General features: G+C 32.4%; 1 protein-coding gene across 1 annotated transcript; it reads left to right on the top strand.

Moving 5' to 3' along the window:
* The first annotated feature begins 4,510 nt into the window (after positions 1–4,510).
* LOC145329188 (signal transducer and activator of transcription 5B-like) lies at positions 4,511–120,592 on the top strand. The gene is made up of 34 exons (XM_080173229.1): positions 4,511–4,636; positions 9,035–9,125; positions 47,337–47,401; positions 47,781–47,814; positions 51,145–51,290; positions 51,656–51,718; positions 73,057–73,194; positions 74,575–74,613; positions 75,175–75,256; positions 82,669–82,717; positions 84,211–84,256; positions 85,420–85,482; positions 85,877–85,906; positions 86,216–86,301; positions 91,971–92,057; positions 92,806–92,911; positions 94,262–94,367; positions 97,817–97,865; positions 99,110–99,162; positions 99,920–99,965; positions 101,094–101,217; positions 103,821–103,868; positions 104,861–104,956; positions 105,331–105,422; positions 107,608–107,691; positions 109,104–109,181; positions 109,837–109,885; positions 110,726–110,801; positions 113,072–113,127; positions 113,469–113,588; positions 117,971–118,035; positions 118,562–118,648; positions 118,898–118,945; positions 120,006–120,592. The coding sequence occupies exons 2-34, from the start codon at positions 9,050–9,052 to the stop codon at positions 120,082–120,084; spliced, it is 2,466 nt and encodes an 821-aa protein (XP_080029355.1). The 5' UTR covers positions 4,511–4,636; positions 9,035–9,049; the 3' UTR covers positions 120,085–120,592.
* The last annotated feature ends 6,279 nt before the right edge of the window (positions 120,593–126,871 follow it).

The following is a 126,871-nucleotide window of genomic DNA, read 5'->3' on the forward strand; positions in this document are numbered from 1 at the left end:
CTTTTCTCCTAGTTCTAGCCCCTGCTCTAACCCTGCGGGGCCAATTGCCTAAACCTGTGGGGCTATCACCTAACCCAATATAACCTAACCTAACCTATAATAACCCATCACTTTAAAAATACGAAGATTGACAAACAGACAAATTGAATCAATCAAATGTTCAGTGGCCATAAAACGAGAAGAAGAAAGAGAAAGAATAAAATTTCTATATGTCTTATAATGCATACTAGATGCTTAACAAAAAATCTTCAATCTATCTTAAACATCAGCAGAGAAAATAAAATCAGACAATCCATCTTTTCAGATTTTTTTTCTCGCACACATGCGGGTTTAATGTTGAGGCTTGTGCGCGGCTGCTGAGCCCTGATTATTTTTTATCCTTGTTTATAGTACACTGTTTTTTTAGCAGGGATCTAAAGGGATAAGACAATGGTAGATAAGTTGCTGTTTATTCCCAATGATGATACTCAAAATTTCCTTTTATTTTGATTACAACTAGTGGTTGAAGTGTTTAGACACTAAACCTAATGAACTAACTAAACAAAAAGTCCCAAAGTTGTAAAGCCAACGAATAAGAAAACGTTAAAATAAAACTTTGGAGACTTGTGTAATAAAAAGCCCAATTTCCACCCCCCTCCCTGGTTTTTTAGATGAAATCAAAAATATTTCTGTTTAAATTTCCTCTGAACATTGTAATTATATGTTAGTTTACTATTCAAGGGAAATATTGATTTTTTAAAACATATTTTTTACATTAAAATCAAATATTAATTTTTTTTTCTTTTAAAATATGTATTACAATTTATTTTTGAAATAAAAATGCCGCCAAATTTCATCCTGGCGATACTGAAACAAGGATGATAACATCATTAAGTAGCGGGCACAAATGAACTGTGGATGGGAAAACGGACAAAAAGATTTAAAAAGCATTGACTGACAGACCGACTGACAAAGAAAATTACATATTTGATGCTCAGTGGTATAGGGAAAAACAGCTGTCTATCTCGGAGAAAATCACATTCCCCCATTAATTGACTGACGGACGGACAGAATTATAGAGTAGCTTCACTACTAATTGTGATGCATAAATGGATGTAGAGTATACGTGTATATTAGGATATTGGTCAGTTCTTTCATCCAGTAGAGGAGGGGAGGGAATGGGGAAAGAGTCGTTATTTTAGCCCGATGCAAGTTTCACTTTGTTATAAAAATGAAAATCTGGAGTAAGAACCAAGTAATGATATTTCCATATGCATATTAATAATAAATAATAAGAATATATATGTGTTAATTTAATTATTGTCCCAGACATCGCCCCACTTCATCTAATCACAATACGTCTATACAAATTAATTAACATTTGTTATTCTTTCAGAGATTTATTGAGATTTATGCAATTTCTAAGAAAAAATATTAATTTAAACATTTTTTTCGTAACCTATTAATCCTAAAGCTTCCTTCAAAATCAGAATAAATTGAGGTAATTTTAGGGACTACTATACAATCTTCTATGTACATTATCATATAGCACCGGCGGCTTAGCCCCTAGCATCAAGGGCGTCACTGATTTATAATTTTACTGAAACCTCTTTGGAACTATATAAAGCTTCCCAAAATGAGAACAAAATCGGGTTAATTGTTAGCGAACTCTTAAAAGACAGTAAATAAAAACTTACATCGCCTGCAGGAATAAGGTAACTTTATATAAAAGTAACATGATGACAGTATATGTGTCTGTCTGTCGCTAAGCTGATATCATTCTTCTTTACAATGCAGCGTCTCATGGGTCCTGTAAAGGTTTATAGCTATTTTGGAGTAGGGTACCACACACCTACAAGAGAAATCGCTCCTAGAAAACAATGACCACTCCTCCCAAAAAAATTTTACTCTTTTTTAAGTAAAACTAAAATTAAAAGGGGAAAGCGAGATTTCCCACTCCCCACCCCACTCAAGTGCCCCTAGAGGCCTCTAGGGGGCGTAGCAGCTATTAACGAAAAAGTACTAAACTTTAGATAAAAAATAAAACGACATCAAAATATTTGGGAATAGTCCCTTTCGTGACAACGCCCCTTAAGGGACGATTATTCGTATTTTTTAAATGGCTTTTTATAGGTTATTTGATTATCCCACAGGGTTATGCAATTGGCCCGGAAGGGTTAGAGCCCCCCGCAGGGGCTAGAAATAGGAGAAAAGCTACTGGGAAAATACGAAGAATCAGGCCCCTTAAGGTGCGTTGCCACGAAAGGGACTATACCAAAATATTTTTATTCTTTTAGCAGTTGTAGCTAACTTTAAAAATCAAAGATGACAACTTTAACTAAAGGAAAGATTGGGACCTAAAAGGATAAAAATAGCCCCAAACCATCCAAAAATTCTAGATTAGGAAAAGATATCGTTTCATTGGTTGGCAAGATTTGAAAGGACAGAAAAAACCTTACCATAATAAATTGTTCTCAAAACGTACCTATACTGCAATGAAATACGTTTATGTATAAAAAGCATTTTTATTGTTCATATTAATTAAGTTTATTATATTTCTTATTTGTATGCTAGGCTTGTACCATGATTCAATTAATATTTTCTATGGTTTTTTTTGTAACTGATGCATTATTTGCCAAGTGTACCACTTTTCTGCACTACCTCTTCGATTTCGGTAATGCTCTATATTTTGGTCCGTTGGGTGATTCAAGGATGCTGGATGGCCAAAAAAAAGGATGCTGGATGTCTAGATAGCTAGATAGCAGGGACTCTGAAACTTTTTTTTGGCCATCCAGCATCCTTGAATCTCTCAACGGACCAAAATATAGAGTATTACCGAAATTGGAGAGGTAGTGCAGAAAAGTGGTACACTTGGTAAATAATGCACCAACAACTATAAGAAAAGTATAAATACAATGATGACAACATCCATAAGTAGTTAAACTTAGAAATAAGTAACTAAATATGATAGGTATACAGGGAGGAAGAGACACTGGGCTGTTTATTACACTAGTCCCCAAAGTTTTATATCAACATTTTCTTATTCATTGTTCCAACAATTTTGGGGATTTTTATTGAATTTTGATTGGTTGGTTCATTAGGTTGAGTGTCCAAACGTTTCAACTACTAATTGTAATAGGGTAGTTTTGTGCATCATCATTGGGGAAGTACATCAATTTATCGGCCATGGTCTTATCCCTTTTTATCCTTGATATGTTATATATTATATTCTCAATTTCAGTAGTGAAGCTACTCTATAACCCACTTTGTCTGTCCGTCCGTCCGTCCGTCCGTCCTAAGAGGAAAGATAAATTACTCAGCTGTTATCTGAGTTAGACGGCTGATTTTTTTTGTGTGCAAAGATTCTATGGAACAATAAGGTATATTGGTTCATTGGTCTGTCTGTAATTATTATTGCTGTATTGCTTTAAAATTTAAAAATTTCTATATCATTTTTGTTTAAAAAATTAAATTTATAAAAATCTATAATACTATATTGGAAATATATTTCTTGATGCAAATATTTAAAAAAAAAGTAAATTATAAGGAAAACCAAAAGTTATTATATATGATAAGGATGACAACATCCATAAAAGTGAAGCTCTGAAACGGAAGGACAAACAAACATTAACACTTGTATAGTACCAGAACCAAACAATCCGAACATAGATGTATAAAGTCGAAACAAAATTGTCTTATAAATCAGTATTCCAAAAATCAGATAAATCAGATAATTATATCTCATAAAGATTTGTTGTTAAAACAGTTAAAAATCAACTTGTTTAAAATGGACATACGGACATTCTGGTAATAATTATAGAGTTGCTACGCTTTTTAAATCGTACCTTACTACTACAGAAATCATCATGCAAAGTTTGAAATCGATAGGACAATTCTAACATGCCTAAATTAACGGGAAAAAAACTATCTGTTACGGACGTACGACCGACCCTAATTATAGAAAAGCTTCGCTTTTTATAACCAAAAATCTGCAGATATAAAATAAGCGTGGGTAAAAGAAATGTTCCAATAAAAAGTCAGCACAATGGCGAGAAATTTTGCCTCTCCGTCCAATAAAAATGTATCCCCCAGTTTTCCTCGTGAAGTTTTCAATTCCAAGCTTGGGTACGAAAAGAGTATACTCCGAGAGATGGGTTCAGATAACGGCGGGTTTCTTGAATAGTTTATTATATTAATATCACAGTGTGTTATCACCCCAAGCTGTTTTGCTAATGTATTGTGATAGTGCTTAAAAAAAACTGTAGGAATGACCCTTGCTTGCAGGAGATAGAAAAGATAGGTATGTGTTCTAGAAATATATTTATCATACCTTAGCTTGACTTTAGGGGTAAAAAAGGAAGGTTTGGATTAGATTCGAATTGGAGGGGGGGGGGGGGAAGGATTATAATTGAGGTTGCCCAAAACCTCGGTGAAACATCCCATGCTGATGGCATCCATGTATCTGTATGTGTGTGTGTATGTGAAATGTAGTTTTGTGAAACCAGACAGTTTTATACTTCCACAAATAGCCCACACAATTAACAAGAATTTAATACACCCTCTCGGTCTCATACTAAAAAATCACATTCCAATTCTTATAAATTTGTGACTTCATTTGTGAGGCTGCCAACAATTTGGGCCCTGTGCTCTGATCAAGGTGATTCTAGGACAAAATCTGGTTTTAAATTTATTTTTCAAAAAAAGAGTTTTAAGACTTTTCAGAAAGATATTATTAGTTTTATAAATCAATGTAGTATAAATTTGAAAATAGTTACGTTTTGAAAAAAAATTCGGATTAAGTCAAAATTCAAAGAAAAAATACTTTCTGTAGTTGCACCCCTGGCATTTTGGGGCTCTTTTGGGGGCAAAAACTAGTCTTAAACAAACCCACTAGGCTTGATTGTAAAAATAAAATAGTCTAAAATCATATAGGGACCTATGTGAAGCTTCCCGAAAGGCAGAAGTCAATCAGTGCAGTAGCATTTAAAATCTGCTGAAGCGTCAGTAGTTTTTATGTGTAAATGGCAAACTTATCTTGTATGTTAGTATACCTGTATCCATTAGTAATACCAATTTTTATCCTTATTTGCCTGGTTTTACAAAAAGATCTGTTGGGTTAAGACAATGGACGATAAATTTATATACACAAAAAATTATCATAATCCAAATTACCCTTTCTGTAGATTTAAACCTTTGGTTGAAAATTTATGACACTACCACAGTTGGTAACCAACCAATCAAAATTTAAGTAAAGTATTTAAGCCAACGAATGATATAAGGAAGTTGTAAAACTTTGGGTACCTGTGTAATTTACAGTTCAACTTTTCCTTCATCCCTAAGTTTTTACTAAATTAAAAAATCAATTACTCTAAATCTTCAGTAACTTGCCATTTAAGTTTTATAAAAATGAATTTTTATAGCAAAACCAATAAACCATATTTCTATAATAAATTTGGTTTCTTACGTTCACATAAGTTTTATAAAGATATTCTTAATACATTATCATGAATTTTCCTACTTGTATCATGAATAGGTAAAAAAGTTATAAAATTATCAAAACTTACCAAACTTTACAAAAAAGAATTACAATTAAGTAGACTTTTTAATGGCATAATTATTTTTTTTAAAGCGAAGTTTAGACATTCTACAAGTGTTAATGTTCGTTTGTTTTACCGTTTGATTTCAGAGCATTGCTGTATGGATGTTATTATCCTTGTTTTGCTTGTGGTTTCGTCCCTAGCATCTAGAGGCTCAAATTGGAGTTAGTGAGTAGAAAAGTAGACTAAATCCCTGCCAGGACTTTGATTTATAGATAAAATAGCCTCAAACCGTCCTAGGAGTTATAGATGTGGGGTTAAAGATTATCCTATATGAAAGTAACAGGACGTCTGTGTGTTTGTGTGTCAGTATGGTTATCGTTAACCGCAGAACCGATATGGTTCTCCTTTAATGTGAAGATTCTCATGGTTCATGGTTAGGCTTCTCATGGTTCCTGGTTTCCTTTCATTTTTACTTTTTATGAAACCAAAATTAAAATTGGGAAGTGTTCCCCCATCAAGTACTCTGATTGAATTTCCACTTAAGGAAAGCTTTACCTTGGTCCTTGGATGGTATATAATTCTTTTTTATGCCCCCTCCTCCCCCCCCCTCTTTTCTTCCTTTCCCTTTGAATAAAGAGTCAATATACTGGGGATTAAAATAATCTAAAAATATTTAATCCTAAAATAAATCCTTATAAAGAAATAGATTTTGCTTCTAAATTTTATTTTTAAAAGTTTGGTTTAATGCCTAAAATAAAAGATTTAATTTCTAAATTTTCAAAGTTCTCTTTAAAAAGACTTAAAATCGCTATGGATAATAAAGAATTATACGCTAAAAATTATTTTGGATAAATCCTTAGATTTAAATAAGACCCGCTGTTATTTGTTAATTCGGTATTTGTCAGGAAGGTAGGGAACATTGGGCTGTTTTTTGCTCTAGTCCCCACACCCAAAAATTTATAATAACATTTTCTTATTCATTGGCTTTTAATAACTTTAAGGACTTTTTAAAGAATTTTGATTTGTTGTTTCATTGGGATTAGTGTCCAAAAATTTCAACCACTATAGGAAGGGTATTTTTGTGGATCATCATTTAGGATGTGCATCAATTTATCGGTCATCCCTTTAAATCCCTGGGTATCTGTCGTAAATTTAAACGCATAGCGTGTTCTATAAAGCCTCTAGATGTCTGTCTGTATGTAACGCATGATTTAGAAATCTAAAATAATTCTCAACACGTAGCGCATCCACTCGTCGCCGGGGATGTGATAGGTTCAAATCTCGGGCCGACACCACGTCATAACTTAAGACGTTAAAATGTTTCCTACTCCTGCTATGTCTGGTGCGCGACATAAATAGTAAGATTAGGGGGAATGCCTTGGCCCATAAACAGGCGTAACTCACTACCATGCACAGTTAGACTTCTCAGAAAAAGGTCATGCAATCAATAGGGTTTGTTGTCTGATGGATGTTACTTAACCTAATATCCTTGGGTGTTAGAGTATTGCATCCCATTACACGTGGAAGTGGCTCTGAGGTAATGGTAAAGATGAATTGAAAGATAGCCCCCCCCCCTTGAAACCAGATTAATAAGAAAAGGGCCTTGGGGAGTTATTTTTAATGTCATACTAGTTTAAGAAGTTATAAATGGAAAATTCTTTATTATAAAAATAAAATCTTTCTCTAGAACAACAATTATAAAAACCGGATAGGTTTGATACTATTATTAAATTCTTATTTTTAGTTTGATTAGGTTATCAATTTTTCTAATTGATGCGGATTAAAGAATAGTTATTTTTCGCATCGTATTATAAACGGCTTTCCGCGGATATAGAATGTACAATTATAAGATTAAAAGCTGTTTTTTTAGCCCCGAGGTGCAGAAGGCACCGGCTAAAAAAGCTGGTTTAAATCTTTTGATTGTACATTTCTATATTCGTAGAAAGCTGGATATAATACGATGCTAGACATAGTTTTTTCGTATGGATGAGAACCGGTTCCTATCCACCGGATTCGAATGAATACGAGAAAAAAAAGTTAAGGTGAAATTCGTAAAAAAAAATGGGGGAGGGATTTTTTGTTTTTGGGGGAGTTGGGGGTGTCCCACCCCCCAAGAAAATATCCTAAAACCACCACAGGACCAGTAGGAATATTCCCTGAAGAGTAGAATTCGATCGGTTCAGTGGTTACCGAGATCTTAAGCTTCAGACGGACGGACGGACAGACATCAAGCTACTTTGTATTATAGATAAATATTTATTAACAGCAAGGCTTTTCTACATTATGGCCTTCGGCATCTCGGGGCTAATAAAACTGTTTTTAATAATTTTTTATATTCGCAGAAAGCTGTAATACGATGCGATAAATAACTATTCTTAAAAAGATAAACGTTACTTTAGACATGTTAGAATTGTCCTAATGATTTGAAACTTGACATGGTAACTTAAATACAAACAGACAATCATTGGGAAACTAAGTTTTTTTTAATAAAGAGGGTTTTCTTTTAAAGTGCCAACTGAGCATAGAAACCCCCTCCCCCGCCCTAATTTGTGAAATAATAATAAAATGAAAAAAAGGAAGGGGGAGTAATTTTTATGCCTAACCCTGTGGGAATTAATTGACTTTTAGAGCAGTTATTCAGTTTTATAGATAATATATACCTAGCTAGTAAAAAATCACGAAATCTTTTTGTAAAAATTATGTATTAATCTTTTGTAGTATGACCGTCAAACAGACATACTAAGTAAAAACCATACTAGATGCTCTTTAGTACAGAGAATCTTCACAGTAAATTTTAGCCGTCTATCTTAATTAGCATCCGAGATAATCTTACATACACACAGCAAAGTTAAAAAATTACAATGACTCTTGTAGAGTATTAGAACTTTTTTATGTCTAAACAAAATTTTGCATAGCTATGTTGCAAAATTGCTTAAATACAGGATACACACTTTCATTCTTAGGGTTTAATTTTAGAGATGCTTCGTTTATAATATTGTACCTTGTTGTCCTAGGATGACAACATCCGTAGTAGCAAAGCTCTAAAATCAGAAAGAACAACAAACGAACAATAACTCATGCAGAGTGTCAGAACTTATTCAGCAGAACATTAATTTTTAAGTCTAAACGAAAATGTACATATATTTGTTGCAAAATTGTGTAAATATAGGATACAGTAATATGACATACATTAATTTTTAGGGTTTGATTGTAGAGATGCCTCGCTAATAGTACTATACCTTGTTGTTCTAAGAATCGTTATTCCAAAAATCAGATGAATAGCAATATTATATCATAAAAAATATTGTCAAAATGTTTAAAAATCAGCATTTTTTATATGGACGTACTAACTTTCTGGTAACGATTATAGAGTTATCACACTTCCAAAATCATACCTATTTGTTATAGAAATAAACCACGCAAAGTTTGAAATCATTATGGCAATTCTTACATGTCTAAATTAACAAAAAGATCTATCACTTCGCTTTTAAAAACCAGATTTTGTAATAAATTAGGAAAATCAAACCACCATGATTCCTTGGCAGTCTAATTTCTATCAGACAGGATATAAACGAGAATATCCATACTATCCCTATGAATATCCAGGTAAATATCTATACTATCCCTTTGTATGCTCAGATAAATATCCATACTATCCTTATGAATACTCAGATAAATATTCATACTATCCTTATGAATATCCAGTTAAATATACGTATTATCCCTATGAATATCCAGGTAAATATCCATACTATCCCTATGAATATCCAGGTAAATATCCATACTATCCTTATGAATATCCAGGTAAATATCCATACGATCCTTATGAATATCCAGGTAAATATCCATACTATCCCTATGAATGCCCAGGTAATTATCCATACTATCCCTATGAATTCCCAGGTAAATATCCATTCTATCCCTATGAATATCTAGGTAAATATTCATACTATCCTTGTGAATATCTAGGTAAATATTCTTACTATCCCTATGAATATCCAGGTAAATATCCATACTGTCCCTATGAATATCCAGGTAAATATCCAGACTATCCCTATGAATACCCAGTTAAATATCCATTCATCCCTATGAATATATAGGTAAATATTCATACTATCCTTGTGTATATCCGGGTAAATCCATAATATCCCTATGAATATCCAGGTAAATATCCATACTATCCCTATGAATATCCAGGTAAATATCCATACTATCCCTATAAATATCCAGGTAAATATCCATACTATCCCTATGAATACCCAGGTAAATATCCACCCTATCCCTATGAATATCCAGGTAAATATTCATACTATCCTTATGAGTATCTAGGTAAATATCCATACTATCCTTATGAATATCCAGGTAAATATCCATACTATCCTTATGAGTATCCAGGTAAATTTCCATACTATCCTTATGAATATCCAGGTAAATATCCATACTATCCTTATGAGTATCCAGGTAAATATCCATACTATCCTTATGAATATCCAGGTAAATATCCATATTGAATCTACATTGTAAAGGATAACCATATCGGTTGGTTAGATCATTCGGTACACACAGACTCACAAACATCTTCTTACTTTTAGATAAAAACTAGCGGCTACGCCTCTAGAATTTTAATTATTATCCTATGATATAAAGTAGGAGGGTTTTTGCCTGAAGCTTAAGATCTTGAAAACTGCTGCCCCCATTTACCCTACACTAGAGGCTATGGGAGAAGCAACTAGTTTTATGCAATGTAGGTAGAAGTAAGTTTTTCCTTCCCTAGAGAGATTATGAGCGAAACAACTAGTAATAGTAATAGTAAATAGCATTGATATTTAGATGTGTATAACCACGATCTTAATGAAGCTAATTTAATGTACATTCCCAATGATAATAAACATAATAACCCCATTAGTTATAAAGTTTACGAATGTCTCTTGTCTAATAATAGATTGTTGCAGGGAGTAAGGGGACATTGGAATGTTAATAATACTGGCACCCAAAGTTTTATAAACCTGTCCTCTCAAATTGTTACATTGAAGATTTTTTGGACTTGATTAGTTTAACCAGAGCTGGATCTTTAAATCATTTTAGTGGTGAGCCAGATCGGGGTGAGCCGAATTTCAGCCAATCACAGTGCGGCATTTCATAAAATGCTGTGCTCTCATTGGTGGAAAGTTGGCTCACCCCGATCTGGCTCACCACTTAAATGATTTAAAGATCCAGCTCAGGAGTGTTCAAACCAAATCAATAATTCTAATCTACATAAGAGGTAACTTTTGGGGTGCACATCAATTTATCCTCCAGTGTCTTATCCCTTGATATCCCTGAGATGATTGTATGTGTAAGATCAGGGGCGGAGCGGACATTGGGCAGTTTATTAAAATAGTCCCCAAAATTAAAAAAAAACGTTTTCTTATTCGTTGGATAACAATTTTGGTAACTTTTATTTAATTTTGATTGGTTGGTTCATTAAGTTAAGTATCCAAACACTTCAACCACAAATTATAATCTACAGAAGGGGAAATTTTGTGTGTCATCTTAAGGGATGTACATCAATTTATCGGCCGTTGTCTTATCCCTCTAGATCCCAGATGTAAGATGTAAATAAAATGATGTTTTCTATATAAAAAATCACAAAACCTAGATGTAAATAATAATATTCCTATACTCTGTAATTATAAATATATCAAAATCAAGGTTTCGTGACAAGTTTTAAAATGTTTTTTGTTAACACATCCTATTATATAAAGTAGTAAGCTTTCTTTGTCTGTAGCTTAAAATGTCAAAAACCGCTGTACCGATTGCGTTCTCCATTTCAATGAAGCTTTAAATAGGTCAGAGAATGGGTTTAGTCGATTCTGTTTTTAGATTTAGTATGGTAGATGTAGTATGGTTTTAGGCTGTTTTTCTGCTCTTCTCTACTACATGAATTACAGAGAACCTAGATGCATCAGACAAACATCCTCTACTTTTCTATATAAGGATAGACAACCGCTAAATAAGGCGTTTAAATAGCGGTTTGATATAACGGCTGATTACCCTTGTAAAATATTCATCTACAATTTGTTAAATGTTTAATATTATTTATTTCATTGGAAATTGATTATTAGAGACTTTTTGATTATTTATGTACATACAAATCGATAGAGGTAAATATAAATACAATTAGTGTTATCCATTTGTTTTTTTTATGGCGATTCCTGTAACAGTATAGCCCAAGGTGAAAAGCATAGCAACTTTATAAACATAATCAGCAAGTTTTTAGGACCATTTCAAGATTTAAGAATAGTTATTTATCGCATTGTATTAGAGACAACTTTCCGTAGATATTAAAATGAAAGATTATAAGATTAAAACCAGTTTTCTTTTTTACTTTAATATTCGTGGAAAATTGTCTGTAGTACGATTTTTCATTGTGACTAAAAACTGGTTCTAATCCAGCGGATATTAACCGGTTTCGAAGCCATACTGGAAAATATTTATACATAATATTCCTATTAACTTGAATTTAAAACTCATGATGACTTAAAAATGTAATAAAAACTTTAAAAACCGACATTTTAATCCCCTTTTTATTTTCGTATCCACGTACAACCGTAAGAAACAAGGATAACAACATCCATAAAAGCGAAGCACTGAAAAGGTAGGACAAACGGACATTAACACTTATATAGTGTCAGAACTGAATAATCAGAATATAAATGTATAAGAGTCGAAACAAAATTGTAAGTAAATTTGTTGAAAAACTGCTTTATACAGGATAATGTTTATGGACATACTTACATTTTTAGGACTTGATTTTAGAGTTGCTTCGCTTATAACATTATACTTTGTTGTCCCAGGAATCAATATATCAAAAATCAGATCAACGGGATGATTAGATCACATAAAAATTAGTTGTTAAAAAGTAAAAAAATCAACATGTTTAAAATGGACGTACGGACATTTTTGTAATGATTATAGAGTTGCTACGCTTTCTAAATCGTACCTAACTACTACAGGAATCATCATGCAAAGTTTGAAATCGATAGGACAATTCTAACATGCCTAAATTAACAAAAAAATTATCCGTTACGGATGGACGGACCGACCCTAAATATAGAAAAGCTTCGCTTTTAAAAAGTATATTAAATCTTTTTATTTGTGGGAGAGATTTCACCCCCACCTTCCCCTCCCTTATAAAAATCAATATATAAGAGTAGTTATATTAATTATAGGATTACTAAAGATATTAATCAATATTTGTTAGTCGCGCATCTATTCAATACATTACCCTTGTCGGTAGGGTATATAATACCATAAACTTATCTTTCTATCTTTCTTTCTCATGCGATCTCTTTCTTTATCTCTCTCTCTCTCTCTCTCTCTAACTCTCTCTTTCTCTCTGTCTCTCTTTGTCTCTCTCTCTCTCTCTCTCTCTCTCCCTTTTCTCTCTCTTTCTCTCTCTCTCTTCCTCGCTCTTTCTCTCTCTCTTTCTCTCTCGTTTTCTCTATCTATGTAGTTTTCTCTCTCTCTCTCTCTCTCTCTCTCCCTTCTCTCTCTCTCTCCCTTCTCTCTGTCTCTGTCTCTCTCTCTTTATATTTCTTTCACTCTCCCTTCTCTCTTTCTGTCTCTGTCTCTCTCTCTCTCTCTCTCTTTCTCTTTTTCTCTCTCTCCTTCTCTCTCTCTCTGTATCTCTCTTTCTCTCCTCTCTATGTCTCTCTCTTTCTCGTTCTCTCTTAAACGCTCGAGGCGTAGCCGCAAGTAACTGATATTAAAAAATGTTAAGTCTACTATAAAAAAAAAGTTTGGACTAAATACTCCGAGAACATCGCTTCTCTCTTTTTTAATTCTTGGTATTCCTCAATTAGAGTAAATAAACAAGTATGCCAACATCCATGAAAGCGAAGCTCTGAAACGGTAGGACAAATTTATATTGACACTTGTAGAGTGTCGGAACTGAATAATCAGAATATAAATTTGTATACAAACGAACGAATCAAAATTGTAAGTAAATCTGTTGAAAAACTGCTCAAATAGAGGATATTGTTTATGGACATATTTACATTTTTAGGACTTGATTATGGAGATGCTTCGCTAATAACAAAAACTTTGTTGTCCTAGGAATCAGTATTCTAAAAATCAGAGCAATCGGATAATTTTATCACATAAGTATTCGTTGTTAAAAAAAGTAAAAAATTTAAAAATTTAAAATGGACTTACGGACTTTCTGGTAACGATTGTAGAGTTGCTTCACTTTCTTTCTAACTCGTACCTCACTGCTAAAGGAATCATCAGGCAAAGTCTGAAATCGATAGGACAATTTTAACATGCCTAAATTAACTAAAAGAGCTAACCTTTACGGACGGACGGACGGACGGACCGACCCTAATTATAGAAAAGCTTCTCTTACTAGGTTTGTGCAAAATTAATAAATCAAGTCCTCAAAGTTTTTATACCAACGAGTTTGAAAAGTTTGGGTACAAGTGTAATTTACAGTCCAATGTCTCCTCCCATGTTATGTTGGTTTTAATATTTTTCTCGTATTCATTCGAATCCGGTGGATAGGAACCGGTTCTCCTCCATACGAAAAAACTATGTCTAGCATTGTATTATATCCGGCTTTATACGAATATAAAATGTACAATCATAAGATTAAAACCAGTTTTTTTAGCCGGTGCCTTCGGCACCTCGGGGCTAAAAAAAAAACTAGTTTTAATCTCATAATTGTACATTTTTATATTCGTATAAAGCTGTTTATAATACGATGCGAGAAATAACTAATAATAATTAAATCTAACCAAATATACAGGGATATAAAAGGACTAGAGTTGGCTCGATATAATTATCTCCCTATTGGCTAGTTTTCTATATGTATATCTATTTCTCAATAAATCTATTTTCCTCACCAGGCATTACTATCTAAAAGAAAGTAAATATTTAATAATCTAAATGATTTTAAAAAGATTTTTTAAATTATATTTTTTCTTTACATTACAATCACCAAAGGGTTAATGATGATGATTACAATTTTAGTTTAATATTTGAACACACAAAGTGTCGCCACAATCGAATTCTTTTAAAACAGAGTTTTCTTACATTTATTATTTTATAAAGAAGTTGTATCAACTTTTTTGCTTTTTATTTAAGATAGCTAGCCGGTTCTTTCAGTAAGTAGTAGATGTAAAATTTTTCATAGAATTCAGATATGCAATCGGTTTTTTTGTAGACCTCTTATTTTTTAAGTAATTTAAGTTTTTTAAAAAAATAATTAAGTCGGTTTTAAGGTACTAAAACGCAACAAAATAAAAGAAGAAAATAGCCAGTATGAACAAAAATAGTAAGATCTTTAATTTGACTACTTACTTTTAAAATTCTGTTGAGTAATTATTGAAAAAATCTATTTTTTTAACCTCGGTTTAATAAAAACTTTAGACCTAAATATTTTCTCAAACAGACATAAAAAACATGGGTTCATATATACCTTTAGAATCAGAAAAATATTACAAATCTATTCTAAGCAAAATTGGAAAAGTTTTATAAAACTATAATGAAAAAAATAAGTTTATTTTAAGAATCATAATTTTCGGCTTTAAAGGGTTAGCTTGAACCAAACCTGAACCAAACCTAAACAAAAGACAATGCAATGTAGCAGATATTTTTTAAACACAAGAAACAATAATGTATTTTTAACTGCATTGTTTTGAAGTTTATAAACAGACTGATGCATATTTGTTCATAATTTTTCATTCTTTACATGTTCTTTAATATCACTATATTTATTGTAGTATCTATTGTATATATTGTATGAACGTTCTCCTTTTTTTCTGGGAATTCTATAGGTTAATTTTATAGTTTTAGCTTTCCGATTCGTCAATTTTTGCGATTTGTGATTGGCTAGTTTAGTAGTTACAATTCTTAAAATAAACTTTTTATTTTTTCTTTTTCTTTATTACAATTTTTTAAAACTTTTTTAATATTGCTTAGAATGGATTCATATTATTTTTCTCATTCTAATGGTATATATGAACCCATATTTTTTATGTCTGTATGAGAAAATATTTAGGTTTAATGTTTTGATTTAACCGAGGTTAAAAAAATAGATTTTTTCAACAATTACTCAACAGAATTTTAAAAGTAAGGTGTCAAATTAAAGATCTTACTATTTTTGTTCATACTGGCTATTTTCTTCTTTTATTTTGTTGCGTTTTAGTACCTTAAAACCGACTTAATTATTTTTTTAAAAAACTTAAATTACTTAAAAAATAAGAGGTCTACAAAAAAACCGATTGCATATCTGAATTCTATGAAAAATTTTACATCTACTACTGACTGAAAGAACCGGCTAGCTATCTTAAATAAAAAGCAAAAAAGTTGATACAACTTCTTTAAATTTTCTTTTTTATGATTAGAAATTAAATACATTGATATAAGGTAAATAGCAACATGAAATTAAAAAAAGGAATTTATTTTTAATAAAGTAAAATAATGGGTCTTATCGTTCTGGGCAATGAGAGTTTATTATGGATTATTGGAGCACTATGAGTTTTAAACAAATATTCCTTGGAAAACTTGAGCTCGTTTATAGACATTTATTTCCTATATAGATCTGACATGGATCTTGAAGCAATTAAGCAGGCCGTTTTGTACATGTTAAAAATTGGAAGATTTCATTAAATAAAAGTTATCGCAAATATACTTAGTAAATAAGACAATGTCCGATAAATTGATGTACATCCTAAATGATGATACACAAAATTACTATAGATTATAATTAGTGGTTAAAACAAATTGACGCTTGACGTAATGAACCAACCAATCAAAATTAGTTAATAAACAACCCAATGTCCCCTTCCTCCCTGCCAAATATATTTGTTATAAAAATAGGTTTTATTTATATTTGTTTGTAAGTTGGAATTTATTATTATACTATATAATCTGAAATATTGATCCTAAACTTAAATTGAATAAATATATGATTAAGTACACCGAGTACGTACAAAATTAATAAATAATATCTATATTTAAACATGTTTATTAATTGATTATAAAATATCTTTCCCTCTAAACATAGAAAAATAAAAAATATTCCCTTTTTAAAAGCGAAGCTTTTCTATAATTAGGGTCGGTCCGTCCGTCCGTCCGTACGTCCGTCCGTCCGTCCGTACGTCCGTCCGTCCGAGATAGATAGCTTTTATTCGTTAATTTAGGCATGTTAGAATTGTCCTATCAATTTCAAACTTTGCATGATGATTCCTGTAGTAGTTGGGCACGATTTAGAAAGCGTAGCAACTCTATAATCATTACCAGAATGTCCGTACGTCCATTTTAAAATGTTGACTTTTCTACTTTTTTAACAACAAATTTTCAAGTGTTCTAATTATCCGTTTGATCTGATTTTTGGTATATTGATTCCTGGGACAACAACGAACAATTTTATAAGCGAAGCAACTCTATAATCAAGTCCTAAAAATGTAAGTATGTCCATAAACATTATCCTGCTTCAAGCAGTTTTTTCAACAAATTTACTTACAATTTTGCTTCGTCTCTAATACTTTTAAATTCTGATTATTCAGTTCAGATACCATACAAGTGTTAATGTCCGTTTGTCCTACCGTTTTAGTGCTTCGCTTTTATGGATGTTGTCATCCTTGTTCTCTTTACATTTCTCTTTAATTCCACGAAAAAATCACCTTTTCTCTCATTTGATTAATAAACGCTCTCTCTCTCTCTCTCTCTCTCTCTCTCTCTCTCTCTCTCTCTCTCTCTCTCTATCACTCTATCTCTCTCTCTCTTTATCTCTCTCTTTCTTTTAGGATTATTTATTCTCTTTTCTCCTTCTCCTTCTCTTGAATATCTACCTGTCTCTCTCTCTCTCTCCCTCTTCCCCCCCCTCTCTCTCTCTCTCTCTCTCTCTCTCTTTCTCTCTCAATGTTTTACTGTACATGTATTTGAAAAGGTTTATTATGGTTACCTTTACGTACCTGTTGATTCTTAATAATCACACCTAGCCTGAATAAGACACAGTAGATCTCAGGAATAAGGTATAGCCAACAAGCCAAATAATTCTAAAATAGTATTTGGGGGACAATTAAAAAGTTCATGCCGTTAATGACAGCTGAAAATCGAGTATAGGTTTTGTGAGATTTTCAAATTAATTTCATTGTTGTTATAAGCTGAGTAGATCTAGATGGTCAAACTTTAAAAAGAAAGAAATTCTAGCAGACAAACACTTTTTTTTTTTTTTGTTACATATGTTTCATTCTAATAATGCAAGCTACCAAAATTTTGAACAATATAATATCCCGAAAGCTAACTTTATCCAAAGAAATTTACTATTCATAACTAACTTATTATATAATAGCAGATGAGCCCCTAGCATCTAGGGGTTTGTATTAATAGGGGTAAAATATGCTAAAATCATCCCACAGCTTAAATCTAAAAAATAAAGCAGTATAAAACCATCCCTAGACCTATGTGAATCTTTTTAAACCCCAAACAAATATAATATGCAAATCTGAATTTTCAAAATAGCAGCTTTATTATTCATTTAGGATTCTTTTCCAATAAATATGAAATGAAGATGCCTCCTTTGGTTGCAAAATTCCACTGTTATTTTTTTATTAATCAGCACCAATAAAGCACAAGATCTCATTTGGGGGAAATACTGGTGAACAAAAATAATATGCAAATCCAAAACCAGCATAACAAATTAAGTTTATTGATTCTTGTCTGTAATATTCAAAACTAACAAATGAGATAGCAGCATTTGGTGCGCTAGTACCCAAAGTCAGTCAGAAACTGCTAAATTCTTGCACATTCCCTTTAAGCCAGTACCCAAAGTCTGAGACTCCTAAAAATTGAATATTCGATTTATTGTCACCTCCCTTACTCCCTGAAATAACTGCCCTTTTATAAAGCTATCTGTACACTTTCTAACCGTTAATATGGCCTAATTGTTCTTTCACTGTTTTCCTATTGGCTGATTTAGAGATTATTTATTTAGATTATATCCTAAACTTAGATGTTGTTTTAAGACAACAACATGCCAGTATTAATTGGGTGTAAAGCATACAATTTAAACAATAATAAACAGAAAAGCATAAAATCTACTCAATGGGGGGGGGGGGATAAGAGGTTGGATGGTTGACAAACACCCTATATTTTTTTCCTGGGGTATTCTTTATGGAGGGTAGTGGTACCCTCTCCAAAATTAGATAATATTTTTTTATCTCATTGTAATATAAACAGCTTTTTGTGGATATCTAAATTTAATGTTTGTACATTTTTATATTCATAGAAAGCTTGATATAATATAAACTACAATGCTATACATAATATTTCAGTATGGCTGAGAACCAGCTCTAATCCAATGAATATTAATCGGTTTGGAAGCGTTACTGGAAAAATCTTTCTGGGATCTATATGAAGCCTTACTGTAAAGAAAAGCAACATTAGTCTGGCAGTTAGTAAGATCTTTTGGTACAGATAGACTACCTTTTACTTTTGTATAAGGATAATCAAAAACTTGAATTTCACTCATAACAGGTGTGGATCACCTCTCTTCACCTCTCAGAGTTTAATAATTTTCACCCCTCCCCCTCCCTAATTCTCTCTCCTCTTTTCTCTTGATCTCTTTTCCTCTGTGATTACCCTGAGCTCCGATTATTATTTAGAATCAATGATGATGGTTAAAAAAGGAAATCTAGAGAGTTAAAATTGGAAATCAGTTATAGCGTAAACATCTAAATGATCAGAATTCAGTTTTTTTAAAATTTATTCGTAGAACAAGTGATTTTTATATTTGTATCATTTTTATGGCATAGATTTACCTTTAAAGTTTTTCTTATTAATATTAAGGATCTTAAGGGATAAGACAATGAACTTTAAATCGATGACCTACTAAAATAAAACTATTTTCTAATTTTACTTTCAAGCTTATATATTTCTATATGGCCCCTAAAAAACCTCAAAAAAAGTCAAATGCTGCCTATTATATGGGAGGGGAGGTAAATCCCACTAGTATTTATTTGTGGACTAAAAAACTTTGGATGATTTTATGGGATTTTAACTGGATAATTCCTATCTTGCAGTGTTCAAACTTTACAGTTTACAACCAATAATTTTACTCTACAAAAGGGGTAGTTTTGTTTGTTATCATTGGGGATATATATCAATTTATCGTCCAATGTCTTTTTCCTTAAGATTTCTGCCAATTATAATGCATTTCTATTGTAAGAATCAGAGCAACAAAACATTTTTATTCTGAAAAAAATTAACTGAATTAGAATTAGTAAAATTATTAAAAATTCAAGTTTCTCGAAGTGGCAATGCAACAAGCAGTCTGTTGAAATAAATAAAATTGCAAAAAATACTGGTCCGATAAAGTGAATTTTCTTTTTTTGGAACTTTTGTTATTTGGACCCCCTATGAATCTAACAACCATTCTTATGTTGACACATAGACAGATTTCCGCAGATAATAAATTTTTTTTATTTTCATTTGAACATTTTTCGAAAAATTACTGTAATACGATGCTATTCGTGATATTATAGTATGGCTGAGAACCCGTTCTAATCCAGCAGACATTAATCGATTTCGATGAAGAAATAATTCCTATGGTATTTTTACAGACAATTAGTAGGCGTTACTTAGCTGACTTTAATTAGTCTAAATTTTGTACATTTTAAAATCTATGTTTGCTATAAGTTGGCTTATAAACTTTGGGATTTTGTTATTGTATTTGATTGGGTAGTACAAACTAACATTGTCCGTCCAAGCAATTCCACCAACAATTTTAATCTATATTTAAAGTAGTAATTTTGTTGATCAAAATTGGGGGCAGGGGGCATACATAAATTTACTAACCTTACATTGTCCCTAAAATCCCAGGTTTTCATTTAGAATAGCTATTTCCTTTGCCATATATTGGTTTTATTACTACTTTTTTATAGGGTGGGTTTTCTTTAAAAGTGGGACTAATAATACAAAAAGGATATTGTGACTTTACCAGAATAGCAATAATAGTTCACCCCGTCAACCCCCCTTCCCCCCCCCCATCCCATCTCTGTGCATGGCAGACAGTTTGGTGCAGAAAAATTGCCGGGCCAATCATCCCCCTCCCTCTCCCCTTAACCAGAGCTGTCCACTTTTTAACCTAAAAATGTTAAGCATACAACCCCCGCCCCTTAACCACTTGAATTTTGCTTTAACCATTGATCGCACAATGTAGTAAAATTGTCAAAAATTGTAGACAAAATTATTTAATACTTAAGTATTCTTAAACAAATAATATGACTCCACACAAACTATATTCAGAAGCAAATCTCACAAAACATCTATCCCTGTGGGGGCACTTGAGAGGGGTGGGGTGGAGTCGACCTTTCTACAATTTATTCAATTATTAACCTTTCCAGGAGGTTAAAGGAGAACCATATCGATTCAGTGGTTAGCTAGATCCTTCTGGAAGACAGTCAGACATAGACACAGACCCTGTTGCTTTTATATAAGGAACATACACTTGGTGGAAGAGACATTTAGTTTAACCTAACCTAACCTAAAATAAGCAACAAAAAGTTTTTTTCTAAAGAATTTATTTCTTAAAAAGTGTGTTAATGATATTTACAAAATTTCCTATTGGCTAAATTTTTTTGCTGTTTTGTTATATTTTTTAAAATTTTTTTTAGCTGTTTTGTAATGTATACAATGGCTTAAAGCAGTAAAGTCTGAAAGAAAACCATTTACATTAAACACCATTTTTATACAGAAACAGAGGGGGGCGGCACCCGGTAGGCGGGGCGGGGGCGTCAACACAACCCAGAAGGGGGTGTTCCCCGGCCCGGACAAGGGGCGTGGAGGGGGTGGGGGCGGGCCAATCTAACACAGGAAAGGGTTAAATGGATGGATATATGATGAAAATGTACTCAAGTAAATGTAAGGATACTGAAAAAAGGGCGTTGGGGGGGGGGGGGGGTGGCTTTTGAAGCTTTTTGAATGAAAGAAAAAGGAAGTGGCAAAATAAACAACAACGGGGTTAAGTAAGTAAGGGTTATGATCAAGTGGGCGTGGTAGGAATATATTTTAGGGGCGGGGATTAGGAGTGGTGGGGGGAGGGGGGGGGGGATTTTTTAGTGCGCTACTCTCCTCTCTCATAGTTTATATGCAGTTTTAGTAGAATTACAATGTTGTCTCCTAGAAGGCGCTGGAGTATTTCGCAGACTTTGTCCGTGGAAAATCCCTCGGGCCGCTGCCGCCGCTGCTTACTGGGAATACTCCTGCACTACTAAATTCTTGGCAAAGTGACTCAAATTTACACAAATTTTCTCGAAAATGAAATAGAATTTATGAGGTTGAAATTGTTAGAATTTATGTATTACAACAAAATATGCTTTAATACCGAGTAATTCTACTATATAGTATTCAAGTTCATAATAGAAAAAAAGTGCTTTCTTTTTAGATAAGGAAAAAGTGTTGTTATTTTCAAAGACACTTTTTAAAAAAGATAAAGCCAAAAGAAAAGTTTAAACAAATCATTGGAAAAGTGCTTGCTTTTAAAAAAGGTTCCTAATATTTCTTTGACTAAAAAAGAATAGTTATTCATTGAATCGTATTATAGACAGCTTTCTCCGGATATCAAATTAATAAAACTTATTATTGATTCCAGTTTTGTTAGCCCCGAATGGGGTTAAAGAACGGGGATAGCAAAACAAGTATCAAAAAATTATTTTTATTTTAATATTCGTAGAAAAAAACGATACAATACTTGTTTTTTCAGTATTCCTCAGAACCGGTTATAATTCATCGGATAATGATCGGTTTCGAAACCATACTAAAAATAAAATTTTCTTGATTGTTTGAAAAAAACTTAATACTTATTTCTTGATATAAAATAAACAATTTGCTTGAAACTTTTAAATATGATTTTATTAAATTTAAATAGTCGCTTTAGTATATAAATAGAAAAGTCTTTTAGCTCTGTTACAAATTTCAAAAAGGGCCTAAAAGTAGTTTTAGATTATTATTGCATCGTATTATAGACAGCATTCCGCGGGTGGTAAAATGTCACAAGTATAAGAATAGTTGCGAAGGGCCGGGCTAACAGAACTGTTATTAATATTATAATTTTTATTTTATCATTCGTAGATAATTCTCTAAAATACGATGCGATACATGATTTTTCAGTATGGTCCAGAACCAGTGCTAATATAGCACCTAATAATCGGATTCAAAACCATACCGGAAAAAATTTAATCGTTAAGAAAACGCATGCCTTATTTCTATGTTGTGAAACAAGTGCTTAAAAAAGCAAAGAGAAGTCACAAGTGCCTTTATTTGTTAAAAGAATTACTTTTTAGCTTAAATGTTAATGAAAAAATCCGCTAAAAAATGGTTAAAAATCTATTATTTTTTTCATAGTAATCTATCTAGATTTTTTTTTCTTTTCAATTTGATGAAGGCCTATAAGTTTTAGCTTCAATTTATCAATTTATTGGTATTAACACTAACAAAAAAGTAGCAAAATTGTGAGTTTTATAGTATTTTCACACTTCATAGTAGCTTTTAAAAGGTTATTTTAGGTTAGGTAAATGTCAATGATTTCCCCGAAGGGTTAAAGCCCTCCACTAGAAATATGGTAAAGGCTTCTGTGAAAATACGACGAAACTTTGTTTTCGTTCCATGATCCCAAAATTGTATACTGCAAAGGTGACTTTAAAAAAAATATTTTCCACAGAAAAGCTTATTATAAGTTAATTCTTTTTTCCTATTAATTTTTTTTATAAATCCTGTGATGCGAATAACATGAAAAATATCAGAAAATGTATTTATGTTAGTAAGAATAATGCAGGAAAACATCTCTTTTTTATGTTTTTTTAGTTCTTGGTAAATTTGACTTAAAATGGCTTGATTTTTATACTTTTAAACCATTTAAAATTAGTAAGTTTTAATTCTAAAAGGAAATGGAAAAGGACGTAATTCTAATAAATATTATGAGAAAAATCTAAAAAAAAATTTTCTTCATATTTCATATTTTCATTAAGATACCCAGAATACTTTTTTTTCTTAAAGTTGTTATTAAACAAGCATGACAAAATCAATAAGGGCAAACCTCTAAATCAATAGGACAAACGAACATTAATACTTGTAGAGTGTCAGAACTAAATAAGCATATCATGAATATAAAAGTCTAAACTAAATCAACTAAGTTAACTAAATTTATTGCAAAACTGCCTAAATACAGGACATAAATTTTAAGGACTTGATTATAGAGATCCTTATATTTACCATTGTACATTGTTGTCCTAGGAATCAGCATTAAAAAGATCAGATAATTATATAACATGAAAACTGTTGTAAAAATCCTAAATGAACGTACGGACATTCTGGTAAATAATTTGTATAGAGTTTCAACTCTTTCTTATTCTAGAAAAGCTTCGCTTTTAAAAATAGATATTTTAGAAAATGGTGAAATAAATTTTAAAAATGTTTACAGTCTAGGAACATCTCTCTTACTACATTTAATGATATAAAATTGCCTCAACAAAACATTATCTAAATTTTTAAACAAGGATGACAATATTAAACTTTTTTTCTTAATTTAACAAGTACTAAAAATTTACCACAAACCAAATTCTTTTTAAAAAAGATCCCAGGACAAACGACGGAGTACACTCAACCTAACCTAACCCATTATAATCCTTCTCTTTGGTTTTTAAATGCCGAGGGCACGGGTTAAAAAAACTGGTTTTAATCTTATGATTGCATATTTTTATTCGTAAAAAACTGGATATAATAAGATGCTAGACATATTTTTTCCTTATGACTGAGAACCGGTTCTAATCCTTTGGATATTAATCGACAATTGACGAATTGACGGACACCGTAAATTTTAGAGCATCTTTTTTCAATATAATGTGTGGTAAATTTGTTAATTTCTTGTATAATAGCCGCGGCGCCTCTCAGATGCCTATCATAACTCTGTCGGAGATTATATTACATAGGACAGTCATAGTTTTACTTGTATCTGTAATTACTATCATACTTCTGTCAGAGATTATATTACAGAGGACAGTCATTGTTTTACTTGTATCTGTAATTACTATCATACCTCTGTCAGAGATTATATTACAGAGGACAGTCATAGTTTTACTTGTATTTGTAATTACTATCATACCTCTGTCAGAGATTATATTACAGAGGACAGTCATAGTTTTACTTGTATCTGTAATTACTATCATACCTCTGTCGGAGATTATATTACAGAGGACAGTCATAGTTTTACTTGTATCTGTAATTACTATCATACCTCTGTCAGAGATTATATTACAGAGGACAGTCATAGTTTTACTTGTATCTGTAATTACTATCATACCTCTGTCAGAGATTATATTACAGAGGACAGTCATAGTTTTACTTGTATCTGTAATTACTATCATACCTCTGTCAGAGATTATATTACAGAGGACAGTCATAGTTTTACTTGTATCTGTAATTACTATCATACCTCTGTCAGAGATTATATTACAGAGGACAGTCATAGTTTTACTTGTATCTGTAATTACTATCTTACCTCTGTCAGAGATTATATTACATAGGACAGTCATAGTTTTACATGTATCTGTAATTACTATCTTACCTCTGTCGGAGATTATATTACAGAGGACAGTCATAGTTTTACTTGTATTTGTAATTACTATCATACCTCTGTCAGAGATTATATTACAGAGGACAGTCATAGTTTTACATGTAGTGGCGTGCAAGGCGAGGGGGGGTGTGCAATTTTGACACCCCTCTTAAATATAAATTAAGAGGGGTTTAGTTGGGTGTTATGCAGAAAAAAAGAGGGGTGTTTTTTTCCTTTTAGGAAGGAGGATACACCTCCAAGGGTTTAAATCCGCGCATATTTTAACCTGCCTACATTTGTAGTAATTTACAGATCAAAGACAATTTATTGAAATTAATTTATTAAAAAAAATGTTTGGCCAATTTTATAATACGTATAATCAGTATATTATAAGTCAACTCTTAATACATAGTTGATTTTTTAGGATAAAGCTAACTCTTAAAAAAAAGTCATTGATAAAAAAATAAAAGAGTATCCTTTTAATTCATATAAAGAAATAATTCACCCCTTACATTTACACTATAAAAAATAATGAATGTTTCATGTTTTTTTTTGTGGATTTCATTTAAAAGAATTAAAGAAAATTTGTTTAGCCAAATATTTTTGAAAAAATAATCCTTATATAAAATTTACGGAATGTCTGTCTGTGTGTACCGAAGAATCTAGCTGCGAAACCGATATGATTCTCCCTTACAGTGCAGTGTAGCTTTTCATAGGTCCTGGATGGGTTAATAACTTTTTTTGGGAAGGGTACTACCCCCTTACCAAGACAACCTAGACAATATTAAATAATCTTATTTATAACTTATTTTTAGAAAATTAAATTTTATTTAAAATTTTTAGAGTTTTATGAAATTAAGCATTTTAAAAGCCCACCCACTGTATAATACTCAGGGAGGGAGGGGACATTGGACTGTAAATTACACTAGTACCTAAAGTTGTATAACCACAGTATCTTATTTGTTAATTAAAAACTTTTCGCTTATAATTTTAATCTACAGAAGGAGTAATTTAGTTTGGAGATGTATATAACTTATCCCTTAAAATCCCTGAAAATATCTGATCTTAATTTAGTCATTTTCTTTTTCACCAGATGATAAAAAGTAATTTTATTGCTTTATATAATAGTAGCGGCTACGCCCCTACATTTAGGGGGTTGTGTATATAATAGTAACCATGTCGGTCCAGCGGTTAGCGAGATCTTAAGCTACAGACAGACAGACGTCTTGTCACAAACCCTGGAATCTTTACTTTAAAGGAGGGTAAGTGAGCAAGGAAAAAAGCATAAAGCCATCCCATTGTCATTTATGATGCAACCATATGACCTGACATTTTTAGCTGCTTGAGACTAATTAATATTACAACTTGTTATATTGTCTTCTCTTGCGCCCCCAACCTCTAGGAACCCACCCTGGGGGGCTCGATAAACCCATCCTCCCCCCAAGCTAAGCTTCTCTTAAAAGCACAACTTAAAACCTTACTACTTTACTTTAGGGATACTTAATATTTTAAGAATTATATAATTTTGTTCTAAAACATTACTATAGAATAAAAAGATTAAAACTCTGAGACAAATTTAGACAAATTTGCTTTAAGAAAAAATATTTTTTACTAAAAATAGAACATTATTTAGGTATTTAATTAGTTTAAGATTTAATTTTAGCGAATAATTTATATTCTTTATTGTTGAAAAAAGTAAAATCATTGTGAAATCTTAAAATAATATAATAATACATGTATTTACATTTTTTTTCAAACAATCAGCAAAATTTATAAATTTTTCAATACAATATTTATTTTCCATTTTCGATAAATAAATTTGATTTAATCAACAATAAAATTTCAGAACTTCAATATTATTGAGAAGAAAAAAAAAGATATTCTGGACAGGTTAAAAAGTGAACAACAAAAAAATCGTCTAAAATTTTTGAAAAAAATCTGTTAAAATGTCGGTTTAAGAAAGCTGCCTGCGGCTTGTTGTTACCTTGACGGCCCAGTTATGAATGGATCACGGCCAAACTGTCTGTATAATGATCCATCTGTCTTTGTCAAAACGGAATTTGAGACAGGTAAGCCCACAGGGTTGATTTATTGCTAATTGATGTAAGCCTGCAGGGCTGGGTTAGGCAGGGTTTTTTGTCTTTTAATGTAAGACATTTTTACAAAACAGTAATATATTTGTCTGCGTTTCTGCTTGAATTATGGTACGTCTTTTTTATATGTCTTGAAGAGGAAAGTTTAAACCCCCTCCTTCGAAGACAAAAACTGTTCATAATTTAAATCGATTTGATATCCAAATCTAAGTGATATTTACTATATCATAATTTTTTTATTAAGTAATACATTTCTCGTTTAAAAGATGATAAACAATTTACCCCTTCTGCAGTTTAAAATTGTTAGCTGAAAGTTTGAACGATAATTTATTCAATCAGACCTTAAAAATGAAGAGAACAACTGATGGCTTATTAAACACATATTTGAGTAGAAAAAGGATCTAGAAAAATAAAATTAGCAGAAAAATCCTTATAATAAAGTAACAGGCTGCTTGTCTTTCTGATTGTACCGTAGGATCTCGCTAACCGCTGAACTGATATAGTTCTCCTATCCATGTTAGCTTTTCATAGGTCCTGGGAAGGTTTATAATTATTTTAGGGGAGGGTACCACCACCCTCACAAGATATAGCTACCGATCAGATTGATTTTGATTTTCAGGAATCTCATCAAAGCTTCCGGGATGGTTTTAGTCTACTTCTTTTTTAAATAAAAGTGTAAGGAATCCTTACATTTCGAATAATTTACTATAGCATGGGGAGAAGCCACTCGTGAGCGATAAAGGCTAAGAAAATGGGAGATTTAATAGTTATTTCTTTCATCGTATTATAAACGGCTTTCCGCGGATATAGAATGTACAATTATAAGATTAAACCAGTTTTTATGATTTTACATTTCTATATTCGTAGAAAGCTGGATATAATACGATGCTAGACATAGTTTTTTCGTATGAATGAGAACCGGTTCCTATCCACCGGATTCGAATGAATACGAGAAACATTATATTATAGAAAACAGACGGACAGACATAAAGACAGATTTAGAAAAGTTTTCCTTCTGATGAATAAAGTTCGGTTGATTGTTTAAGATCGACCTAAGGGGTATGTTTTACTTTTAGGGCAATCAACCTTAAAATTTCGAGGTCTAAATAGTTTTAATTAGATTTTTGTCTCAGTATAATGTTCACTAGAGACAATTAAACTTCAAGATAACAGTGAATTAATTAATTGTTTAAGCAGTTAATATAAAAAAACAGTGTATATTAGTATAATAATGCTTACAATGTTAGGTATATATTTTTTTTAATAATATTCGCTCCTAATTCTTAGTATATAGTTTACTTGTTGCTTCGCCCCTAAACTCTAGGGGAGGAAGGAGATGGGTCAAGAAAATAGCTTAAAACCACATAAGACATATATAAAGTTTTATGAAAAGTACAATGATTTTTGACCAGCAATTCCCAAGATCTTAAGCTTCAGACAAAAACTTTATTATATTGATATAGGTTGTTATTTAGAGATTTCATGTCTAAGTTTATTCCAATTCCAGAAAGCTGAAAGCGATAAACATAAAACATTGCCTAGTTTATTAGGGGTTTGATAAGTTTTTTTGTAAAACCATTTTCATGAATAAAGACTAAAAACTAATACTTATTTAAAGAATTTGAAAATGAATAAAATTTTAATGCCTCGATCTAAGTTTAATGCAATATTAAATTTAAATTTTCTATGACGCTATAATTATAAAATAACAAGAAAAAGATTTTTAAACCAATATTGCTTTTGAGGTATTTTAAGCATTCATTTGAATAGTTTCTTATAATCTATATTTTACTTTTAAGAATAGAATCAAATATTATAGAACACTCTTTAACATATTTATTTTTTTTATGAAAGATATTTAAGATAGAGCGATAGATATATCTACATGGCGGTTAGCGAGATTTTGTGTTACAAATACAGGCAGACAGACAGACAGACAGACAGACAGACAAACAGACAGACAGACATACAGACAGACAAACATACAGACATACAGACAGACAGACAAATAAACATCTTGTATATAATGACTTTGAAGGACAATTATTTCTTGTAATTTCTTGATTCAAATCTTATCTTAAAGAAGTTGTATTAACTTTTTTGCTTTTTATTTAAGATAGCTAGCCGGTCCTTTCAGTAAGTAGTAGATGTAAAATTTTTCATAGAATTCAGATATGCAATCGGTTTTTTTGTAGACCTCTTATTTTTTAAGTAATTTAAGTTTTTTAAAAAAATAATTAAGTCGGTTTTAAGGTACTAAAACGCAACAAAATAAAAGAAGAAAATGGCCAGTATGAACAAAAATAGTAAGATCTTTAATTTGACACCTTACTTTAAAATTCTGTTGAGTAATTATTGAAAAAATCTATTTTTTTAACCTCAGTTTAATAAAAACTTTAGACCTAAATATTTTCTCAAACAGACATAAAAAACATGGGTTCATATATACCTTTAGAATCAGAAAAATATTACGAATCTATTCTAAGCAAAATTGAAAAAGTTTTATAAAACTATAATAAAAAAAATAAGTTTATTTTAAGAATCATAATTTTCGGCTTTAAAGGGTTAGCTTTAACCAAACCTGAACAAAACCTAAACAAAAGACAATGCAATGTAGCAGATATTTTTTAAACACAAGAAACAATAATGTATTTTTAACTGCATTGTTTTGAAGTTTATAAACAGACTGATGCATATTTGTTCATAATTTTTCATTCTTTACATGTTCTTTAATATTACTATATTTATTGTAGTATCTATTGTATATATTGTATGAACGTTCTCCTTTTTTTCTGGCAATTCTATATATAATTTTATAGATTAAGCTTCCCGATTCGTCAATTTTTGCAGTTTGTGATTGGCTAGTTTAGTAGTTACAATTCTTAAAATAACTTTTTTATTTTTTCTATTTTTTATTACAATTTTTTAAAACTTTTTCAATTTTGCTTACAATGGATTCATATTATTTTTCTCATTCTAATGGTATATATGAACCCATATTTCTTATGTCTGTATGAGAAAATATTTAGGTTTAATGTTTTGATTAAACCGAGGTTAAAAAAATAGATTTTTTCAACAATTACTCAACAGAATTTTAAAAGTAAGGTGTCAAATTAAAGATCTTACTATTTTTGTTCATACTGGCCATTTTCTTCTTTTATTTTGTTGCGTTTTAGTACCTTAAAACCGACTTAATTATTTTTTTAAAAAACTTAAATTACTTAAAAAATAAGAGGTCTACAAAAAAACCGATTGCATATCTGAATTCTATGAAAATTTTTACATCTACTACTTACTGAAAGGACCGGCTAGCTATCTTAAATAAAAAATAATCAAAAATAATCTTCAGAAAGTTCATTTGATATCCATGTGCAATTTGTGGGAAACCGCCGGTAATAGAGCTAATATAGAGATACATTCTCTAAGTCAGTTAAAAGGAAAACAATAGAGGAACAACCCAGCCATGCTATTGGTTAGAAATTGTACAGATTTTAGTGAGAAAAGAGGTTATATTTCCATTCCATTCGCATAATTAGTCAGCTATAAAATAGTAGCATTTCTTAGGGTAAAGCTTTGCTAGGTTATATCATGTAAAAATTTCTCTTCTCATGTAATGAGAAGCATATGACAAAATAGTTATTATAAGTCAGCTATAAATAGTTGAATTTCTTAGGATAGAATTTGTTTTTGGACTTTCATTTCTGGTGTTAATAAAAGAATCATGTATAACAAACACAAATCTTTTGACGAATGGACCATCTAGATATGTTATGTCTATTCCGCCGGTAAATTGTTGTAATGATGTAAGGGTTCTAAAAATGTATTAATTGATTCTTGTAATTAATTACGTTCACTTCCCTTGTGCTGTTACAGTCAGGGATCTAAAGGGATAAGACAATGGCAGATAAATTGCTTTACGTCCCAAATGATGATGCATAAAACTACCCTATCTGCAGGTTACATTAGTGGTAAAAACATTTGACACTCAATTAACTGAGCCAACCAATCAAAATTCAAGAAAAATCTCCAAAATTGTTATGCCAACGAATAAGAAAACGTTATCATAAAACTTTGGAGGCAGTAGCTGTGAGTTTTACAGGGACTGTAGCCAGGGAGGAAGAAAAACTTTGGGCTGTTTTAATAGTCCCTAAAGTTTTACAATAACGTTCATAAAGTTGAGTGTCCAAACGTTTCAACCAATGATTTTAATTTACAGAAGGGGTAATTTTGCATATCTTCATTGGGGATTTACATCAATGCATCGGCCATTGTCTTATCCCTTCAGATCCCTGGTCAAAGTACCTCTGAAACTCACAGTTACTGTTGACATTTTAAGTCTACAGTAAAATTGTCATTTTAGGAATTACTTTTCATTTCATGTGTTTATAGTTTTAACAGGGATAAGAGAATGGACGATAAATTGAAATACATTACCAATGATTACAAACAAAATTCTGTAGTTTAAAATTATTGGTTAAAAAGTTTAAATATTACTAGTTTGGAACTAACCAATCAATTTTATAAAACTTTGGGAACCAGTTTAATTTACTTTCCAATGTCGAATAGCTGAATTTTTTAGAGAAGTTCCCTCTTGTTTAAGACCCAAAACTCATTGACTTAAATTGACAATCAACAACATTTTTTTTCGAATATTTTTTATTGCAATGTAGAAGTTTGGATACGTAAAAACGAAAATTAAATCTTAAATTTTAAAATTCATTATTTGTAAAATAACATAAAAATCATTTTCAAGATTATTTAAAAGCTTACCAAAAAAGAATACTTGATAATAATTCTCAAGTTGTTAAACCAACAAATAAGAAAATGTTTTTATAAAACTTTGGCGGCTACATCCCAATGTTCCCTACACCTTTCATTAAAAACTTTGGAGACTTTTATTGAATCTTTCAATGTCCAGACCTTTCAATTGATAATTTTTATCTAGAGAAGGATAATTTTGTTTATCATTATTGGGGTATTATATTAATTTAATGTCAATTGGTATTTACTTAAAGATACTAGATTATAGTATAAACGTATGTCAAACTGCGGCTTAACTAAAGACGTTAAAAAAATTAAAATTGCTATTTGATTATAAAGTTCTTGCAGTTAAAGGGTTTGTTGTCTGTACTACGAATGCTTAATTTATCATTTGCGACCAAATATGATATGTTAATGTTATTAAAATTTAATACATATTTTCACTATTGGGTATTTCATAGCCCCACCTATTGTTTCATATGACTGTAATTATCAACCCTTTGCTGTTAAAGTGGAAAAACTGAGCTGTTTAGAAAATTGTGAATATTTTAATTGAGTAGTTTCTGATATTTTACTTGACATGCATATGCACAATTTACACATATTATTAGTTAAAATGGTACATTCGCTAGTTTTCGGGGAGGTAATATGTTTGAATATCCGCCCAAATCAAACTAAAAACGTTAAAAGTTCTACCTACTGATGCTAAGTCGGATGCAAGAAATATATAAGATTAATAAGGTAATGCCTTGGCCAAAAACAGGCTCAAGTGCTTTAAAGCACGTTTCCATATTCGTTGACTTATCAACTTTGGAGACTGTCATTAAATATTTTTTTATGTTTTTGTCGTTAAAGGGTTAATTCCGCATAAATTTGTCTTAGATTTACTTAAGTTGCATGATTTTATTCGTAAAATGTGTTTGTTTGTTAAGTGAATCAATATAAGTTAATTTGGATGTTCATGATTTTCATGTACTCTAATAAACTGATACACTCAGCTGGCTAAAAAAAAGATACCCCCCATATATTTCCTTTACTCCATCCTCTCCCCCTCAACAGGATGAAAGAATATGACCAATAAATGATTTGCGTAATAGCAACCTAAATTGAGGACAAATTTTCCCTTGTCAATATATCCACGAATACTAAATCCATTGTTAAGTGTTGATTTTTGAACGATGAGCTTTTCTACATTTAACGTTGGTCCGTCCGCAACGCATATAGCTCTAATTGGTACATGTTAGAATCAACCTATCGATGTTAAACTTTGAACTAAGAAATCTTCAGGTCCAGTTTTAAAAACATTGCAATTATATTAGCATTACCTGAAAGTCCGTTAAGACCTCGCTAACCGCTGAACTGTTATGAAACTGTTAAACTGTTTGTGAATAGAAATTGCCCTATAAAAAACATTACACCCCCTTCTTAAGGGGCACAACTGCTATATGAATCACTAGCGGGATTTTTTTGTTTTTGGGGGGAGGTTGGGAGTGTCCCCCCCCCAAGAAAATAGCCTAAATCCACCACAGAACCAGTAGGCGTATTCCCTGAAGAGTAGAATCCGATCGGTTCAGCGGTTAACGAGATCTTAAGCTTCAGACGGACGTACGTACAGACGGACAGACATCGTTCTACTTTGTATTATAGATATAGTAGCTGCAATGAAAAAAATCATATGTATACTTATGCATTGACAATACATCATTATAAATATAAAAGTATCTCTGTCTCTGTCTGCTTGTACCAAAGGATCTCGCTAATCGCTGAACCGATATGGTTCTCCTTTACAATAATGCTTCTCATAGGTCATGTGATGGTTTAAAAATTTTTTGCAAAAATATGTGGGGGGGGGGGGGAGGGAATTGTTTTTTACTTTAATCAAAACTAAATTTTATAATGGGGGGGGGGGTAAATTTAACCCCCACTTCTTCGAGTATCCCTAGATGCCTCTAGGGGCGTAGCCGCTAGTTTTACAGATTTAGAAATATTCCTTCAGTATTATATTATATTAAAATATTATTAGAAAAATAAAGAAAATATTATAAGAAAATGATGAATATAATTTTCTACTGAAATGTTTTTATGTAAATTTTTCGCCTAATTTAGTTAGATCTATTCATTAATAAGTTTCTTTTTCACGTTCGGTTGACGTAGGTATTATCTAGCATTAAAAAATATTCTTTACCATAGATAATACTTTTGTGTACAGAAGTCTTTTGTTTTATTGTTTTGAGCGCAATTTTTCTGGAATATTTATTTAAATTTATCACATAGACATAGAATAGACAGACAGACAGACGGACAAAGTTAACTATATCTTGTATGCTCACTAGTGTAGAGAATTTTCACAAAAAAATAACCATCTATCTTAGATAGCAGACGAAAAATTCACATTTTTCTGTTTCCCAATACTTACGGACAGATGGACATGCGTAGATTTCGAAATATAGAGTAGATTTGCTACCAAAAAAATACTATTATTTCTTGCAAAGATTTTTTAAAAAGAAAGGTTACTAATTATTAGTAATTAATAATTATACTTACATGTAGTTAAGGCTTTGGCGCTACTAAAATAAAAAAAGTTCTAAATCTGTAAAACTAGCGGTTACGCCCCTAGAGGCATCTATGGATACTCGATGAAGTGGGAATTAAATTTACCCCTCCCCCCTCAATTATAAAATTTAGTTTTGATTAAAGTAAAAAACATCACCCCCCCAACATATTTTTGCCAAAATTTTCAAAAACCAAAACATGACCTATGAGAATCTATATTGTGAAGGAGAACCATATCGGTTCAGCGATTTGCGAGATCCTTCGGTATTGGGGAGGAAAATGTAAAAAAGAAGAATAGATAGATAGATAGAAAGTTTAATAGAACAGAGAGATAGAAAGATTATAGATTGATAGAATAGAATGACTATGCAATTCAAATTTCCTGTGAAAATTAGTTTTAATTTTCAACAATGGATAGAAAGATTGTCTTTTACCTTTAAAAATAACAAGAACGAATGCATGAGAGGGAGGGGACATTGGGATGTGTATTATACTAGTCCCAAAGTTTTATATTAATGTTTTCATATTCGTTAGCTTAATAACTTTGTGGACTTTGATTGAATTTTGATTGGTTTGTTCATGAATCTAAAAAGTGGTAATTCTATGTATCATCATTGGGATGTGTATTAATTTATCGGCCATTGACTTATCCCTTTAGATGATTGCGAGTATGTCTAATTGTTCGTAGCATCACATATTATATATTTTATGTGTATGCACTTTCTGTAGCGTAACGTAGCGCAGGCGCTCGTCGTTGGGTAGTCTCAAATTTAGGCCCAAACTAAGGCATCACAAAATACGTTAATAGTTATTTCTCGCATCGTATTATAAACAGCTTTCCGCGGATATAAAATGTACAATTATAACATAAAAAAACTGGTTTTAATCTTATGATTGTACATTTTTATATTCGTAGAAAGCTGGATATAATACGATGCTAGACATAGTTTTTTCGAATGGATGAGAACCGGTTCCTATGCACCGGATTCGAATGAATACGAGAAAAAGTGAACCTATGCTATGACAGAATTGCGACTTTGAAAGTAAGAGCAGGGGGAGTTTCTTGGCATAAACAGGATCAGCTGAATACCAATAGTTACAAGAGGTATTAATAGATTTTTTAATGTAAAAAATGAAATATTTTACATACAATTTTGGCTTGTAGAGTGACTGCGCTACTAAAAAAATAGATTGTCTGGGTTCGGTTTTTGCCTGATTAATTTTCAACAATAAAATGTGTAAATTGATTACCTATACATCGGATAGGGAGGGGATATTGCACTGGCACTAAAAGTTGTTTTTTACCTATCTTTTGGCTCCAAAGCTTTGGAAAATTTAATTGGTTGGTTTCAAACTAGTAGGTTTCAAATTCTTCAACCAATAATTGAATTCTACAGATGTCTAAACAAAAATTTTGTATACATTTGTCTTTATAATGTCGACTAAGACATGATTATTTACCAAGTATATTTGCGAAAACTTTTATTTAATAGATTCTTCCAATTTTTAACATTTACAAAACAGCCTACTTCATTGCATCAAGATCCATTACAGATCTATATAGGAAATAAATGTCTATATATGAGCTCAAGTTCTCCAAGCGATAAATGTTTAAAACTCATAGTGCCTCAATAATCTGTAATAAACTCTCATTGACCAGAACAATAAGACCCATTATTTTACTGTATGAAGAATAAATTTTTTTTTATTTCATGTTGCTATTTGAATTATATTGAAGTATTAAATAGCTATCTATAAAACAGAAAATTTAAATTTATAATATAGTAAATAAAAAGAAAACTTAGTTTTAAAATAATTTGATACTAACGATACGTGCGTAATGTGGTCAGATATTAAACTAAAATTTAACAGATAACTAAACATTTTAACCCTTTCAGGACGATAATTTGAAATAAAGAATATTAAGATCCTAAAATAGTTTAAAGAAAGAAATCGCCAAGGAGAAGATAATGGAAGAATATGGTTAATAGTCAGAATTCAGATAAGAAAGTATAAAAAATTTAATAAACCTAGCCAATAGCGAGATAATTATATCGAGCCCAACTCTAGTTTATAAATATGCATGGGTTAGGCATTTAAAAACCTATAAGATGGTTTAAAATAGGTAAGGTTAAGTGTCAACTCCGACGTTTGTCACTCCTACGTTTGTAAATGAGGTAGCTTCCTCAAACTTTAAAACACAATACACATTTTATTATTATAATGAGTAAACACTAAAGAATCTTTAACAAGATATTTGTTAAGAAATATGAAAAGAAACAAAATTAAAGTGTCCCAATTTAATTTTCTTCGTAGCAAATAAGGATTGTGTTTTTACAAAAAAAAGAAATCATTGTTAGTAAAATGATTTCGTCCAGTCAAAAAAATCGTATTTTTAAATTTTTTTCTCTAAATCGAGAAAATTGGGTCAATTTTTTTCCGATTTTAACCAGTGAGGAGGGGTTTTGGGTTGTCAAATTTACTGGTATCCAAAGTTTTGCTATGTGTTGATTTAATCTTGATTGGTTGTTTCAAAACTATGTAGTGTACAAACTTTTCAACTATTAATTTATAAAAGATAATTTTAGATATTTTGTATAAATTTTATCATTTATTGTATTATCCATTAGGATCCCGGGATTTTAAAAGTTTTAATCACGTAACCATGGTGTGAGTTTTTTTCTTCTTAATTTTCACAAATTTCAGGGAGGTACGAGACATTGGACTTTTTATAATATAATTTTCTTATTCGTTGGCTTAACAACTTTGGGGAATTTTATTGAATTTTTCATTGGTTGGTTCATTATGTTGTGTGTCCAAATTTTTTAGCCACTAATTGTAATCTACAGAATTTGTGTATCATCAGTGGGGAGGTACAGTAATTTATCGGCAATTGCCTTATCCCTTTAGGCCCTTTTATATTAGAACTAAGACCATGACAAACCTTCCCATCAAAGCAAATGATATTATTATTTCGACAAGCCTTTTTAAATATTTTATAAAAAAAGTCTTCATTTTAATATTTGCTGTTTTCCGTGACATTCGAAATAAAAAATTCCAAGAAAAAATAGTAAACTTGAAAAAGTGCTTAAAACTGCGAATCTCTCTTCATCATTGTTTAAACAAGGATGACAACACTCATAAAAGCGAAGCTCCTGAACGGTAGGTCAGACAAACGAACATTAACACTTGAAGTCAGAGTGTTAGAACTTTAAAAATCAGAATAATGTTTTTTAACAAAATACATAAATACAAAAACTGCATAAATACAGGATAATATTAAGGACATACTTACATATTTATGAATTGATTATACTTTATAGATATGTTTCATGTATAAGATTGTCCTTTATTGTCCTAGGAATCAGTATTCAAAAAATCAGATTAATTGGAAAATAACATCACATAAAAATTGTTGTAAAAAAGTTAAAACTAAACATGTTTAAAATGGACGTACTGACATTCTGTTAACGATCGTAGAGCTGCAAGGCTTTCTAAACCGTACCTAACTACTTCAGGAATCAGCATTTAAGTTTGAAATTCTATCATGCCCAAATTAACCTAAAAATCTACCCGTTCCAGATATACGGACGGATAGACCCAAATAATACAAAAAGCTTGGCTTTTAAAAAGTGAAAATCACGCCCAGCGGGGCACAGGGGCATTTAGGGGCATGTGGGGGCTTTTAGGGACATTAAAGGGACAGGCTAAATTGATTTATATTTAAGGGTTAAACTATGGGTTACGAAATTTTATTTTTAGATATTAATTTGATGTCTAAATCCCCTCTTAATTAATTTCATAAATTTTTGCTCGAAATTTCTCTTAGATTTTTATAATATTTATAAATTATTAGTTAGAAATCAATCTTAAGATTTTTATATATATTGTTATGAGTGCCACTTTAGTAAAGCTTTAAGAGATAAAAGGCGGTTTACCTAATATACCAATTGAACCACAAACAAAATTCTTGCAAAGAAGTATCTACTATGCTTATTGTAGGTTAGGTTGGTTTAAGTAAGGGCAAGAGGGGCTAAAATGTGATTTTTTCAGAAATTAATAATTGGTTAAAGCAAGAATTAACACTGTAGAAAACTACCCTAAGACTTTAATCTAAATAAAATATCCTAATACCACCACATGAACTATGTAAAGCTAAACTAAAATAGAGAATCCAATCGCTTCAGTAGTTCCTAAGATCTTAAGCATCAGACAAAAAAAACCGTTTTTTCAAATTTGTGGCACTTCTTTAAAAGCAGAGGGATGTGCATTTTTAAATTACAACCTTTTAAAACCATTTATAGCCATAGCTAGTCCAGGATGGGAGGGAACATTGGAATGTTTGTAAATAACACTAGTCACCAAAGTTTTATAATTACGTTTTCTTATTCGTTAGTGTCAACTTTGTGGACTATTACTGAATTTTGATTGGTTGGTTCATTAAGTTGAGTGTTCAAACGTCTAAACTGCTAATCGTAATTTACAGTTTGGGTAAATTATGTATCATAATTGGAGATCAACATCAATTTATCTGCCATTGTTTTATCCTTTATTTCCTTGCTAGCTAGGGTCACCAGGGAAAGAGAAATGGATTTTAAAAAAGTATGTAGTAAATTTAAATTGTATATATGTCTTTTTAAAGATCGTTGCCTAAGCACAGGGATCTAAAGGGATAAGACGTCCGATAAATTTCCCGAATAATGATTCACAAAATTATCCCTTCTGTAGAATATAAACCAACCAATCAAAATTTAATAAAAGTCCCAAAAGTTGTTAAGACAACGAATAAGAAAATGTTATTAAAAAGCTTTTGAGACTGGTGTAATAAAAATCTCAATATCCCTCACCTTTTTGAATAAAAGGACCAATGAATTTTTTACTCAAATGAAGTTAAATTTTCTGATATCTATCCCAACTTCTTTAAAGACCATAGGGCTAAGTTAAGACTTGGTTAGGAGGGAGGGTACTTTAGTCGAGTTTAAATATTTATAAGCACACAAAAAATTACAAATTAACCTTCTGTATGTTTTTCAAAATTAAATAATGAAAAAAAATAGCCAAAAGAGTAACCATTGAATTAAAATTAATAATGCAATTAGTCTATTAATGTTTCTTTGAATACTTTTTTGACATTTTGCTCTATGCTCCTCTATTGTGTACTAGCGGATGCTCCCTTAGCATCTTGGGGCTCTGTATTTTAAAAAGTAGACTAAAACCATCCTAAGACATAAATCTGAGCTGGATCTTTAAATCGTTTAGTGGTGCGCTAAATCGGGGCGATCCAGTTCACCCCCGGTTTGGCGCGGCAATGACACTCGTTGAGTGCCATTGCCGCACCAGTACCGCGCTACTGGGCGCGCTGGTTCGCCCATTCCATTTTGATTTAAAGATTTAAATCTAATAATATCTAGGTCCGCCGAACTGGATCACCCCGATTTAGCGCACCACTAAACTATTTAAAGATCCAGCTCTGGAAATAAAACAGCCTAAAACCATCACACCTCCTTCCCCCTCCTCCTAAAAAAAATCGGATATGCTCGGAATCTAAAGACAATAGCTGATAGCTGATAAATTGATGTATTCCCCAATGATTTTACACAATATTACCCCTTTTGTAGATTAAAATTAGTGGTTGAAACGTTAGAACATTCGACTAAATAAATCAACCAATCAAAATTCTATCAAGTCCCTAAAGGTGTTAAGCCAACAAATAAGAAAACGTTATTATAAAATTTTGAGGACTAGTGTAATAAGAAGCAATCTCTCTCTCTGACTTGCTCATGTTTTAGAAAATAATGGCCAAAGTTCCCCCTACTTGTTTTCAAACCTTTTTTAAGACTCTGGTCGGGGTATAAAAAAGAACAACTTGGCAAATTTTGTTGCAAAAAAGTCCATAAAATTGGCATAAAATGTGTCTAAGCCTTTGTTGCAGAATGGTTGTGATAAATTCATTGTTTTTTTTTATTTTGAAGCGGAGCTTAAATAAAATTAGAGTCAATTTAGTTATGTTGAAATTGTCCTATCAAATTTAAACTTTGCATGATTATTCCTGTAGTCAGGATAGTTAGGTATGATTTTTTTTACCGATTTTGACAACAACTTTTGTGTATGATATAATTATCTTATTTATCCGATTTATGATTCCTATTACAACAAGGTACAATTCTATAAGCGAAAAATCTTTATCTTAAACAATATCCTGTATTTAAGCAATTTAATAATTTTGTTTATTTAGACTTATAAATCAATATTCTGCTTGTTAAGTTCTGACACTCTTTAAGAGTTAATGTTCGTTTGTCCTTCCGTCTTAGATCTTCGCTTTTAAGAATGTTTTCATCCTTGTTTTACATTTTAATACTGCAAGTCACAACACTAAAAATGGTCTAAAAAATATAAGATGTCTAAAATTATCCCAAAATTTAAAAAAAAGGGTATTTGGCTTTTAAAGATTACTTGGAACCAGAGGCGTGCATTGCATAAGGGGGTGTTTCCACCCACCTGGCAAAATTAAGGGGAATGAAATACATTCAACCCCCTAGACAAGAACCTACACCCCTTGATACACACCCATAAAGCACCTAATGGGTGTGTAAAGGTAATAAGTCACACACTCCTTGAATTAAACAAGGATGACAACATTCATAAAAGCTCTGAAATGGTAGGACAATCGAACAGTAACACTTGTAGAGTGTCAAACTGAATAATCAGAATATAAATGTATAAAAGTTGAAATAAAATTGTAGATAGTTTTGTTGAGAAACTGCTGAAATACAGGATATTGTTTAAATACTTACATTTTAGGACTTGATTATAACATTGTACTTTATTATCCTAGGAATCAGTAAAAAAAATCAACATGTTTAAAATGGACGTACGGACATTCTGGTAACGTTCAGACCGACCCTATTTATAGAGAAGCTTCGCTTTTAAAAATTACAATTTACCAGTTGTAAGACGCTTTTTGAATTTTTGATAATGTTGATTATGTTACTTTTTTCATTTCATATCATCTACAGTAAACATTTCATTTTTCGTCTGTTATAAATCCTTTCTCGACAAATATTCAAAGACTTTGTTTAGCGGATGTTACTTGATAAAACAATGCACGATAAATTCTTATACATTCCCATTGATGATAAACAAAATTACCTCTCCTGTAGATAGTAATCATTGACTATGAGCTATTTATTACACTAGTCCCCAGAGTTTTATAATATCGTTTTCTAATTTGTTTGCTAAAGAACTTTGAGGATTTTTATTGAATATTGATTGAAGGGTTCATTAGGTTCTTTGTCAAAACGTTTCAACAACTAACTAAGGGGTAATTTTGTGAGACATTATTGAGGATGTGCATCAATTTATCGGTCATTGTCCCTGTATAAAATGTTTAAGAAACTATTATAATATACTTTTCCATAGGAATATAAATCTGTTCTGTAAAATTTTAAATATTGATTAAACAATTTAAAAATTATATTAATTGGAACTAATCTCCCGTATGGAATTTTTATCATAATTTAATAGTTATTTATCGCATCGTACTATATACAAAACAAGGACGGGCACGCACATCAACATTGGGTAATTTTGTTGAATTTTGATTAGTTGGTTCCAAACTATTAGTAAAAAATTTTTAATCTACAGAAGGGGTAATATTGATTTACATCATTGGGGATGTGTATTAGTTTATTGTCAATTAACTTATCCCTGTATTCAAACTCCTGTGCTAAAGATCAAATCACTCCACAGATTATGACGTCATACGATAGAATAGCCAACGAGAGGCCAGTATATACTGTAATTTACCAATGGTAAAATTTATGCTGGCCTCTCATTGATTATATTATCGTATGACGTCATAATCTGTTGAGGGACTCTAATCATCTTCTCCTGTGCTGTTATTAGATCAACGCAATCCTGAAGATGGAGAATGAACGCAAGTTTCAAAAGTACAATAAATACTATGTAAAATACTGCCTCCAAAATTTAAATTTTAAATATTTGATTTTTTAAAATTTTGTACTTTGTACATTTTTGAAAATATTCTTTTTAAGAATAATGTGTAGAACTCAAAAAAAGAAGTACAAATAATTTACTGTACAAAATCGGACTCGAATTATCCAGTACGCCATAAAGAATAGCTATAAATTGTTGTCAAAAAGTAAAATAATCATCATGTTTAAAATGGTGGACGTACGGACATTTTGATAGTGATTATAGAGTTGCTATGCTCTCCAAATCATACCATACTGCTTCAGGAATCACCATACAAAGTTTGAAATCAATGGTCCAATCCTAACATGTCTAAATTAACGATCAAAGCTTTCCGTTTCAGACGGACGGACGGACCGACCCTAATTATATAAAAGCCTCGCTTTTAAACAAAAATAAGAAGAAAGCTTTCCATAATAAGGTCAAATTGGATGGAAGTAATAATCTTTTTTTTTGTATAAAATCAATAATAGCCAGGGAAGGAGGGGACAATGTACTGTTTATTGCACTAGTGACTAGTCCCCAAAGTTTATATTAACAACTTTGGGGACATTTATTGATTATGTTGAGTGTCCAAACGTTTAAAAGACGAATTGTAATCTACAGAAAGGGTAATTTTGTATATCGTCATCGTGGATGTACATTGATTTATCAGCAATTGTCTTTTCCCTTTAGATCCCTGAAAAATATCACAGGACAAACCAATTAGGAGATTTATAATGGATGCATTATTGCTTGGATCTTGCACCAGATTTTCATGTTCTCTAATAAAAGTTATCCTCACAGCTCGAAAAAATAACGATACCCCCCATCCACACACTTAACACCATTCCCTTCCCTTTTACTGGATGAATGAACTTACCAATAAATGAGGTCCATATTAGCAACCTAAATTGATGACAATTTCACTGTCAATATATCCACGTAAACTATATCCATTATAATAGCACAGAAATAAACAAATTAAGAGATTTATATTTAATCATCGATTGACAAATCCAATTGGGCCTAATTGTCATAGAAATCATAGCTTAAAATCTTGATGCTAATTTAATTATATAATAAAAAAATGTGTCAAAATAGCTTCAAAATCAAAATAATTTTAATGAACGTCTAGACTTTATTGTAATTATTATAGAGTTGCTACGCTTCCTAAGCAAACGGACTGACAGATGGACCGACGCCAAAAGTAGAAAATTTTTGTGTTTATAATTTTTGGTGAGGTTTTGTGATTCATCACAAATATAGAAAATATTTAAAAATACGCTTTTTCTATATTCTTAAATAAAAGAAAAAGGACGTCTTTCTGTCTGTCTGACTGTCTGCTGCGATTTTCCTTCACAGTGAACCTTTGTAAAACTAAATGGGAGGAGGTTACCCACTCCCTTCAAAGCGAAATGTCCCTAGAACAAAAACAAGTAACCCCTTCCAATAAGAAATGGCGCTATACAATACAAATGACCAATGATAGGCCAGTATTACCATTGGTCAATTTCATTTCAATGTATTCTGGCCTTTCATTGGTCATTTGTATTGTATGACCTCATTTTTCATTGGATACTATAGGCTCTTTCTTTACTTTTTCTTTCTATAACTGAACTTAAAATAATGTAAATGATCGTATATGAAAATATAAAATGTTCAAAAAAATATTTTATGGTAACTGTTAGAATTTACTTTTTTATACGATATAAAAAATGTGTACATTTGAAAAATAATATGTAAAAAATTGGACATTCTATTAAATCTTATTAGTTATTCCAAAGTATTCCCATTTTTGATTTTTCAATTTGAAAAAAGTACATATTTTTAAAATTTTAGTTTTGTCACAATTTTACATTTTAACATAATACGGAAAAAAGATCAAAGTCCTAAATACAAAGAACGAAAAGAGTTTATGAATTCGCCGTTAAAATGAACCAATCACAGACCTCCTTTTAAAAATACCAGCGTTTTATTGGATGGATTTGAAACAAAGAAGACACGTGATTGGTTCATTTAAAGACACAATATTTAATTTTACAATATACTGTTAAAATTAACCAATCACATGTCTCCTTTTAAAAATACCAGCTTTTTATTGGATGAAATTTGTCAAAGGAGACGAGTGATTGGTTAGTTTTAGCACCCAAATAACTTCTAATTGTAATCTACAGAATTATTCGTAGCATTATTGAGGGGGAGGGGGTGTTCATCAACTTACCGGCCATTGTCTTATCCCTTTAGATCCCTGATTTCAAAATAATCTTTTTACTATAAAAAGTGTATATTAAAGCATAAGAATATACTCTAGTTCTATAGTGGCTTCGCTCCTCAAAGTGTCTGATAACGGAATTAATTAATCTATCAATTGTTAATTCACCCACCCCTTAGAATGCATTGCGTAGCTACTGTATAATTTATCCAACATGTCTTGAATAATACATATAGAAAGTCTAAAATATCAATTGCTTAATTTTACCAATAAGAACACAGAAGCAGTTGATAGTACCTAAAAAAAATGACGTCATACAATGCTAATGACTAATGATAGGCCAGTATACATTGTAATTGACCAATTGTAAAATATATGCAGGCCTATCATTGGTTATTTTTATTTTATAACGTCATTTGTAATTAGGCCTATCAACTGCTTCAGAACACAGTGAAGGAACAATCCGGACATATTATTGGTTAGAAAGTGTACACAAATTTGTTAGAAAACGGCAGTTATAGTTTTCATTTAATCAATAAAAAGAGTCATGTAAAAATAGAGTAAAAAGTAAAAACTCGATATTTTAATCTTATATATTGAAAATTATTGTTTTTTAGTAGCGAAGCTACTCTACAACTCAAGTTGCCACTCCGTCTGTTGGTCTTAATAGTATAATATATATACTAGCGGTTTCGCCCCTAGCCTCTAGGGGCTTTGCCCCAAGAGGTAATTTAAAAGATAAAAATTAAGTATTTCTGGTGCTGCCTTTTTTGTGAAGTAGTTTCCCCAGAAAACATTTTTTTTTGGGGGGGGGGCTTTTCATTTTTGGCGGGGTTGGGGAAGTTCTACCCCACAAGAAAATAGCTTAAAACCACCACAGGACCAATAGGTGTATACCCTGAAGAGTAGAATCCGATCGGTTACCGAGATCTTAAGGGACGGACGGACAGACATCAAGCTACTTTGTATTATAGATTTTTAGTCCCTATCTTTTTTTTCGGCTGTTATAAAAGATTTTGCTGACCAATGAAAACCTACATAAATGAAAAAAGAATACGTGAATATTGTGAGAGATTCTGATATAATTATCGCAGCTGGCTAATTTAACGATACTTCTCCCCCCATTGTGACTTTACCCCATCCGCTATATCCAATATCTGAGAACATAAACTTACGACTAAAATTCCCCTGTAATAATATCCACGTATTCTATATACATTGCTCCATATGTCCGTTGTCATCCTTGTTTATGTTTATCTGATTATGATCTACGCAATAAATGCGTCCAGTTTGAGTTTTTAAACACGTGAAGAATGATAAATTTAGTACTAAAGCTCTCTTATCAGAGAGAGAGGGGACAATAGGCTGTTTATTACAGTAGTCCCCAAAGTTTTATAATAACGATATCTTATTCGTTAGCATAACAACTTTGGGGACTTTAGTGAATTTTGATCGGTTGGTTAATTAAGTTGAGTGTTCACACATTTCAACCACTAATTGTAATCTGCAGAGGGGGTAATTTTTTGTATCATCATTTGCGATGTTCATCAATGTATCTGCAATTGTCTGACAGTATTACATATATTTAGTGAACTACTCGTTTCATAGTTATTGTCTCACGAATGTTATTATGGTATAATAGGGCCAGGGATTTTAAGGGATAAGACAATGAACGATAGATTTGTGTATATTCCCAATTATAATAAACATTGTAACCCCTTATGGTTTCAATTTATAGTTTTGTTATCTTCAAAATATTACCTTTAGCCATGGAGTGGAGGGAGGAGTGTTAATTACACTTGTCCCCAAAGTTTGATTTGTTCAAAAATGTTCATCAACTATTTTAATCTACAGAAGGAATAGTTTTGCTCATTATAATTGTCCATATTGTCTTATCCCTTAAGAAGGTACATTGTAAAGGAGAACCATATCAGTTTTCGAGATCCCTCAGTACAGACAGACACACAAACAGAAATCCTGTTACTTTAAAATAAAAAATTCTAGCTAAGGAGGTTACTTTTTAAAACTAAAAATAGAAAACGTGTTCTGAGTGATAATATAATTAACATAAATAATTGATAAAAATCAACCCTTGTGATTTTTATAGTAATTTCGGTAACGTGAAAAGTGATTTTAAGTGCTTTTAATCAGGAATAAGGTATAACCAACAAGCGAAGTAAATCTAAAATAATATTTGGGGGGCAAATGGAGAGGTTGTTAATTTTACGATATGTGTCCCCCCCCCCCCAACGACAGCTGAAAACACGTATAAATTTCGTGATTTTTTTTCCGAATTAATTTCGTTTTTGTTATAAGCTTGCTTTTAATAAATGTTTTGCTAATTTAATCTGACTTTCTGTATATCTAAGTGTTTCTTAATTTGAAGGTTTTTTCCTAATTTAATTATCTATATATTTATCTAAAATATTTGTCTATCTATCTATTTATATATCTATATATTCTATCTATCTATTCTATCTATCTATATACGTATCTATCTATCTATCTATCTATATACGTATCTATATATATATCTATCTATCTATCTATCTATCTATCTATCTATCTATCTATCTATCTATCTATCTATCTATCTATCTATCTATCTATCTATCTATCTATCTGTTTAGGCTCCCCCGACGGCTCCATGACAAGTGTGCTATGGGCTAAAACTCAACAACTCCAGGCCGACTCGGTGATTTTTCGTGCATAGAAAAAAAAGAAATTTCTGTAGATTGACCTTATCGTTTTTTTGTCCTCTCTCTTCCTGTAAAAAGTAGAATATTATGAAAAGTAAAAAGATAGAGAGAGAGAAAAAAAAATATATTTTGAGGAAGGGGGGGAGTAAAAATCTTTTTTTTACCCCCAAAATCTACATCTTTAGGTTTACAACCCCCAAAAATAGATTTTTAAAAAGATGGGATGGAGGGTTGAATTCTAATATATTTAACAAATTTGTTTGGGGGAGAGTAAACACCCCTCTTTTGGACGTTTTAAATAAAAAACAAGGCAAATAAACTTTTAACACCTTAATTTTGTTTTAATTAAATGAAAAACACTGAAAATTTTTGAAGGAGGAGACATTCAGACAAATTCAAAGTATTTACGGTAAGAAAGTTTTACAAGCGAAGCTTTCTATAATTAGGGTAGGTCCATACGTCGTATCGGTTAGCACTTATCGGTAATTTAGGAATGTTGGAATTTTCCTATTGATTTCAAACTTTGCATGATTATTCTTATAATATCTATACAAATGGATGTAAAATATACGTGGATATAGTCAATTTAGGTTGCTATTTCCCCTGTTATTCATTGGTCAGTTCGTTCATCCAGTAGGAGGGGAGGGGATAGGGTATGGCCTGACACAAAATTCACTTTATTAGAGTACATGATAATCTGATTTAAGATCCAAGTAATAATAAATCCATTATAAAAATCTACTTTTATACTCAATGATATTTAGATCAATTTTCGTCATATATATTTAAATGTTATGCGACAAAAAGTTATCGGATGGCGAGATATCTAGAAAAAACAAGGATGACAACATCCATAAATAGCAAAGCACAAAAATTTTTTGGATGATCAAACGGAAAAAGAGTTATAAGGATAGTTTGACCATTCAAAATCAAGTTTTGGAGACACGAATAAGAAAACGTAGTTGTAAAATTTTCGGTACCAGTTAACTTTGGTACCTTGGGGACTAATTTATTGAGTAATAAACAGTCCAATGTCCTCTCCCTCCCTTAGTGTGTAGATTTCTGAGAGGGAGGGGACATTGGACTGTTTATTGCACTAGTCCCCAAAGTTTTATAATAACGTTTTCTTATTCGTTGGCCTAACAACTTTTGGGACTTTCATTGAATTTTGATTGGTTTGTTCGTTAAGTAAAGTGCTCCAACATTTCAACCATTAATTGTAATTATAAGGGGCAATCTTATATATTATTATTGGGGATGTACATCAATTTATCGGCAATTGTCTTATCCCTTTGGATTCTTGTTTAGCTGTACATATTTATTTTTCCATGAAACCATAAATGGTAAAAATAATCTTTTGATGTAAAATAAACAAAAATTACTTTTCTATTTTTTTTGCATTTCAAATATACAACAATAAACTCCGGCAATTTCCCTTCAAACACCAAGTGGACCCAAAAATATCCCCTCTCCCCCCCCCACCATACAACCAGCTTGACAACATCCATAAAATTTAAGATTTCAAGTCAGATTGTTGGACAAACGGTATAATCCTGTTAGAAATATTTTTTCAATTTTGAAAATTTTTATCCCCCCCCCCCCCTTGACAAAACTATGAACTCTGGCCGCGGCGCTCGGCTCCCTAGCCTGCCTAGCCGCGGCGCTCGGCCCCCTTGCTTGCCTGGCTCCCTATCCTATAACCTAACCCAACCTACTAGCGGATACGCCCCTAGAGTACTAGGGGTACTTGGGACAATTTCTCTTGGGAGGTTTGATGTAACCTCCCCCAAAATAGCTATCAACCTCTCCAGGACCTGTGAGAACTTAGAAGCTTCAAGTGGTTAGCGAGATCCTTCGGTACAGACAGACATACAAATTTAGAGCCCTTGAAATTAAGGAAAAAACAATTACCATTATTTAAATTTGAACCTGATAAAAAGATCCATCTTGTAATTAAAAAACATTCAATTTCATAAAAAAATGGATGAGACAATTGCCGATAAATTGATGCACATCCCCAATGATGATACACAAAATTACAATTAGGGGTTGGACAATCAACCCAACCAATCAAAATTCATTAGTCTCGAAAGTTGTTGAGCTAACAAAAAAGAAAACGTTTTTATAAAACTTTGGGAATTGTGTATTAAACAGCTTATTGTTCTCTCTTTAATTTTATATGCTTCAAATGTTATTAAAAATATCAATTACTCAAAGAGAAATTTAAAAAGTTATTTTTCTAAAAATAAAATGAACACGAATTTTCAGGTTACTATTTTTGATGAAATATTTAACAAATTTTATTTGAAAATTCATTTCTAAATTTTTATTTCAATTCTGGATCTTGTCAAGAATAAGAATGTTCTTTTATTAGGTTTTACGTTTCCAAAGATCTGCCAAAGTAGTAGGTCACGGGGAGGGAGGGGACATAGGGCTGTTTATCACACTAGTCCCCAAAGTTTTATAATAATCTTTCTTATTCGTTGGCTTAACAACGTTTGGGACTTTTATTGACTTTTGATTGGTGTTACATTTAGTTGAGTGTCCAAACGTTTCAATCACTAATTTTAATCCACAGAAGGGGTAATTTTGTGTATCATCATTGGGAATGTAATTAATATATTGGCCATTGTCTTATCCCTTTAGATCCCACAGTAAGTTTTAAGTTTAGAGCTTTACGTTTAACTGTTTAACCTCTAGTAGAAATATTTAAGGCTATTAACGGCATACTGCATCTTATTGACATGATCCAAGATTTTCAGAATTTTCTTAGGCAGATATTTTGAAGCAAAATTTGATAAGTGTATCTTAATTCTTATTAACACAATGAGTTTAATCTTTAGTATTGGCGTGCCTACTTTATAAAGCACTAGTTGCTACGCCCCTAGAGGCCTTTAATAGCTTTTGGAAGAAGAGGGAAGGGGGATGTCGACCCTATACTTTCAATTTTAATTTTAGAAAGAGTTTCCTTTTTTGGGGATTTTTTTTTCTTGGGGCGATTTCTCTTGTTAGTGTGATGGCACCCTCCCCCAAAAGAGTTATAACCTCCACTGGACCTATGAGAAGTTTGCCTGCAAAGAAAAGCCATAACGGATCAGCGGTTAGCGAGATCCTTCGCGACAAACACATAGACAGTCAAATAGATGTTCTGTTATTTTTATATAACTTATATTAACTTGATTTTATCATGGAGGGGAGGGAACATAGGACTGTTTATAATGCTGGTGCCCAAATTTTTATACCCTATCATAAAAAACTTTGGGTACTTTTATTATATTAAACTAGCATATTGTACTTGTTAAAATAGAACTACTATATTTCTAACATATCCTAAAATTTGTTTATATATTAAGAATTCTTCGGAATAAAATTTGGTTGTTAAATATTTTCTTAATATAATATTTACAAGTATTTGTGTGTTCTTCTAGATATTTATCTAATTTACATAATCCTCATATAAAATATCCATCTATCTATCTACTTAGGTGACCACTTCCCCCTAGGGGCACGACACCAACTAGCACCATGGTTGGAGCAACACTTCTCCACAGAGCTGGACCTGACCATACTATCTATCTTTCTATCTTCATATTGTCATGAGTAGCGGTTTCGTAGGGATAGAAATTTCGTGAGGATAGATTTTTCGTCAAAATCAATTCATATTTGTTCCAATAATATGGTATTCAACCTGATCAAATATATTTACTTTATATCTATCTCTCTATATTTACCTTCCTAGGTGACCACTTTCCCCTAGAGGCACGACACCACCTGGCACCATGGTTGGAGCAACACTTCTCTACAGAGCTGGACCTGACCATCCCTCAACACGAGGAGCATGCACAGAGACTGGTGCTGGAGCTGGTGGCCCAGCTAGAATCAAAGGTAGTTTCCCTTACAATGCCTAGTCAAGCACAGTAACTCCCCATCCTTCTTATTTTGTTGTTTACTTTAGGTCAGGTTAGGTTAGGTTATATTGGGTTAGGGTACCGTTAGGCATAGGAGAAAAAATACCCAATAAGTAATAACCCCTTATTTTCAATCTACCAGTGTCTCCCCCCCCTCTTTTTAATCGAATATTATTTTAAAGAAAAAAGGCAGGTCACCCCCTCCCCATTCTAAAAACCCCCTGGACGAGGACTATAATGCTTCCTTTTGGTACTGTGATTTTTAACCTTTTATGAAACAAATAATCGTAATTATTTATGTCTCTTTTTCAGTAAATTTTAAGTATTTTTTTTTATTTCTAGGCAATGGAAATGACGGATTTTCTTATAAAAACAAAATTAGAACAAATTGTGGAAAATTTTAAAGTAAGTCTTTTTACAATATTTTAAAGTTTTATTTAAACACATTAAAAACCTATAACTACATTATCAAAAGTCGTCCATTAAATGGATTAAAAATCATAAATATAAAGGGATAAGACAATGGACGATATATTTATACATACATATACCCAATTAGAATAAACAAAATTACCTCTTCTGTAGATATATTGGTGAAAAGTTTGGACTGTAAATCAACAATTACGAGATCGTATCTTTCAAACTTTGGGCACCGCTCTTTTGTTTACATTCAAATCTCCCCCCCCCCTTCCTCCCTGTTAATGACTTGACGCCAAATTTAATATGGAACATAGTAAAATTTTAGGTATTATTATACTGTACTGTACAGATTTCGTTTTTTCGTTATAAACCATGTTTTTCGCCAAAAATATATAAAAATTACATATAAAATCTTTTTTTATTACTATCTTTCTGAAAACAACCGACTGGCGCTAATTGAAGAGTAGACTTTGACAAAAGATTTTATGGATATTATATTTGGCCTTATATGTTTAAGTTTAAATATGCAAAAGAGCTAAAAACCTGCACATTGCTGAAAAATTGTTAAAACCATCGTTCTACCGTTATCTATTTTTTTAGAGGCCTGGCGCTAGTTAGCCAGTAGAGATAGAGAGATAAAATTTTGTACATTTATTTATAGGCCCCTAAAGTAACTTTTTAGGTTAGAGAATAAAGGTACTAAGAAAGAGAGGGAATGTCTGATTGAGCCAATAGGAGAATCGCATCGGAATTTACATTGGATCTCATTGGTTGAAATTATGTACACATTTTCCTACGAAGGCATGTTTTTTTTCATTTCATACATACATAAAAGTCAGCTGTTAACAGTATATTTTCTAAGTAGAAAGCTTTGCGGAATCAGAATTAATTGCCCAAAAATTTCGTTTACAATTTGAAAGCTTGAAACAAAGTTGGATTCTTAAAAAAAAAGTTAGGCTGGCAACTCGCTGGTGAGGCAAAATTATTTTTGTGAAAAATCCTCCAAAATCGAATTAAAAAATTTACAAAAATGAAATAAAATCTTAAGAGGGTTATTAACATATGATTTTGTTTAATTTTTGTAGATTTTTAATGTGCTTTTGGATGATTTTTCACAAAAATAATTTTGCCTCACTATCGAATAGCGAGTCTATCATTTTTTAAGAATCCACATCAGCTTGAGTCGAAAGTAAACAATACTTTTGTCTGCTAGGAATGTTCTCTCTTAGATTTGACGAAAAAAGGGTTCAGAATATTCTTCTACTCTTCTATTTCTATTGGTTAGAGAAATAAATTCGAATAGTGTATTTTTAGCAACACGTCTATTACAGAAGCATAAAACTTAAAGATAAATAAAATTGAAGTAAAAAACGTCATTTTACCATAAAGAATAAACATTAGATATATTTATTTGTTATCATATTTGGTAACTTTAAATTTTAAATATTTTTTTTTAGTAAATCTACTCTATATATTTTACTGTGTCTGTCGTTCCGTCCGTCAGTCCTAAATTCCTTGGGGGATATGTGATTAAAAACATACGGCTTAGATTTATTGTGAATATAAGCAACCAGTATGTAATTTACTTTGTCCGTCGGTTTGTCAGTCATGCTAAAAAAATATAAATAGTAAAACATTTAAAAAGACATGGAAAAGATTCGTGATTTTTTTCCACATCTGCCCTCTAAATCTTTTTGTCTGTATATTCTTTTGAGCTTCGCTACTTTATGGATGTTGTCATCCTTGTTTTTAAATATTTGTATACAAACAAAAGTTTATGTTTTTTAACTCGAAAAATTTGGAAGGGAAATTATACAAAATAATTTTTATTTTATCAAATTTTAATTTTTTTATCATTTTTCACGAATTTTAACTAAAAGTGCGCTATAAAAATCTATAATATTTTATTTTAAAGTAGTTTTTAAATAGCAGGGAGGCAGAAGATTATTGTGTGTAAATTATACTGGTACCCATAGTTTTATAAGCCCTTTCTCTTAGTCTTTGGGTACTTTTATTATATCTTGATTGGTTGGTACAAGCTAGTAGTATCCAATCTTTTAAACTAATTAATTAGTCTGGAAAGGGGGTAATTTTGTATATCATAATTGGGGATAAATATCAAACTATCTATGACTTTTTCCATAGTTTAACAAGGATGACAACATTTATAAAAGTGAAGCTCTGGAACCAAACTGTAGAACAAACGAACATTAACACTTGTAGAGTGTCAGACAATAATAAGCAAAATATAAATGTATAAGTCTAAACAAAACTGTATAAAAATGTTGCTTATTAAATTCAGGTTACTGTTCATGGATGGGCATGCACATTTTTATAATAATTACTCAAAAAATCAGATGAAAAGAAAAATGATATCATACATAAATATTGTTGTAAAAAAAACCTTTTTAAATCAGCATGTATTAAATGTACGCCACTACAAACGTAACGATGAACGGACGTACGATCCGTTTTATAGAAAAACTTTGCTTTAAAAATTACATATACTGTTTAAGTGTTTTTTAATGAATATTTTTAGTTTGAAAACTATTTTTGATATGACATGAATTGTTTTGGTTGATTTTATATTTAAACATTATTTCTAAAAAAAATCTTAATATTATTTTGTTTTTCTATTAAGATTTTACTAACTATTGAACCAATTGGGTCCTACATTTTAGGGAAGCTACACATTGGTATTAAGATGGTTTTAAGCTATTCTTTTTCTAAATTAAAATCTTTAGGTGATTTTAGGTTATTTTTCACTTCTAATGAAGGAAGGAATATCTCTGAAATGGCTGGTTTTTATTATTCTGAGCTTTTAAGGAAAGCTTTTCATTCAAAGGCTTTGCAACCAAAATCTCTCAAATATACCCTAATTTCAAAGCACGGGTTTAAAACTCTGGCTATTATAACTATATTATAGTCCCTTTAGATTTTGCTAACCACTGAACCAATAAAGTTCTTCATTTTTTTGCTTTTGGATATATAAGTTAAGTTTAAATGCTATAAATTTGATAATAAAAAGTAATAAGTAGCATCCACTATTACAAAAAAGGTTTATGAAAAATATGGTTTTTATCGCATCGTATCATAGACAGCTTTCCACGGATAGTAGAATTATAAATCATAAATTTACTTTTAGTTTTGTTAGCCCCGAGGTGCTGATTGCTGGCTAACAAAACTGGTATTATTATTATTTTATCATTTGTGGAAAACTATCTCCAATATGATACGATACATAATTTTTCATTATGACTTAGAACCGGTTCAAATCCAGCAGATATTAATCGGTTTCGAAGACATGTTTTAAAAGTTTTAAGAAATTTCCAGAATTCGCTACTTAAGTATGTATATATGTATAAGTTTAAGATATATATATATAAAGTTATGGGCGAGTGAGAGAGCTATAAAGGGAGGATTTTAACCATCTTTGAGCATCTCGTACTAGGTATATTTTTAGCCTCACTTGCCGCCAACTTAGTTTTTGCCGCCAGCGCTTCTCATTGGCTGAAATGTTTGCAATATGGTTGCAATATACATATAACTAAATATAATATATAAACACTTCTTCAAACTATTTAACTATTTCTTAATTTTCAACATAATTATATAATTTATAAGCTTGCTTACGAGAAATTTAATTTATAATTGGCATGGTTTAAGTATATTTAATTGTTACATGATTTATTTAGCCGTTTTAAATGTTGTATTATAATATTAATGTATAATGTTAAATTAGTATCAGAATTCTTGGAATTGGTTGGTTTATATTGCAGCGCTAACCCACCCCCTTCCCTTTCTCCTATACCCTTCCATTTTTCAATACCCCTCCCCTTTGCAAATTTTTGGGGGTGGATTAATTTTATAAAAAAAATTTATCAGAAAAAAATAATTATTATAAAATTTTTTAAAATAAAAAAGTTTTAAATTATTATAAAAAAATATTCTAAAAAATGACATACACCCCACCTTACTTCAAGCCCTGCAAATATAGACAAGTTTTTGCTAATGTACTGGTTCACAGCCATAGATACGGGGGGGGGGGGGGAGCTGACGTGGGGGGGAGGGGGATATTGTTTTTTACTTTATATCAAGTACAAAAATGGAAGGGAAATATGGCTTGGCTAGGCAGTATCTAAGCCATTCTGTGGGGGGGGGGGGGGGGGGAACTTTAGGAAATAGAGAAAAAAGGGGCTGGGAAAGTAGGGAGGGGTAAATTTGCGACATTTCGGTTTAGCTGAACCAGCTTCGGATGTCGAGATTCGTGGAATTATAGTCAACACATACACACAAATATAAACTATGCAATATATATAAAAAAAAAACTATTAAAAAGTTTTAAAACTATGAAAATTTGTTATAACTATACCAAGTGAAATATTTAATTTAAAATTGTGATATTTAAAATTAAAGAAACCTTTAAAAAACAAACAATTATTATAAAATACTTCAAAAAAACTAGAAAAAATAACTCGGTAGCGAGATTTCAATTGAAGCAAAGAAGTAGAAAAAAAGGAAAAATTTGAAGAAAATTCGGTAATTAAATGGTTAAAATATTGATATTGATTTTCTAGTCGATTAGTTGTATTAATTGTTTAGATAATTACATGCTGAATATTTGGATAAATACAATGTATTGTAAAAGGACACTCTATCACTCACTATTTATTATTATCGCATCGTATTATTAACAGCTTTCCACGGAGGTTAAAAAGATTAAAACAAATTACGTTAGCCCCGAGGGACTGAAGGCCAGGGCTAACAAAACTGTTATCAATTCTATAATTTTTATTTTGTCTGAAATACGATGCTATACATGATATATCAGTATGGCTGAGAACCGGTTCTAATCCTTCGGATAATAATCGGTTTCGAAGCCATACTGAAAAAAGAATTTTAAACTCATTAAATAAACCTTTTTTTCCTATTATAAGCGGCTATAAAAACCAGGCATTTTAAGATTTTTCTTAGTTTTGAAATTAATATCTTATTGTAAATCCCTCATATTATTAGATTAAAATTAATTAGTTTTCTGTTTGTTTCTCCATCAAGATCTCACTAACCACTGAACCGATTAAGTTCTTTATGTTAGAAAAGTCTCAAATAGGTCCCGGCATGTTTTCGGACTATATATTTTGTTTTAAGTTTAGGGATGAGTTTAGGCTTATTCCTCCTCTTCTAATAGAGTTCCCCTAGAAGCTAGGGGCACAGCAGCTAGTGTTTATCCTATTATATAAAGTAGTAATTTTTTTTCAGTAGAGTAGCTTAAGTACTCGATTACTATTGAACTGATTGAGTTCTTCTTTTTAAGAAAGATTCACATAGGTCCCTGCATGGTTTTAGACATTTTGGTTTAACTTTCGGGTTTATTATAGACTATTTAATACCCCCTCCCTCTTCCTTCTCTCTAGATGCTAAGGGCACAGCCGCTAGCATGTAAAAAAGCTAAAGTAGACGAGCTTCCTCTGCTAATACATCGATAAAGATCCCACTATTTTGATTTTCAGAAATTCAACTAAAGTTCAACTTAATTCATTGACTAATATACATTATAGATCAGAGTTGTAAAATTGCATATATTTTTCACATAGATAGGATATTTGACATACGGTGACAATACTTTTCAAGTAACTAGCAGCCTCGCCCCTAGCATCTGTACTCAAACGGGCAGAGATGTACTATAAGATCATTCAAAGACTTGAATCTGAAAATATAATAGCTTTGAACCATCCAAGACATATGTTAAGCTTCACTAAAATTGAGAACTCAATCAGTTTAGTTGTTATTGAAATTTTAAGCTTCAGACAGAAAAACCTTACTACTTTATATGATGGGAGAGTTAATTTTTAAGTAATTTGTGGACCTATATTTATATGTATGTAGTTTTAAATCGATTAAAAGGATGTAATCTTAAGGGGTAACACGATGAATAAATGGACAAAGACCAAATTGTGTCAAAAATTTGACGTCATAAAAATGAGGAATTATCCATCTCTTTTTAGGGGCTTTCTTTCCCACTTCTCCTTTTATCTCCCTCATTTTTATGACGTCACATACCTTATTTTTGACACACTTTGTTCTGTGTCAACAAATGTACCTCCTCAATGATAATTAACATAGTTTCCCCGTTCTGTAAATAAATGGATGAAAAGTTAAGACACTTTACTAGTTTATGATTTGATAGAGATACTAACAGTTTTAAGAAAATTTTGGATACCAGTATAACTTACAGTCCAAGGTCACCTCCCTCTGATCTTGGGGTGTATGTTAGATATGAATTTGGTTTTAATAACTAAACAAGGATGACACCATCCATAAAAGCGAAGCACTGAAAAGGTAGGACAAACGGACATTAACACCTGTATAGTGTCAGAACTGAATAGGCAGAATGTAAATGTATAAGAGTCGAAGCAAAATTGTAGGTAAATTTGTTAAAAAACTGCTTGATACAGGATAACCACTACAGGAAACACCATGCCAAGTTTGAAATCGATAAGACAATTTTAACATGCCTAAATTAACGAAAAAGGCTATCCGTTCCGAACGGACGGACAGACCCTGATTATAAAAAAGCTTCGCTTTCAAAAACAAAGGTTTTTAATTTGATAAAGAAAAGTAGTTAAATCTTTTATGTTATTCTTATAACTAAGTTGAATTGGCACTTTAGAATATGAAAATTAATATTAACGATTTATCTTAATAAGATAATATTAGATAATGTTTATTTGTATTCATTTAGATGGTTTTAAAATATTCTTTCTCGTATTCATTCGAATCCGGTGGATAGGAACCGGTTCTCATCCATACGAAAAAACTATGTCTAGCATCGAATTATATCCAGCTTTCTACGAATATAAAAATGTACAATCATAAGATTAAAACCAGATTTTTACCAGTGCCTTCGGCACCTCGGGGCTAAAAAAAACTAGTTTTAATCTTATAATTGTACATTCTGTATCCGCGGAAAGCCATTTATAATACGATGCGAGAAATAACTATTTTTTTTCATCTAAAAATTTTCTTTAAAATTCAAAAATTTGTCTTTAATAGTGACTCTTTCGGCCCAGCCGTTTCAAAGATCTTACATTCAACAAACATTTGGCTACATCAACTACCAATCAAAATTCACTAAAGTTCTCAAAGTTGTTGAGCCAACGAATAAGAACACTTTATCATAAAACTTAGGGGACTAGTGTAATAAATAGCCCATTGTCCCCCCCTCTCTCTCTGGGTAAAAACAATTTTATACCTAATAAAAAAAGAAACTAGATTTGATTTGAATAAACTATCGTTTGCATGGCACTTTAAGAATAATCGATATGGAATTACTTGGATGTTGCACCATATTTTCATATACTCTGATAAACTGATCATTCCAGTTGGCTTAAATAACTATAACCCACATCCATACATTTACCCCCATGTCCTTCTCTTCTAACGATCTGACCAATAAATGAGGTCCATATAAGCAACAAAAATTGACGACAAATTTCAATCCAGTCAATATATCCACGTTTTTTTTATATCCATTTAGAGAATTGATTGTATGAAATTATTGAACCAATCAAAAGAAAAGTTCACAGCAGTGTGCTCTACCAAAGTTGGGAGTTTCAGTAGAATTTGTGTATTTTTGAATTAGAAAAATATTAAAGGGTTTTCCCCTTATTGCTCATATCAGGGATCTAAAGGGATAAGTCAATAGCAGATAAGTTTATGTAGATCCCCAATGTTGATACACAAAATTAACCATTCTGTAGATTACAATCCAATGGTTCAAACTTTTCAAACAATAGCAATGTTTATCATCTATGGGATCTACAACACTTTAACGTCCAATGTTTTATCTCTTTATCTTCCAAATGTTTTAACAAAAATTTTAAATTTTTTTACAGATATAATTTCATGCCCCCAACTTTATTCTGAGAATTGAAGAAGGATAATTAAGTAAAATATGTCAAATAACTTTTTATTTGCAATTTGAATTACATTTTTTTGGATGAAAAAAATTGTGGATTTAGAGACTAAAGTAATGTAAAAGGGTGTTGAGTTCGAGCCCCAGCAGCTATATCCTCAGGGATCTAAAGGGAGAAGACATTGGACATGGACATCTCCAATGATGATACACAAAATAACCCATCTATAGATTACAATTCATGGTTGAAATTTTGGACACTCAACTTCATGAACCATCCAATCAAAATTTTAATACCAAGATTGTTAAGCGAACGAATAAGAAATCATTATCTTAAAACTTTAGGGACTAGTGTAATTAACAGCCCAATGTCCCCTCCCTCCCTGGCATAAGTGCATGTACAATATTTTCAAACATTTTTATCATTTGTTAATAATTTTTATTAATGGATATAGAATACGTGGATATATAGACATTGGAAAATTTGTCGTCAAATTAGGTTGTTAATATTGATATCTTTATTGACCAGTTCGTAATATAGTAGGAAGGAAGGAGATGGGGCAAAGGGGATGGATATGGGTTATCTTTATTTAGCCAGTTTTGAGTATCACTTTATTAGAGCTCATAAAAATCTGGTGCAATGTCCAAGTAATAGTATATCAAATGTCATAATATTTTCTTTGAATTAAAAGCAGTAAAATTATAATATTGATTGTTAGGAAATATTTGGAATCTTGCATGAAACGCAAAGACATGTATAATATTGTCCAAGGACGTACAAGCTTTTTGTGACGGGGGTAAATCGAGAGGTTTTAAGGTTTCAAAGGCTTGATCTCACCCCTCCTTGGAAGTCTATAAGATATTGTTTTGTCTTAACAAGATTTAAATCATTATTTTACCCAGAAATCTTAAGGAATAAGACAATGGACGATAAAATGATACACTGTCTATAATACGATGCGATAAATAACTTTTTAAAAATGATTTTTGCTTGAAAACAAGTAAAAAATTGTATTAAACGTCTTGAAATAATGATAACGAATAACTAACTAACTTTGTAATGACTGCCTGATCCTAATATTGATATCTTTGATTTAATGATTGTTTTAATTGCAGTATAATTGTACCTTACCAATAAGCATTTAAAACATTTAGTTTTAAACAATTATTAGCCAATGACATGGACTTATTTAATTAATTTTATTCCATTTCAATTTAAATGTTTTGACAGTGGCGTTCGAATTGGGGTTGATTGGGTTATCCACTTTCATTAATATGGGTTTACACCCTCCTGTGCACGCCACTGATTTGAGATATAAGTTTTATTTTATTTAATATATAATATTATCCTATAATAGAACACAGAAAAAGCTGATCCGGATGGGTTTCTATACGTCTTGTGTTGGATTTAGGCTATTTTCCTGTTAAATACATCCGTCCCTAGAGGCTAGAGACGAAGCATCTAGTTTTATTATAAAGTAGTAAGATTTTTTTTGTCTGTAGCTAAGGATTTCGATAACTCGATAACTACTGAACTGATTGAGTTCTTCCTTTCAGGAAAGCTTCACATAAGTCCCGGAATTGTTTAAGGCTATAAAATTTATAGATTTAATTCTTGGTTTAATGCTATTTTTCTGCTATATCCTAGGAGAGGTGATAAAATCTCGGTTTAACACTGCTTCATAAATAAAGGCGTTAAAAAAGATTACTTCTGCTACTATGTCAGGTGCGCGACATTAATAGTTAGAGTAGGGAGAATGCCATGGTCCCAAACAGGCGCAACTAGGGGAGCATCCACTAGTATGCATATATTACAGGATATAAAATGAAGATAGATAAAGAGATATAAAATATTTTAGAGAAAGTGTGGGGGGGAGAGTTAGCCACGAGTGGGGGGAGAGTTAGCCACGAGTGGGGGGAGAGTTAGCCACGATTTATTCTTGGAAAATTCTGATTTACCTTCTTTTCCTAGAATATAATACATTCTTATTATAGTAAAAGTGAGAGAGAGAGAGAGAGAGAGAGAGAGAGAGAGAGAGAGAGAGAGAGAGAGAGAGAGATGAAACAAATAAATGAAAGAAAAAAATTAAGAAAGATAGATGATTTTTTTTTTAAATGAAAATATTTTTTAACTCCCTGTTATAAACTACCTATATATAAATATTTTTACGAAAATTATAATTTCGGAATTTTTGTAATGAATTTTTGACGTCCAAGCTTTTTTTATTTGGAGAAGGGTAAAAATTAAAATTAAAAATTTTTGGGGCATAATCATCCCTATCCCCCCCCCCTGCCTGCGGGGTCTATACTTGCAACGCCCCAAAACAAAACTACCCTTATTGACAATAGTTCCAAAATGAGAGAGGGTTTTCTGTGCTCTACTAGGCGCTTTAAGGGAAAACACCAAAATTTCTATAATTTTATTAAACTAAAACTTTGAATACCATCAAAATGAATAACAAAAAGTAATTACTAGGAAAAAACACTTTTCCCCTTTCCCCCTATCTTTCTTATCCCCCCCCCTGTCTTTTTCTTTCTCCTTTTTTCCCGTCTCTCCATAAAAAGCGTGCTTTCCTAATTCTTGTTTCTCTAATTCTGAAGCTTTTCAGAAATTGTATCAAATTTTTGAGAATTGTTAAAACTAGTTTTTTAGCACCAGGCCATCTCCATCAGAGATCTGAAGGGATAGGACAATGACCAATAAATTGATGTACATCCCCGATGATGATTCACAAATTACCCTTTCTGTAGATTACAATTAGGGGTTGAAAAATGTGGACACGCAACTTAACAATATAACCAATTATAATTGAATGGAGAGAGAGAGAGAGAGATAGAGAGAGAGAGAGAGAGAGAGAGAGAGAGAGAGAGAGAGAGAGAGAGAGAGAGAGAGAGAGAGAGAGAGAGAGAAAGAGAGAGAGAGAGAGGGGGAGAGAAAAAGAGAAAAAGAGAGAGAGGGAGAGATAGATAGATAGAGATATAGATAGATAGATATATAAATAGATAGAGAGATAGAAAAAAGATATATAGAAAGAAAGAAAGAGGGAGTAAAAAATGTAGTATGAAATAATTGATGAAGTTCTGATGAAAAATAGTTTCATTTCTAACTCTATCTTTTACTTGGACTTACATCACTCAAGCAAAAAAAATATGCTATTGCTAAAATCCATGGCGGGAGGGTATATTGGACTGTAAATTACATTAATACCCAAAGTTTTATAAACGCGTTATCTTACTTATGAAATTAAAATTTTGAGTACTTTTATTGAATTTTTATTGGTTGGTTATAAAATAGCAAATTTAAATTTTAAACTAATTATTCTTATTTATAGAAAGGGTTTATTATAAAATTAAACAAAATTAACCATGAAGATTTAAATTATGGGTTGAAAAGTTTGGACAATGCTAGTAAGAATCCACCAATTTAGAATCAATAAAAGTACCCAAGGTTCTTAACAAAACGAATGAGTTATAGAACTTTGGATACCAGTATAATTTACAGTCCAATGTCCCATGTCCAAAATAACACATTTTTTGGAAATTTTTTTTTATTTTATTTTTGCAATATTGCCAATTTTTCGCGGAATTGAAGTTTCACACCATTTAACTTGCACACAACCACAGGAATCTAAAGGGATAAGACAATGGCCAATGAATTGATAAACAAAATTAACCCTTCTGTAGATTACAATTAGTGGTTGAAACATTTGGACACTCAACTAAATAAACAAACCAATCAAAAATCAATAAAGTTCCCCAAGGTTGTTAAGGCCAACGAATAAGAAAAAGTTCTTATAAGACTTTGGGACTAGTGTAATAAACAACCCATCGTCCCCTTCCTTCTTGACAAAAAAATCAAAAGGACATGACAAACATATAAATGTTTTTTTACTTAATTATAACCTAGATTTAAAATGAAAGGTTTAAAATTGTTAGGACGATTTTAATATGCCTAAATTAACTATCAGATCTATCAATTGCCGACGGACCGATCTTAATTGTATATATGCTTCGCTTTGGAAAATATGCACCCTTAGCGTAGCTACTTCATAGTTGGTTTGATTGTCCGTCGATCTGTCTAACAGTTTGAACGTCCTTTAACAAGAACTTTAACATTATTATTTATTAGTAGATTTTTCTTATAGTGGCTGTATCAAACTATATCTTATGTTCTTATGTTCTCTATTGTAGGGGAGCTTCTTAAAGGTACCGTGATGGATTTAGGCTATTTTGTCACCTCATTATTGGGGGACACAGTAAAAACTGTCCCGAATTTGTATTAATTTTGAGGAACACGACTCCAGTTACGTCATATTTTTCTTTCCCGAAAAAGGGAAGGGGGAAAGAAAAAAAGGGAAGGTGGAAGAAAAAAGAGATGGGAGAAAAGAAGGTTTTCCCCATCTCTTTGAAGAGATTTTCTTCCCCCCTTCCCTTTTTCGGGAAAGAAAAATATGACGTAACTGGAGCTTAAAAGCAAAAAATTCTGTAGTTTTATATGCACAACTCAGCGCTTAACTTTGAGTTGGATTCTTAAAATTGTTGTTGCAAATTCTTGGTAAGCATTATTCTTTGTATCCCAATCAATGATGGATATGGCACTGGCACAGAAAATTAAGGTACCTCCCCAATAATGATACACAAAATCACCCTCTCTGTTGATAACAATTAGTGGCTGAAACGTTTAGAAACAAGCCTAAATGAACTAACCAGACAAAATTCAATAAAACTCACCAAAGTTGTTAAGCCAAACAATTAGAAAACGTTATTATAAAACTTTGGGGACCAGTGTGCTAAACAGCCCAATGTCCCCTCCCTCCCCGATCTCAACTCATAAAGGATATGGCACTGGCAATGAAAAAATGGTTTTGTACCATTCTTAAATATTACGCCCCTAGTGGCCTCTAAAGACACTTGAGGTGGGTGGTAGTCAAATCAATTATTTTCATTTTTCTCTTTGACGGGGGGGGGGGGGGCAAAAGCTACATTGTATATTGCCTCTCAGGGCTAAAAAAAACTGGAATCATTTTTTTATTTTACTATCCGCGGAAAGTTGTCTATAATACGATGCTATAAATAACAACAAATTATTTTACAAATTCGAGTACAAGCAAAATGTATGTACATGTATTTAATTCGTATTAATAGATTTCAGATTGCAATTAGCCTTACTTTTGAAAGTATTTAATTTAGTCTTTTTAAAATACTATTATATAAATATCTTTTAAACATACAATCTATAATACAAAGTAGTACGATGTCTGTCTGTATGAAGCTTAAGATCTCAGTAACCACTAAACCGATTGGGCTCTACCCTTCAGGGAATATACCTATTGGTCCTGTGATGGTTTTAAGCTATTCTCTTTGGGGGTGGGACATCCCCAAGGCCAACCCCCCCACAAAATGAAAAATACCCCACACCAAAATAAAAAAAAATCTTTTTAAATAACACAAAAATAGGTTGATCAAACCTCTTGGGACAAAGCCCCTAGAGGCTAGGGGCGAATCCGCTAGTTTTTGAATAAAGGGATAGGATAATGGACATTAAATTAAACTTTGAAATAAAATTTATGATACACAAAGTTACCCCTTTTTGTATGTGAAAATTATCGGTGGAACAGTTTTTTTTGTACATCCCAATAAAGTTTTAGTCCTAGGCAAACGAATATCATGACTTAAATAATAATAAAAAATAGGGCAAATAGCCTAAAACCATCTCAAGAATTTAATCTGAAAATAAAATATCCTAAAATCACCCAATTACCTATAATGAGCTTCCCCAAAACGAAAAACTCAATTGGTTCTGTGGTTAGCGAGATCTTAAACAAATAAAACCTTACTACTTTACATTATAGGATTAGTAAATATTTTGAGAAATACAAAGTAAAACTATGTCTGTCCGTTTGTCCGCTTTCCAGCCTCTATATTATTATATACTAGCGGCTATGCCCCTAGATCTGTATTCAAAGGGTTTAGGAATAGTAAGATAGCCTAAAACCATCCCAAAACTTCAATCTAAAAACTAAATAGCCTAAAACCATCGTGAGACCTACGTGATGCTTCCATAAAATGAAGAAGGCAATTGGTTCAGTTGTCATTAAAATATTAAGCTTTAGACAAAATAACTTACTACTTATACATATTTTGTAAATAGTGAAGCTACATTATAATTAACTTTGTCTGTGTGTCCGTCTATCAAACTGTAACGTGATATTGCAAATGTGATTTTCTCGGTTGTATTCAAGATAGAAGGATAAATTTTTTTGTGTAGATTTCCTATACCAATAAGTATCCAGTATATGGTTTACTCTGTCTGTCGGTCTATCAGCCATGCTACAAAATATGAATATCAAAACAAATTTATGTGAGTTTGTTCTTGTTTAATTTCTACTGAACATTTGCTGTTTATCTGTTTAACATTTATGATTATGGATGTTATCATCCTTGTATTATAAACTAGCGGCTACGCCCCTAGGGGCCTTTAGTGATATTTAAATGTTTTTTTTTATTTTAAATATCTAATTTGAGAAAAAAATTGTCTATGTTATCAGCTGTTAAATTCATGTCTCTACGGAGCGCCACTACGCTAGTGACACTATGCGGCGGAAATATTTCAATTTTTTTCGATTTTATTGTGATTTCTCTTGGGAGGTTGGTGGTACCCTCCCTCAAAATAGTTATAAACCTTCCCGGGATCTATGAGAAGCTACCCTGTTAAGGAGAACCCGATCGGTTCAGCGGTTAGCGAGATCCTTCGGTACAAACACACAGACATCCTGTTACTTTAGTATAAGGATGTAACTATGTATGTATGTTAACAATGGATTTATTGTTACTTGGATCTTACACCAGATTTTCATGTTCTCTAATAAAGTGTAACACGGAGCGGGCAAAATTAACGTTTCCTCCCCCCTCCCTCCCACCTACTGGATTAATTAAATGACCAATAGACCAAGTTCCATGCAAGCAACCTGGCAATTTTTCCCCTGTCATAATATCCATGTATATTCTACGTCCATTTTAACTGAGTATGTTAACAAAAAGTTTCCATAAAATAGTTGCATGAAACAAAAATAGAGCATAGAAAGAGCATAGTATGATAAGGGGTGAAAATACCCCCAACAAATTATTTGGTACATTTTAAAATTATTGTTTCATTTTAATGTTCTAAAAAAAGGACTTTTTTTAAATATAAGAAATTTTATCATTAAATTTATGATTTTTATGAAAAATAAAAAGGTTTTACTGGGTGGGCCTATCCTTTATTTGTTTCTATATTTAAAACTAAAAGTAGAGGGTTGCCCCCCCCACCCCCTCCGCAACTTAAGTGCCACCAAAGGCCTTTAGTGCCATAGCCTTATAGTAAGTAACAGGATGTCTGTCTGTGTGTTTAGTAAATTCTGAACAGATATAGTTCTCCTTTACAATGTAGTTTCGCATAGGTCCTGGGAAGAAAAATCGCCCCTAGAAAAAATCCCCCTCCAATTAAATTTAAATCAAAAATGTGAGATGGTCGACTCCTCCCCCCCCCCCCACCCTCACAAGGGGGAAAAGCGGCTAGCTATTTATTTTTGGGGCACTTCATAACTTAATCTGTATCAGACTAACAATCAAAAGTTCAAGGAACTACTTTCAAAATTCAGGCACTCTTTAATGTTCAAATTTTTTATTGTAATTAGAGAATCTGTATTTTCCAGGGAGGGGGGGGGGGGTATTGGGCTGTCTATTACACTAGTCCCCAAAGTGTTATAATAACGTTTTCGTATAAGTTAGCTTAACAACTTTGGGGACTTTAGTGAATTTTAATTGGTTAATTCATTAAGTTGAGTGTTCAAACGTTTCAACGACTAATTGCGACAGACAGAAGATGTAATTTTGTGTATCATCAATAGACATGTACATAAATTTATCGGCCATTGTCTTATCCCTTCGGATCCCTGGTATTTTCTCCTTATTCATACTTCTTTCCACTGCAAAAACAGCCTAAAACCACCTTTATCTTTTCCCCCTAAAAATACAAGCCTTAACAATCCTCCCATTATATAGATTTTTCTTTGGGTGAAAAACGCGCAAAACTTTGGGTACCAGTATAATTGCAGTCCAATTTCCCGTCCCTACTTTAATATTGAAATATTTATATAGTAAAAGTAACAGGGTGTTTGTCTCTCTTTGTGTGTGTCTGTCAGAAGTTTAAAAATTCTCTAAACGCTGGACCTTCCTTTACTGTGAAGCTTCTTACAGGTTCAGGGAAGGTTTATAATATTTCGAGGGAGGGTGCCACTACCCTTCCAAGAGAAATAACAACCCAAAATGTTTTACTTTGTCTAAACTGAAATTTGAGTGTTGACACAACCCCCTTTCCCTCCCTTAAGTTTTCCAAAGGCCTCTAGGGGCGTAACCGTTAGTACGCTAAAATATTAATTACTACAATTGAGCTAAAAAGTATTGTTTCAATTAACCTAAATCTAAAAGTTATTTTTGTTTTATTACATTTGTTTTGTAAATCTATTCCAATCTTAAAACAAAACGCAGACAAAATTCCACGAAATTTTTGTTTATAAACAATTTATGACTGAGAAAGGGGGGTGGGCTGGAGGTAATTTTTGTACGGGGCGTTTTCGTCAAGAGAGAAATTATTGTTGTGACACTTTTTTAAGGGGGGAGAGGACATGGGCTAAGTAAAAGGGAAAAAATAAAAGAAGAGGGGAGGGGGCAATTGGAAGAAATTGCATTTTTTCCGCCAGTTTGGTGGCGCGCAAAAAATGCGACAATTTAGCGCATTTTTTACTGTCCATCCAGGCTAGAATAGAAACCTCTGGGAATCGATATCCTTAATGCTTTAAGGATATCGGAGGGGGGGGGGGGGAGGGTATCCAATGGGTTATGCATGGTAGAATTGATGTGAGGGTGGGGGGAGTGTTCCCTTGGTATGTCGGAAATGCATGATTGAGGTGTGAATACCATGTAACTAGATTGATTAATTTCAATAGTAGCGAAACTGATTAAGATAAAACTAAACATCAGGACATACAGATTTGAGTAATAGGGGTATCGGTCTATTATAATGCCCTAGCGAAATGGGAATAAATGCAGGGAGTAAGGGAGGGGACAATGGACAATTAATTCAATTTAAGAGTTTTTGAAGAAAGGCCATGAAAACCAGAATAATCCCGAAAATATGGTGGAAATTGTAAAGTGATTGTTGATTAAATCTAGAAAACCATAAACTAAGAAAAAAGTTCCAAGAAAAAAAGCAATCATTTGAAAATAAGATTACCAGTATTACAGACTGACATAACCATTCTGTAATTAATTACTAGAAATATCTCCCTGAAACTCTCCAAATGACAGGGAAAGAGAAAAGAGATTTGGGGGCAAGTGATGTGAACACGGAAAAAAGTGGCAGGCAGGCGTGTAGCTGGATGGGCAAGTATATGACCCGCACGCCTTTCTGCCCCTTTTTATCCTGTTTATTTCCCCCAACCTCCCTTCTCCATTTCCCTTTCTCGTCTACTTTTAAAAAGGAGGTGGGGATGAAGGGAGTGAAATATAGTATGGGAGGGGGGCCGTGTATTTATATTTGAACTACTCTCTGTCTGCAAAACTATATATATTCAAAACTAACATAGCGAGTAACGGCATTTCTTGCGCAAGTCCCCAAACTCAGTCAGAAACTGCTAAATTCTTGCACATTCCCTTTAAGCCAGTCCCCAAAGTCTGAGACTCCTAAAGATTGAATATTCGATCCATTGTCCCCTCCCTTACTCCCTGGAATAAATGCCACTTTTGGCCTGCCTGTTCTATTGACGTAAGTAAATACCCTATACCCCAGCTCTTTTCTAGGGGATTTCTTTGCCACTTCCCTTTTTATTTACAATGACGTCAATAAAATAGGAAGGCCAAAAGCTATGACATCTATACCCATTTTCCTAGGGCACTAAACACAACTTCGTGATAGGGTGATTAGAAAAAACTTAATAATCCTCAGGGGGAGGTCAGGGTCCGGGGGTGTTCACGAAAATAGCCTAAAACTACCCAGAAATATTTATACAGCTTCCCTCATTCAAGATCTTTACATGAACAACCGTACTAAGTTTATATAACACAAGTTTCACCCCTAGAATCTTGGGGAGGGCGAAGAAGGTCAGAAAAACGGCCCAAAGCCACTAAAAGACATATATGAAGCTTCCCTAAAAAGTACAATAAAAAAATTCTAAATATTTTACATTATTCTAGTAGCGACGCCCCTAGAGGCCTCAAGGGGGAACTTAACCCTCCATCCATTTTTAATTTTAGAAGGATTGAAGGAGCATTGCTTATTATTGTCAATTTTTTAGTTATTTACTGCATTAACCATTTCTAACTTTGGAAATGAGTTAATTGTAAATTTATCACCATTTGAAAATTTAAATATTTTCCTTGTCAATTCCTTTTCCAAATTTGTTTAAATTAATCTATTAGAATCATAACCATCTAATACCATATTGCTTGTTCGATAACATGTAACTTAATTAGCATATTTATCAGATTTTTGGGATGTTAATTCCAAGGACAATAAAGGACCAGTTATAAGCAACAAATTTACTTACAATTTTGTTTAGAATTATACATTTATTCATATTCTGTTTAATCCGTTCTGACACTCTACATGTGTTAATGTTCGTTTGTCTTATATTTTTATTCTAAATAGACATATTGGAAAATGGAAGAAAAATAAAAACAGAAAAATGGATGTATTATCACTTACTCTAGATTATAATGTATTCTAATAAAGGGAAAACTTTAGGTGACTGAACGAACTGACCAACAAGTGATGCTCATGTTAACAATTTAAATTGACGACAATTGTCCATATTCAACGTATATGATGATAAATATAAAAGAAGATAAAAATAATAAAAAAGGATAAGAGTTTTAGAGAAAATATTAAAAAAAGAGATAGAAAATAGAGACAGTTTTCAAGAAATAAAAAGAAAACACGAAAGAGAGAGAAAATTTTTTTGTAAAGAGTTAGAGAGAGAGAGAAAGAGAGAGAGAGAGTGAGAGTGTGTGTGTGAGAGAAGGAGGGAGAGAGAGAGAGAGAGAGAGAGAGAGAGAGAGAGAGAGAGAGAGAGAGAGAGAGAGAGAGAGAGAGAGAGAGAGAGAGAGAGAGATGGATGATAGAGAGAGAGAGAGAGAGAGAGAGAGAGAGAGAGATGGATGATAGAGAGAAAAAGAGAGCGAGAGAGATAGAGAACGAGAGAGCTAAGGTGAGAGCGAGATATAGAGAAAGAGAGAGTTAAGGTAAGAGGGAGAAAGAGAGAGAATTAAAGAGAGAGAGAGAGAGAGAGAAAGAATAAAAGAGAGAGAGAGAGAGAGAGAGAGAGAGAGAGAGCTTATGTGAGAGGAGGAGGGAGGGGGGACCAATCAAAATTTTATATTTCCTGTTAAATTGTAACAAGTTTCAAGAATTTAACTAAATTCACACGAATTATTTGATACATTTTATTCCGTTGTATTATTGACATTTTGTCATAAATCTAATTCATACCGCGGTTGGGAAGTTGATAACATTTTACCTCTCTTCAATAAGGCATATTTTTTTAGAAAAAAATAGACATAGTATATCTAGAGGGCCCAACTGACCCCATTTTTCGTCAAATTTACAAAAAGAATTTTTCAGACAGAAACTGTTGTTTACATTTTGTTATATAGGAGATACTGGCGACACATTTATTCGCCGATATAATTTTTAAAAAGCTAACTTTAATAAAAGAGTTTCATAACTAACTTATTATATGTTTGTTATACGCTTAACTTCACCTTCGGCACCTCGGGGCTAAAAAAACTAGTTTTAATCTTTTAATTGTACATTCTATATCCGCGGAAAGCCGTTTATAATACAATGCGAGAAATAACTATTCTCGTATTCATTCGAATCCGTTGTATAGTAACCAGTTCTCATCCATACGAAAAAACTATGTCTAGCATCGTATTATAAACCGCTTTCTACGAATATAAAAATGTACAATCATAAGATTAAAACCAGATTTTTCAGCCCGTGCTTTCAGAACCGCGGGGCTTAAAAAACTGGTTTTAATCTTATAATTGTACATTCTATATCCGCGGAAAGTGGTTTATAATATGATGAAAGAAATAACTATTTCAAGGTTGGACAAAAATTTCAACCTCCTAACTTTACCACATGAACAAAAGTTATGAACAAAGGGTAGAGGACGGGCTAAGAGGGATTTGTGATGATAGGCTAAAGCATGGCCCAAATTTGTACAGCATATAATAATCGAAATAAGGGTTACCTCAAAGTGTTTTATAGTAAACAAAACTAAAAGTTTCCAATACTGTTTTTTCGTCTTTCTAATTAGTATTTTGTAGTAATTAGTACTGCTTTTGTACTGTTTAATCTTGTTTACATTATTGGTCTACTGGGTAAACGGGTTAGAACTCTAGGAAGGAAGAAAACTAATGTCTAGCAAGTACATAATGTTTAGATGTTGCGAAGCTGGAAAAGTTTAAATGATATTAGATCAAGGGATACCTTTGTTAAAACTATTTTGGGCAAAGTAAACATATTCATAGTGATCTATTCATGGTTACCCGGGTTCAAATTGTCTATTGTTATAGTAATTTTAATTGTATTTGTATCTTATAGTTTTTGAGTTTATGACTTTGTTTAAATTTTGATGCGCAAATGAATATGTTTATGTTTATTTGTAGGCTCATAAACTTTGGCTAATTTTAATTTCGATTGGCTGATTTTTCAACCATTAATTTGATTACAATAGGGGTAATATTATTTATTATCATAGTGTATGTACATTCTATTTAATACAATTAATCGCCTATTGTCCTATCCATTTAGATCCCTGGTCTAGCAAGAACATAATGTTTAGATGTTGCGAAGCTGAAAAGTTAAAATATCATTAAGCCAAAAGTAGATATCAAGTAAAATGTAAGACTTAGGTAGCCCAAACTTCTTCGTTAGATAAGAAATTTTATACAATTTGGCTCATTATGTTTTATATAAAGTTTCTCTTTAAGTTAAACTTAACATTTTTCTCCTTAAAATTTTCTTTTAAAAATAAATTCTAGATTAATATACAAGTTTAATGTTTTTCTATAAAGTTAATTTGTTTGCTAATTTTGTACTTGTTTAGACATTGAACTGTAAATTACACTGGTACCCAAAGTTTTGTTAATAAATTTTGATTGGTTGGTTCCAAAAATTCAGTATCAAAACTTTACAACCAATAATCTATATCTTCAGAATGAGTAATCTTATTAATCGCCATTGTCTTATCACTTAATAACCCTGCTAATCCGTAAGAGTCCGATGGGAAGAAGATTTTAAAATGGCGGCTTATTTTTGGCGCCAAATAATTGGCGCGCAATTATTAAACCTGTTTTATTTCAGCAAAGATACGCGCACAACCCGCTGACGCTGTACCAGATTGTGCAGCAATGCCTGGCCTCTGAGATGAACCTTGTCCAGCGGGCGGAAGGACTGAGCTTGGATGCTAGCGGCGCAATGGCCAACGACACAGTTTACCAGGTAGGGGGGATGGATCCAACCATTGTGGCGTGCACAGGGTTTTGCTAGATGTTCGGGGAGAGGTGGGGGGAGGGAGGGAGGGAGTTGATGAAACTTTGGGTAGGTAGGTATCACTCTATGGAGAAAATGTGTAGTCATAATGTCCATAAAGTTGATTTTTGTCATCCATAACCGCTTTCATTAAAGCCATATATTCGAAATAAACTTACCCAAGCAATTTGATTAACTAAATAAAGATTGCACCCAAGAATTTCAGAATTTTCATTATGTTTGAATTTATTTTGGTAAACGAACAAAATCATTCTTGTTTTAAATCAAAATTACGTAAGAAATATCTATAGCTTATAAGTTCAGTAAAAAAGCATGTAAAATTAATAATCATAGCATTTTTCTCAATTTTTAAATTTACTTTTAAAAATATGGAACTAAAAGATTAAAAAAATATTTTTTAAAGAGATTTTGTAAAAAAGAAAAATTATTTTATTTTCTATTTTAACTTTTTTAATTAACCAAATTTATATAAAGAAACAAGGATGACAACATCCATAAAAGCGAAGCTCTGAAATGGTAGGACAAACGGACATTAACACTTGTATAGTGTCAGAACTGAATAATCATAATATAAGTATAAGAGTCGAAGCAGAATTGTAAGTAAATTTGTTGAAAAACTGCTTGATACAGGATAATGTTTATGGATATACTTACATTTTTAGGACTTGATTATAGAGTTGCTTCGCTTATAATATTGTACTTTGTTGTTCCAGGAATCAATATACTAAAAATCAGATCAAACGGATAATTAGATCACATAAAAATTTGTTGCTAAAAAATTAGAAAAATCAACATGTTTAAAATGGACATTCTGGTTGCTACGCTTTCTAAATCGTACCTAACTACTACAGGAATCACCATGCAAAGTTTTATAACGATAGGACAATTCTAACATGCCTAAATTAACAGAAAAAACTATCCGTTAAGGACGGACGTACGGACGGACGGACCGACCCTAATTATAGAAAAGCTTAGCTTTTAAAAAGGTCAATGAATGATTAATAAATGTATTTTTACTTTAATGAATGAAAAAAAGATTTTCTTTCACCAAAAAGTTTTATATTCCTTATTAAATTAATGAAGTATTTACAGGTAAAAATGTAAAAAAAAGGATTTTCAGTATAACTATTTATTTTAAAACATCCCTACCCCCCAACTTTCAATTTTAGTTTTAAAATTTAGAATGAAAGCAACAAAAAAAAATGAAGGGGTGAGGGGTAATTTTTAAAGGCCGTTTTCTCTTAAGAGGTTAGAGTTTACTTTATTTTAATATCCGCAGAAAGCTGTCCATAATACGATGCGATAAATGACTATTATTTTTAATTTCAGATCCAACAACAATTAAATCTTCTCAAAAAGTCAACGCAGGTAAAATATTAAATATTTATTAAGCAAAATAGCTTAAAACCTGAAAATTTATGACTGATCTCGCTGGTACATATATGTACGTACACACACATACATAGATTAAGTCTATCAATCTATCCCACTATCAATTAATTTAATCAGCCATATATCTATCTATTTGGATCAACCAATAAAAATTGCGTTTTCTGTTTTTTAAATTAGCAAAAGAAAAATATTTAAAAACACTTGAAATAAATTTTATGTATATTTTTACAGAAAACAAGAACTTTTTTCCAAATTCCTCCTGAGGTGAATTCTTAAAAAAACTTTTGCCCCACTAAAATCAGTTTGCCTCACTAAAATTTTAGTGAGGCAAAATTATCCCCTCTAAATTTTGCCTCACTGATTTTAGTGGGGCAAACTTATTTTAGTGGCGCAAAAGTTTTTTAAGAATTCACCGATTGTTGTTTAAAAAATATTGGAGAATGCAGTTTTTTCGCGGAACACCATTATCTGTCAATTTCTACAGACAGACAGACATCTTCTTACTTTTATATTATCATACCCCTCTATATTACTTAGGAATGTGGTGTAGAGATAGAAAAGACGCGACAAATGCAGGAGCATCATTCAATCAACTTCTACAAGCATCACCAAATTTCAGGTATTATTACCTCATTGGAGCAGGAATCTCCACCCAATTTTCAAATTGTCTAAAAAATAGCAATTCAGGGTAATAATTACGCCCCTATTCTCCAGGGACTCTAAAATATAAAAAAAATAGCCTAAACCACCCTAAGATACACAATATTCATGTACTTGAAATTTAAAGAAGTTGGTAGGGGTCTATTTTAAAGGTGCGACAAAAAACACCAAAATTGATTTATATTAAAAACAAATTTTAGTTTACAAAAAGATATTTCTTATCATAAAAGTTTTAAGCAAAGTATACTTATATGTACAACATAGTAACTACTTTTTCAGAATTACAATTAAACTTTTTCTTATAAAATCTTTTTTATTTTACTTATATATATGGCTTTCTCAAAATAAACCCACACAAAAAAAACTTCAATAGATTTCTCTAAATATTTTATATTATAAAATCTTATAAAAATCATGTAAATTTACGTACTTATCATTAATAATAATTAACAAACTTAAGATGTTATATAAGTCCCCAAGACAATTAAGCCAACGAATGAGAATAAGTGTTTTTTTAAACTTAAGATACAGCCCAATGTCCCCTCCCTCCCTGCTTCGTAAGTACGTATAGAAGACACAAATAATTTCATTATCAATGGACACAGCTTTTTATTTCAATTCCGTGAAAAAAGCTGCATTTTTTAGAAACTGTGCTAGCAGACATGAGTTTTAGAGCTACTAAAATAGATATAAAACGTCTAGATGTACAATTCCTTTAGTTGACCAATAGGAACACAGTCAAAGAACAATTAGACTGTTTTATTGGTTAAAAAGTGTGCACATTTTTTTGGTCACCAAAGTTTTATGATAAGATTTTCTTATTCATTGGATTAAGAACTTTAGGAAGTTTTATTAAATTTTAATTGGTTGGTTTATTAAATGGTGTATCCAAACGATTTACAGAAGGGATAATTATGTGTTTCATCATTGGTATTGTACATCAATTTAATGGCCATTGTCTTTTCCCTTTAGTTCACGGGGTTTAAAAGTTATATGTACGAGGATAAAGCTATGCTTTCTAATAAACAAAGTTTTTTTGATTATTATGCCTAATCAACCATCTAGGGTAATAAATCTATTGCTATAACTTTTAAAATTGAATATAAACATGGAATCAATTCATAAAGAACAAATTTTACAATAAAAAAATAAAGTTTAAACAGAATGCCAAAATTCATTAAGGCGATGCTCTTGTATTATCCGTATTATCCTTATAATAAAGTAACAGGATGTGTGTTTGTCTGTCTGTTTGTTTGTAATGAAGGATCTCGCTAACCGCTAATCCGATCAGGTTCTCCTATATAGGCTAGCTTTTCAAAGCCCCGGGAGGGTTTATAGCTATTTTGGGGGAGGGTACCACCACCCTCCCAAGAGAAATAACGAAAAATTAAATTTTTTTTTACTTTTCTCGATTTTACGTAGAGTTCAACGCAACATACACATATTTGAAATATAGAAAAGCACTTAAAGTGCCACTAGAGGCCTTTTTATGCCTTATTCCCGCGGGGCCTATACCTAGGGTACCCCCTAACCCAGCGGAGCTATACATTACTCAATGTAACCTAACCTAAAGTAAGCAAACTAAAGACTATTTCATATATATGGAAAAGAATAGGAGAGGGGTTCTGTGATCAACCTTGGACTTTGAGTGAAATTGACTTCGTATTTTATATTATTACTAGCGGATTCGCTCCTAGAAGCCTCTAGGGGCACTATAAGAAGCTTCACTGTAAAGGAGAACAATATCGGTACAGCGGTTAGCGAGATCATTCGGGACAGACAAAAACGCTTACTACTTTATATAATAGGATTAGTTATCTTCATAAAACTTACTCCTATTGACACACAATGTAGTTTTAGATTGTTAATCAGAATTGACAATTTAGCAGATGGCGAATGGTCTACATTTTTCTATGTACATAGAGGGAATAGATATAGATGGTCAAGTTAGCCCGTTAATCTATCAAACTTAGAATAGTTATTTAGCGGCTCGTATTATAAACAGGTTTCTGCGCATATAAAAATGTACAATTATAATATCAAATCCAGTTTTTTAGCCCTGAGAAACCGAAATAAAACTGGTTCCAATCTTATGATTGTACATTTTTATAATCGTAGAAAACTGGATATAATAAGATGCTATTTATAATTTTTCAGTATGGCTGAGAATCGGTTTTAATCCACCGGATATTAATCGGTTTGGAAGCTATAATGGAAATAAATACTGGTAGCTAAATTTAACCCAAGCAATTCATTAAAGCTGACTTTTTATATATGTTTTGTCTTAAGCTTCACATTATACGTTAAAAGATATTTTTACACGATATGATTTACCAAAAAAAGCTGTATTCTAAAAATTGCTACTATTTATGGATATGTGACTCATTATGCGAACGAAATAAAAAATAAACCTGCACTTTCATGACAAAATTTGTACATTTTCTTACCAATAATATGGCCTGATTGTTCCTATGCTGTTTTCCTATTGGCTGTTATAGAGAATGTATCTCTAGATTACCTCTATTGTAGAGCTTAAATAGGAGATTGACAGTAATAAAATGCCGCTTCTCTTATCGTATGCGTTCATACGCAATGTTGGAAGGGTGACGCAAATATCAGATCTCAGTTTTCGCGATTTGATTTACATAATTTTTATTTATAAGATAAAAGCGATACTTGCAAAATTATCTTGTTCTCTATGATATAAAGATGAATTTTTCTAAAATCGCTCAAAACTGAGTTCTTCCAACATTGCATGCCTATGATCACGTACGGCCTCGAAAAACGGCATTTTATTGCTGTCCATCTAAATAGGATGGGGTATAAAAAAGCGTATTCCAAGAAATCAGTCTAACCAGCTTTATATACATTTCTCTCTTTATAACTCAGTTCTTATTAAAACAGGGTTATATATGGTAATTTAAAAATAAAAACTTACATAACAGAAGAATCAAATACCTAATTAACAAGGATGACAAAATAAATCCATAAGCATCAAATGAAATGATATTTATTTATTGCATCGTATTATAGACAGCTTTCCTCGGATATTAAAATAAAAAAATAAAATAATTTATTTTAGACCAAGGGGCCGAAGGTATTGATTTAATGATTTGTATTTCAACATTCGTAGAAAAATTGGTCAGGGGAATCTTTCATATGAATTTTAGAATTCAATACTAGCTCAGTAATCCAAATAAAAGTAGACAGCCAGAAAAATGGATAAATACACATAGGTTATATATAGAGAAGCTACATGCTTAAAAACAAGGATGACAACAAGCTTAACAATTAAATAAAACAAGCAAACGTTCATTAATAAGTAAAGAATTAAACGTTCAGAATTATTTGTATGCTAAGTTTGAAATCAATTAGACTATTCTAACATGTCTAAGTCAACGATGATAGCTATACGTTACTGATCGAACCTAATCATAGAAAACCTGATATTTAATAAAATATGAAAATATAAAAAAAAGCAGCCCTGTATGATATTGCATGTTTAGTGGTATACAATTATTTATAGATTCAAACATATTTAACTTTATAGTTTCCTAGCAAAGTAGATTTGTAGTAGAGGAGCCCCCCCCCCTTTTTTATTAAAAGTGATACTTCTTTATAATTAGGATTGGTCCGTATCGGATAGCTTTTATCGTTAATTTATGTATGTTAGTATTGTCCTATTAATTTCAAACTTCAAATTCCAAGTCGGAAAGGGGAGGGTCGTAAATTACACTGGTGCCCAAAGTTTTACAACCATTTTATTTTAATCGTTGGTTTAAAAATGAGCACTATTCTTGAACTTTGATTGGTTGGTTTCAAACTAGTAGTTTCCAAACTTTTCAACCAATAATTGTAATCGTGTTTATCATTATTGGGGGATGTATAACAATGTACATCCATTGTCTTATCCCTCCCTTAACATTCCTGCATTACACCTGAAATAGGGGGGGGGGGGGGGGTTGAAGCAGCCCAAAATAAATACAATAGGATATTTAATTTAACTTTAACCCTTGTTTTATGTTTTAAGACAAGATTAAAAATAAGAAAACAAAAACATTCACATTATTTTGTGGGAAATATATATTTTACTTTTTTAAAGGCGAAGATTTTCTATAATTAGGGTCGGTCCGTACGTCCGGTTAGCTCTTTTCTTTAAATTAGGCATGTTAGAATTGTCCTATCGATGTTAAACTTTGCATGGTGATTAATGTAGTAGTAATGTGCGATTTAGAACGCCTAGCAACTCTATAATAGTTATCAGAATGTCCGTATGTTAAGATTAAACATGCTGATTTTTAACTTTTTTTAACAACAAAATTTATGCATTATAATTATCCGATTGATCTGATTTTTAGAATACTGATTCCTAGGACAACATTTTGCAAAGTTATAAGCAAATCATCTCTATAATCAAGTCCTAAAAATGTAAGTATGTCCTTACACATATCCTGCATATAAGCTGTTTTCAAACCAATTTCCTTACAATTTTGTTTCTAATTTTATACTTTATATTCTGACACTCTACAAGTGGTAATGTTCGTTTGTCCTACTGTTTCAGAGCTTTGCTTTTATGGATGTTGTCACCCTTGTTAGAGGGACAATCCAAGACTTTAACAACTGAAACTGTTTGTTTGTTAGGCTAGTTTAGGTTATATTGGGTACATGGTAGCCCTGCAGGGTTAGGGCACAACAAGGAATAGGACCCCCCAAGAGAGTTATAACAGTTATATAGTTCAAACAAGGATGACAACATCCATAAAATCGACGCTCTGAAACGGTAGGACAAACGAACATTAACACTTGTAAAGTGTCAGAACTGAATAAACTTGAAGTTTATATGTACAAAATTGTAAGTAAATTTGTTGCAAAACTGATTAAATACATGTTTGAGGACATACTGACGGCTTTAGGACTTGAATGTAGAGATGCTTCGCTTATCTTATTGTACCTTGTTGTAATAGGAATCAGTATTCAAAGAATCAGATAAATAGAATAATTTTAAAATACACAAATTTGCTGTTGAAAAAGTTTTTAAAAATCATCTTGTTTTAAATGGACGTACGGACTTTCTGGTAGCTAGTTGCTGCTCTTTTTAAGTCGTACCTAACTGTTACAGAAATCTGCATACAAAGTTTGAAATCGATAGGACAATTCTAATCTGTTTAAATTAACTAAAAGAGCTAACTGTTACGGACGGACGGACGTATGGACCGACCCTAATTATAGAAAAGCTTCGCTTTTAAAAATCATATATTGCGACTGCAAATTCTTGACTTACTTTTGGTTGTGGCTGCGAATTGTTCTAAATTTGTCAAACTGTTTAAGGGTTTGGAAATTGGGCTGTTTATTGCACTAGTCCCCAAAGTTTTATAATAAAAATTTCTTATTCGTTAGCTCAACAACTTTGGGGAATTTTTGCTGGTTCATTTGTGGATTGTCCAAACGTTTCAACCACTAATTGTAATCTACAGAAGATTTAGTTTTGTGTATTATCATTGGGGTTTATATCAATTTATCGGCCATTGTCTTTTCCCCATAGTTTTGTCTTCTTTTTGGGACCGAAGCTACTCTATAATTCACCTGTCTGTCCGTAGCGCTATTATGGTTAATGTCATTATCTTGGTTGCTAATTAACATGGACTGTGATTAATTAGTGAAGATATCTTTTACTAAAGTGCATCCAGCATACAACTTACTATCTCCGCTGGTCTATCGGTAATGCTACAAAGACGTTTATACTTTTATATAGAGATTTCGTGATTTTCTTTAAATAAGCCACGTACTGAACATGTGCTTTATAACTTACTTTTTCCCTTTGCCCATCGATGATTTTTGTGCTTCGCTACTTATGGATGTTAGCATCTTTTATTTGTTTTTAAAACAGAAAATTATTTTAATTGATAGAATAAGTGTGAATTTATAAAATTTTAATGTATTAAAATTTTTATAAATTTTGCATAGGGGAAAGAAAACTAAAATATTCTAATTTTATATTTTTTTACTTTTGTAACAGAATCTTTTACATATTAAAAACATAGAAATTGAATAAAATGATGGAGAGCAGGAGACGTGCCAAACCAAGAAGTATTTGTTAACATTTCAATGATTTATGTCAACGAAATATCACTTTTTTTCGTCATTTTGTCGATATATTGTAATATTTTAATCGTTTTTTATACTTTAGTTCAGGTAAGGTTAGGTTATATTTGGAACAGGGTAGTCACGCAGAGTTAGGGTCCCCCCACGTAGGTTAGGTATATTATAATATAATACTGCCCCCTCTTGATTTTAATTCATTAAAAATTAACAGGGGTCCTTTTGCTCGCTTGTCACCTCGAGAAAAAGCTCCTAAAAATCATTAAATGTTTAATATTATTTTTTTTTAATAAAACTTATCCCTTGAAATTTATTTGAGATGGTTTGCAAGTATAATGGATATATTATTACTTGGATGTTGCAACAGATTTTCATGTACTCTGATAAAGTAATACTCTCAGCTGTCTAAAAAAAACAATGCCACGTTTACCTCATCCCCTCCCCTCTTACCAAAAGAACAAGCTGACTAATAAAGAGGTCTATATTAGCAACCTATATTGACGACAAATTTTCCCTTGTCAATATATCCAGGTGTATCTTACATCCATTGCTGGTGTAATCTCCCTGAATCTCCGTACCTGGAATTCCCCCATCCTGGAATAGTTTCCATGAAAAGGATCCTTTGAACCAAATGATCTGAGCGGGGGGGGCTTCTTGTTCTTCAATCCTTTCCCCATCAGGGATTTAAGGGATAAGGCAATGAATGATAAATTTATATGCATACTTAACACATCCCCAATGATTATAAATAAAATTACCCACTACTAATTTTGAAACAATTTATCAAAATTCTCTATCTCTATCATCTATCTATCCAAGACATCTATCTATCCAAGAAATCTATATATCCAAGACATCTACCTATCCAAGACATTTATCTATCCAAGAAATCCTTCTATCCATCTATATATACATTTATCTATCTATCCATCCATCAATTCATCTATCTATCCATCCATCTATCTATTCATCCATACATCTATCTTTCTATCTAACCATCCATCTATCCAAGCCATCCATCTATCTATCTATCTATCTATCCATCCATCTCTCTATCTATCCATCCATCTATCTATCCATCCATTTATCCATCCATCTCTCTATCTATCCATCCATCTATCTATTCATCCATCCATCTAGCAATCAATCAATCCATCCATCGATCCATCTATCCATAAATACATCCACCAATCTATATATCTATCCTTCCATCTATCCAAGATATCCATCTATCTATTTATTAATCATTTTAATATAATTTATATATTTCAGTACAACTAGATAACGGACAGTTTCATGAACAAAGTCAAGAGTATGTCAAGTAAGTGTTTTAATACATGTTTGTATGTCTGTCTGTTTGTCTATTTGTCTGTCTGTCTGTCTTTTTGTCTGTCTGTTTGTCAATCTGTTTGTCAATCTGTTTGTCTGTCTGTTTGTCTGCCTGTCTTTTTGTCTGTCTGTTTGTCAATCTGTTTGTCAATCTATTTGTTTGTCTGTTTGTCTATCTGTTTGTCTGTTTGTTTGTCTGTCTGTCTGTCTGTCTGTCTGTCTGTCCATCTGTTTGTCCACTTATCTTTCTTTATGTCAAGTCAAGTAAGATTTTGTTATACATGTCTATCTGTTCATCTGTTCGTGGGTCCATCTGTCTGTCCGTCTATAGGTCTGAATGTCTATCAATGTCTGTCCATCTATCCACATATTTTTCTGTCTCTCTGTCCATCTGTCTGTCTATCTGTCTGTCCATCTTATGTATGTATGTCTGTCTGAATATCCATTTCTGTCTTTCCATCTGTCAGTCTGTCTCACTGTTCATCTGTTGGTATGTCTGACTGTCCATCTTTTTGTCTGTTTGTCTATCCATCTTTCTCTCTGTCTGTCTTTCTGATATCTGTTTCTCTGTCTGTCTGTCTGTCCGTCTATCTTCCTCTATATCAAGTAAGATTTTTTGATACATGTTTGTTTGTCTGTCTGTCCATCTGTCTGTCTGTCCTTCTGTTTATCTGTCTGTCTACCCATCTGTCAGTCTGTCAAAAATAAGATAAGTTTTAATATCTATTCCAATTGAGCTTTCTAAAAATTATTCAGTTTCTATATTAATCTCTTTGTGGCTGTGCTTTTAAATATTATTATATAACAATTTTCTTTATTATTAGTTTTACAGAACAAAATCCATGAGATTTTTAATATTATCTATATTAAATTTTTTTCTTCTTATTATTTGATATGTATTTTTATGATATTTTATCGTGTAAAAAAATGAATCAAAAAGTTCAGCAATCTATCTTCAATAATAACCGATAAATGTTTCTGTAATTAGGGTTGGTCCGTCCGTCCGGAACGGGTAACTCTTTCGTTGATTTAGACATGTTAGAATTGTCTTCCATTTCAAACTTTGCATAATATTTCTATAATGCTTAGAGGCTTAGTAACTCTATAATCGTTACCAGAAAGTCCGTACGCCATTTAAAACATGTTTTTTTACCCTATAATGGCATCACTATAATCAAGTCCAAAAAATGCAAGTATGTCCTTAAACAGTATCCTGTATTTACGTTGTTTTGCAACAAATTTTCTTACAATTTTGTGAAGACATTAATATTCTGCTTTTTAAGTTCTGACACTCTGTGTTGGTTTTCGTTTGTCCTGCCGTTTCAGTGCTTCGCTTTTATAGATGTTGTAATTCGTGTTTTTTTTTTTTAAATATTTAAATGTTGAAGAGATTAGAAGTGAAAATTATGCAAGAGAAATACATACAGACGTAACACCTTTATACAGAGTAGCTTTGTAAATAAAAATATATTTTTTTTGTTTAAGATGGAAAGAATGGCGGGACAAAGTTGCCACAGAACTCAGACAAAGTGTAAGTAAAGCTCTTTCCAGTATGGCTTCCAAACCGATTAATATCTGCTGGATTAGAACCGGTTCTAGGCCATACTGAAAAATCATGTATCGTATCGTATTAAATCCAGTTTTCTACAAATATTAAAACATACAATCATAAATTTAAAACTAGTTTTGTTAACCCGTGCCTTCGGCATCTCTGCTAACAAAACTAGTTTTAATCTTATAATTGTACATTTTTATATCCGCGGAAAGCTGTTTATTATACGATGCTATAAATAATTATTATAACACAACCTCTATCTGCGTGGCTTATCACTGACTCAGATTTATATGCTGTGAAGCTTCTCTATAACTTAGGCATGTCCGTACGTCCGTTAAGTAACAGTTTGTAAAGTAAATTGCAATATCAACCTGGAGGCCTGCAGCACCTGAACCTGGCGGCCAAATCCAAATTCTTTTTAAAAATAGGAAAACTACATCCCAAAAGGAAACTTTTTTTTTATGAAATAATCTATCCTCAAACTCCAAAGACAAAGCCTATAATCACTGTTTATGTAAAAGTGTCAGAACCGCTGCCCCTACTGGCTTCCAGGTGCACTTGAATGATAGGCTGATTGACCCAAACTTTAATTTTTTTTTTGGGGGGGGGGCGGGTTACTTACCAATTAATTGTCTCATACGGGCGAGGCTGCTGTCCATGACACTTAAACGTCTGGTCCAACAACTCAAGATAAGTCAAGGAAGCCAAATTTCTCCACTTCTGTAAAAAAAAAACCAGGTATTAGGTTAAGTGGTACCCAATAGACAACCAACTCTTTGACTACCTTTGTCTGAAAGTCCTAACTCTGCATGGTAATGAGTTACGCCTGTTTTGGGCCAAGGTATTCTCCCCACTCTGTCTATTAATGTCGAGCATTTAACATAGCATCAATAGGAACCATTTTTAAAGTCTTTAGTTGTGCTGAGATTCGAACTCATTATCTCCCCGACGACGAACGGATTGACGTATAATGCTACAGTTATGGTTTGGGGGCTGGGGGGGATATGGGATAGTTTTCATTATGGGTGATTCACTGTAAAGAAAAGCGAGAACTTTCCTAGCAGAGAGACAGACATCCTTTTACTTTTATGTGACGATTTGTAAATTATTTTATGAAAATGTTAACTTACATATTTTAGTTTAACAATCTGAAGCTTCAGACATCAACACTTGCTAACAGACATCTTGACATGATAAAACAGGTAATGGACAGCATCGTATTATAGACAGCTTTTCGCGGATAGTAAAAATAATATAAAGGATTATTTCCAGTCAAAATCATTCAAAATAGTAGCGTACAGAAAGGGGGAATGGGTGGTTTCAACACCCCCTTAAAATTAAAATTCTGATTGCACCTTAATGATGAATCGCTGTGCATGCAACCGATTTACAATTAGAACTTTGAAATAAAGGACGTGCAAGCAATGACTTATCACTGAATTAATCAAGGTTTAAGCAACCTCCCATTTTTTAAAGCGGCTGCAGTGACTGTAAGACAATTTTTCGCATACTAGCTGTTAGGTGGCTGCTGCACTATCTTATTGTTAAGACGGCTCAATTTTTTCAAATTATGATAAATATTTTTTATTATTTCAGATAAAAGAGCTACAATACAGAGTTTTGGACCAGGAATGCTTTCTATTTTTAAATAAACTTAGGGGGTGAGGGCGTGCCAACACACCCCTTATAACGCCTGTATATTAATATTTATGATTCTCTTGTGTATAATTGTTAATTGGATAGTAGAGAGGTGGATGCTATAGATTTATAGTTTAAATGTATAACCAGACAGCTACCTGGATCCCCCTGTTAGGGACCTTTTTCCTCTACTAGCAAACTGCTTTCTGCTCTTTTGAGACTCTAAATGATCCCCTCCCTCCATAACGATCATAAACTACCTGCTAGTAGTTTTAAAACGAAAGTCATATTGACCCGCAGGAGTTGAATAAATGGAAGAGAGAACAGCAGCTGTCGGGAAACGGTCAACCTTTCTCAAACAACCTTGACACAATACAGAAATGGTAAGATCAACCTTTCTTAAATAACCATGACACAATACAGAAATGGTAAGATAAATCTTTCTTAGATAACCTTGACAAAATACAGAAATGGTAAGTTCAACCTTTCTTAAATAACCTTGACACAATACAGAAATGGTAAGTTTAACCTTTCTTATACAACCTTGAAACAATACAGAAATGGTAAGTTCAACCTTTCTCAAACAACCTTGACACAATACAGAAATGGTAAGTTTAACCTTTCTCAAACAACCTTGACATAATACAGAAATGGTAAGTTCAACCTTTCTCAAACAACATTGACACAATACAGAAATGGTAAGTTCAACCTTTCTCAAACAACCTTGACACAATACAGAAATGGTAAGTTTAACCTTTCTCAAACAACCTTGACATAATACAGAAATGATAGGATCAACCTTTCTTAAACAACCTTGACACAATACAGAAATGGTAAGATCAACCTTTTTTAAACAACCTTGACACAATACAGAAATGGTAAGTTTAAAGGCGTGTACATGATTTTGCCAAGGAGTGCTTGAATTTTACACTCCCCAAATGATCTAACACTTTTAGTAAGTAAGGATTAAAGTATTTCCCTCAAAAAGCATATTCGGGCACGAAAACCCTTCCCCTGTTTTCTGAATTAAAATGATAATAAAAAGGGGGGGGGGGGAGCTTTAAGTTTTATTCTTTAGGTTAGGCTATTTTGGGTACTTGGTAGCCCCGCATGTATGAGCCACTTATGGTTTGGGGTTAGAAATAGGAAAAACAATACCCCCTTATTTTTAATATATTTAAAAAATAAGTGGGATTTTAAGTGCTGGATAGGCACATCCAAGGAAAGAACGACAGAATTGTAAACTTAATTGGGCGTGAGTTGCAAACACCCCCCCCCCCCACGCAGACCTGGGTTTTAAAAATTTCGCTACATCTGAAAGCCATCATTCTTGTTATAACTTTTATAAATATTTTTGTATGTACTTTATATACTTTCTTCAAAGATATTTTAAGCAATATTAAAATATCAAATACTTAACTTTAAAAATATTGTTAAGAGGTTTATTTGTTTATTTTAAAAATAGTTTTTATGTGATTTTTATACATTAATATCTGGTATCATCTTGAAAGCTAAGATTAGTGTTATTAAACAAGGATGACAACATCCCTAAAAGTGAAGCTTTAAAATCAGATGGAAGTACAATAGAGTGTCAGAAGTTAATAAGCAAAACATTAATTTGTAAGTCTAAATAATTTTGTACATTAATTGGTTGCAAAATTGCGTTATACAAGATGCATTAACAGGACATACTATCATTTTTAGGATTTGATTATAGAGATGTATCCCTTATATTACTGTACCTTGTTGTCCTAGGAATCATTAGTCCAAAAATCAGATGAATAGGATAATTAAATCATACCTACAGAGTTTTGTTGACAACAAGTTTAAAATCAGCATGTTTTAATGGACTTTCTGGTAACGACAATCGTATTTAAATGTTAAAGGATTTATTTATTTATAAATATAGAAATCTTCGCTTAAAAAAAAAGATATATTTAGAATTTATTAAAATATATTAAAAAGCTTGTTGATTTCACAATAGAATATAATTATTATGTAGTTATTATGCAGGGATCTAAAGAGATATGACATTGGCCGATAAATTAATGTATATCACAAATCATGATACAAAAATTACCCCCTCTGTAGGTTATTTTAAGTTGTTATAACGTTTGGACAAATCCAAGTTCAAGTAAAGTCCAAAAAGTTGCTAAGCCAGCGAATAAGAAAACTTTACTTTAAATCCTTGGGGACTAGTGTAATAAACAGCACAATGTCTCCTCCCTCCCAGTTATAACCAAGGTATAAAATCAAAGACTACAGAAAGGATAATTGGGAATAGTCCCTTTCGTGACATCGCACCTTAAGGGGCGATTTGTCGTATTTTTAAACTGGCTTTTTATAGGTTGTTTTAGGTTAGGTTAGGCTATATTGGGTTAGGTGATTGCCCCACAGGGTTAGAGCCCCCCGCAGGGGCTAGAAATAGGAGAAAACCTACTGTAATAAATACGAAGAATCGCCCCTTAAGGTGCGATGTCACGAAAGGGACTAAACCCCGATAATTTTGTTAATGATCATTGGGGATGTATTGTATTCAGGGATCTTTAGGGATAAGACAATGGACTAGTATATAACCATCAATAATGTTGAACAAAATTACCCCTTCTGTAGATTAAAAGATTTTTGACACCACACGTTTGGACTCAACCAATTAAAATTTACCAAAAGTGCTCAAAGTTCTTGAGCCGACGAATAAGATAACGTGTTTATAAAACTTTGGGTACCAGCATAATTTGTCTCCATTGTCCCCTCCCTGGGGATATGCATTACATTGTATTGATATTCTGTGTTGGGCTGAATACAATTTTACACAAAATTATCTATCCACGGAATTTTGACAAAGTTAGAACTAAAAGTTACCGCAAAATTTGCAGGGTGACCCAAAAAAAGATTATTATCCTTATGATAAAGTAACAGGATGTCTGTGTGTTTGTGTGTTTGTACCGAAGGATCTCGCTTACCGATGAACCGATCGGGTTCTCCTTAATAGGGTAGCTTCTCATAAGTCCCGGGAAGGTTTATAACTATTTTGGGGGAGGGTACCACCACCCTATCAGGAGAAATCGCCCCAAGAAAAAAATTACCCCTCCCGAAAAAGAGACTTGAACGAAACATAAACCAATTATTTCTGTAATTAGATATTTTAAATAAAAAAACATTCAAAGTGCCACTAGAGGCCTCTAGGGTCGTAGCCGCTAGTCCTTATGATAAAGTAACAGGATGTATGCTTGTCTGTACCAAAGAATCTTGCTGGACCAATATGGTTCTCCTCTACAGTGCAGCTCCTCATTGGTCCTGAGAAGTTTTATAGCTATTTTGGGGGAGGTTATCACCACCCTCCCAAGAGAAATCGACCATAGAAAAATCCCCCCCCACCAAAAAAATTACTATTTTTTAAAAACTAAAATGAAAAATGAGGGGCGAGATTGCCGACCCCCCTTAAAAAATCTTCCCTTACTTTTTCTCTTTAATCTAAAATGAAAAATTAGGATTTTTAATTCACCTCAAGTGCTTCTAGGGGCGTAGCCGCTAGTATTCAATATCAGATTATCCTATTACCAGGTATCTTAAGGGATAAGACAATGGACGATAAATTAATGTATAAAATTAATCCTATTGTAAATTAAACTTGAATAAGTTTAGACATTTTTAGTTAAACTAGCCAATTAAGATTTAATGAAATTTTTGGAGTCCATATTTTTAAAACTTTGTCTACTAGTTTATTTTTTAGTCCAATGTCCCCTCCCTCCCTGAATATTATATAAAGTTGTTAATTTATTTTTCAACCCCTACACTAATTGGGTTCTTCATTTACAGCCATTCAGAAATAAATTATAGTCTTTTAATGGGTTTTGGCTATTTTTCTCTTTTCTGAAGCACGCTTCTATATGCTAGGGGTTAATCCTCTAGTGTATTTTTTTAAAAATGTTTTACTTTTATATGAAAAAGTTAATGTTTTATTGGACACCCAGTCTATCTATCCATGTTTAGTTAAATTTTGAAAGTTAGCTGAAACATAAATATTCTAACCCTAACTATCTTAAAACTAACTTGTTAAATACCCCTCCCTCTTTCTATAGGGTTCTGTCGAATGTTGAAATTGTCCTATTGGTTTTAAACATTGTATGATAATTCCAGTAACAGTTAGGTACAACTTGTAAAGTGTATTCACTCTATAATCGTTACCAGAAAGTCTATAAGTCCACTTAGAAAATGCTGATTTTTAACTTTTTTTGACAATATTTTAGAACTTAGGTGAATTCTTAAAAAACTTTTGCCTCACTAAAATCAGTGAGGCTAGCTAAAAATTTAGAGGGGATAATTTTACCTCACTAAAATTTTAGTGAGGCAAACTGATTTTAGTGGGGCAAAAGTTTTTTAAAGAATTCACCTCTGTTCTATTGATTTCAAATTTTGCATGATGATTTCTTTAACAGTTAGGAACGATTTAAAAAGCGAAGAAGCTCCATAATCGTTACTATAAAGTCCGCACGTCTGTTTGAAAAATATTGATATAATTATCCCCATCATCTGATTTTTGGAAAATGATTCCTATGACAGCAAGGTAGAATATCATAAGGGAAGCATCTCTTTTATTAAGTCCTAAAAATATATATGACCTTAAACAGTGTAAAATCATGACAAATAATAATTATTCCTTTCTAGATCAAAATTATTGGTTGAAAAGTTTGGACACTATTACCCAATTTTATAAATAAGATATTTTATTCTATAAAACATTGGGTACCAGTGTAATTAACAACAGTGAATTGTCCCCTCCCTCCATGTTTTATTTTTGTGCTAAGCCTAGTTGATGTATATAGTAAAGTTATAATAAAGTTTGTTTAAAATTGAATCCATCAATCCATCTTTACCAAGAATGGATTTCAATTTGCCCAGGGAGGGAGGGGAACATTGGCGTAGATATTATATTGGTACCCAAAGTTTAATAAATACAATTGCTCCTTAAATTAGGGTTGGGCCGGATATCCGGTCATTTTCAATATCCGGCCGGATACCGGATATCAAAACTATCCGATTACATGATATCCGGCTGATTTTTGACGCCGGATATCCGGTTATCCGGCCGGATATTCGGTAAATTGCCGGATATCAAACGTTGGCCAGATATCCTGCCAGAACCGGATATCCGGCATTAGAAATCAGCCGGATATCCGGTATCCGGCCAAAAAAGTATCCGGCCCAACCCTATTGCTCCTTTGATGGCTTAAAATCTTTAAGTTTTTTAATCTACAGAAGGGATATTTTTGTTTATCATAATGGGTATATACATCAATTTATCATCCATTGTTTTATTTTGTCTTTAAAGCCATTAGATAATACAGCTATAAGATAAAGGGGTAAAGTTCGTGTATTAATGATATCATATTTTTTTGTGGGGGGGAGGGGAGGGGTTGGCTTTCTGGGATGATATACATTCACCTAAAACTGAAAAATTTAAACTATATATGAAGATTCCCTGTAAAGGTGACCCAACCGGTCCAGTGGTTATGAAGTTCTTTTAGTACAGATATAATTACAATCAGACAGACATCCTGCTTTTTAATAAGGGGTAAAAATGGATATAGAAAACGTTGATTTTGTGGTAAGGGTATGTTTGTCGTTTATTAAGGTTGCTAATATAGTCCTCCGATATAGGTCAATACGTTTCTCCGTGGTCAAGGGAGGGGATGGTTAAAGTCAATAAGGGGTTAAGAGTAACATTATAGTAGCCAACTGTGAGAAACATTTTATCAAGCTATATCCACATATAATATATTCATTGTGCTAAAGATGTAACAAAAATAATGGATTTAATAACAGATCTATAGTACAGATGTCAAGATAACTACCTCGCACCCTTTTTCAATAACCCCTTTTGTCTGCTAGCAACTTGTTTTCTGCTACTTGGCTGTGTTAATATTCCCGTTGCCATTTGTTGATTTTTAAAAATTGAGAGTCGGCACAAGGTCATTGCGATAGGGAAATATAGTTATTTAACCCTTTCTCCCTCTAGTGTTTAACTCAAATAATTTAAAATTTGTTTAAGGTGTGAGGACCTTGCTGAAATCATATGGTTAAACCGACAACAAATAAGACAACTGGAAATGATTCAAGAAGGTTTAAACATACCTAGGTAATTATTTTTCCCAGTATTGCTTCGAAACCGAGTAATATCCGCTGGATTAGAACCAGTTCTCATCCATACGAAAAAAAACTATGTCTAGTATCGTATTACATAAAGTTTTCTACGAAAATAAAATGTACAATCATTGATTAAAACCATTTTAATACGATGCTAGAAATAACTATTATGATACCTATATAGAAGTCGACCACCCCCAATTTTTAATTTTAGTTTCAAAAAGAAAAAGTAAAAACAAATTTGTGAGGGGGGGGGAATATTTTTTTTAATGGGCAATTTTAGGGAGGGAGTAGTTATGAGAAACTTCACTGTAAAGGAGAACCATATCGGTTCAGCGGTTAGAAATACCCTTCGATACACAAAGAAAGACAGACATCCTGTTACTTTAATACAAGGATGTATATATTTTAGTCAGGAGAGTAATATGAATTTCCTACTCTAGCTGTTAGTGAGATCCTTTGGTACAGACATACATACAGACAGACAGTTAGACATCCTGTTACTTTACTACAAGAATTTATATATTTTAGTCAGGAGAGTAGTATGAACATCCTACCAGAGCTGTTAGAGATCCTTCGGTACAGACAGACATACATACATACATACAGACAGACAGACAGACAGACAGACAGACAGACAGACAGACAGACAGACATACAGACAGACAGACAGACAGACAGACAGACAGACAGACAGACAGACAACCTGTTACTTTTTTACAAGGATGTATATATTTTAGTCAGGAGAGTAGTATGAACATCCTACCCGAGCTGTCTGATGGTCTCAACGTCTTGTTAGATCAGCTTGTCAAAAGTTCTTTTGTCATTGAGAAGCAACCACCACAGGTAGAGAAGTACCCAGAGATTTTGTTTTAAACCTTGGGTACTTTCATAATATTATAATTGGTTTAAATTAGTCGTGTATAATTTTTTTAACCAATAATTTTAATCTATAGATGACGTAATTTTAATTAATTTATCTTCGATTGTCTTATCCCTTATATAATTGTTAAACCTTCTATAGTATTTTTTTTAGTCAAGAGATGGCAAATCAGACAAAATTATTCGAAATTTCTAGCAGATTAATATTTTTTTATATATTGTCAACAGATCTATAGTTTAGCTGTTTACACAGACAACTACCTCCCTTCCTTTTTCAAAGACCTTCTTCGTCTGCTTCTAAATTATTTTCTGCTACTTGGCTGTGTTAATATAAGCACCATAGCATTGATTGATTTTTAATGACCCAATAGAAAGGTTGCACAAGGGGGTTGCGATGGAGTTATTTAACCCTTTCTCCCTCTAGTGTTTTACTCTAATAAATAATGCGATAAATAACCATTAAGATATGTCTTCAAACTAAAGTAATCAATTAGATTGTTGTAACAAAACTACTCTACAATCAAAGGGTATTACTGTACAGTGTACGTCTATCTATCCGTTATTCCGTAAGTAGCTAAATTATTAAATACAGTAATTTGGGAGGTAGCAGTAAATGGTTTCGTGAATTTTTCTACAATTTTTTTATGATTAAATAACTATTCTAGCGAAGCTTTTCTATAATTAGGGTCGGTCCTTACGTCCGTCCGTACGTAACAGATTGCTTTTTTCGTTAATTAGGCATATTGGAATAGTCCTATCGATTTCAAACTTTGCATAGTGACTCCTGTTGTAGTTAGGTACGATTTAGAAGGCGTAGCAACTCTATAATCGTTACCAGAATGTCCGTACATCCATTTTAGACATGTTGACTTTTTAACTTTTTAAATAAAATTTTTGTTTGTGATATAATCATCCAATTTGTCTGATTTTTCGATTACTGGATCCTATTACAATAAGGTACAATAAAATAAGCGAAGCATCTCTATAATCAAGGCCTAAAATGTCGGTATGTCGTTTCAGAGCATCGCTTTTATGGATGTTGTCATCCTTGTTCTTTTAAAGATTAATGTTAAATTCTGATTCTATTACTATATTATTTTTTACTCAATTCTAACATAAAAGTAGTAAGATTTTTTGTTTATTAGTTAAGATGTCAATAATCCCTGAACCAATTAATCCCTGAGTTCTCCATTTTTGGAGAGTTTCACATAGGTCAGAGGATAGTTTTACACCATTTTTGAAATGAATCTTGTATTATGAAAGTTTAAGGCTATTTTCCAGACCCCATGAACCTTAAAAACTTGTTTAATTTAGGTATTGAAGACAAACACAAGATTTAGCGCGACAATACGTCTGTTGGTCGGTACTAAGCTGAATGTTCACATGTCTCCACCAGTGGTCACTGCCTCAATAATATCAGGTACTAACCAGGGAGAGTATCTGTCTGTCTGTCTGTCTGTCTATCCGTCTGTCTATCTGTCTATCCGTCTGTCTGTCTGTCTGTTGGTTGGTACTAAGCTGAATGTTCACATGTCTCCGCCAGTGGTCACTGCCTCAATTATATCAGTTACTAACCAGGGAGGGGTATCTGTCTATCTGTATGTCTGTCTATCCGTCTGTCTGTCTGTCTGTTTATCCGTCAGTCAGGGGTATCTGTCTGTCCGTCTGTCTGTCTGTCCGTCTATCAGTCTGTCTTTTGGTCGGTAAAAGCTGAATGTTCACCTGTGGTCATTGCTTCAATAATATTAGGTACATATCAGTCAGGGGTATCTGTCTGTCTGTCTATCTGTCTGTCTATTTGTCTACTGTATGTCTGTCTGTCTGTTGGTCAGTACAAAGCTGAATGTTCACATGTCTCCACCAGTGGTCACTGCCTCAATTATATCAGTTACTAACCAGGGAGGGGTATCTGTCTATCTGTTTGTATGTCTGTCTATCCGTCTGTCTGTTTGTCTGTTTATCCGTCAGTCAGGGGTATCTGTCTGTCTGTCCGTCTATCAGTCTGTCTTTTGGTCGGTAAAAGCTGAATGTTCACCTGTGGTCATTGCTTCAATAATATTAGGTACTAATCAGTCAGGGGTATCTGTCTGTCTGTCTATCTGTCTGTCTATTTGTCTATCTGTATGTCTGTCTGTCTGTTGGTCGGTACAAAGCTGAATGTTCATATGTCTACACCAGTGGTCACTGCCTCAATAATAACAGGAACAAACCAGGCAGGAGTATCTGTCTGCCTGTCTATATGTCTGTGTGTCTGTCTATCTGTCTGCCTGTCTGTCTGTTGGTCGGTACTAAGCTGAATGTTCACATATCTACCCTAGTGGTCACTGCTTCAATAATAGCAGGAACAAACCAGGCAGGGGTATCTGTCTGTCCGTCTATCTGTCTGTCTGTCTGTCCGTTTATCCGTCTATATGTCTGTCTTTATCTGAATATAATCCATGGCTCTTAAGGGATAAGACATGAAATGGTAAATTTATATAAACCTCCCATTAAGAAAGACAAAATTACCACTACTGTAGATTACTATTATTGTTGGAAAAGTTTTTGTCTAACCTAAACGATATAAAATAAAAGTCCCCAAAGTTTTTAAGCCAACGATTGTATCGATTATATTTATATAACTTTGGGACAGGGTACCGGTATTGAGCATCTACTCTTCAAATCAATTTATCAGTCCGTCTGTTTGAAAGTGTTCAATGTTTCAATATTGTAAATTTATATTTGAGGGCTGCGCTACTAATGAATATTACCATTCTTGTTTTATTATTACTTTACTTAGATTTAGTACCGAACCTACTCTATAATTTAGTATGTCTGTCCGTCAGTCAGTCCAGAGATTTTTTCGGCTGCTATTAAAGAAATACAGCTGATATTTTTGATTAAGATTGCTATGACATATGAACATCTAATCTTTACATTGTTATGTCCTTTTTTAAGGTTTTGTGATTTTCTTGGAGTCTTTGCAAATAATCTCTTTTTTTCTTTTTTACGAGAACTGAACATTGCCCCTTAACTCAAATTGTCTGTTTGTCCATTTCATGATTTTTTATGCTTCGCTACTTTTGGATGTTGTTATTTTTGTTCTATTGTTACTTTGCAATCGATATATACTCGGATAAATACTTGGAAGTTGCACCAGATTTTCATGTACCCTCTAATAAAGTGATACTCCCAGCTGGCTAAATTAACGATACTCCCTATCCACCCCCTTTACCTCTTCCCCTCCCTTTCTGCTGGATCAACGAACTGATCAATGAATGAGATCCATATTAGCTACCCAAATTTTTCCCTGTCTATTTATCCACGTATAATATATCTACAGGGTGTCCCTCGTAAACTGGTTTTTTTAAAACGCTTATTACTCCCTTAATATTTGAGCTATCTTAGTAAAATAAAAAGTATTTGGGAGCCTACTACTGACCATTTTATGGGGTAATGATGAAAAATCCACAAAATAAACAGGAAAAAATCTACGAGGTATTACATAGGAGGTTCATTTTATTGAATTAAGACTAACCCACAAGAAAATATTTGCTTTGTGAACTTTAAGATTAGTTAGGGTCCAAACGGCTGGTCGCTCAGACTTTCTAAGCACAAAAATAGAACAGGCTTGACATGGCATACCAGAAATTCTCAATATTCAAGAATCTGAAGTGTGATATAAGTGAACAATATGTAAAAATAGGCGTAATATTGATCTTCTTTGTTAATTTTTCATGTGAGCTTGCTTCAATTGCATACAAGAACCTGAAATATACCAGATTTTTTAATAAGACTACAATGCCAGTTCTTATAATGTCTAGAGTAAAACTTTGTGATCCACCGTTTGACCACCAGCTGCTTTAAAAGTTAACTAAGGCATATTTTTCTTGTGGATCAGTCTTATATTAACTAAAATCAGCCTGTTATGCATTACCTTGTAGATTTTTTTCTGTTAACTTTGCGGATTTTTCATCACTATATCATTGAATGGTCAGTAGTAGGCTTCCAAATACTTTTTATTTTACTAAGATAGCTCAAATATTAAGGGAGTAATAAGCGTTTTAAAAAAACAGTTTATGAGGGACACCCTGTATTTACTTTAAATATTAATATTGACTAATTAATAATTAGTAATCCGTAGAAATAATTAGTTTAATTATTAATAAAAAAATACCGAAAAAATATTAATAATTGTACTGACATAAATTGATAGAATAAAAACATAAATAAAGTGAGTTTTTATCAGTTTTTTGTTAGGGGGATAAATTTAACACATCCAAAAGAAATGGCCCTGGACGAAATTATAGAAGATTTTTTTATTTCATGCAGGGAGGGAGGCATAGAGTGGGAGTGGGATGATTACCCACCAAAAACTTGAAAACCTCTCAGTAAATACACCTCAAACTTTTTAAAATTCAGTAGATTACCCCCCTCATAAATAAAAAGCTTTGACGTCTCTCGAGGGCGGAAAAGGATATTTGGCTGTATATTAACTTATTCCCAAAGTTCTTTAATTACGTTCACTTTTGGCTCTTTCCAAACTTTTTCACAAATAATATTAATATACAGAAGGGGTAAAACTATTAATCATAATTGAGGGTGTATTTTAATTTCCTTGTACCTTAAGATCCCATATAAGACTATACCAGGAGAGTAAATCACCACTTATATGAAAATTATATTCCAGTATGGCTTCGTAACCGATTAATATCCGCTGGATTAGAACCGGTTCTAGGCCATACTTAAAAATCATGTATCATATCGTATTATGTCCAGTTTTCCAAGATTAAAAAATGTACAATCGTAATATTAAAACCAGTTTTATATCCGCAAAAAGCTGTTATTATACAATGCGATGAATAATTGTTACTAATTTTTTTATTTTAGAATCTCAAGCAAATTCTTTACTAAGAGCGGGACACTCAAAGAAGAATAGGTAACTATCTATCTATCTCTCTATCTAACTCTCTGTTTGTCTGTCTGTTTGAATAAAATTTTTTACTAAGAGCGGGACCTTTAAAGAAGAGTAGGTAAACATAAGTTTTGATGTTAATTTATGCATTTCTAACTTAAACAAAGCATTTACAGTGTATACTGGCCTCTCATTGGTCAACATTATTTGTATGACTCCATTTTTGTGGTTCCACTTAACGCTGCCTCCTATCTATCTATCTATCTATCTATCTATCTATCTATCTATCTATCTATCTATCTATCTATCTATCTATCTATCTATCTATCTATCTATCTATCTATCTATCTATCTATCTATCTATCTATCTATCTATCTATCTATCTATCTATCTATCTATCTATCTATCTATCTATCTATCTATCTATCTATCTATCTATCTATCTATCTATCTATCTATCTATCGATCTATCTATCTATCTATCTATCTATCTATCTATCTATTTATCTATCTATCTATCTATCTATCTAACTATCTATTTATATATTTATCTATTTATCTATCTATCTATCTATCTATCTATCTATCTATCCATCTATCCATCTATCTATCTATCTATCTATCTATCTATCTATCTATCTATCTATCTATCTATCTATCTATCTATCTATCTATCTATCTATCTATCTATCTATCTATCTATCTATCTATCTATCTATCTATCTATCTATCTATCTATCTATCTATCTATCTATCTATCTATCGATCTATCTATCTATCTATCTATCTATCTATCTATCTATTTATCTATCTATCTATCTATCTATCTAACTATCTATTTATATATTTATCTATTTATCTATCTATCTATCTATCTATCTATCTATCTATCCATCTATCCATCTATCTATCTATCTATCTATCTATCTATCTATCTATCTATCTATCTATCTATCTATCTATCTATCTATCTATCTATATATCTATCTATCTATCTATCTATCTATCTATCTATCTATCTATCTATCTATCTATCGATCTATCTATCTATCTATCTATCTATCTATCTATCTATCTATCTATTTATCTATCTATCTATCTATCTATCTAACTATCTATTTATATATTTATCTATTTATCTATCTATATTTCTATCTATCTATCTATCTATCTATCTATCTATCTATCTATCTATCTATCTATCTATCTATCTATCTATCTATCTATCTATCTATCTATCTATCTATTTATCTATCTATCTATCTAGATCCGAGTATAGTTCTGGAGACATAGTAAATAATAAACAAACCATGGAATATCATCAGGAATTTTTTACAAATATTAATTTTTCAAAAACGCAAAAGTAAAACAATGTCTGTCCGTCCGTCTGTCTGTCTGTCCTTCTGAAGGTTTGATTGGTTGGTTCCTAAAGTTAAGGTCCAAACGTTACAACAACTAATTGTGATCTGCAGAACATATAATTTTGTGTTAAATATCCGTAATTCAATTTATCGACCATTTTCCTATCCCTGTAGATCCCTGGGCTGCTTATTGATTAGAATAGTTTTAAAATAAATATTTGGCAGTTTCCCCTGAAGTGTTCAGTCGAGCACCAACTATGAAGGGGGGGGAGGTTGTTTCTTAATTTTAGATTTTTTACTTTGGGTGAGGTTAGGTTATATTAGGTGCAGGGCAGCCCCGCGGGGTAAAACAAGATAAAAACTATGCCCCCCCCCCTCAAATTTTTTATATAAGAGTGGGGAGAGGGGGGGGGAGGTGCTCGGTAGGCACTTTTAGGGAAAGTATTTATTACTCTCCACGTTTTAACCAGGGATCGGAAGCCTCACGTAAGCCGCGCATAAGCCTCAGTTTTAAACCTGCTTGTGAGCAGAAAAAAAAATTTCAGAAAGAAGGATTGTCTGCTAAAGAGCCGTTTTATACATCCAGCTGAATTTTATAGTGATAAAATCACGATTTCACTGAGGCTTACACGCGGCTTACGTGAGGCTTCCGATCCCTGGTTTTAACGTTGGTTTTGAAAAAATCACTTATAAATGATTTTAAACTTGTAAAAATTATCAGAGCTTTGGCCAAGCAACAGGACAACTTTCAGTTTCTTTTAGGTAATGTATTATAAAAGTAGCGTAGCTACTCTATATATAAGGGTTTTTCCGTACGTCGCAGGGTCAAAATTATTTGATCAAAATATACATCAGTTTGATCAAAAATATTTAGACAAACGCTTGCTATAGTTGTTTATTGCTAATAGGAGTGAAAAACTATTTTCTTCTAGTGTCTTATCCCTTAAGATCCCTGTAAACATTATTATATGTCCCTAAAAAATTAAGCTGTCTGTTCTATCTGTCAATATGTATGTATGTATATCTGTCTGTCTGTCTTTCAGTCTGTTCTATCTATTTATCTATATGCATTTCTGTCTGCATAACTGTCTATTTGTCTATCAATCTGTCTGTCTGTCTGTTTTTATGTCTATCTGTCGTTTTGTCTTTCAGTTTGTTCTATCTATATATCTGTCTGTATTTCTGTATGTCTAACTCTTCTATCTATTTTTTTTGTCTCTGTTTGTCTGTCTGTTTGTCCTTTCTATCTATATCAACTGTTTAGAAATATGTCCCTAAACAAAATCAATCTGTCTGTATTTTCTATTTATCTGTTTGTCTTTTGTCTGTCTATCTATTCTATCTGTCTATCTATCTATCTATATCAACTGTGTAGAAACATTTTCTTAAGGGAATTAATCGGTTTATCTATCTTACTGTCTGGCTATCTGTTCTATCTATCTAACTGTCTGTCTGTCCTATCTATCTATGTGTCTGCCTGTTCTAACTTTCTATCTATCTATATCAACCACTGTTTAGAAACATGTCCCTAAAGAAGATCAATATGTCTGTCTATCTTTCTCTCTGTCTGTTCTAGTTATCTGTTTGTCTTTTGTTTGTCTGTATGTTCTATCTGTCTATCTATCTATCTATATCAACTGTGTAGAAACATGTTCTTTAGGGAATTAATCGGTCTATCTATCTCTCTGTCTGGCTGTCTGTTCTATCTATCTAATTGTCTGTCTGTCTATCGTTTTATCTAACTATCTATCTATATGAACCACGCACTGTATAGAAACATGTCCCTAAAGAAGATCAAGAGAGCAGAGAAGAAAGGAACAGAGTCTGTCCTATCTATCTATCTGTCTGTCTGTCTGTCTGTCCTATCTCTCTATATAAACCACTGTTTAGAAACATGTCCCTAAAGAAGATCAAGAGAGCAGAGAAGAAAGGAACAGAGTCGGTCATGGATGAGAAGTTTGCCCTACTCTTCTGGTCAGAGTTCTCTATAGGCAACGGAGAATTTCATTATCAGGTACAGAAACAGACAGACAGACAGACAGATAGATAGATATATAGATAGATAGGTAGATAGATAGATAGAAAAGTTTGCTCTGTTTTTCTGGTCTGAGTTCTCTATAGGCAACGGTGAATTTCATTATCAGGTACATAGATAGACAGACGGACAGACAGATAGATAGATCGATAGACAGACAGACAGACAGACAGACAGATAGATATAAAGATATATAGAAAAGTTTGCTCTGCCCTTCTGGTCTGAGTTATCTATAGGCAACGAAGAATTTCATTATCAGGTAAACTGACAGACAGACAGACAGACATACAGATAGATCGATAGACAGACAGACAGACAGACAGACAGATAGATATATAGATAGATAGAAAAGTTTGCTCTGCCCTTCTGGTCTGAGTTATCTATAGGCAACGGAGAATTTCATTATCAGGTACATAGATAGACAGACGGACAGACAGATAGATAGATCGATAGACAGACAGACAGACAGACAGACAGACAGACAGATAGATATAAAGATATATAGAAAAGTTTGCTCTGCCCTTCTGGTCTGAGTTATCTATAGGCAACGAAGAATTTCATTATCAGGTAAACTGACAGACAGACAGACAGACATACAGATAGATCGATAGACAGACAGACAGACAGACAGACAGACAGACAGATAGATATATAGATAGATAGAAAAGTTTGCCCTGCCCTTCTGGTCTGAGTTCTCTATAGGCAACGGAGAATTTCATTATCAGGTAAATAAACAGGCAGACGGACAGACAGATAGTTAGACAGTTAGATAGATAGATAGAAAAGTTTGCTCTGCTCTTCTGGTCAGAGTTCTCTAAAGACAACGGAGAATTTCATTATCAGGTAAATAAACAGGCAGACGGACAGACAGATAGTTAGACAGTTAGATAGATAGATAGAAAAGTTTGCTCTGCTCTTCTGGTCTGAGTTCTCTATAGGCAACGGAGAATTTCATTATCAGGTAAATAAACAGGCAGACGGACAGACAGACAGACAAATAGACAGATATATAGACAGATAGATAGACAGATATATAGACAGATAGATAGACAGATAGACAAATAGACAGATAGATAGATATATAGATAGAAAGATAGACATGGGAATCTGCACCAAAAATTTTGGCTTTATACCTTAAATAGAAGCCGAGAAAATCACATAAACCCATCCTTGTTTGATTCTAAAGATTGAATATTACATATGTCTAAATATCTAAATCTGTGATAATTAAATTTTATTTCGTTAGAATTTAATATACAGAATAATATGAAAATGAATAATTTACTAAATATAGTAAAATTATAAACATTTATATAAAATTGTGAGGGATATAGGCTGCATACTTTGTAATTAAGAAAATAATAACGCATGATTAAAGACATTATAAATGTTCCAAAGCTTCCTATATGCCCAGGAAAGGTTTATAACTATTTTGGGAAGAGTAACGTCGCCCTCCCCCATAAAAATGCCAAACAAGTATTTCAAAGTATCGCGGGATGCCTCTAGGGGCGAATTAATACAATTCATATCCATAAAAGTAATTATTTTATTGTTCTATAAATCATAATTTTACGAAACTGTATACATTCTTTGAATGATAATATCATTGAAATAATAATATTTTAGATTTGAGATTAAACAGGGAGTGAGGGAACATTGGGCTGTTTATTGCACTAATCCCCAAAGTTTTTTTATTCGTTGGCTCATTAACTTTGGGAACTTTTAATAGATCTTAATTGGTTGTGTTATTTAGTTGAGTGTCCCAACTTTTCTACCACTAATCTAAATCTAAAGAAGGGGTAATTTTGTGTATAATGATTGGGGATGTACATCAATTTATCGGCAATTGTTGTATCACTGTTGATCCCTAAGATTAAAGGAATAAATAAATTATATCATAATTAAATGTTTTTCTTAATAATAATTTCTACAAATATAGGGATAGGTATATGAATTTAAAATTTATCCCCACAACAAATTCTGCCTTGGGTACCAAGAAAAAAAGGTTGTAGAGTACCTTTTAGGGTCAGAAACGTTATACAAACGGACAAACGGACATATATTTAGCCATACCACCTTAACACCTTAACCATAAAGCAGTTATATAATTATTAGGGTTGGGCCGGATATCCGGCCATTTTTCAATATCTGGCCGGATACCGAATATTGAAACTATCCAGCCGGATATCCGGCAATATAATCTCTTATATTATACTACAAAAATCCCTACTTCTATATTTTAAATGGCTGTTAACATGCTTATTTAAATGAATATTTTACATTAGAAATATCAAAAAATGATTTTTGGCGGCGGCAGTGGTACTTGGCAGCTGCCAGCCGTCGCAGCCGGCAGTCGGCAGCTAAACGGCAGCCGATTTTTATGAAGAATTTTTTTGCTACTTCAATATGCGTTGGCCGCATATCCGGCATTACCCTAATAAATATCAATTTTGTGTTTACCACCCTCCCCCCCTCAAACTAAAAAAAATACATTAGATTACCACCGGAATATTTGAAAACTCTCATTTTATCGCCCTGAAAACAAAAGCTTAGGCGTGCATGTAATGGTAGTATTTGTTTAGGTGTGTGCTCCCTCTCTCCCAGTGGTGGTTATTGTCCATGGAAATCAGGTACCAAATAATACTAAAACATATATTTAGGTAACAGGATGTTTTCAGTGTGTGTTTGTCTGTAGCGTAGGATCTTACTAACCGCAGAACTTATATGAAACTTTGGCTATAGTCAGTTTGGTGACATCGCTCCTTGATTTAACTTCTTTGCAGTTAAGCTTCTTATAAGACAATTTTTTACCCTTCTTTTTTAAACTAAAACTGAAAATGCGACCGAAATAAAAGAAGATTTGTACTCTCGTACCAAAAACTGTACAATATTTCAATTAATAACATATCCGGATTGTTCTTTCGCTGTTTTCAAGTGTGCCGTCATAAAAATCCATCTATTTTTAGGGGTGTCCTTTCCAACTTCTCCTCTCATCCCTCCTTTATAGACGTATTTTTATGACGTCACACATGACACTTTAAGCTTTCTCGATTATACTAATATGATTATATTGAAGACTAGCGGCTACGCCCCTAGAGGCCTCTAGTGGCATTTAAATGTTTTTTTTATTTTAAATATCTAATTTGAGAAATAATTTGTCTATGGTCAATCAGCTGTTAAATTCATGTATCTACGCAGCGCAACAACGCTACGTAGAGACATTCATACGCTAGCGACACTATGCGGCAGGAATATTTCAATTTTTTCGATTTTATAGTGAATTCTCTTGGGAGGGTGGTGGTACCCTCCCCCAAAATAGTTATAAACCTTCCCAGGACCTATGAGAATCTACCCTGTTAAGGAGAACCCGATCGGTTCAGCGGTAAGCGAGATCCTTCGGTACAGACACACAGACACACAAACAAACATCCTGTTACTTTAGTATAAGGATATATATTGTAGGAGCCGCACGCCTGGGCCACCATACTGTGGGACAATCCCCTCCCTCCCTCCATGTAAATAATTATTATTGTTATGCCAGGAGCCCCACGCCTGGACCACCATACTGTGGGACAATATCCCCTCCCTCCCTCCATGTAAATAATTATTATTGTTATGCTAGGAGCCGCACGCCTGGGCCACCATACTGTGGGACAATGCTTTTGCTGAGTGGGGCAGACAACCCTTCGTTGTTCCAGAAAAAGTTCCTTGGCTTCAGGTCAGTATGCGCAAATATTTCTGGCGGTGGTTTCCCTCAAATTCCCTAGTTGAGCACAGAACCCCCCTCCTCATCCCACATATATTATAATATTGAAAATAAAGAGGGTGGAAGGGTTATATTTTTTGTTTGTTTGTAAATTACTTTAGATTTGGTTAGGTTAGGTTAAATTAGGTTCTTGGTAGCCCCTTTCTTTTAACGGAAGGATAAAAAACTTCCCTATCCCCCCCAAAAAATAAAGATATTACTTACTTTTACCTTTTAAATCTAAAATATAAAGTTAAGGGTTGATATGACTTATCCCCCCTCCCTCCTCTCCCTCATGTGCCCCTAGAGATGTCTTAATAAAATAATAATATTAGTAAACTTTTAAGGTTGCCAACACATTAAATACAAAGTTTAAAGCTTCTTGTGGCCGCGGACTTACAGATGAAAACCTTAAATTTTTGGCCGGCAAAGCTTTTAGGTAAGATCTTTTCCATACCATTTTCCTGGAGACTAGCAGGATTTTTCTTGGAAGCCTGCAGGATTATACCTGGAGACCTACAGGATCATACCTGGAACATTTAATTGGTGAGACAGATATATGTTACTTAAGATTAGTTTTAGATTGTACCTGGCTTTACCAGCAAGGATTGTCATTTGAGGTTGATATGTCGTATGTTATTGTTAAATTTGAGATTGTTCATCCAGATTCTCTATATTTCTCGATTTTCATTCGAATCCGGTGGATAGGAACCGGTTCTCATCCATACAAAAAAACTATGTCTAGCATTGTATTATATCAAGCTTTCTACGAATATAAAATGTACAATCAAAAGATTAAACCAGTTTTTTAGCCGGTGCCTTCGGCACCTCGGGGCTAAAAAAACTAGTTTAATCTTATAATTGTACTTTCTATATCCGCGGAAAGCCGTTTATAAAACGATGCAAGAAATAACTATTATTGTATTTTCCATGAAACTTAATAATTGGATAAAATCACAAATTCATGTTTTATTTGTTAAAATATTTGTAATAGTATTATATTTACTAGCAGCTTCGCCCCTTCCTCTAGGGGTTTTGCCCCAAGAGGTTTTATCAGACTAATTTTTCGTGTTTTAGATTTTAAAGAAAATTTTTAAAAATATTTTTTTTGAAGGGGGGTATTTTTAATTTTTTGGGGGGGTTATGGGTGTCCCACCCCCCAAGATATTAGTTATAAACCTTCCCGGGACCTATAAGAAGCTACCCTGTAAAGGATAACCCGATTGGTTCGGCGGTTAGCGAGATCCTTCGCTACAAACAAACAGACAGACAGACATCGTTCTACTTTGTATTATAGATAGAGAATTTCTAAGGGATTTAAATGGACAAAACAATTGATTTTCCTCACCAATGATGATAAATAAAACTACCCCTTTTCTTATATTATCATTACTTGAAAAGTTTAAACAGTTATAAATTGAACCAGCCAATCAGGATTTAATGAAAGTACCCAAATTTTTCAAGCCAACTAATGAGAAACCGTGTTTCTTAAATTTTGGGGCCTAGTATAATTAACAATCCAATGTCTCTCCCTGGAAATTATAAAGAATATCATGAACTAGAGTTGGCTCGATATAACTATCTCCCTATTGGCTAGTTTTCTATACATATCTATTTCTCAATAAATCTATTTTCCTCACCCGGCATCACTATCTAAAAGAAAGTAAATATTTAATAATTTAAATGATTTTAAAAAGATTTTTTAAATTATATTTTTTTCTTTACATTACCATCACCAAAGGGTTAATGATGATGATTACAATTTTAGTTTAATATTTGAACACACAAAATGTCGCCACAATCGAATTCTTTTAAAACTAAGTTTTCTTAGATTTACTATATAATAAATTTAAGTTTTCTGTTTTATGAATAGAAATCAAATACTTCAATGTTATTCAAATGGCAACATGAATTTAAAAAACTGAAATAATGATGCTAAAAGTAGAATAATGGGTCTTATCGTTCTGGTCAATGAGAATTTAATAGGGATTATCGGAGCACTATGAGTTTTTAACATTCTTTACTTGGAGAATTCGAGCTCATATATAGACGTTTATTTCCTATATAGATCTGTCATGGATCTTGATGCAATACAACAGGCCGTTTTGTACATGTTAAAAATTAGAATATTTCATTAAATAAAAGTAATCGCAAATATACTTAGTAAATGATGTAAAATATTTTATTTGGTTAAAAACTGCAAAGGTCAAAATCTGTATAAATCTATAAAAAAAACAATATTCTAAAAAAACAGATCATTTAAACGAAATTAGCTTAATCCACAGACAGGCAAAGTAACTTGATGTCCGAATAAACTCGTTAACCGATATGGTTCTCCTTTATAATGTAGTTTCTCATAGGTACTGGGATTCGCTGCTATTGGATGTAATCATGATTGATTGTGTAATGGATTCATTATTTCTTGGATTTTACACCAAACTATCATGAACTCTAATAAAGTAAAACTTGTAGCTGGCGAAAATAACGACAACCCTCCCTTCCCTTTACCCAATCCCCACCTACGAACTAACCAAAATTTTGACAAAAGGAATAGCTACCTAAATTGATGGCAATTTATCCACGTATATAATACATCCATTGATGATACTTATATTTCTTTTTAGTTTTCGTAATCTAAGTTACAACACTGACTATTCGAATCTGATGATCACCTGGTCGCAGTTCTGCAAGGAGCCCCTGCCAGACAGGTAAACTTTTTATCATATTTAATACCAGAAAACAAAGATTACTTCATTCATTTTGAATACAGGAATATGCCTTACAATATATTTTTACTGATGTCTGATTGGTTATTGATTGGCGGCATTTTGTAATGAATGTTCTTGTATTCATTTGAAACTGATTAATAACCTCTGGATTAGAACCGGTTCTAAGCAACACTTAAAAATCATGTATAGAATAGTATTATATGCAGCTTTCTATGAATGTAAAATGAGTCAAAAGATTAAAACCAGCTCTAATCTTAAAATTATACATTTTTTATCCGCAGAACGCTGTTTCTCGTATTCATTTGAATCCAGTGGATAGAAACCGGTTCTCATCCATATGAAAAAACTATGTCTAGCATTGTTTTATATCCAGCTTTCTACAATTATAAAAGTGTACAATCATAAGATTTAAACCAGTTTTTTTAGCCGTGCCTTTGGCATCTCAGGGCCCAAAAACTGGTTTTAAACTTAAAATTGTACATTTTTTATCTGCGGAATGCTGTTTATAACAAGATGTTGTAAAATGTTCCTTGAATTATTATTTCACAACAAAAACTCTATTAATTTTAAAAATATATTTAATTTTAGTATTTTGTTGGTCAAATTTAACTTTTGAAAGTTTATATACACATTTATTTCATCCATGTGATAATACAACTTTAAATTCTCAAATTTCTGAATTTGCCGTTAAAACAAACCAATGATGTGTCTCCTCATCAAAATCGAACCAATAATACGCAGGTAATTACACAAGGAGACACATAATTGGTTCATTTTAGCGGTAAATACATAAATTTGGAAATTCAAAATTAGATCATATCATCCATGTATTAGTGTTGTTATATAATTTAGTTAAAATTTCAAATTAGCACCAAAAATTTCATAATTTTATATTTTAGAAATTAAATCCTTATATTTTACAAGTGCTTGCTATTTGAAAAAGAATTATATAAATATGTACATTTATACTTAGAATTTTAGTATATCTTGATAGTGACATTTGTATTAAAATCAGAATTTATGGGTGTACTAACCTGATATTTTAGGAGTTTCCATTTTGGGAATGGTTTTACACAGTTATAAACCTAACCTCCATTATTTAGGAGCTTCCCTTTTTGGAATGGTTCTATGCAGTAATGAAACTAATCTCTATATTTAAGGAGCTTTACATTTTGGGAATGGTTCTACGCAGTGATGAAACTAATCTCTATATTAAGGAGCTTCACATTTTGGGAATGGTTCTATGGAGTAATGAAACTAACCTCCATATTTTAGGAGCTTCATATTTTTGGATTGGTTCTACGCAGTGATGAAACTGATCTCTATATTTTAGGAGCTTCACATTTTGGGGATGGTTCTACGGAGTAATGAAACTAATCTCTATATTTTAGGAGCTTCACTTTTTGGGAATGGTTCTACGCAGTAATGAAACTAACGAAGGAAGATCTCAGAGCTATGTGGATGGATGGGTATGTTGTAGCTGTTTATGGGGCCCTAGCCAAATGGGGATAGATGTCACCGCATTTGACTTATGTGTTCTATTGACGTCATAGAAGAGGGAAAGATGAAATGAAGGGGGGAAGAAACCCCCTAGAAAAGAGATGGGGGATAGGGTATTTTATGACGTCAATTGAAAAGGAACGTCAAAAGGGGTGACATCTATCCCTATTTTGCTAGGGCGCTATAGACGGGTATGTTTTGTTATGAAAAAATCAATCTTCAATTTATTCTTCTTCATTTTTAAAACCGGACAAATTAACTTTAAATATTATATTGTCTTTTGGTAAAAGTTCATAAAAATTAATAATAAAAATGATACATATAAAAAAACGAAAAATCTTTTTTTGTTTATTGGTGAAACTATATTATAAGTATATTTTCTCTCTTAATTACCTCTTAGGGCTTTGCCCCAAGAGTATTTTTAGATTTAAAAAGAAAAAAAAATTCGGGGAGAGAATTTTTCATTTTTTCAGGGGTGTGGGGTGTCCCTCCCACAAGAAAATGGCTTAAAATCGCCACAGGACCAGTAGGGACAATTCCTAGAGAGTAGAGCCCAGACAGACACTTACTTACACTAGACAGACAGACATCGTTCTACTTTGTATTATGTATAATTATTTTCAGGGCACTTCTTGGTTTTGTATCTAGACAACAAGCTGAAGAATATTTACAGGTAATCAACAGGGAGGAAGGGATGGAGGGGACATTGGACTGTAAATTACACATACTGTCCAAATTTATTTCACAGATATATGGAAGAAATCACTTTAGGTTTTCTTATTAGGCTAGTTCCATGTATTTGTATGCAAGAAATGTAAAAAAAATCCGAACTGTTCCTTCTTGAGAGAAAATGCGGAAAATGCTTATTTCATCAACTTTACTTTGTCATTTAAATTAGTCAGTTTTTTTGTCTGAAGCTTAAGATTAGAATAATTACTATCTTAAATGTAAGCCCCTAAACTCAGGGGTACATCTGTTTTAAAAGTAGTAAGGTCTTTTGCCTGAAGCTTTATAATTGTCTTAGGTTGGTTTCAGTATATTTTCTGATTTCCTCACCTTCCCTCAAAAAGATTAACTTATAACTTATTGTACATAACTTTATATCTATAATACAAAGTAGAACGATGTCTGTCTGTTTGTTTGTAGCGAAGGATCTCGCTAACCGCTGAACCGATCTGGTTCTCCTTTACAGGGTAGGTTTATAACTATTTACTTGGGGGGTGGGACACCCCCAACCCCCCAAAAAATGAAAAGTATATAATATTTACAGTATGGCGTTCAAACCGATTGACATTCACTGGATTAGAACCGGTTCTCAGCCATACTGAAAATCATATATAATATCGTATGAAAGACAATTTTCCACAAATAATGAAATAAAAATCATAATGTTTTTACCAGTTTTGTTAGGCCCGAGAATCATATAGATTTTTTTATTTCAATATCAGTGGAAAGCTGTCTATAATACGATGTGATAATTAGCTATTATGAATGTTTTTATTTGTTATGTCAGGCGAGTGAACCTGGCACCTTTCTCATCAGATTTTCAGACTCAGAGCTTGGGGGAGTTACTGTCGCATGGATGTCAGGTACAATTTGGAGAAAGCCTAAAATGTCACGTGTGACGTCATTAAAATCAATCTCGTTTAGGGGGGTTTCCTTTCCCACTTTTTCTCTTATCTTTCCTTTTTAGACGTATTTTTATGACGTAACAAGTGACATTTTAGGCTTTCTCTCAAATTTAAACCCGTTTGGATGTTTAACATTTTACCATAGTTGGATACAGTTTAGACATTAGAGGGGAAAGGGTTAAATAACTGTATTTGAATTAGGCCTTTGAAAATTAATCAATGGGAACGGGAATATATTAACACAGCTCAGTAGCAGAAAACAATTTGCTAGAAGACTAAAACAGTCATTGAAAAAGGGGGACAGGTAGTTATCTGTACATACTCCTATACTATAGATCTGTTGTTTAGACTTCCAGCTGATTTTTAAAACTATGAAAGGTTGATTTCCCTGTGGCCTTATATAAGAATATTAGGAAAACTAGTAAAAAAAAAAAAAAACCTAATTTAATAAGATTTACCTAGATGATTTTGATATATTTCTTATAAAACTCTAATTTGTAAAAAATAAAAAAAAATAAATAAAACATGATAATTGAGTTTCAGTTAAAAATGAAAATAATTATTGTACAATTATTTATTTCGAATGAAAAAAAATATTTTAATAAAAATAAGAAATTGATCTAATGATAATTTCTTGAGAAAAGTTGCTCCGAAATATTGAATAACGAGTTCACTAACATAGATTTATATAAAAGTAACAGGATGTCTGTGTGTCTATCTGTGTGTTGCTTAAGATCTCGTTAACCACTGGACCAATATGGTTCTCCTTTACACTCAAGCTTCTTGTAGGTCATGAGAAGGTTTATTCTGGGGGGGATAATCCTCCAAAGTGAAAACGTCCCAGGAAAAAATTACAAGTGGATGGTAGACAAACCCTCTCTTCTTCCCTTGAATGTCCTTAAAGGCCTCTAGAGGCGTGGCCGCCAGTAAAATATTATTGTTGGTCTGGTATACAGTTTACATTAAAAAGTTGCTGAAATCGATTATTTCAACAATAATAAGAACTTTAAAGGCTGCTGACTGCCAAACGGCTGAAAACGTTCATGTTGTGCCCGCACATTACTATAAGCGGCTTAAGTAAGCCTACAAATAATATGGAATTGCTAACATTTAATTATGCACAGTTATCACGCAACGAAAAAAAAATGTGCGGAAAATAATTAAATTTCGCGCGTTTTCCTCAGCCAGGCGTTACGCATTGCATGTGCAAATGGGATTTTGGCTGATTTAGATAATTTAAATTGTTTTGTGGGTTATAATGATTTGCGAGCATCATAAATGCGTTCAGCCGCTAGCAGTCTGTAAAGTTGGGGAAATAATCGCTCACAGGATTTTACTTCAATATTTTTAAACTAGCGGCTACGCCCCCTAAAGGCCTCTAGTGGTATATAAATGTTTTATTTTATTTTAAATATCTAATTTGAGAAATAATTTGTCTATGTTATCAGCGGTTTAATTCAGGCTTCTACGCAGCGCGACTACGATAGCGACACTATGAGGCGGAAATTTTTTTTTTTTCTTCAAATTGTATTGTGATTTATCTTGCGAGGGTGGTGGTACCCTCCCCAAAAATAGTTATAAACCTTCCCGGGACCTATGAGAAGCTACCCTGTTAAGGAGAACCCGATCGGTTCAGCGGTTAGCGAGATCCTTCGGTACAAACACACAGACATCCTGTTACTTTAGTAAAAGGATATAGAATCCTTATCTCTATCCATAAAGGAATCAGAGAAATTTTATTTTCACTGAATATTATGAAACTCAAGAAATATTTATATAGTTTAATAATAATAATAAAACAAGGACGTACGGTTAGGTCTAATAGCAGCGAAGCTACTCTATAATTAACTTTGACAGTCTGTCCGTGAAGCTTTAGGAAAATGTGATTTTCGCATCTGCTATTCAAGATTGTTTTTGTGAAAAAATTTTTATACCAATAAGCATCTAGTACTTAATTTACTTTGTCAGTCAGTCTGCAAGTCATGCTACAAATTATAAAAAAAATTAAATACGTGAGAAAGGTTTCGAGGTTTTTTTCTCTAATACATTTTTATTCTTGATTTCAACAAATGCTCTTGATATTTCCATGTCCGTATTTCCATCTAAAGTTTTTTTTGTGTGCTTTGCTTCTTATGGATGTTGTCATCCTTGTTTTTAAATGATAAGCTAAAAATTGGATGATTAGAGCATATTTTAATGAATATTAACTGTTAAATTTTTATTTTCAGTAAACGAAGAAAATAACCAAAAAGAAATTTCAATGCTACAACCCTACACAAGAAAGGTAATTCTTTTATCATAGTAATATGATGTTTGTCTGTCTGTAATGATCTCGTTAACCGATGGACTGATATGACTATCATTTATTAAAAGGAGGCTTCTTATATGTCAAAGGACGATCATTTATTATTTTAAGCCCTCAACCCCCTTCCAACTGCAAAGAAATAAATTAATCTTTTTCTTTAAAACTCAATCATAGGCTTAAATAGTTTGATAGAATTTAATAATTAGACCTAAATATGTTTTTGATAATATGTTTAGTTTTAAATATCATCAATATTAGTTTTAAGATAATTTTTAAGTAGAGTGGTCTAAAATTTTCTAACCATGAATCCATGATTTTAGGATCTAATGATCAGAACTTTAGCCGACAGAATCCATGATTGCCATCAGATGACAATTTTATATCCTAATCATCAGAAAGACCAAGTTATGGGCAAATATTACAGCTCTCTTCCAGAAGTGGTAGGTTTTTTCTCGTGTTTATTCAAATCCGGTGGATAGGAACCGGTTCTCATCCATACGAAAAAAACTATGTCTAGCATCGTATCATATCCAGCTTTCTACGAATATAAAAATGTACAATCATAAGATTAAAACTAGTGTTTTTTAGCCCCGAGGTGCCGAAGGAAAGCCGGAAAGCCGTTTATAATACGATAAGAGAAATAACTATTATTAAGGACTAGCGGCTTCGCTCCTAGCATATAAGGGGTCTATATTTAAAGGGGAAGGGGCTGGAACATATCATAATATTATTATAAGTCTTAAAAATATGAATAAAATAGCTTAAAATCATCAAAGGACCTATGTAAAGCTTCCTAAAAAAAGGAGAACTCCATCAGTTCAGAAATTATTGAAATCTTAAGCTTCAGACAAGAAAACCTTACTACTATTCTATATTATAGTATTTGCCGTTAAAATGAACTAATCTTGTTGGGACTTTTAAAAAAATATCCAATAATACGCTAGTATTTTTAAAAGAAGACACGGGATATGTTTATTTTGGCGGCAAATCCAGAAATTCCATTTGAAAAGAATTACTAGTCTAAAATTAAGTAACTCTGTTCATTTTTATTCATTGATTCGCTTATGTTATAGCACAACTTTGAAATTCTAAAGATGCTGCTAAAATGAACCAATCCCATGTCCTTTTTTTTAAAAGACATCCGATAATACAGTGCAGGGGCGTCCAAGCTTTTTATTTTGGGGGGGGTAAAATTTTTTTAGGGGGGGGTAATTCGTTTTTTGGGGGGGGTAAAATGGTGCGCGAAGCACGCCGCAAATTTTTTTTACTCCCCCCAAATTTGCTTGGGGGGGTAATTACCCCCCCTGAAATCTGTTGGCAGGGGTAAATTTAGTTTACCCCCCCCAAAATTTACCCCGGGGTAAAATTTTTGGGGGGGTAATTTAAATTTGATTAAATATATAGTATTAAAAATTTTTTTTTATTAGAGATTTTTTATTTTGGGGGGGGTATTTACCCCCCAAAAATTGTTTGGGGGGGTAAATACTCCCTCCTAAATGGTTGGAGGTGCCAACGGCACCCATAGGGTAGGGGTAAATTTTAAATGGGGGGGGGGGGGGGGTAATCGCCCCATTACACCCCCCCCCTTGGACGCCTATGATACAGTGGTATGTTTAAAATAAGGCACGTGATTGGTTTATTTTGGCGCCAAATCCAAAACGTTAGAAATTCCAAGCACAGTGTATAGTTATTCTATAATTAAGCACGTTCATTCATTTTTATTAATTAAATGGCTCTGGTTATAACAACACCTTGAATTTTTAAATATGCCGCTAAAATGAACCAATCCCATGTCCTCTATTTTTAAATAGACATCCAATAATACAGTGGTATGTTTAAAGTAAGGCACGTGATTGGTTTATTTTGGCGGCAAATCCAAAAATACAAAAATTCCAAGCATAGTTAATAGTTATTCTATAATTAAGCACGCTCGTTCATTTTTATTCATTGATTGGCTCTTGTTATAACAAAACCTTGAATTTCTAAATATGCCGCTAAAATGAACCAATCTCATGTCCTTTATTTTTAAATAGACATCCAATAATACAGTGGTATGTCTAAAAGAAGACACAGAATTGGTAAATTTTGGCGGCAAATCCAAAAATACAGAAATTCCAAGCATAGTCAATATTTACTCTATAATTAAGCACGTCCGTTCGTTTTTATTAATTAATCCACTTGTGTTATAACACAACTTTGAATTTCTATATTTGCTGCTTAAATGAAGTAATCATGTTGCAACTTTTTTAAAAACATCCAATAATACGCTCTTATTTTTAAAATAAGGCACGTGATTGGTTTATTTTAGCGGCAAATTCAGGAATTCATTTAGCTTGATAGATAGATAGATAGAATGGTAGGGAGGTTTCTTAAATTAAAAGTTTTCTATTCTTAGAACAAGTTAATTGTCTGTGTAAATGTTACCAAGAATTTTATACACACACTAGCAAAACGCACACACACAAAGACACACCTACACACACAAAAAAACACTCACACATACACAAACTGGCAAAACGCACACACACACACATCCTCATACACACACACTCACAAAAATACACAAGCATAAGACAAAAAATCAGTTTAAAAGCCTTACAATACATTTTAGATATTTAGGTAAAGACAATTGACCTATTGATATCTTGAAATTAAATGTAATAAATGGATGACATTAACCAAAAGACATTTAATACATTACAAAACTCCAATTATATAGAGACTGGCCAGGGGAGGGAGTGGTCATTGTACCGTAAATTATACAGGACCCCAAAGTTATATAAACACCCACTATATTTGTTGGACTTAAAAAACTTTGGGGACTTCAATCAAATAATAAGACTTGCAGAAATTCTAATCTACAGAGGGATGCTTTTGTTTAATACTACTGGGGGTAGTACATTGATTTATCGTCCATTGTCTTATCCCTTTAGACCCCTGCAGACAGTCAGGGCACACTCACAATAATTTAATCCTAACAAAGAAATCTATGGAAATCAAAGCATATATATATACTAGTGGTTTCGCCCTAGCCTCTAGGAGCTTTGCCCCAAGATGTTTAATCAAACCAATTTTCGTATTTTAGATTTAAAAGAAAATAGTTACAAACCTTCCCGGGACCTATGAGAAGCTACCCTGTAAAGGAGAACCCGATCGGTTCAGCGGTTAGCGAGATCCTTCGCTACAAACAAACAGACAGACAGACAGACAAACAGACAGACAGACATCGTTCTACTTTGTATTATACTAGCGGCTACGCCCCTAGAGGCCTCTAGTTGCACTTGAGGAGGGGGGAGTCGAATTTGATAACCCAATTTCTTATTTTAGATTTTAAAAGAAATTTTTTGTTTTTGTTTTTAAGTTTAGTTCAAAAACGAAAAAACCCGATCGGTTCAGCGGTTAGCGAGATCCTTCGGTACAGACACACAGACAGACAAACATCCTGTTACTTTAGTATGAGGACTACTTTGTATTATAGATACATATGTGAATTATACAAGTTGCAAATCCCAGGAATCTAAAGGGAAAAAACAATGGCCGTTAAATTTATGTTCATCCTCAATGATGACACACAAAATTACCCCTTCTGTAGATTAAAATTAGTGGTTAAAACATTTGGCCACTCAACTATGTGAACCAACCAATCAAAATTCAATAAAGTTTCCAAAGTTGTAAAGCCAACAAATATGTTGGAAATGTTCATGTAAAACTTTGGGGACTAGCCCAATGTCCCATCCCTCTCTGCGTGTGCAAACCCACTTTTTCTAGAAGCAAAGCTACACTGCACATTACGACCGTACATCTAAACGAAAGGAACGTAGTTTTCTCATCTGCTATTCTAGATAGACGGCTGATTTTTAAAAGCGAAGCTTTTCTATAATTAGGGTCGGTCCGTCCGTCCGTCCGTCCGTCCGTCCGTACGTACGTCCGTCCGTCACAGAGAGTTAGCTCTTTTCGTTAATTTAAACAGGTTAGAATTGTCCTATCGATTCCAAACTTTGCATGATGATTTCTATAGTAGTTAGGTACAATTTAGAAAGCGTAGCAACTCTTTAATCAATACCAGAATGTCCGTACGTCCATTTTAAACATATCGATTTTTAACTTTTTTGACAACAAATTTTTGTGTGTTAAAATTATCCGATTCTTCCGATTTTTTGAAAACTGATTCCTATTACAACAAGGTACAATGTTATAAGCGAAGCATCTCTATAAACACGTCCCAAAAATGTAAGTATGTCCTTAAAAAGTATCATCTATTTATGCAGTTTTGCAACAAATTTTCTTAAAATATTGTTTGTACTGATGCATTAATATTCTGCTAATTCAGTTCTGACAATCTACAAGTGTTAATGTTCGTTTGTCCTTCCATTTCAGAGCTTCGCTTTTATGGATGTTGTCATCCTTGTTTTTACAGAGAATTCCCTATAACAATGAGCATAATTTTGTTCTTCAGTCTGTCAATCTTATTATAAATATTAATCTAAAACAATGTGAGAAAGGTTTCGTGTTTATTTTCTCCAATAAATGTATTTCTATTCTTGGTTTAAAAAAACTCATTAAAACTCTCGAAAACTTCTTGTCCGTATTCCATCCATGATTTTAGTGTGTGCTTCGCTACTTATGGATGTTGTCATCCTTGTTATCATTAGACTTAACCTTAATTTACATTATTCAGGGAAACAGCGTATAATACAAATTACCAATGATAGGCCAGTATACATTTTACTTTTGGTCAATTACAATCTAAACTGGTCTTCTTTTATTGGTCATTTGTATTGTATGACATCATTTTTCTTGGACACTATACGCTCTTTTTTAGGCTCCAAGAAATCCACGAAACGGATATGTTCCACATCACCTTGTCAATGTAATCCCTGGTTCTGGGTAAGATAGATAGATAGATAGATAGATAGATAGATAGATAGATAGATAGATAGATAGATAGATAGATAGATAGATAGATAGATAGATAGATAGATAGATAGATAGATAGATAGATAGATAGATAGATAGATAGATAGATAGATAGATAGATAGATAGATAGATAGATAGATAGATAGATAGATAGATAGATAGATAGATAGATAGATAGATAGATAGATAGATAGATAGATAGATAGATAGATAGATAGATAGATAGATAGATAGATAGATAGATAGATAGATAGATAGATAGATAGATAGATAGATAGATAGATAGATAGATAGATAGATAGATCTTGAATTTTGATTAGTTGGATCATAAAGTTCAGTGTCCAAACATTTCAACCACTTTAGTTGTAATCTACAGAAAGGGTAATTATGTTACATCATTGGGGATGTATTGTACATAAATTTGTTGGCCATTGTCTTATCCCTTTACATTCCTTATTGTTGCTGCGCCACTAACCTCCTTTTCCTTTTTGCTAGAATACAAGTTGGAGGTTGTAAAGAGTCAAGCTATCCCAACACTCCAAACACTTCATTCTATGATCCACAGTCATCGCCCTCAGCTAGGTAAGTCAGGACAACTACGCAGCATCCGCGCTTCTAACCAATAAGGCTCTATTAATATGTCACGTGACTTACCATCAGCCAATAGGAATCACGTAATTAATTAATTGATTGATTGAAATGAAGATGATCTTGGAGAAATTCTGTTTTATTGGTAATTTAAGTGTTATTTCTTCAGATACAATTTAGCTGTCACCTTGGCTTTGAGGGCTTTCATCTTATTTATATTGTAGTAAAACCTTTTTAATTTAGGAACACCCCAGTTTCTTCTGTAACAGCACCTTTGATGGACACCCAATCGTAAGTCCTTCAAAATATTTAAACAAATCAGTGGATTTTTAAGAAGTTATGATGAAGTTTAAATGAAACAATCCTTTAAAAAGTAATTTAAAATACAAAAAGTACAAAAAAGAAATCAATATAGTAGAATAACAAAGCCATGTATATTGATGTATGAAGTATGAAGTTATAGAAACTACAATTCTAAATACAAACTAATATTTCATGCAAGCCAAATCTAAAGAAATCATCAAAGTAAGAAAGCTTTTACAAGACATATTTTTCCTACACGGGTTAGTTATATGTTGTACAAAATCTATGTTGTAACTCTGTAATAAAAGAATTTCAAAAAATTGCTCGCAACCCTTAAACCAAAATCTAGGGGGGGGGGGGGTGTAGCTTTGGGGGATGTATTACAGACATCAAGAGGGGTGTATTTTAAGTGTTAGGGGGGTGGATACAAAAAACTGTAAAGCAAATTTTAGCTTTACTCTTGCCTTTAGCAAAGAAATCTGAAATAAAGCAACTCATGACAATGGACTAAGTTATATGAACAACTGAATTAAAAAAAAAATATTATTAACTTTAGCATGTTTTATGTTGTGATATGTAAATTTGTTGTCTAAAATTTTATTGTTTTGTTGAAATAAATATATAATATTAAAAATCGCCCAAATTTCTTTCCCGCATTTTCTCCCAAGAAGGAATGGTTCGGATTTTATTTTTACATTTAGGACATCCCAATACATTGTAACTAATAGCCTATTCAAAACCGAAACCTCCAATAATTTTTGTTGAATATAATAGATTAATTGAAATAATATAATTATTTTCATCTGAAGCCAATAGTATAAGTCCCCAAACAAAACTATAAATTTCACTATTCCTAACCACTGCGTGGCTAAGCAGTATCCATTGAAAACTAACCTAACCTGACAAACAAACGAAAAAGCAACCCACCCACTTATTTGCAATGAAGAAAAAAGGGGGCCGGGGGAGTTGTCTTTTAGGGGAAACGCCAACAAATCTAATCTAATCTTGACTTTATATGTCAACACACAAATAATTGATTTTTTTTCAGTGGATTGGATGATCTCCAAGTTGGAGGACTAGTGACACAAGCTGTTCATCAACTAAATCATGAGCCTCAACTATGTTAAGTACATCACCAACTATGTTGACCAAATCATCAACTAGATCATTATCCTCAATTAGCTTGAAAACATCATCAACTGAATTATGATCCTCAACTATGTTGACCATAACGACAACTAGATCATAATCCTCAATAATGCTGAAAACATCACCAACTGAATTATGATCCTCAAATATGTTGAAAACATCATCAACTGAATCATGATCCTCAACTATGTTGACCATAACATCAACTAGATCATGATCCTCAATTGTGTTGACAACATCACCAACTGAATTATGATCCTCCACTATGTTGACCGAATCACCAACTAAACAATGATCATCCACTATGTTGAAAACATCATCAACAGAATCATGATCCTCAACTATGTTGACCACATCTATAATTGAATCCTGATCCTCCAATAAACTTTGAAAATCTCTTTTGAATCTACACAATCTAAATTAGATTTGAATCAATCTTCTATAAAAAAAAACAAGTCAGTATTAATTTTGTTGGCAAAGGAACTCTATAGTTACAAATGTCTGTTTGTTTCAGGAAGGGAGAGGACATTGGGCGGTAAATCAAACTAGTTCCCAAAGTCAACTTATCTTATTCGTTTTCTCAAAACTTTGAGTACTTTTGTTGAATCGAAACTCCTTGATGTTCAAGTTTTTCAACAAATAATTTAGTCAAGAGAAATCTCAAGAGAAATCATTTCTCTAATAAATTAAAGGATTCTTAAGTTGGAGGTAGGGATTGGAAGTCACCCCCTCCTCCCCCATTTAAATTTTTTTGGGGTGGTATTTTTTTCTAGGGGCGGTGGTACATCCCTACCTCTAAGATGCTACATTGCAGTTAAGGAAAACCATATCGGTTCAGCGGTTAGAGAGATCCTTTAAAACAGATAGACAGAAAAACACAAAGACATCTTATTACTTTTAAATAAACTAAAAAATGTATTTATTAGTAATCCAACAAATAAAGGAACCAAAAACAATTTACTAAATTACTGCATGGCTCATAACAATAATATAAGTTATTTTATATACATGTTATCTATAATAATAATATTTAAATACTAAGTGTTAGAAAAGTGAACTACTTTCCTACCCCCATATATAGTGATACTTAGAATTGAAAACAAAATTTGTTGTGAAAAAAAAATTGTTTTTATTAATTTGAATTTAAATTAATGTGATTTAATGTATTTTAATTGGAAGGTTGAAATTATTTTTTTTTCTTCTAAAATTATTTTTGAACATTTTTATCATATCATATGGTGTGTCGAATGTCGATTTTATGTCAGTCATAACTTGCACTTTGGTATGTAGACGAATATCTATCTAATTATTTTCAAGAATGTTTATAAGCGAAGCTTTTCTATAATTCATTTTGTCTGTCCGTTGTTTCGCTATGGGGAAAACATGATTTTCTCAGCTCCTATTTAGGATAGACAGCTTAAATTTTTAGAGATTAAATAAGTTCACATTCTACATATTTCTCACAAGTTTCATTAAGATTTGCTTAATGGTTGGGGTGCTAGATCGATTCCCAAATTTTCAGTCCCTAGTTAAGAAGGTTAATACGGCAATCAAAAGTTTTTAAAATTTCTAAAAATGACTCTGGGTGGGCAAAAACGGTCACTTTCTCTGTCCATACATAACTTTTAAGCTTCGCTACTTATGGATGGTGTCATCCTTGTTATGTTATAAATCTTTAATTAGAGAAGATTTTAAAAATTTTTTAACCTTCCTTCGAATGGATAAATGAATATAATACTCAAATGTTATTTTTTTGTGAACTTAATAATTTTAAGATTTTTTTTATATTTTTAAGTTTTTATTATGAAAGTTGATTCATATTTCTTTTTATGTGGAATTTTAGAGAATGTTAAACAGTTTAAATTTTTTGTGTGTAATATAATAAAATAATTATTATTACTAACTTAAGTATTTAAAAAAAAAAAAAAAAATAGGATAAATTTTTGTGCTTTCCCTTAAAATGCCGGTTGAAAAAAAGAAGGAGAGGTAGATTTTTTCTGCCTAACCCCTGTGGGTGCCTTTACCTGCGGGTCTACTAAGTACCCTATAACCTATCCGTTCTTAACAAAAAGTTTTGATTTAAAGGGGGGGGGGGATTGATGCTCAACAAGGCACTTTGAGGGAATTCGCCAACTTATCCGTATTCGAAATCTTTTTTTTTTTTGTATTATTTTTTGTGAAATAACTTTCTGTAATTGCTACGAATGAACCAAAGATAACTCACTCAAGATCACTCATCCCTTGCCCATATAAGAGGGGGGGGGGGGGTTCCTAATAAGAAATTCCGTAAATCAAAATGTAAAGTGAATTTAAAAACAACATAGAAACCTAAAAAGTCCTTTATATATTGTTTACCTTTTAAAAATTATTAGAAAGCGTTAATGGAAAAAATATCAAAATCTTATCTTTGATCAATAATAGTTAATGCATAGTATTGCAGACAGCTTTTCGCTGTTATTAAAATAACAAAACTGGTATTGATTTTATGATTTTTATTTTAATATTCGAGGAAAATTTTCTGTAATGCAATACTATACATGATTTTTCAGTCTGGCTGAAAACCGTTTCTTATCCAGCGGATATTAATCGGTTTCGAGAAATACTTAATCATCGTTATTTATTTCTTTTTTGATAACATCAAACGTATTGATAAAGTCATAATTTATACTAAATGTATGCACAATTTTTTTTTTACAAAAAATAAGTTTTAAAAAAATTCCTAATACTTGTTTTTAGGGAGTTATATAATAGTTATTTCTCGCATCGTATTATAAACGGCTTTCCGCGGATATAGAATGTGCAATTATAAGATTAAAACCAGTTTTTTTAGCGCCGAGGTGCCGAGAAAAAGTGTTACCATTTTAGGGTGTTATACCTAATTGTACGAAACTCTTTGTTTTACGGGATATCTAAATAGAACCCCCCCCCCCCCCCCCCCATTAATTGTACAATTTATTTAGTTTGTACGTATAAGGTAGATTTAATTCAAAAATATTATTTTTTCTTTCGTTTTTTACAAATCCCTAAATTTTTATACATACAATCTTAGAAGGTGACTAGCGAGCAGATCCCCCCCCCCTCCTCTTATTTTTAAATAAATTAAAATAAGGAGGGGGGGGGGGAAGCTTTTTCCTGTGCTTAGCTACTGCTGTTTCTTAACCCTGCGGGGCTACCCAGGACCTAACCTGCCCTAAAGTAATATAAAAAAAACCATGAAGCTCTTTATAGTGCCTATAAAAAATGACGTCATACAATACAAATGACCAATGATAAAGGCCAATACACAGACTAAATTAACAATGACAGGTCAATATGTCGTCATTTTTTTATAGGCAGTATAAAAAGCATACAAAAGACTAACCCCCCCCCAACTCACTTACTTTAAATTATTTCAAAATAAGAGGGGGGGGGGGGAGTATATCTCCTCGACCAGGCACTGTGAGGGAAATCGCCAATACTCTTCCTAAAAAACAAAAATGATAATTTTAAGCTCATTGAAAGCTAATAAAAATCTACCTTTTTTAAATGTTTCCTGGTAAATCTGTGAGTGTAAGAGAAAGAGCGTATAGGGTCCAATAAAAATGACGTCATACAATACAAATGACCAATGATAGGCCAGCATAAATTGTAATTGACTAATCATAAATTGTATACTGGCCTATCATGGGTCCTTTGTATTGTATGGCGTCATTTTTATTTGACTCTATACGCGGTTTAAGAGTAAGAAATAACTATTCACACTATATAGTTTATTTTACATTTATTACAGGGTATTTTAGTAAAAAAAGTTGTTTAATAGTTATTTATTGCATTGCATTGTATTACAGACAGGTTTCTGCGTATATGAAAAAAACAGGGCCAACAAAAATGTTAATAATTTAATGATATTTATTTTAATAATGGTGGAAAAATGTTTGTAATACTATGCTATACATGATATTTCAGTATAGCTGAGAACCGGTTCAAATCCAGCGGATATTAATCGATTTCGAAGGCATATTGGAAAGGGACCCTGTAAAATGAAAACACATTTTATATTTGTTAGTAGCGAAGCTACTCTATAATTCGCTTTGTCCGTCCGTCCGTCAGTCCGTCCGTCCGTCAGTCCGTCCGTCCGTCAGTCCGTCCGTCCGTCAGTCCGTAACGCTATGGGGGAAATGGGATTTACTCAGCCCCTATAAAAGATAGAAAGCTGAAATTTTTTGACAACATTCCCATCATTAAGGAGCACAATTAACTATAAAACATCAATGGCGGTCGGACGGCTTTTTAGCAGGTTTTAGGCTATTTTTTTATTTTTCACATTTTTCCTCATATCTTTGGTGTTTATGGTCCGATTTTCAAAATTTTTTCAGTTAGATATATCAAAATTAAATTTTCCGTCGTTTAGAGACCCAACAATGACGGTCAGACTGCCTTTTTGCAGGTTTTTGGCTATTTTTATATTTTTTACATTTTCCCCCATATCTTTGGTGTTTATGGTCCGATTTTCAAACTTTTTTCAGTTAAAGATATCAAAATTAAATTTCCCATCGTTTGAAGAAAACAACAATGACGGTCAGACTGCCTTTTTGCAGGTTTTTGGCTATTTTTATATTTTTTACATTTTCCCCCATATCTTTGGTGTTTATGGACCGATTTTCAAAATTTTTTCAGTTAAAGATATAAAAATTAAATTTCCGGTCATTTGAAGAAATCAACAATGACGGTCAGACTGCCTTTTTGCAGGTTTTTGGCTATTTTTATATTTTTTACATTTTCCCCCATATCTTTGGTGTTTATTAATCGATTTTCAAAATTTTTTCAGTTAAAGATATCAAAATTAAATATCCCGTCATTTGAAAAAAACAACAATGACCGTCAGTCCCATTCACGAAAGTTTGTGCTTCGCTACTTATGGATGTTGTCATCCTTGTTAATTAATAAATATTACAATTTTCTCATTCCATGTGTGGTAATTTGGACAACGCAGTTCACTAATTTAAAAATTTAGTTTTAAATTTCCAATCTTAGCTAGACAACTGCCATTTAGCTACACAAGATGAGTAGATTTCATATCTGTCAACTAGAAAATCCAAGTTAATCTAACTTGTGAGAAAATCAAGTAAAGCTTTATAGTGTCCAAAAAAATGATATCATTTTTACATTTAAATGTATTTGCCTGCCATTGGTAATTTAGTCTGTGTATTGGCCCATCATTGGTCATTTGGACGTGATGTTTTTATAGGCACTATACAGAGCTTCAAATTTAGTATGAAAATTTCTGGTTCAAAATTCATCCCCAAAGAGCTCACACAAAATAATCATGATTAGAAAACCAAATATATTTTAATTTTGCTTTTACAAAGTTTTCCATAAAAACACCCTACATAAGATTTATTGAATGCTGAATTTTCATGACCATAGCAAAGCAATTGATTAGAATGTCCATGAATTTACTTCTCAGAGAAGTGTTTTTATCAGGAAGAAAGGGAAAAGACATTGGGTTGTTTAATACACTAGTCCTTAAAGTCTTATAATAACGTTTTCTTATTTGTTGTCTTAACAACATTAGGGACTTATATTTAATTTTAATTAGTTGGTTCATTTTTGTCGAGTGTTCAAACGTTTCAACCACCAATTGTAATCTCCATAAGGGGTAAATTTGTGTATCATCATTGGGGATGTACATCAATTTATTGGCGATTGCTTATCCCTTTAGATCCCTTGTTTTTATGAAGAACTATATAAAAGCAAAAATGTTAAACATTTTAAATTAAGAATCTTTGCTTTTCTTATCATGATCGTGCACTGTGCAGTAACTACAGGTGGATGAAAATCAAACTTAAAATTTCCAAACTTTATTTTCTCAAAAATTAAATTTCTTCAGATTTTCTGGTCGCTAGATAAGAAATCTACGCATTTTGTTTAACTTGATGGCTTAGGACCACTTAAGATTGGGAATTTAAACCTTAATTTTTACATTAGCAAACTGTGTCGTGTGCTAGCTGTGTAATTATAGATAAACAATTATTAATTATTAGTTGTTGGTATAAATATGAAATCTATGGATAATCTCGCGTCAAATAAATCTGTAATCTGAATTCAGTTTTTAAGAGAAAAGCTTTTCTGCACTTAGGGCTGGTCTGTCCGTAACAAAACTAGTTTTCAGATTTAGAGGGGGCAATGGGCTGTTTATTACACTAGTCCCCAAAGTTTTAAAATAACGTTTTCTTATTAGTTTGTCTAACAACTTAAGGGACTCATAATGGATTTTGATTGGTTGGTTTATTAAGGTAAATGTTCAAACATTTCAACAACAAATTGTAATTTATAAAAGGGGTATTTTTGTGTATTAACATTTTAATGTATATCAATTAATCGGCCATTGTCTTATCCATTTAGATCTCCGAATTTTCTTGAAAAATGATGCCTTTGTATTTAAAAAAAAGACATCTTTTCTTCATGTAATAGACATAATATATCTAGATGGTCCGTCCATCTGACCCCACTTTTCGTCAAACTTAAAAAAAGTGATTTTTTGCAGACATAAACATTTGTTTACTTTTTGATATAAACGAGATACGGGAGACATTACTTGCTACAAAATTTTTCTACGATGTTATTTTGAGAAAGACAACTTTATTCGAAAAAAATCAAATTTTTATAACTAACTTATTTTATGTTTTGGGATATATGCTTTAAATTATACCAGGGAAGAAATTTTTACACGAATTTATTTACCCAAGAAAAGCTTTATTCTATGATGTGCGACAATTTATAGCA

Source organism: Acartia tonsa, chromosome 10 (assembly GCF_053477335.1).
Source record: "Acartia tonsa isolate MP-2025a chromosome 10, ASM5347733v1, whole genome shotgun sequence".
Lineage (NCBI taxonomy): Eukaryota > Metazoa > Arthropoda > Copepoda > Calanoida > Acartiidae > Acartia > Acartia tonsa.

Coding starts and splice junctions, on each gene's coding strand:
- LOC145329188 (XM_080173229.1), top strand. CDS start 9,050: ATGATTCCTTGGCAGTCTAATTTCTATCAGACAGGATATAAACGAGAA. Junction 75,257..82,668: donor CAAGCATCACCAAATTTCAG/GTATTATTACCT, acceptor TATATATTTCAG/TACAACTAGATAACGGACAG. Junction 113,589..117,970: donor ACAGCTCTCTTCCAGAAGTG/GTAGGTTTTTTC, acceptor GCTCTTTTTTAG/GCTCCAAGAAATCCACGAAA.